Source organism: Phoenix dactylifera, chromosome 9 (genome assembly GCF_051530095.1).
Source record: "Phoenix dactylifera cultivar Ajwa chromosome 9, Ajwa_hap1_PhDact_Kaust_v1.1, whole genome shotgun sequence".
NCBI classification, from domain to species: Eukaryota; Viridiplantae; Streptophyta; class Magnoliopsida; order Arecales; family Arecaceae; genus Phoenix; species Phoenix dactylifera.
The window spans coordinates 26368412-26509987 of NC_143198.1; the positions used below are offsets into that span (position 1 = coordinate 26368412).

The 141576-nt window shown below is 39.9% G+C and overlaps 12 protein-coding genes and 1 pseudogene across 56 annotated transcripts; 8 read left to right on the top strand and 5 right to left on the bottom strand.

Moving 5' to 3' along the window:
• Positions 1–736: 736 nt before the first annotated feature.
• On the bottom strand, positions 737–4281 carry LOC120107124 (protein ACCELERATED CELL DEATH 6-like). Its single transcript, XM_089925491.1, has 3 exons — positions 3379–4281; positions 2036–2571; positions 737–1740 (listed from the first exon to the last, which is right to left on the bottom strand). Exons 1-3 carry the CDS (start codon positions 4049–4051, stop codon positions 952–954), a joined length of 1998 nt encoding a protein of 665 aa, XP_089781617.1. The 5' UTR covers positions 4052–4281; the 3' UTR covers positions 737–951.
• Positions 4282–9465: 5184 nt separating this feature from the next.
• On the top strand, positions 9466–25568 carry LOC120107118 (beta-galactosidase). 2 transcript variants are annotated; one of them, XR_015968902.1, is made up of 14 exons: positions 9466–9796; positions 11996–12140; positions 13445–13512; positions 13631–13684; positions 13803–13886; positions 15194–15279; positions 16206–16286; positions 16765–16895; positions 18226–18267; positions 20650–20726; positions 20822–20912; positions 20993–21074; positions 24600–24711; positions 25093–25568. XR_015968902.1 is itself a non-coding variant. In XM_039120285.2 (14 exons), exons 1-14 carry the CDS (start codon positions 9696–9698, stop codon positions 25259–25261), a joined length of 1284 nt encoding a protein of 427 aa, XP_038976213.1. In that variant the 5' UTR covers positions 9466–9695; the 3' UTR covers positions 25262–25568. The 2 variants fall into 2 exon arrangements, 1 of the variants encoding a protein (XP_038976213.1); XM_039120285.2 differs by having other exon boundaries at positions 24639–24711.
• Positions 25569–26424: 856 nt separating this feature from the next.
• Positions 26425–34429, top strand: DEG1 (DegP protease 1). The gene is made up of 8 exons (XM_008808672.6): positions 26425–27137; positions 27231–27353; positions 29803–29974; positions 31739–31776; positions 31922–32120; positions 32242–32394; positions 33411–33545; positions 34156–34429. Exons 1-8 carry the CDS (start codon positions 26548–26550, stop codon positions 34231–34233), a joined length of 1488 nt encoding a protein of 495 aa, XP_008806894.5. The 5' UTR covers positions 26425–26547; the 3' UTR covers positions 34234–34429.
• Positions 34430–37936: 3507 nt separating this feature from the next.
• Positions 37937–47687, top strand: LOC103719434 (uncharacterized). Its single transcript, XM_008808673.6, has 10 exons — positions 37937–38227; positions 38316–38390; positions 38500–38586; positions 41408–41464; positions 42153–42245; positions 43061–43133; positions 45963–46038; positions 46137–46227; positions 46400–46521; positions 47308–47687. Exons 1-9 carry the CDS (start codon positions 38171–38173, stop codon positions 46517–46519), a joined length of 729 nt encoding a protein of 242 aa, XP_008806895.1. The 5' UTR covers positions 37937–38170; the 3' UTR covers positions 46520–46521; positions 47308–47687.
• A 162-nt stretch (positions 47688–47849) lies between these two features.
• LOC103719447 (pentatricopeptide repeat-containing protein At5g48910 pseudogene) lies at positions 47850–50543 on the top strand (annotated as a pseudogene). The gene has a single exon (XR_015968903.2). The product of XR_015968903.2 is annotated as a pentatricopeptide repeat-containing protein At5g48910 pseudogene (transcript).
• Positions 50544–51266: 723 nt separating this feature from the next.
• On the bottom strand, positions 51267–62377 carry LOC103719435 (carbonic anhydrase, chloroplastic-like). 4 transcript variants are annotated; one of them, XM_008808675.5, is made up of 9 exons: positions 61385–62377; positions 61038–61184; positions 55898–55959; positions 55492–55540; positions 54682–54798; positions 54532–54585; positions 53844–53929; positions 53363–53468; positions 51267–51637 (listed from the first exon to the last, which is right to left on the bottom strand). In XM_008808675.5, the coding sequence occupies exons 2-9, from the start codon at positions 61053–61055 to the stop codon at positions 51503–51505; spliced, it is 627 nt and encodes a 208-aa protein (XP_008806897.4). In that variant the 5' UTR covers positions 61056–61184; positions 61385–62377; the 3' UTR covers positions 51267–51502. The 4 variants fall into 4 exon arrangements, with proteins under 4 accessions (XP_008806897.4, XP_088560744.2, XP_089781619.1 ...); XM_088704618.2 differs by lacking the exon at positions 61385–62377 and adding an exon at positions 56325–56571 and having other exon boundaries at positions 61038–61311; XM_089925493.1 differs by lacking the exon at positions 61385–62377 and having other exon boundaries at positions 61038–61311.
• On the top strand, positions 60710–78780 carry LOC103719436 (peroxisomal membrane protein PEX14-like). Of its 3 annotated transcripts, none has more exons than XM_088704617.2 (12): positions 60710–60842; positions 66753–67000; positions 67133–67181; positions 69679–69845; positions 70017–70203; positions 70302–70439; positions 72101–72174; positions 72287–72329; positions 72423–72490; positions 75114–75158; positions 75245–75313; positions 78011–78780. In XM_088704617.2, the coding sequence occupies exons 2-12, from the start codon at positions 66857–66859 to the stop codon at positions 78524–78526; spliced, it is 1500 nt and encodes a 499-aa protein (XP_088560743.2). In that variant the 5' UTR covers positions 60710–60842; positions 66753–66856; the 3' UTR covers positions 78527–78780. The 3 variants fall into 3 exon arrangements, with proteins under 3 accessions (XP_088560743.2, XP_008806902.2, XP_008806903.2); XM_008808680.5 differs by lacking the exon at positions 60710–60842 and adding an exon at positions 64898–65274; XM_008808681.6 differs by lacking the exons at positions 60710–60842; positions 75114–75158; positions 75245–75313 and adding an exon at positions 64898–65274.
• Positions 78781–79878: 1098 nt separating this feature from the next.
• Positions 79879–81245, bottom strand: LOC103719437 (uncharacterized). Its single transcript, XM_008808682.5, has one exon. It carries the CDS (start codon positions 80965–80967, stop codon positions 80104–80106), a length of 864 nt encoding a protein of 287 aa, XP_008806904.2. The 5' UTR covers positions 80968–81245; the 3' UTR covers positions 79879–80103.
• Positions 81246–88324: 7079 nt separating this feature from the next.
• LOC103707657 (serine/threonine-protein kinase BLUS1-like) lies at positions 88325–107014 on the top strand. 35 transcript variants are annotated; one of them, XM_089925497.1, is made up of 22 exons: positions 88376–88673; positions 89106–89282; positions 90395–90649; positions 91996–92120; positions 92290–92334; positions 92456–92537; positions 92621–92689; positions 92759–92929; positions 93007–93072; positions 94817–94876; positions 96763–96828; positions 96930–97067; positions 97174–97250; positions 98581–98853; positions 101916–101998; positions 102143–102228; positions 102983–103105; positions 103194–103236; positions 103341–103387; positions 105041–105102; positions 105189–105240; positions 106736–107014. In XM_089925497.1, exons 2-22 carry the CDS (start codon positions 89112–89114, stop codon positions 106814–106816), a joined length of 2175 nt encoding a protein of 724 aa, XP_089781623.1. In that variant the 5' UTR covers positions 88376–88673; positions 89106–89111; the 3' UTR covers positions 106817–107014. The 35 variants fall into 35 exon arrangements, with proteins under 35 accessions (XP_088560759.2, XP_089781623.1, XP_088560767.2 ...); XM_088704641.2 differs by lacking the exon at positions 94817–94876 and having other exon boundaries at positions 88376–88691; positions 90369–90649; positions 96760–96828; XM_089925495.1 differs by having other exon boundaries at positions 88376–88691; positions 96930–97250; positions 98648–98853.
• A 1004-nt stretch (positions 107015–108018) lies between these two features.
• Positions 108019–114157, top strand: LOC103707694 (cinnamoyl-CoA reductase-like SNL6). The gene is made up of 5 exons (XM_088704659.2): positions 108019–108417; positions 109067–109242; positions 112148–112348; positions 113262–113415; positions 113560–114157. Exons 1-5 carry the CDS (start codon positions 108156–108158, stop codon positions 113868–113870), a joined length of 1104 nt encoding a protein of 367 aa, XP_088560785.2. The 5' UTR covers positions 108019–108155; the 3' UTR covers positions 113871–114157.
• Positions 113654–118428, bottom strand: LOC103708302 (Tetratricopeptide repeat (TPR)-like superfamily protein). 4 transcript variants are annotated; one of them, XM_039131555.3, is made up of 2 exons: positions 116160–118428; positions 113654–113791 (listed from the first exon to the last, which is right to left on the bottom strand). In XM_039131555.3, exon 1 carries the CDS (start codon positions 118315–118317, stop codon positions 116185–116187), a length of 2133 nt encoding a protein of 710 aa, XP_038987483.2. In that variant the 5' UTR covers positions 118318–118428; the 3' UTR covers positions 113654–113791; positions 116160–116184. The 4 variants fall into 4 exon arrangements, with proteins under 4 accessions (XP_038987483.2, XP_026660857.3, XP_088560784.2 ...); XM_026805056.4 differs by lacking the exon at positions 113654–113791 and adding an exon at positions 114151–114495 and having other exon boundaries at positions 116160–118427; XM_088704658.2 differs by lacking the exon at positions 113654–113791 and adding an exon at positions 114529–114734.
• Positions 118429–121797: 3369 nt separating this feature from the next.
• Positions 121798–126281, bottom strand: LOC103706550 (scopoletin glucosyltransferase-like). The gene has a single exon (XM_008790683.5). It carries the CDS (start codon positions 123516–123518, stop codon positions 121968–121970), a length of 1551 nt encoding a protein of 516 aa, XP_008788905.4. The 5' UTR covers positions 123519–126281; the 3' UTR covers positions 121798–121967.
• Positions 126282–132863: 6582 nt separating this feature from the next.
• LOC148715164 (uncharacterized) lies at positions 132864–133460 on the top strand. The gene has a single exon (XM_088720959.2). The coding sequence runs from the start codon at positions 132864–132866 to the stop codon at positions 133458–133460; it is 597 nt and encodes a 198-aa protein (XP_088577085.2).
• The last annotated feature ends 8116 nt before the right edge of the window (positions 133461–141576 follow it).

The window sequence follows — 141576 nt, forward strand, 5'->3', positions numbered from 1 at the left end:
TTCTGCACTGATCTTAGAAATCCACTCACCCACACACATCAAACCCCCCGCGGGCCGTATTTTTTTTATGGTTTTGGGTTTATTTTGATGGAATTTAGTCTGGTTCTTTGTACTTAATAATGTGCCTCAGAATGCATGGCACCTATTTGTTTTTTTGGTGCATGACAGTGCTTTTCAGATACTTATAGCTCCGACGTCTCGCCATGTCGAATTGATATTCTTGGTTTTTAGCTGTTCTGGTTTGCCAATATTTGGATTTGTTGAACTTTTTTGTAAGTTGGTGATATTATTTGATTATTCTGGCAGGAAATTAGTTACCCATGGGTAAAGATAGAGTTTGTATGCAAAGGAAATTGAAAATAGATTAGTACGAAGTTGCAGATCAGTCGAAGTTTGAGAAGATTTATGCAATTTTGACGATTTAGTAGGGAATATTGATCGATGCCTTTCAGTTATCGACGCTGAGTGGTTAATATGTTGATAATGAGCATTGTTATAGGTACAGTGGTGTGCATAACCATTTATTGGCCATGTGGTTTGGCCCCAGTCAAATGGCTGGAATGGGAGTCCCCATTTCAGCCATTTATATGCCATAACCATTTATATGCCATACTGATAATCAATCGATACGGAATATACCGGTTGGATGCCTGTAGAGGATCCGGTACCAAGATTCAAACTTCAGTACATTTCTTCATCATTTAATTCTATCTCAAAACCAAGTGAAGCTGTAATCTCTGCTCGGTCAAAGAATGTTGAAAAAAGAGAGAATTTTCTTTTCCTCTCTATTTACATGTCCATAAAAGCTAAAATTTTTAGCATAGAGACAGAAAATTTTACATGTGAAAAATAAAAAATAATTAAAATATTGCTCCCAATGCAATGCACAAGCTATCCTTGGACTTCTATCAGCCATGCATGCTGACAACTGCTGCTTCGGATTTTACACACCTAGAGCATCGCTGACAGGAAAAAGAGAGGATAAAGGCCTAATGCCAGAAGCAGGAACATAATGAGATCTCTACCGCGCAGCAAAAGACCACCAAGACGTTTCTTATCATGCAGGTGTATTGTTGGGCAAATACATTGTCTGTACCCTTGCCTGATTCTTACTGTATTCAGCAAAACATAGAGCCTATAAGTTGCCACCATACCAGTTAAAAGAGGGGCTCCGAGAGCAATGATGCATGAAAGAATGCTGATACGCTTGCAGCTGGGAGGCAACACTACATATATACCCATCGCGAATGCAGCGCACATGCCCTGAAATGCTGCCCATAGAATTTTTGTAGCCCACAGAAGGTATTGTATGCGAGTATGTGTATCAACTGTCGACGTTCCTGCATTCATGAGCCAGAATGTGGCTACGATGGAGCAGAGCAACGCGGAGGCATCTGAGACTAGGAATACCTTGAAGGCATACTCTTTTGCTAGAACTGCTGTGCCACGGCCTGGATGATCATCAGCTATGTACCCTCCGGGGACGGTGAAACCAGCAGCAAATGTGACCGTAGCAATCAACACCGTAGCAATCCCGTAATTTTGGGCTAAATGCACCTGTTTACTGATTTCCTTGTCCTCAACGTTGGATGATTCTTTTTTGAACTTACCATCGCCGGACAGTTTCTCTTTGGTCTCATCACTGGATAATTTGCCGCTCTCTAAATCATGAAATATTTCTTGGGGACCGGACAGAGCATTTGTTAAAGCCAAGCAGTTGGTAATGCAGACTTTTGCATTCTGGATTTTTTTGGGTACAAAAGGTAAGTTAATTCTGAATCTCTTCACAATATTATTAAGAAATGAATTTATCAAGATTGGCATTTATTATCGTAAGAAATGAATGCTTATTATCAAGATTTTTGTTTGGAAAACTATCTAGGACGTTTATATGTATGTGAGTTGCAGAAAAAGTGCTTATGCTCCAAGCATAATCTCTGTGTCCTCGTGTTCGTGTGCGCGCGCGCGCGAGAGAGAGACTACAGTTTATCATGTATGGCAAGCAAAACATGCACGAGGTCGTTAAGAGTTTTACCATCATGAATTGCAGGCCTCCATCCGACAATTCGTGAGCCAACTCGAGAGGGGTGCAGCCGTCGTGGTTGACAACGTTGACGCATACGGTTTTGTCTTGGAGAAGAAAATACACGCTCGCTTTGTCACTGTTTTTAACAGCCGTGTGTAACGGCGTATTTCCCTTGTTATCCTGATCATTTAACAGCTTCCTGAGATCCGGTCTCTTGGAGATTATTTCCTTGACCGCATCTAACCTTTCACATTTGAAAGCGACATGAAGAAAATTATTTCCCTCCTCGTCTAATAATTCATCTGTATCTGGGCACTGTTTTAAAATCTCATCAACTATAGAAACATTTCCCATCATAGCTGCAATGTGTATGGGAAATATGCCCTTGGCATCTGGTTGGTAGGCTGTAGAGGGATCGCGCTCTAATAATAGCTTCACCGTATCATGACGACCATAAAAAGCTGCATAATGAAGAGGAATCCTCCCAACGGCATTGACACCATTGGCGAGCTCTGGCTTCCGATGCAATAAGTATTGTGTAATTTCTATCAAGTAAGCATCATGAAAGGTATCGTGAGTACTTTGTGTTATACAATGTTCATGGTGCTTTCACAAGTTAAAAGACAGAGCATTGTCTTCCATGCATAAACTTGCTTTATACTTTGCTTATGCATCTATTAAGATATTTAGTCAAATGGCGAATCATCACAAGAACACTAAAAAAAGAAAAAACTCAAAGTATGTTATTTGTTACGAGGGAAGCTACGCACGGTGACCGAAAGTTGCCAACTGAACCTTGAAAAGCCAAAATGCGCAGAAATAGCACCAGCTAAGAAGGGGGCCAAGCCGATCCACTCGATCACATCCGGTCCCGACAACATCCCAGCTACTTCATTTTTGGGCCGATCCCTTAATTTCAATAAAAGCCAGTTGGCAATCTTGCCTCCCTTATCATCGGGAAAAAAAAAGGCCAATCTCTGAAGGCCTGGGTTCTTCCCAGTGAATAATTGCATTTAGTAGTCGCATAATTTCTACTTTCGAATCTTCTGAGGTTGAAGAAAAGATTCCTAGGTGGCCGTACTTTTCTTTTCTTTGTTTCATTAATTTTATGTAGGTAATGTTGATCTGTTTTGCTGGGTGTGTACAGCGGTTGCCCGCACGCTCCCGAATCGCCTTGTTTGCTGTATTGTTTGATATATCTTTGTTGTTTCTTTTGCATTATGATCATTTCACAAATGAAATGGTGGTTTCATACTTCACATGAAATGGTAGTGATTTACTCACCTCTTCTTCAAAAAAAAAGAAAAAAGGAAAAAAGAGCGAGATCAATATGTAGTCAAGTACTCGATTACCTGGACTCAGGAGGACTGCTGCATGCAGCGCCGTGTTCTTGTTAGGGCCTGTGTAAGATTCTGAAGAAACTTTCTTCCAGGAGGTAGACTGTAGCAAGGCTCTGGCTACATCGAGGGATCCTGTCGCGATGGCCAGATAGAGCGGAGACATGCCGGCATCGTTCAGCAAGGATGCTAGTCCGGCATCCTCGTTCATCAGTACATTGGCCACGCCCATATGGTTATATTTGGCGGCCTCATGCAAAGCATTCGCCTCGTCCCTGTTCCTCGCCCTCAACACTCTTTCTTTGATTCCTTTATGCCTTGCAAACTTGATGATGGAGGTGACTAACTCGTCATACCCAGCCCTTGCAGCGCAATGCAATGGAGTGTCGAGCCTCGTGTTTGGTGCTGCCAAAAGAGAAATCTCTCTACGACAGATCTCCTTGGCAAACTCGAGATGTCCTTGGCTAGCAACTATATGGAGGGCTGTGTTTCCCTCCAGTGTAACTCCAAAGAGGCAGTGGGTATCTCCTAGTCGTAGTAACTCATCCAGAATTCTTTTATCTCCTGATCTTGCTGATTCGAGCAATTTAAGATTCATAAGTATGCGATCGGGCTGGACTTCGCCCGAAGGAACTTCAAGATTGGAATCTATTTGTGTTGTTTGGCTAGTGATGCTCTCCTCGGCCATAGTTTCAGCAACGTTGTGTGCTCTAAGGACTACTATTTCTCTCTCTCTCTCTTAATTGAAGGGGCTCGGCTATAGTTTCAGTAGCTTGATGTGCTCCAAGGACTGCTCTCTCTCTATCTCTCTCTTGATTTTGGAGGGGAGGTGATCATAAACCCATCCAAATTTATTGATGGAGAAGTATTTACATCAGAAGAGATTACAAGAAAAGGATATACAAAAGGCAAGCAAAGGAAATTAGCCTGAAAGGAGAAGGAAATCTTTTTGATGTGACAGGAGGAAGGAAAGAACTTCCCATAATTTATTAAAAGGGAACAAAAAATAAAGTGTTTAGAAGTGGGAGTAGGGAAGGAAAAGCAAAGTGATACCAAAACAATATTAAACTCCATTTAGAAGCTGCCATATCTTATTTCACATTACTCTTGTAATAACCAACCCATGTCGGCCAAACTTTCAGTAGCTTCATGTGCTCCAAGGACTACTCTCTCTCTCTCTCTTTCTAATTGAAGGGGTGGCAAAAGCCACCCAAATTTATTGATGGAGGAGTATTTACATTAGAAGAGGTTACAAGACAAGGATATCCAAAGGGCACGCAAAGGGAATTAGCCTGCAAGGAGGAAATCTTTTTGATGTTAGAGGAGGAACGAAAGAGATTCCGCCAATTTATTAAAAAAGAATAAAGAATAAAATATTTACAAGTGGGAGCAAAAGAGGAAATGTAGAGTAATACAAGAACAAAGTTTAAACTCTATTTAGAGGCTATGGATATATTCTTTCTCATTGCTCTTTAGCAAAAGCTCTTGATAAAGATTGTGTTATTTGCTTTTATTATGGTTTCATAGGCATCTCTTTCTTTCTTTTTTACCATGATGGCGAACTTTTTTATCATTGTAGTACTATCGAAGGCACCAATCATGTTTAAACTTAAACCTATAAACTAGCAAGAGGCTGATCATTTTTTAGTACTTAGTGAATGATACCATGATTATATGACGTATTGGTGGGATTTTCTTTTATTATGGTTTCATATGCATGTAGTTGTTCTTTTTATCTCTTTATATCTTACCATGGAGGTGACAATTATGTTTAAACTTAAATTAACAAACTAGCAAATGGCTGATTTTTTCTCAGTGCTCAGCGTATGATACTATGATTATATAATGAATTGATTTGAACTAGAAGCATTTATGCTCGATGGATTTGACATTGAGGTGGTGACATGGGCACCATTTTATTATAGAGACAATATCAAAATTTGGGCACCATTTTCGAAGGAACTTGAGCTACATTTATTTTCAATTTCTATTCAAGAGTTTCTATGTGTTTTCATGTGTTTCCATGTCCTTTTTCTTAGACCTCGAAAAATAATAAAATGGACAAATTCCTTTTCTTAAAAACATATACAAAAACAAGGATAACGGTAACCCTACCATCAACTACTTCATTTTTATTTATTAATTTAATAGTAATAGAAATACAACTCCTATAAGATTATATAAATATCTCTTCAACATAATATAGGCCATCAAAAGGATCTCGAACGACTCACCAAAGCATGAAAGCTAGGTCGGAAAATTGATTTCCATTTGAAGAGTGCATAGCCGTATGGATAAGCTCATGCCAACCCGTCAATTTTGGATCCAATTCAATATTTCTTGGAAGGTATTGGGAAGAAATTGGAATATAATAATATCGATTCATATAGAAGAAAAGGTTCTCTATTGATTCAAACGCTATACCTATAGAATAGGGACAGAGGAAGAGAAAAAAACTAATGATTTCACATAGTACTTTTTATTGACCGAAAAATCAACCTGATTGATTTTGTGCCCTTCGCTCGATGAGAAAATGGGTCAGATTTTATGGGATCAACGAGCCTATGGGACTTAAGGAATGATGAAAAAGAATAAAAAGAAAAGAGAGGGAAAGAAAATCGAAATGAAATAAAGAATAAAGCAAAAAAAGTAAATAGAAAAAAAATAAGTAAAAGATAGAAGAGCTCAGATTCTAAATGAACAAATTCAAACTTGAAAGAGATCTTTCTGATTCTCGAAGAATGAGGGGCAAAGAAGTTGATCGAGAAAGATTGTTTGTTCTTATTATAAAATTGTGATTTGATCTGCATATCTTTGGTAAAAAGAATAATCTTTTCCTTTGATCATAAATAGAAAGTGTTCAATTAGAATATGAAAACGTGACTGAATTGGTCTTAATTACTCTTCAAGACGTAGTGGAAGAAGGGAGGAGATTCTCGAATGAAGATCCAATTACTTTAAAAGAATTGAACGAGGAGCCATATGAGGTAAAAATCTTATGTACGGTTCTGTAAAATGAAAGTGAGGATGACGTATTTGTCAACTTTTTTACTATCACCCCTAAAAATTTAAACTTACTTTATGTAAAGTTGCCAGAACAATTAACCTCTGGATTTGAAATCACAACTTATATATCTGGTATTGGCCATAATTTACAAGAACATTCTGTAGTATTAGTAAGTGGAGAAAGGGTTAAGGATTTATCAGGTGTGAGATATCACATTATTCAAGAAGCCCTAGTTGTTGTCGGAGTAAAGAATCGTCAGCAAGGATGTTCTAGTGCATTATAGATCCTTATCCAAAACTTGTATTATTTGATGATGCCTTGTGAATCGTTAGAAATATGTGAAGTGTATGGCTAACTTAATAACGAAAGTTTCGTAAGGGGACTGGAGCAAGCTACCATGAGATAAAAGATTTTCTTTCTAAAAATATTCGACTCGAAACTATTATATGTCTAAGGTCTAATATTGAAATCATTTCAGAGGTATTCCTTACTTTGTCCATGTCAACAAGCAATTTGAAATATCTCGACTTTTTCACAAGCTGAGGGACATTTGGAGTTATATTTTTTAAGCTACTCAAGCATTTTTGCTCCAAAAATGGTGAGAAGTGTATGGCTAACCCAATAACGTAAGCTTCATATGGGGATTGGAGCAAGCTACCATGAGACAAAAGATTCTCTTTCTAAAGAGTTTCGATTGGAACTATTATATATCCATGGTCTAATATTGAAATCATTTCAGAGGTATTTCTTACTTTTTCCGTGTCAACAAATAATTTGAAATACCTGAACTTTTTTCCTAGCTGAGGGACATTTGGAGTTACACTTTTGAAGCTATTCAAACATTTTTGCTCCAAAAATGGTGAGAACAATTCCAAGCACAACAATGATAATACCACGTATCTTTTTTTTAATGATGAAAAAATTCCTTACTAAAATCCTCCCAAAAGACCATTGCTAAAATTTTTGGTAGGAATAGTAAACCCAGATAGTCTTGTTACTATTGACGGATTAGCAACAGCTTACATAACTAATGCTAAAACATATAATTAATGATATTTACAATTGTATTAACTGGATGCTTTCAGTAAAAATTTGCCTATCTTTGAGCAACAGCTATGATCACAACTGGACTTTTCAGCAATAGTTCATTTATCTTTTAATGTATTTCTACCAACAATTTGTTCAAGCATTAGCAATATATATAATCATGATTACTTGTTTATTTTTAGTTATAGTTATTAAACCTGGACTAGACAAGCCAGCCTGACCAGAAGACTAGTCAACCAGGCCCTTATTCGATCTAGTTTCGTAATTGGATTGGTTTGTTTGGGTTTTAGATTTTTAATCTGTAAATACTTCCCTATTACTCTTGGACTGCAAAATCTAATTAACCTCGGCCCGTTTCCCAGATATGGGAATTCATGTCTACATTATCATGAATAGAGAAGCCTTCTCTAATGATAAGAGATGGAAGTTTAAGAAATGTATCTTCAAAACTGATAATGTAGTTGTCATACTATATGCATGCGAACTATCATGGGTGTTCATTTATGTTTAGACACGGCTATCTCAATTGTCGTTTTCAAAAGTGTAGCTTTTGCTTAGAAAATTATAGTTATCAATTCTTCTAGTCACATGGTTGCAAACCATTAACACTTTTTCTTATGTTGCTAATATTAATATTAATAACCAAAGAAACTTTAATATTAATATTAATGCAGCATCATATACTTCCGTCCTAGTCTCATGTGTATTGCATGCGTTGTGGTCAAAATCTGGCCTGAGGGTGACCATGCCGGAGGAGTCAGAGGAGCCGCCGATCGGGCCGGAGAAGGGTACCACCTCCCATGCGCTGGCATACCAGCACAAAGCCTCATCAGTGAATTCCGGTGAGGGCCCTCGGATGCTTAAGTTAGAGTGGATCTTAATTGGTCCAAAGATCCCCAAGCGTTACCTGATGTGGGCTATTTATAGTCCCTGCAGAGGTGCCCAGGTGACGGAGGTATAGCCCGTTCTCATCATGAGAGGAGATGGCATTTGATCAGGTAGCATGCAGCCAGAGCTTACTTGAGGCACACGGTGTAGGCCATTCTTGTGAACGGCATTGCGTTGACAGAGGTGGCAGGGTATGGCCCTTGGCAGCAAGGTATGGCCCCTGGTCGGCATGTTGTGGAGTGGCCAGCAAGTAAAGTATGACGCGGTGAGGTTGTAATGTACGGCCATGTGTGCGGGCATAGGCGCGCGCGTGGGTGCGCGCGTGGATGTGGCCGTGGGCGAGGTCGGACTCGCTTGGAGGCCGTAGCATATACTTGGTGAAGTCAGCTCAGTGGGCGCTAAGGTCGGGCCGACCTGAGGGCCACGGCATATGTTTGGTGAGGTTGACTCAGCGGGCTCTGAGGTCAGCCTAGCCTTCTCAACTCTGAAGTCTGCTCAGTAGGGCGTCCGAGCTCGGGCCGGGGCATCATTGTGGTACCTATGATCAACGGAGTTCTTCGGCTCTTAGTCGATCCTGCAGGATGCCTCGAGATCATGGCAGCAGAGAGATCTGGCCGAAGTCGGCGTGACCTTCGGCGAGGTCCGAGGTCGGACTGGCTCTCAGCAGGACCGGGGTCTGGCCTGCTCGGCGCTGAGGTCTGTTTGGTTGAAATTTGGTGGTCCCATGCTGAGATAGGACAATCCATTTTGCCCCCCATCAGCATGTATTCTAGATTTCAGGGAAATAAAACTTTGATGTTCAAACATAAGATAGCATAATCCATTTTGCCCCCCATCAGCATGTATTCTAGATTTCAGGGAAATAAAACTTTGATGTTCAAACATAAGATAGCATTGGTTATGAAAGAAGTTTGGGAAGAATATGATTGATCTATTCAGACAATTTTAAGGGACAGGATTTATTAGGATAAGTTATGTTTTTTTTATATTTGGTTGGAGGGGTAAATGTAGTGGTGGAACTGAGCGTATTGAATTTTATGACGATTTAAATTTTATTATATAAAAAACTTAGTTTTTCATTTTTTTACATAGTTATAAAATAAATAAAAAATAAAATAATAATTAGAGGGATAAGTCTTTGTATTCTGGTTCTATTTGGCAAAGTTTCCGCGGCGTAAAGTCATGCGTAGAAAGTATTTATTTTTATTTCTTTTTTTTTAAATAGCGATAGTGTTGAGAACTGGTCGTCCGAGTTGAATAGGAAAAAGCGGGATCCCCAGGAACAGGAGCGAGGGTCAGTCGTCCTACCTCAGCTCTCATTCTTTCCGATATTGATTTCGGGCTTCACTCGCAGTGGGAAAGGGAGAGATTGAGAGCGAGAGAGGGAGCGATGGGCAATTTGATGAGTTCTTTCTTCAACAAGGAGCCTCCACCGCCCATGGTGCTGGTTCCCCCCATCTTCGACTTCCCTCCCCTCTCGGCGCGCACCAGGTTCTCTTCTTCTTCTTCTTTGGTTTCCCCTCCGGTTTTCATGCTTTTCTTCTCTCCTTTTCTGATTATTCTCGATTCATTTACTGAACCAGATGGCTTACTTTTGTTGCCGTCGCTCGTCTCTGCTGAGAGTTCCTGTTTTTCTGCACTAATCTTAGAAATCCAACCCACCCACACACACCAAACCCCCCGCGGGCCGTATTTTTTATGGTTTTGGGTTTATTTTGATGGAATTTAGTCTGGTTCTTTGTACTTAATAATGTACCTCAGAATGCGTGGCACCTATTTGTTTTTTTGGTGCATGACATTGTTTTCCAGATACTTAGTGTTCCGACGTCTCGCCATGTTGAATTGATATTCTTGGTTTTTAGCCGTTCTGGTTTGCCAATATTTGGATTTGTTAAACTTTTTGTAAGTTGGTGATATTATTTGATAATTCTGGCAGGAGATTAGTTACCCATGGGTAAAGATAGAGTTTGTATGCAAAGGAACTTGAAAATAGATTAGTAAGAAGTTGCAGATCAGTTGAAGTTTGAGAAGATTTATGCAATTTTGATGATTTAGTAGGGAATATTAATCGATGCCTTTCAGTTATTGATGCTAAGTGGTTAATATGTTGATAATGAGCATTGTTATAGGTACAGTGGTGTGCATAACCATTTATTGGCCATGTGGTTTGGCTGCATGGCTTTAAAATACTTTAGAATTAACGTTGGAAATAATTTTCTCTTAAAACTTGTTGCTTGAAATCCAGTCCTTCAGAGACTTGATAGATATTTAGCTAGCTGGGACTTCACTCAATACTGTCCATGATAGTCCTGTCTAGTTTCCTATTTTTACATAATAATGCAGCCAATTTTTTGCACTTCTTACTGAAATGATTTTAGCAGAGAGAGGAGTTTCTTCCTTCGGTCCACTCAACTGGAATCTCTTACATATCCTTAAAGATGTTGACATCCAAAGTGTAGGCGGATCTCACTTTAATATGTTAATTAACTAGTAGAGCTTAACAACTTGAACTGTTGGGGGAGGGGCCAACAATGTATATTAGACCTTAATACTCCTGTCACGAATGAAAGCGAACCTTGATGCAACGGTAAGATTGCTCTATTGTGACTTGGGTGTCACGAGTTTGAAATACAAAAACAGCTTCTCAAGACACGGGGTAAGGTAGTGTACATCGGACACTCCCTAAACCCTACAGTGGTGGGAACTTCATGCACAAGGGTGCTCTTTTTTAGCCGATCCTGACTAATTTCGGATTAAGACTTAATTGAGTTGAGTTGTAACACCCTTCATCATGTTCGGCCTGGATTATGCGTGTGAAGGAATAAACAAGTCAAGAACAACTCAAGATAACGAGTCAAGAATGTCTCAAATGCAACTGAGAACAAGTCAAGAAAAGAAAGGACTCATGATACCAAACAGGCGATCTAGAGAAAAGTCTTCCTAAATGGGGAATTACCTTTGTGATACTATGTTAACTAAGTCCTAAATCCCAAAAGCTTAAGCTATTAGGAAAAGGTTAACAATGTATATCAAGCCTTAACATAATCATCCTCTAATTAAATCACAGATGAAAGAATCATATATTTGTGATTTTGCAATAGTACAATAGCGATTACAATTTGAATTATTTGTTCAAAACTGTGATTTGATCCTTCAATGTCATTATCTTTAAATCAATTCATGCTATATCAACTTGCTTCTATTGCTAAGATATAAAGACCTTGGACATAAATATACAAGCAACAAATTATTTTTCGTTTTGCATATTATTGATTCTAAGTATCAACTCAGACTCTGTGATTTGTACTACTAGCAAAATACATGATATCCATACCTTTCAATATGGAAAACACCAAGTGTATATTCACTGTTTTTTGAGCTACAAACTAGAATCTGTTAAAAAATATGGAATATCATGTTCTAATACTTTAGTCTTTGATATGATTTTTTACAACTTAAAGTCATAGGGTCAAAGCATGCTTATCTGTTACAGGAAAAAGAGGGAAACTAAAGGTATAAGAAATATATGATGATATTGAACCTTTGCTGCCTCTACATATTGAGTTGTATTTTTCTTTACCTTTTAACCATTATAGGACGATCACAGGTTGCATCAAGTGATCACTATTTATTCCACTCTGGGTTAATCTTGAAATCTACTGAACTTCATTTTTCTCTATGGTGATACAGGATGTTAGTTCCAGCTTATGACTTACTATTTGGGAAGCTTGCATTGTGTTCCCTTTTCGAGGACTACTTTGAGCAAGCAAGGAATCTTAACACAAGAATCATGCTAAAACCATTGGAGGATCCTCATGTGGATTTAATTGCAACTGTATCCAACAAGCTTTAGATGGCATTTCATGATTGTTATATAAATCATTCCTTGATTCCTTTTGATTTTTTTCCCTCACTTAAAGAGTAGATGTATTGAGAATCCTGATTCCAATTAGGAGTTTTTGGCATAACAAAGGAGCACCTTCTGTTTTTGTTCATTTTGACTTGCCTGTTAGATCTGCTAGGAGCCTGGTTTTTCTGTTTGACGTTATTAACTACACAACTATGCCTTCAACATTTTTATACTCATATTCTGTACCTATACTGTTTTCTATTTTGAAAAGGCAACGTGACCGTCAATTACAAGAAATCAAAGCAATGAAGTGTTTTTAGACTACAAATATGTTATTCTTACAATACAACTGTTCTTGACTTTGCTTTCTCTGAAAAAAGGAGATGCACACAAATTAGCTCCAACATTAAGGATTCTTTGCATAAGCAGCATCAACAGCAACAGCAACAACAATAGTAACAATAAAATAGTAATAGTACTAGTAGTAGTCTGACCTTTTCGACATCCTCATCTTTAAAACAAGTTGCACTTATTTGTTTGTTCTTATGGTTATGGTCATGTAATATAAATCAAGTCAGTTTTCCCCTCGTCATGACCTCATCTTGAGCAAGTGCATGCTTGTTTATATAGTGTGCAAGCTTGAAGTTCTTGATTTTCCGGGCCATCAAATATCTTCATGGTTGTTCCTAGGGGTTGAAACTTATACTTTTACCAGCCTTTTGTCAGATGAACTATATGGACATATCTTGAGCCAACGCATTTTTTCTGTTCACTTGTAGGAAAAACTGATCCATTCCTTTATGGATGCCTTCATCCCCTACCTCCGCCTTTTCAGCAGCTTATGATAGGGGGACCTGTTTCCCTTCTTAATTTATTCAGTACTTCTGAACTTTTCTTATTCTTTACTTTGATCATTTGCACACTTTCATACTCTCTCTCTTCCACCAGGCCGCATGATCTCTTCAATTCTGCCATATCATTTTAGTAGGTTGAAGACGATCTTTGAGCCTGATCTTAATCCATTTGTGTAACACCTTGTATTATTATAATTTATACCACTATCTCTACTTATCTGCCAAATATGATGCTTTAGTTTGCCAAGCTAATGGAATGAAGGCCAAGTGTGTGGTGCTATCAGTTGTTTCAGTTGATTGCTTTTTCTTTCTTTTCATTGTACATGCAGAGGTATTGGTCACAGTTGTCCTGCATTATTCTGGCAAATTTTAAATAGAATACAAGATTTTTTGCTCTTTAGCAAATGAAATGTTGCTTGCCTTAATATTTTTAAGGTGTCAGGTTCCCTTGATCAGAAATCTGGGAAGGCTGTTGAAGGAAATGCAATATTCCGCTGGCAAAAGTTGTGCTTGTTATCAATAAGTTTTCTGTTTAACATTCTAATACCAATCAAGCATTATATTTGCATCAATGATCAACAAATGAGGTTGCTATTTTCATTTTGGCTTTCTCTTTTATAGGGACTTGGATGATCCTCATACATTTATGGACCTTATGGTATCTACTTCTGATCCGTAAGAATCTAATCATTGGAAGAGACATCTACTTTCCTCAAATAGATGTTAGTTTTCACCTTAAATTGTTAGATGTGCTAATCTTTCATTTTCAATTGTATTATGTCTTGTTTGTCAGCATACTGCGTTTGAGGTCATGTGCTTACTACCCTAGATATCAATTTGGAGCTTTTGGTATATTTCCTTTGATAATAACAAAAAGGTTTGTTCTTTAATTTGTCATATTGAATCTCCTGGTCATGTTATTTATCAAATTGTTAGATATTAACTTTTATCATTAATATTCATTGGAGAAATAATGGTTTTTTTACTATCTTTTCTCTCACATAATTTGAAATTTTTTTCATATTTTTCATATTGTCTCATATTATAAAGTTCTCTTTGAGAAAGAGAAAGGAAAGACCTAAAATAAATTATGTGAAAGTTGTTAAAATCATACATCATTGATTTATTGTAAAGTGCAATCTAGTGATTCATTTCCAATTACAATGCTACTTTGGGAATGTATCAGTTTCTTTTGATCTTCTATACTCTTTCTTAATCATTTGTTATTACTATTATTATTATTATTATTTATTGTTTCTAATTATGTTACTATTTCTATTACTATCAAGATTCAAAAATTGGTAACGTGACCCGTATTGGTCGTTATGGTATGGTTTGGCACCAATGAGCACAAAAGAGAGAAGAAGAAGGTGGAGAGTGAAGGGGAAGAAGGTCCTACTAGAGAAGGGGAGGCAGATTGGGATCGGATATCATTGATTGGGGTTAGAGCTCATCGATCAGGACCGGAGATCATTGATTGGAGGCCGAAGCTCGTCGATCGGGCTTGACGTCATTGATCGGGTGCTGGTGGTCGTTAATCGAGGGCCAAAGGTCATCAATCAGGGTCCGAAGATCATCGATCAAGGCTGGAGCCATCGGCAAGGTCCCCTGTAGCATCGTTGCCAGAAGAAAGGAGGAGATTAGGGGGATGGTGAGGTAGAGGGATTGAGGGAGAGAGAGAGGGCAAGAGATCTCAAGGGTGACGGCTAGGGTTCGAAGAGGAGAGAAGAGAGAGAGAGAGAGAGAGAGAGAGAGAGAGAGAGATTGAATGCAAGGAGGGGATTGTGATTTTAACAAAGACCCAATTTGGCCAGGATGAATCACGTTAGAGCCATCCAAAACAGGGCGGAACTTGTCAATTCTACTTCGTTTGGTCCGGTTCTAGTTGGATTCATGGGTATTTCATCTTGGGTGGCTGAACCCTCCTGATTCCTGACTGGTTCTATTTAGGATGACCCGAACTGCCTGATTTAGGGCATTTTAACAGTCCTTTATTGCTGTTGTTGTTTTTGTTGTTAATCTTCAAGCTCTAAATAATAATATTCTTTGTGGTTCTTTCTCATTGTGAAATTTAGTTTCGGCGACTTGAACTAATGTACATTGCTCAACTTTTAGATTTCTTGTCAATTTCAAAATAGTTTGTGTACAGTTTTATGTGGTTCTCAAGTTTAATTGCATAGGCAGGGCACTTCCAGAAGATTATGGTGTTATGGGCTTGAGATATGGATCAGAAAATCTATCCATCGGAACCTCATTTATGCCATTTCCTTGTAAGTGACAACCATATATTTAACTGATTTCTCTTTTGAATTCTGATTTAAATCCCTTAAATGTGTGCCATCTTTAAACTCATGTTGTCTGTTATTTATCAACCTCTCATATAGGTTTGCTAATAATAGTTCGCAAAAGCATTATTTCTTTGGGAGTTATAAATAGAACTTGAATTACATGCTGTCTGATAGATTCATGAACTTCTAGGACGATTTTCTATCAATCTTGCACAGCAGCATGGAGAGCTGAGAAATAAAAAAAGTCAGTTTGAAACATGTTTTAACTATATATTGATTCTTAGATATAGAACTAAAAACTTGATTAGGAGAAAGAATAATACAGCTGTTTCCTTTCATCATCAAGAAATCTCGATGCAAATCATGACAAAGGCAATTTGGTTAATGTTGAAGAACAAAGGTTTACTTATTAAGGATAATTTTTCATTCTTATATGGAATATCGCTGAAGGTACTCGAGGTCTAAACATGGGCAATGCTATTTAGATAGCATTTTTCTGTTAAATGCAGCCATCTGCCTGGATAAAGATGCTTTTATCAATGTTGTCGAAAGTGGATACTTCTTGCAGATACGTGATGTTTTTATTTGTGCCTTGGCCGTTGAAATTTTGTACTAGATATCTTGTGTAGTTTCATTTATGCTTGTCGAGATTAAGCTAAGAGATGTCTGATGTAGGCAAGTGTGCATATATGATGACATTTAAGCTATACTTGTTTTTCATTTGCTTGTTTCCTTTATTCTCATATGACTCCCTAAAGTTATTGACACACCTTTCTACTAAAGTTTGGATTCATTCTGATTTGAAGTTTAACTTTTGTTTGGTTGGCTGGATCTTGTGAATTCTGTTATATGATTTAACTATCCTTCTCTCTTATTGCATAGTATTACTGGTAATTCTTCTTTTGCAGTGTCTGGTGATACTCCAATCTGTGCATGGCTAGTCGGCAGGCTTGGGAAATTAAGTGTAGGATTGAAGTACATCCCACCTTGTGAGTTGAAATTGATGTAATAAAGTCTACGAGGCACTTCTTGCATATGAATTTCTATAAGGAAAAAAACAGCTTGTTGTTATCACACTTTTCATTCTAATTTATTGCTTCCATCTTAATATGTTACTAAACAATAGGCCTATATGTACGAGCGTGTAGGTCTTTTATTTAGTATATATATTAAAACTTGCATGCTCAAGTCATGATTATTAATGGTTGGTTTATCTCAATTAACTAAATTAACTTCATTGATAAAGTTTGTAAAGGGAGGAATGGGAAATATTTATCAAAACACTTACATTCTTCATTGCTCAACTCACCATTTCACTTAGCCCTGGTATGATGCTTTTGGTAATGAATAGTTTGCTCTACGATTGACGTTCACCAAAATGCACAATAAACTAAAGTAGTGCAATAAAGATGGAATTAATTGTCAACATCATTTATGGCTTCTTTTATTTCTGTTATACTTTATTAGATGAAGGCAAACACCCTTTGAACTTCAAAGACTTGAAGAACTGGAGTTGTGCTATTGGTTATGGATTAGGTTCAAGCAGCCCATTGTGTCCTTCATTTAATTTCAGTCTTGAGCTTGCTAGAAGTTCACAGGTTTGTCTTCCTCTCCATGATTTTATAATTCTTTTAAGCGTGATAATAATTGTTTAGAATTCTGTTAGCCTCTTCTAAGCAACTTTATGGGGTTTTTTACTGCATAGGAATCAGAAAAAGGGCTTGCGTGGTACTTTGATTTTTCGTTGGAAGATTACTAATGTTGCACTAATGTTGCATCGTGAGGTTAAAATCTTGCTATTTGGTTGATAATCTGAATCTCAAGGAGTTTTATGAACCATTCATAAAGCTTTGGACATTCCATTGAAATTGTGATCATGTTATTCTCTCTCAAAAAAAGTATTCAGATCATAACTTATTTTTTTTCATAGCTTTAGATTCAGTACACATGTTGCACTACTTTACTATTCACTGTTCTGGCATCAATCGATGCAACTTTTTTTTAAGACTCGAAGGGGCTAATCACTGCCTTTTCTGCTCTATACTGACCCTAACCTTGTGAGCTGACTGCAGCCGGAATCGACCCTTGAACACTTGCCCTAGTGGATACTGTCCGTGCAAGCACTTGGTGGTTGTATTAAGATAATTACCAGCATTAATTCTTTGGGTTCATGTTACTTGTAAATGCATGCCTGTAAATCTTTATATCTGGAAAGAAAGTGTCCATATGTTGGGGCCCCATCCCTCCACCTATAAGCTTGATCTGTGTATATGTTAGTATGTCATGATCTCTAATTTGAGATCTTGGCTTTTCTTAAGCGTTTTCTGGAAACTCACTCCCAAAACAAGACATTTGTGGGGAAAAACTCGCCTTTAGTCACTAAAGTAGTAGATGGAGTTAGGAAGAAGTTTATTAAAAAAAAAAGCAATGAGTTCAAGCAGCATTAATAAAAAGGAACGAGGTAAAAGCATAAACTGGAATTAGTGAAACAACTGAAATAAATCAAACAGGGGAGTGAAAAGAACTGTTTGCAACTAGGGATTAAGGAAATGAGAGATTCAGCTTATCGGTACATTGGGTATAAGATTAAATTCTTGTGTCAAGCTGGTTTATATGATCTCCAAAATTGCCTGGAAGCTTCTTCGACCATGCACTAGTACCAGATATCTTAAAAAGAGAAGAAAATAATGATAAAATTAAATAGAGGAAGGTAAGGAATGATTCATAGAAGTCATCTTGATTGTGCATATACGGTTATGATAATTGAGTAACTTATGTTGTTTGGATAACTTTGTTAATGGACTATATCTTGACAGAAAAAATCTGTATCTTAACTTTTCATTTTTATTAGCAATTTAATAAAATATCCTTCAGCATTTATCTTTCTTCTGCACTTATTTATGCATTTATTATTTTTTTCATTTGCAGCTTATTGCATCATTTTATCAGCATGCTGTGGTACAGAGAAGGGTAAGATTATCTTACATATTTTAGATAATCTACTAGAGTAATAATTTCTTTTCTGTATAATAGTTAATTCATTATAGTATTCTCATTAGCATGCCAGTCTATACTATTCATAATGCTTGGAATTGGGCCACATGCCATTGACACCCAAATAGTGAGACTTTCATGCATTTGTCTTTTCTCTTATCTACCTCAATCAAGGTCGGCGGAACTGTCCCGAATCGGGCAGTTCAGAGAGTACCAAGCCGTACCAGCGGCAGATCGCGGGTCCGGCAACTGAAACGAAAAGCATCTGACGGAGGGGGAGAAGGAGAGGAAAGAGAGGAAAAGAGAGAGCGAGCAGGGAGGGAGGGAGAGGAAAAGGAAGGAAGAGAGAGGGCTACGGAGGCCGGCGAGCCATGCGGAGGGCCGCGGAAGAGGGGCTCCTCCTCCGGTCCCCTGTTTCGTTTGAAACAGGGGCCCCAGAGGGGTCTCCTTTTTAATTTTGTGATATTTAAGTGAAGTCGGCAAGTGTCCCTCCACGTGGCCCTCCGTCGATCCTCCTCTGCAGCCCTCCACCACCCTCTTTCTCTCTCCCTCCCTCTCTCCTCCTTCTTTCTCTCTCTTTTCCTCTCTCCCGTTCTCCGTCTCCCCCGCCTCCTCTTCTGTGACGGCATGGGCCTAGCATAAAACGGTATGGGGGCATACCGACCCGTGCCACTGGACTACCGGTTCGGGCCCCGGTTCCAACATAGCAGACTTTGACCCCAATGCTTCTCCCATTATGTAGTGAGATATTAAAGGCCCGATAAGTTCCTTATTTGATGAGGTCTCCCCACCTAGATGAAGCATGTAATCAATACTGGCTGGTCTATAATGAAAAGGTTTCCTATATCTTGATTTTGTTTAGCAAAGTTTCCTGACTACACTATCTCTCTATTTAGAAAATAAATGATAGCACATCCATTGGTTGTCTATCTATCAACATGGAGATGGATGTGTGATAATATAAGAAAAGATAGAATAAGTAATGAAGTCATTCATAAAGAGGTAAAGGTGGCATGAATTGAGAACAAATTGAGAGAAGGAAAACTTAGATGGTTTAGATATTTACAACGTAGGCATGGGGATACACAAGTACCAAGGAGTGATTTGACATATGTAGAAGGAATGAAGAGGGCTAGAGGTAAACTAAAAATCACATCGGGAAGTAGATAGGAAGGGCTTGATATCTTAACATCTTTTAGAAAGTATGGTCCTAACTTGAGCAGAAAGGTGGAAAAGGATTCATTTAGCCGACCCCAACTAGGTAGGGATTGATGCTTGGTTGAGCTGAGTTGAGTAGTAGAATCCTTTCAACGAGAGTTCAATTATTCTTTCATTTCCCATGATAAGGTTTGAAAACTTGGTTTTGTTCAGTATAGTGGAATCCAAGTTTCTGCTATCTTAGCAATATTTACCATTTTGCTCCAAGGATATCTGGCTACTCAACTAAAAGGCACTACAGAATGTTATATTATTTTATATAAAATACAAGTTTCTATTATTGTGAATGATGGTGGCTTGTATTAAATATCAATATCTATAAAGTACTGCAATGGGGAACACCTTAACCCATTAAGGAGCTGAATTAAAAGTGGGTTTCTGTTGTTTTCGGTTGGTTTTGGCTGACAATGACCAGAAAAATGCTAGAAACCACCTGATACCTGAAAGAAGGGGAGTAGGTCAGGACTGCCCCAGGCTGAGTATCAGTTTCAGATATTATCTTTATTGTTAATCCCCTTAGAAGTAATATGATCCAGTTAAAGTTTAGCATCCTAATCTGTTCTCCTTGTCCAACTTCCAGAGTGGAATGTATATGACAAGTATGAAGAAATGAGGGCCTTGTACAAATCCATGAACCCAGATCACTGTTCTAAGGTCTGCTTACATTTGTATATGTGCGTGCCATTATCAAAAATTTAACAAATGTTGGAATTTCTTTGATGCACTTTGGTGTGCAATTGACTGTACTGGCTTTATCTGTCAGGAGCACCTTTCCAATCAGTAGTTTCTGAAAATATAGACTGCCACACAAAGAAACATCTGTGAAGTATGCTGTATACAGTCAACTCACTGATCAGATGTACATTACTGGTTTATGTGTCCATAGCACTTTGCTGATGAGTGGTTTCTGATTGTGTAGAGTACCCTTTATGGAACATAACTTCTCTAAGTATATTTTATATGCAATCTCAATGAACTGAATAAATGTCCATTATTGGAGGTAGTTTTTTTTTTTGCATTATTTCTATTTTACATGGTTTGTATTTTTGTCTTGATTGGGCATGAGAGTTTTGGATGTTTAGGATCTTGTGTATGATAGCATGGAGAAACTGTAGAACTTATGCTCATTCTACCACACAGGTGACTAATCCATTTGAAGAAAACCAGATAGTTGGGATTACAAATTATATTGACTTCGGCTTTGAGTTAGTGACAAGGTAATTTGCATGATTGAGAAAGTTTTTCTTTTTTTTTTGGACAAACAGTTCATTAGATTAGGGCAGCTAAGTTTTTGTTGGAACATGTTCTCAAGGATCAATGGAGATAAATCATTGGAGAGTGTGGATGAATCCTCATTCCAATTAGCTGCATCTTGGCAAGCTAATAAAAACTTCTTACTGAAGGTGAGACATTATATGTTGATTTCATCACTGTTATTTGTTGATAATATGTTTCTTGACTACCTTATTTACCATTTTTATAGGGAAAAATGGGCCCTTCCAGTTCTTCCATAGCTTTAGCATTCAAGTCTTGGTGGAGACCTTCCTTTACATTCAGTATTACAGGTACATTTTGCAGCCTGGAAGTTTCATTTGCATTACATTGATGGGTTGTCTTATCGAAACAATATACAGAAGTACACTATGACATACTTTATGGAGGTCTACAAATAAAAGCTTATTAAATAATGTTATTTCAGGTTTTCAGTAGATTGTTAGAATCGATTGCTTTTACCAAGGTCATATCATAAGAAATGCCACATGAATGCGACCTGGATACATATAATTAGGTAATCGATATTGAAGGGTGATACTTGTTTCATGTAATTTGAAGAGAAAAGAAATGGAACATGTTCTATATTCTGTTAGTAAAGACGGAGATTTACAACAGACACTCATAAAAGAAAATTAGCACATTAAAAACAGTGAATTAATAATGTTTTTTTATATGCATAATAAATATGTATATGCGCCACAAATAGTTTGAATGCTCCCTCTCAAACTCTCACTGAAGAAGTGAGCAGGTTGAAAACATTTCTATCCTATTTGGGAAGGTAGCTTCCAAAGGAGAGGGGAAGCAGTCAATGATATTCCTATATTCAGCATATAGGAGAACAACACGAGTAAGATTTTGGGTACAAATAAGACATTTCTTTGGAGGCCTTTTGTGAATGCAAGATTCCTAACAGTAGGAACCTGATTGTGCCTAGACAGTCTGGGCAGGGTATGTGGTCCTTGAAGGACGTAAAACAATTTCTTGTCAGATTGTTGGCTACTTAATGAAGTCAACAAGAAGTGACTGAGGTAAAACATAAAGTGGGATTTTGCTTGGTTGTATTTGCTACAAGCTGATAATTTGACTTGATTAGGTTCTGAGATGAAAAGATTTCAGATCTGCTGAGAACCACATGGTGGGAAGGCTTTCAATAATAGATTTTCCCTATTCCTTTTTTCAATTTTTACAGCTAGATTTGGAATGAATTTGGACAAAGGGGCCATATTTGATATCTGAAAGCACATCCGTCTCTGAAAGCAAATGCATCTTTCAGGCAAAATCATAACTTAAAGAGCTAATCGATGCATAAACTGTTGTGAAATATTACAACTGGCAAATGTGTAATGCTTTAGCTACATGTGAAATTTTTTGGGACGTAGGTCTTGAAGATACTTGCTTTTAGTATGAAGCATGGATAGGGGATTTGTATAGCATTTTATCAGATATACTAGTGTGGCAAATCTTTAAAAAGTAGGATACAACAATGAATAAATGCATATACTTTTTTCACATATATGTAAAAGAAAACATCCATAAAGCATAATGGGTTATCAAAATAAACAGACCATATTGTACACAATAGCATCAACATCTGTAGTTTCCATCATTTAGTTGTTCTTCAAATTCAATAATTGTAACATACAGTGCATACAAAATCAACACCATTTAACTCTAAATTAGCCATTCATCTACGAAAGGTCAAGAAGATGCATCCCAAAAGGATTAAAAAGAAACAAATAAAGAAAGAAACCTTCCTCCTCATCCCAAAAAGTGTCGAGAAAGTATGTCAGGAAAATCTGGAAATTATACAGACTCTTTTATTTTGAAATATAGGATACTTAAAGTAAGTGTACAGAACATATCCTAGAAGTATCTGATTAATGTACTTGATAATATCCGACAAGCACCTGTGTTCCCTATATATGAAGAAAGTTTTACATTTTCCTTGAAGCTCACAAATTAAGTTGTACGATTGTGTGGCTATATGCTTCACTTGATGGTCAAGATAAGAACCCTCTTAGCCTTTTTGTTAAGATACCATTCCCAAACAAATTTGGTAAGGGATGCCAAAATTGTTCCTTTTTGTTGTTAAGGAAATATGAGTCCAGAAGGATCCCATGGTAAAAGATGGCCACTGAGTGTTGCAGGTTTACCTATGATGTGCCTATGTATCTTTTTTTCTATACTAAAAAAAATTTGCTTTATTTTTTTTGCCAAGGACAGCCCAAACAAAATAAAAAAATAGGAGCATTCTATAACAAAATCTCATCTTTCCTACATGGGAAAAAATACCATATGCATATTAGTAGATCTTCACGAACAATGTCAGAAAATATCTTTGTTGCCTTACATTTGTACCATCTTGACCATAGCTGTGTCTTTTTCTCTCAGTTGAATGTTGGAAGATAAATAATTAGTCAAAAATGTGAAGCATTCAAGGGACAAAATGTTTCTTTTCTTGTGTTTTTTGATATTGATATATGATCAATTTGTAATGTTCGATAAATTTATATTTACATTAACATGTAATTGGAGTGCTTGATTTTAGGAGCAAAGCTACTATCCTTAGTTGGGGTAGCTTATTAAATAAAGAGTAATAACTTATTCATTCTCTATAAGCAGCTATCTGTTCTACTTTGCTTTGTGTAGTTGCCAACAAAATGAAAGAAGAGGAAAAAATAGATCAAAGGAAGAAAAGCAAAGAAAAGAAACAAGAAGAAAATCGCAATCTATCTTGTGTTTGGTTGAGTTAGAAAATTTTGCAGAGGAAGTCATAATGGAAGTGGTTAAATTTTGGTGGATTACTATGATCCACTAGTGTTTTTGTTATTATCTTTCAAAATCAATACATTTGGCTAAGAAAAAATTTTGGCCTCTTAGAAAAAAAATTAAGCCCTTTGTACTTCTCTACTTTTCCATCCTTAAATTTTCTTTTCATTGATAAACAATGGTAAAGAACATTCCTCTCAAAAAAAACTTGCTTATCTTTCACCTTCTCAAGAAATTAGTGCAAGTCAATGTGCGGATTACACATATAGTAATCATAATAATGGTCATTAACAGAATTGTCGACCCTTTTCTCAATCATTTAGCTTTTTGCTTTGTAAGTCTTTGTCAATCTTTCCTTAAGTGTTACATTTGTTGCCATTGCAAATTCTTGTAAACTTATTCTTGCAAATTGAATCCATGTTATCTTAGTTGTTTACGTCTTTCCTAGCCCTTAAATACAAACTTGATGCCCTATCTTCTGTGGACCTCCTAAGATTTGTATTTGCAGATGCCCATATCATCTCAGATGGTTCTTTCCCTCTCTGTCCTCAGACAGCGAAAATCCAAATGCTTTATTAAATACACTGATTCCTTGCCCATAACATCATGCACTGATTCTCGTATCCACTGCTCTCCTTCAAGTGCTCAGACCTTCTGCTTACCCGAATTAGAATTTTAACCTTTTAATCTCTAAGGCATTCTCACACAATAGCCAATTCTCTCCTATTTATACATCTTTCTTTGTTTCCATGCAAAAGTCTCCCCTTTCTCACCATTATTCTATATGATTTCCATCTGAATGGATTCTGACATCTTGGAGTTGGCCCATAGACAAATACTAACTAATCTGATCCACTTGAAGCCCTAGCTATAACAAAGTAAACAAAACCCTCTGCTCAACATGTTGCCTTCTTTATACTGCTATTAACCTTAATTGCAAAGAAATTTTATGCAAGGTTCCTTGCTTTTCTTCTCAAGCAGAGTCATCCTTTGGGGCATGCTGTGTAGCTCGGTATAATAATATGCTGTATTTGATTTGATAGCAGCAGTTGAATGATTTCTTTGTTGCTGATTTCCGTTTCTAGCCATGAATGACCGTTTGCATGGGACAACGTCTTATGGATTTGGAATCCGAGTTGAAGATCTCAGAGAACCCAGGTTCTTTCCTCAACCTTTTCTTTCTGCATAATTAGAGAATTTATCTTGATGCCATAGTAACTGTGATGGTCTTAAGATACTTTCTTTCCATAATTGTCGACTTTTGATTTAGTCTTTTGTTGGAGAAAACCACAATTTTATGGTCTCATAATTTGGGATTAGCTGGTGAAATTTCTATTCACTGTCATTTTTAAGACTAAATAATACACAAAATAGCAGTTGCATAATTCAACAACTGATTGTAATTTTCTTTACTAATGCTTCGTGGTTTTTATTTGGAGGCTGGATGGTGAAACTAAGGGCAGGTCGTGCTTTTTTTTTTCACATTATCAATCCATTCTTTGCTAACTAGTTTGTATCTGTTTTCCCCCAAAATTGTAGTTATCAAAGGGTCGATCCGAATTATGTGATGTTGACACCAAACAAAGAGCATTTGGCAGAAGGAGTTCTTCGGAATTTTGGAAAGCGGCCTATGTTTCAAAAGGAAATAGACTCTGGAAACTTCGATGGCTTGCCAAGGGAACTAAAACCTATTGGCAAGATCTTCTAAAACTTTGAGTTGGGCCAGTCCAGGGAACTTGACAAGCGATTGCCTTGCCTTGAAGACTCACAAACAAACATCTAGTTCTTTCACAGGGGGGTGCAACTAAAGAATGCTGGTAATTCTTACCTAAAAAGGAACGCTGTTCATGATTAACTCCTGCTTAATGACTCACCTCAAGTGGGTTTTTGTATGTGTGCTAGTTTTGTGCTGACAGTAAATTTTGATCTCGATAGCACGAATCATGGATAAGGTGGATTGGTGTTTTGGTCCCAAGTATTTATTTAGTAAATTCTTTCTGCTGCATTTGTCAACATAATGGGAGCTTTTGCTTTTTTGTCCGTGTCTATTTTTTTGCTCGTCTAACATCCTCTCAGGCATAGAGCCAGCTTTGGAATTTGGATGCTTGGTCGGGCGTGTGTATATATATATATATATATATATATATATATATATATATAGAGAGAGAGAGAGAGAGAGAGAGAGAGAGAGAGATTGCAAGCAATGAACGTTCGGGAGACATCTCTATGCGGGGAAAAAATAAAGTTGTTTGTGCCAACGTGGAGAAAGAAAACGACACCAGATCCTTTATAACCCAGTTCCAGGAAATTCCAATAACTTGGGTATGTCAAAGGGCTTGTCTGGCAACTGAGATGCATATGAGTTGTGCTGGGGGTTTTAAAAAAATTAATTTATTCCTAAACAAAAAAATAAAGAAATAAATTATATTTTTCTATTGCAATAATTTAGGCCTATCAAATATTTAGTAGTGTAGTTGTAACCATAAAAATCTAGGCACCGCAACATGGTAATAAAATTTACATTAGGTGATGTGTTTATGATAAACATAAATTGATTAGTGAAACTTCTAGCCTTTCTATGTTTAGTCTAACCTAATTGCAGGAAAGACAATTTATCTGAGCCAATGCTCAAAAGATAAGAGTACTAAATTCTCGTAGAAAAAAATATTTAAATAAAAATGCATTAAAAAATCAAAAGAGTATAGATAGCAATAATAATATCTTTAAACATAAATATAATAATCTTATCAAAAAGTTTAAAAATATAATAATTATAAAGAAAATTACACACCTACCCTCCATTCCGTGCATGACGCAACATTAAAAAGTGCAAGCTACATAAAAAGCTCTCGTACAATGGATAGAATAATTAGACATAATGCAATAATCATACACACGATCTAGGTACCAACAGTCGAGGAGTCAATAAAAGGAAGGGGGGTCTCATGCAGTCATAGAGGAATGTAGCAACAAGTATAAGCCTCCAATTCTCCAATGAATGATCCCAAATCCAGCCGGGCAAGCGATAACACAAATTATATCTTCTATTTTTGCCCCTCCCCCAAACACTTGTTATATATTTTTATTTTATATCCATTCCGAAACAATCGGTGCTGCCGAGTAGCAGCTGTCCTCGTAGCAATGGCTGCTGCCGCGTCACCACTCTCCCTCTTCTCCTCTCCTCGCCAATCCTCCCTCACTCTGAGAGCCCTCGCCTCCATCCCCAACCACGCCCATTCGAGGCTCCTCTTTCGCCCCAAAACCCCTCTCGTCACCCCCAAACCCTCCCCAATTTCCCTTCTCTTCTCCAACAACCCCAGCCCTCCTATCACCTCCTCCCCTTCCTTCCAGAAGTTAATTCCGGACAGATTGCGCGGCAGCTTCTTCTCCTCCGCCATCGACTCCCTCTTCGTCCTCCTCGCCTCCGTGACCCTCTCCTTCTCCATCTTTATCTCCGACGTAGGCACCGCCAACGCCTTCGTGGTCACCACTCCGCGGAAGCTCCAGTCCGACGAGCTCGCCACCGTCCGCCTCTTCCAGGAGAACACCCCCTCCGTCGTCTACATCACCAACCTCGCCGTCCGGTAACTGGATCTCGCCTCGCGTGCTTTGGCTAATTCCAGTTTTTTTCCGTTGTTTTATGGTGAATTCTGATAGCTGCGCGTGCTGCGGTGTAGCCAAGATGCATTCACGCTGGATGTGCTGGAGGTGCCGCAGGGGTCGGGGTCGGGGTTTGTGTGGGACAAGGACGGCCATGTCGTGACCAACTATCATGTCATCCGCGGGGCATCTGATCTCAGGTTGGTAGGATCGCGCTCCAATTCTTTGATCCAGTAATGTTTGGTGGATTGCTTATCATGATATCATGCATGCAACGATCCATACTGCCCAAAGGGTAGGATTGCTCGAGCTAGAGTTGCATTATGGGGGGATAACTTTTATTATGCATCAAGGAAACTAGCGGTGGTGAAAATCACATGAAAAATATGGTAAACAAGGGGAACCTCTAAATGCAACGAAATTAGTGGGGGATTACTCAACTAAAAGTTAAGAATTGAATGATCAAAGAAAGGACTGTGGGACAAGTAGAGACAAGATGATGGCAGATGAGGATATTACATTTCTCTTAAAGGCTTAGAAATGACATTACTGAGTTTTGGTTCATGCCCGCCTTTTAGGGATAAACAAGAGGAGTATTTAGAAAAGAAAGTGGAATGAAAGATTGATTTCAGTTTCTCTTTTTGGATAGTCTGGATGAATTCCAGTTTTGGCAATTCAAGCAGTTCGGTGATTCAGCTCTGATTTTGGTAAAAATCAAAGAGAAAATTGAATAATATTCTGATCTAGATTGTTAAGGAATTAGAAGGCCATTAATTAAGAAGAAAGGAAGAACATGAATGAATAGGAAGAATAGAAACTTTGTCGTCAGAAATCCAGCAGTCCAAGGAGTGGAGTAAATTTCTTTGGAAGTAGGTTTGGTACCAAAAGATACCAAAACCTGATATTAAGTTGCAGATTTTTTTCATTCATTAGGAAATCTTTCAAATTTGAAAAAAAAATGCTGATACTATTGGAAAACCATCAAACTTGAGGGAAGAAATTGAACTATCATCGCAACGAATGCTGGAGGACAAGGTGAGATAAGATTATGATAGTTGAGCATATTAGTGTTCTCGTTGAAAGAAGCAGAGAGAATTGAAATATCATAGAATTATGCATTGTCTCCTCCTTCTAAAGATAAATAGAAGAGAGATTCCAAAAAAAAGGAAAATAACATGGTTTGAACCTCGATGTTGATTTCATTTTTGGCTAGATCAATGAGTCATCATTGTAGCTACGAAAAGATCTTTCAGCAAGAAAACTAAAAATCCAAAATTTTGTCATTCAAACTTAGGAAAAAGAATAAGGTATTGAATGTTGAAAAGTTATGTTTGGAGTGTAATATTTCATTTTATTAATTAATGGAAATTTAACATATGACAATAGAAAGTCAATGAGATTTGAGCTTCGAGATAGAAAAGCCTATGCAAGAAAAAAATCATGTTTTCAGTAAAAGCGAGTGGAAAGTAACAGTGTAATGCCATCGACCCATCTCAAAACATGCAAAATCAAAGCTTAATTCAGAGCAAATGGCTGACAACATTTAAAGAAATGAAGTTTTATAAAATATGAGCATAAGTGGCACATATATAAAAGAAATTTGGCCCCATAAGTTAGTTTCATCCAGAACTTCTAAGGTGACCCTAGTTTCATGTCTCTTCTAGCCAAAATCAGAGGTAGGATGTTTCAGGTTGTGGACTTTTAAGCATACCTTAAAACCATCTTATAAACTGCCACGCTGGATATATTTAGACTCTGTATCCAATAACTTATCCTTTTAGTGATCCTTCCTTTGATGCATGAAATGGTTTATTACAGTTAAAAATAAAATAAAATCTTGGAATATTAAGAGGGGAAAAAAAAGAAAAGAAGGAAACTTAAGAAACATAGCTAACCCATTCTTATCAACTTTTACTTTTTGAACCTGGCATTCAAATTCCAGTTGGTTCCAAAGAGACAAGAAAACATACGGGCCCAAATTAAGACCAAAAAGCAGCCAACTAAATGTGAATTGGGAATATAAATTAGGTCGTCCCAATTCATTTGCACTCCTAATGGTGGCAATGCCACGATTCTTTATTACCTTGGCTGTTTGTATCATCTTTCACAAACTTGCTTTCTTTTTTTTTCCTTCACTTGTAGTCTCACTTAGGTTTTATTTCAAGGACCCAATTTTAGAAAATGTTTCCTTCACCAATAAATAAGGCTTCTTTTATCCTTTTGTTGATTGAAAATTTTTGTTTTCATAAATCTGGCAATGTAAATGACAAAAGATGAAGTCATGTAACACAATTAACACATGTCTCTATTCCTTTAATAAAATTACTCTAGATTGCTTGATATTCAAAGAGTGACCATCCATCATATCATATGATCTTATGACAGTGATTGTTAAAATCTATAATGAACTGAGATTTAGATAACTAACTGGCATTTCTTCCATACGACCATTTAATATGCATCAGTTTTTTATGATTTGTGAATCTAATAAATTGGATAACTTTTTATATAGATAATCTTGGCCTCCTGTTGTTTAATAAATGTCTTTCTTTTGAATGGTTTTACTATGTTTTTTCATTTAATTTTCTACAGTTCTAGGACAATCTAGTTCCCAATTGAAGTAATGCTAGACTTGCTAGTTATATACAGGGTCACCCTTGCTGATCAATCAGTATGTGAAGCAAAAGTCGTTGGATTTGACCAGGACAAGGATGTTGCAGTCTTGCGTATTGATGCTCCAAAAGACAAATTGAGACCCATTCCAATTGGCATCTCAGCAGACCTTTTAGTGGGTCAGAAAGTTTATGCCATTGGAAACCCTGTGAGTACTTTATATACTGTATGCAGAGCTCGTGTTTCATCCATTAAATCAATAAGACTTTAATTATGGAATTCCATGCATTAATTTTGCATCTTTCACCACAAAACTGTAGCATCATCACAATAAAATGTAAAGACAGGCAGGTAGAACCAGTAGGTGGGAAACATGTTTCTGCACTAGTGGGATATCTACCCTATTTCAAGTGCAATTAATTACCCGAGAAGGTGAGACCATGAGGCTGGTCCAGCCTTTTTCTTTTTCTTTTCACAAAGATGAAAGGAAAAAAATTGCTACTGAGGTGTAATATGCACTATATCCGGCCACACTTTGCCTAGCTTTTAGCTAGTTTCCAACTCTGATAAACTTTTTGTTCCTCTGATATGCTCATCATGCTGAGCTGCCTAGATAGCTTCCTAGCCTGATCTACTTTCTTCTTCCTCTAATTCTGTTGCACTGTCTTTTTTTAGCATGTTCTAGCATAAGTCAAAAAATTTTGTTCTTTTGTTTCTTTAGACAATAACCAACAAGATTTATCCCATTTATACAATGTCATCACTATAGATTAAGCAGTTGAGGTAACTTTTATCATGGATTGTAGACATTGTTTTGACAGTCTTGCCAGTTCTCAACCTAAGGTCAAAGGTGACAGACTGACAATGGCTTATAAGAGCAAGTTTTCATGAGTGGCAGCAGCTCATAGCAGACTGTTCACATTTCTAGGCACAGTTAATATAATCTAAGCAGCTACCCTTTCATTTCTTTATGTGTGTAAATAAGTCTACAACTTTGAATGGCAGGGACTGAATAAAGACTGGATTCTTGTTTAGTCAGAATCTTTGGCCCCAAAATGTAGCTTTTAATGCATTACATCTGCTGCACAAGAAAATTATATGTCATGATATTCACAACTAACAATGTTATAAACCTCTTTCAAATCTAGTATGTAGACATAACTTAAGATATTAAGTTGTATTGAAGATGCATACATGACTATCGACTGGGTTCCAGATTGATACAGTGAGGTTTCCCAGTATTGGCTGTCTGCAGATGTTTTTGGTATTCGAAATTATGGCTGATAAGTAACTTGCCTATTCATTTGTACTCAGGACAACCATAGGTATGTTTTTGGGTACTATATGTTTCAGAAGAGACTTGAGCGATTCCATCCAATACTATACAGTTTTATATTAAAAGGGTGGAAACAATTATCTACCCATTCTGGTGTCCTGTTTTCAATTTATTAGGCAAAAAAATAATAGGTGTTGATGGAGACAATTCTTCCAGACACAATCTTAATTCGTAGCCAGAACTGACAGTACATATGCGTGGATTGAGGATTCTCTTCAAACAACATGGTAAAAAAACTATTCTGGAAGGTGGACGCAAGAATGTGACTCTTCAAATGGCCAACAGATGCATATTCTTGGTGCGTTTCCTAAATAATGCTTGTTTTAGAGCTCTTGATTACATATCACCTCATCATCTGAGAAGCCAATTGGGCGGTGGATCAGCAAGTTGATGGATATCAAGCATATTGTGGGCTAGTATTTAAAAAGAGTTTGCCACATCTTGGATTGGCTCTGTTTCTTGGTCTGGCATTTAGGTGTGGATTGATTTATTTACAACATTATATTTTATCTAACGTACTCACTTATTTAAACTGTTAATATCTTGTGAGTGTCAGTAAAAGTGAGACATGCTAATTTATGAAATAGTATGATCACTCCTACAGATGCACATTCATTTCCATGTTTCTTTTTGCAGTTTGGCCTTGATCATACGCTTACTACTGGAGTTATCAGGTGAGCAGTCTCATCGCTCTTATTTACTTATACATTTGTTAGCATGTGGTTCTCAGGAACCTAGAACTTGATGTGTGTGTCTGTTATACAATTATTGCTATAAAGGTTGTCTTCCTGATACGCTGAAACCTTGCAAACTATGCAGTGGACTGCGCAGAGAAATCAGTTCTGCTGCCACCGGCCGTCCTATACAGGATGTTATTCAGACTGATGCAGCCATTAATCCAGGCAATAGTGGGGGACCATTGCTTGATAGTTCTGGAAGCTTGATAGGCATAAATACAGCTATCTACTCTCCATCAGGAGCATCCTCTGGTGTTGGGTTTTCAATTCCAGTTGATACTGTGCGTAACTCTCCATCACTGCTTGTTTGAGGATATCATAAAGATAACCATGACATTATTAGTAACACTTAAGATCACATTTTTATATCTTTTACTTCCATATGGTCTGTGTTTTTGTCAGGTCGGTGGCATTGTTGACCAGCTTGTAAGATTTGGAAAAGTTACAAGACCTATCTTAGGAATCAAATTTGCACCAGATCAGTCAGTTGAGCAACTTGGAGTTAGTGGAGTGCTTGTTCTAGATGCTCCTCCAAATGGTCCTGCAGGCAAAGCGGTAATGTCATGGTCTAATGGAACATTTTTCCTCTTCAGATGCATGCTTGTTTAGTACATATTTCTTTATATGGTATATATATATACTATATAAAAGGGGCCAATGTTTTTTTGTTCCAGAAACAATCTCAACCATTGAATTAGACCAAAGAGATCTTGACTATCTAAATTAAAACAAAACCCAAAAAAAAGAAAATAAAAACTAATAAGTTTGGTTCCATTCAGAAACTGAAATTCAAACCAATTCATCAATGCAAGTTGACTCGCTATCCTAAATATCCTCCTTCCCAAAGAATAAATCTCTGTCCAAAAGCAATCTCAGGCCTTCCTTTCTAGCACAAAAGAATCCTAAAAGAATTCTACTTAAAACATCAGTTCAGCATCGGCTACTAACCCTACTGCAGTCTCCATTACTCTGTACTTCCCAACCCAGGTCTGACCAGAAAAGGCACCATGGCTCCCTTTTTTTTGCTTTTACTGTTTGGATGCCAATAGCAAAAATGGGGCAGGACCAGGTGCCTATCTGCACATCCTGTTGGTATGAGTTCATGCTGGCTGGTACAGGTCCCTCTCCCACTTGCACCAGTTGGCATCAACCATACCAACTGGGATGGCCTGGTAAGGAGGGCATCAGTGTCCTAGGTGCATCCCGAGACCTGGTCAATCAGCTGGTAATAACCCTTGGTTGAGGTTTTAGTTGTTCTTGTACTCAATCTCTAACTCCCCATATTCAAGTTGCAGTGTACCTAAGCATTTAGCATTTCTTACCCTTGTATCTCTGAACAGTAATGCTGATGACCATGTTTTTGTTATGAGGGCCATTTGCGTTTATGTTTCATGAAAGTTCCAAACATTTGAGCAATCTCTGTTGAGACTATGTTTTGTTTCTTTCAGTTGCAGAAGTTAGGATGCTTAGTTTTTAGCTCAGACTGCTCAATTTGGTTTGACTTTGCACTCAAATGTCTCCCCTTCAATGAAAAAAAAACTCAATATATGATTTCTTGTGACCTTTCACAGGGTCTGCAACCAACAAAGCGAGATACCTATGGGAGACTGATTTTGGGAGATATCATAACTTCTGTGAATGGTAAAAAGGTTACAAATGGAAGTGACTTGTACCGAATCTTGGACCAATGTAAAGTTGGTGACACGGTATGCTCTGTCTTATCTTACATTTATTATTCTATTGCATGAACCCCTGCATTTTGTTCTTTGAAAGTTACATCAGCTCTTGCAAATTGTTATTTTTGCTTTTTCAGTAGGTCATCCCTCTGACTCTGCCCAAATTCTTTAAAATAATTTAAAAAAATCCAGCAAGAGCTCAGTGATAGGTCAATTTTTTTGTGCTGTTTCTTCAAAACTAGCTACACGCCTCTATACAAATATTAAACATCAGATCAGCATTTAAACTGTTATTCTAATGAAATGTATCAAATGCTTCTCATTGAGGTCTAACTGAACTATTAAGGCTAATTAACTGATTAACATAAACCTCTAAAGACACGTGCTTGCACATCAATGCAACCAGTGATGGATGCATGGAAGTCTGAGACTACATATTTCATTTTCTTATAAGCATACAATTCATCTGGACCTTGCCTTCCAAAATGTTCGCTTACTGCTTGGCAGCCACTGTTGGAAAAGATGCGAACTATTGTTTGAAGAGTGTTCATGCCAAATTGCCAATGCAATTCAGCATGAATAACTGCTGATCTTGCTGATTCTGTTTATCTAAATTATCTGTTGCCCTCTAAAATTTTAGGTGACAGTGGAAGTCCTTCGAGGTGATCATAAAGAGAAATTCGCCGTAGTCCTCGAGCCAAAGCCGGATGAATCATAGGCATTGGGGAAATGTGGCTACTCAACATGTCACAAGCTGTAATTGGGACAGTCTGCTCGACTTCACTGTTTGTGTGTGCATTTGCATCAAGGAGTTGTCCATTGTATTAAGTACTAGATGCTTATTGAACAGAGGGCTGTCTGTCATATGTATCAGACATTTTGATGGGTATTCATTAAATATTTGATACCAGAAATGATTCCCCGAGTAAAAACATGCCTGCGGAGTAATTTGACAGGAGGTTAATTTTGAAGGTTGGCGCTAATACGATTGCTTCTGGTCCTGATCTGCAACGTGCCGAGGCTTACCAACTTCATCCATGGGATATGTAAATATGTAATGGGTTGAAGGAACCAATATGCAGGGAAAAGAGGTCGAGGAACACAACTTAGATCTATCAAAAAAAAAAAACAAGAAGAAGAAGAAAAGAAAGCTCCTTTGAAGCTCTTTTGTTTTCTTTTCTTTTTTTCTTGCTTTCTTTTCTTCTGAAGCTCTTTTGTGTCCTAGTACAAGAAAGATGATGCAAGAGTGCAGAAAGAAAGGGTTTTTTAAAAGAAAAAATTTCAGTGAAGATTGATATGAATTGAGTTGTCAGTTTATTATGGCTGATATGGTAAGTGAGAAATTTTGATGGGAATCTAGATTTTCCAATATATTGGCCAATATTTTCAGATTGAGATATCTCGGCCAATATAATAAATCCAAGATTGTGGATTGAAATATCGCAATCTGAGTCCATATAATAAATCCAAGACTGGGGACTATGTTTTAGTTTTGATTTTAAGATTTATTAATTGAGAAAGTCTATTAAAAAAAGTAAAAATATTTTAAAAATATTGGTCAATACGAAGGATATGGTGACGATTGATATCTTGAAATTTATCAATTTATTTTCACAGAGATGATATGGCTGAGATTTTTATATGGATGAAATGTTGACAAAAATTGAGATCCCTGCCAAGATGAAATTCTTGAATAAAAACGAAAACAAAAAAAGAGATGGAAGGGTCAAAAACAGCTCAAACCTCATGGATTGGATGGCAGTCGTGCATTATCAGTCTCGAGCCTACAAATCGTAGGGCAAATGAATCGGGAATCGCTCTTGTAGATGTGCTGATATTTTTAGTCCCACATCAGAAGAGAGCAAGTCATTCCTTTCTCGGCCCTTCGGCTCAGATCGCTCCAGTTTTAAATATGATCGATGGCCCATCGGCCCATGGTAACATTAAATTAATATCTTGTAGGGAAGGGCCCATCCAAAGGAGCTCATGCGCTGGCGCACCCCAATCAAACTTAACGTCTATGGCTCAACTTGTCTCTATTTCTATTATTTTTTTATATTTTATTTTTTGGTAAATCGGCAGCTCTCACACAGCAGGTGTGAGTACAGTCCAAGACTCAGACAACAAAATACAATGCAAGGGAGATAAAATAGACACGTGGTAGGGAGTGCAAACGAACCGAGCTCCTCATGAGCAGCTCACGCGCGGCTCGCTAAGAATATTTTGAGCTTGACTCGGCTAGGAAACGAGCCGAGTACACATTTCAAAAGTTTGGCTTAGCGTGACTAAAGCTCGAATGAGAACTTAGCCAACCCCAGTTTGAGTAGGCCGTGTTGAGTTTGGCCTCAGTTTATTTAGATGCCAAGCTGAGCATGAGCAGAATGGTACTCAGACCGGCTCATTTGGTGCCTTGGTCTTCAAGCACCAAAGACCATTGGTTTGACATTTTTCTTCTACAATAATCATTACAAGCTTTTTTGCAATTTTGTCAATACTTGCAGTTTCAATTCATTGGTTACTTTAAGATTCAATGCCAACTCCTATTCTCTCTTTCACGTTGTTTTACAATCGGTGATAATGTCTTGGATTTAAAGAATGAAGTCTTAATTGTGATATCAGGGAACATTTGGTTCTTAATTCTTGAGCCACCATGGTAAGAGACATAAGAAAGCAAAATAAACCGTTCTTAGGAATGTGAGAGATCACCAATTGAGATCTTACCTATTTGAAGTCATCTTGGATGGTGCAGCTAAGTCCCTTCTTACGTCAATATATTCTACTATTTGTTAGGAATGTAATTAATTGAAAAAAAATCCAAAGAGTTTCATAATTAAGTCAAGCATAATTTGGTGAAAATGGATCTGCCCCCCTTCAAATTACTCAAAGGTACTTTCTAAAGGGTATTAAAAAAAATGTTGTGAAGGCTCAGCCCAATGTAACCAAAAAATTAAAAAGGGCTAAGCCCCAAAGATAAATATGAATAAACCGATAACATGATAATGCTAGGTTGAATTTGAAGCCAATTTAGGTAGTATATAGCTAGTTGAGGCTATTTTTGTATGGTCCAAAAGCATTGCTTCAGCATGTAGCATCAAGTCATTTCCTTTAGTTGAAATTTGACTCGTCATTAAGGACATGAGGCCTATGACGGTGTTTTTGATATAAATGGATCAGCCAATGCCAAAGTGGTGCAAATTTCTTGAAGGTTGATTTAGGCTTGATGAAACTTTAGATCTTAACATTGTTCGGGACAAATTTATTTTATTCAAATAGGTTTTGGGACCAACATGATCTAAACTCACCCAAGTTTGGCAGTTTATAATGATTGAACTAGTACGTACTTACTTTAAATTTAAGATTGTGTTGTATTAGTCTCTTGATTATGCCCAAAAGAAAGGGTATTAATAGACCAACAGCATGGCTTGTCAAATGATCAAAGTAGCTCACGTTTTGATCAACATTTCAGTAACTTGGGTAGGCAAGGCCATATGTTATGCGCTGAGCTTGGGCTCCATCTTTTTACTCCTTTATTTGACTATTGTAGCCCCACCGTGACACAAGGAAACGCTACAAATGGCACCTATCATTCCTATCAGGGTTGGTGCAAATTAGCTAAGCTGAGTAGTATATTACATGTGCTCTATTTCTTATATAACAAAGATAAGTAACTCAAACGGAGATTGACAGGATGTGTTAAAACATGGCTTGTTTGTCACATAGGCTGAATTCGAACATTTTGTTTTTGTTCGAGGTGAAGCAAGTTCCTATTCATTTCCCCGAAGCTTATGTTGTGTTTGAAAGTGGAATAAAAATCCAGAATAGTTGAATTAATGGAGTAACTTCGAGGGAAGAATGGGTTAAATAATTCCACCATTTCATGCAGGTAAGTTATTCGCGTTAAGCAGGGTAAACAGATTAAAAGAAGTAAGTGGAATATTTATGGTATATCAATTTTTTTGAAATATCATTTTTATATTTCTGAAAAATGGTTTACTTGATATGCTCAAAAGACCGTTTTCGCTAAAAAAAGAAAAAGAAAAAATGGATTATATAACTTTTGTTCCTCCATTTTTCGTTCTTAGAAGGAGTGCTTAAACTTTGTTGTTGGAAAAAGGCACAGTTTTGGAATATTCGGACTATGATAACTGATGTGTGGTCTTTCAGGCTGAATATGTTTTTAGATAGGCAAATATGGCCGCAAATTGGATGGTTTTGTATGTGGTTAGTTATTCTAGAGACACTCTATGGATTGGAGAAGGAAAGTTGTCCAAAATGTTTTGAAACTTATTTTTTATCTTTATTAAATATATTTGTGTCTGATATCAACTGTTTCATTAAAATAAATAAAAAAAGAAGAAAAAAAAGAGAGAAAAGAAGAAGAAGAAGAAAAGAAAACCAAGAACCCCAGCTCAACTTGCATCTAACCGGCCGAACCAGGCTCAAAACACGCGTTTTTCTTGTTTTTTCGGGTACATAAAGGGGCGTATTCACAGCCGAGCCCAAGGCCGCCCGGACTGGAATCACACCCTTCGTCGATAAGAATAAAACCCGAGAAGACAAAAAAACCTCAGGCTCCTCGCCCTGGCGCCCTCTCTCCTTTCTTCCGCCTCCTCCCTCTTTCCTCCCAAACCCGTTAGAAACCCTAACCGTAGAAAATGAAAGTGGAGCAGCCTTCTGATCCTCCATTGAATAGCTGTGTTGATCAACTCGTGGTGAGTATTTCTCCTTTCATCGAACGCTCTTTTAACTATAGTTTTTCTTTTCTTTCGTTTGGTCTTTTGAATCTTCTTTGGTGCTTAGGTTCCTGGGGACACCGTTTTGGATCTCTCCACCATGTCCAATCAGACTATCAAACTGGGCGAAGGATTGCGTCAGGTACGGATTTGTATTTATATTCAGAGATTTTCTTGAAGGATTAGGGTTTGATTTCGAAGTTTCTTTGTTTTTATTTCGATTTTTAAGTGAATTTTGATCCGGTTTGCAGGACAGTGATAAAATCTCGGTCATGAAGGCTGGGAAGCTGAGGCTGTCGAAGCCAAACAAGTATTGGGTTGAGAGCTCACACAAAAGAGTGAGTTTTTTGTTTTTTTGTCGAGTTTCTATAGGAGTGTTACCTCTTAGCTTGTTTCTTTGCATGTAGGTTGCAAACATTTCGAACTTTTTGATGGATTTTATGCTTAAATTCAGTTGCAAGAGTATGATGTCATCATGTACAGAACAATATTATTTTATTAGATGTTACTGCATTACCGTAATTTCTACGAATTCGGACTACCACTCTCATGGACTTTTTAGTAATGATATTCATGGTAGGAATATGATGGCAGTTGGGTCATAAGGTGGCAGTATGATTAACTTTTATATATTTCTTGTGGGAGTTGTCTTGATCAAAGTTGGTCCTGCGTCTGTAAGCATGTAGAGCTTGCTTGCTTGTGAGGACCGCAACTCATGGACTCAGGAATACAAATGAGATTCTGGGTTGCTATTTAGAACTGGTGCAATGGGTAGTTTCCTTATTTCAAATTATTAGTTTGGAGTAGGTAGTTTTTTTTTTCTTCCTTTTGTCTAAATATAGGTTTGCCCCAAGTCATCTTTTGTGAATATATATCATTCAAGGAAAATGTTGAATGATGTATAGGCTTTTGTGATAGGACATGCAATATAAATGTGATTCCATTAAAAAATTAACTTTGTTGTTAATTGATCCAATCAATACAGATTAGTGTTAGTTAGGGTAACCAACATTTTATGGTACTTCTAAGGCATATATGGTCTAAATACTGAACTTAGTTGAAACTATGAACATGTTAATTTCATATAAATACTTAAACTTCTAAGATTTTATTAGACTATTGGCATGGCATCTAGAAAACATTTTAATGTGGCCCTTGTATATTTACTTCTAGGTTAATATATTGCTTTTGTAATTTTATGTTTATAGTCTTTTGCATGGATTGATGGCCCCACAGAAAAATGTGTTGACATGCATAGGAAACACTGACCATGGATGAAATGCTTTAAAACACACGATCGCAATAATACATAGCATGAAATTGTTTGGTCATAGAATTTATTTCTTTTGAGGACTTGTATAAGGTAACATAATGAAAGATGATAAAGAAGAGAAATGAAGACAGAACCCATTGTTGATGAGAAGGATGGTAAGGAAGCTTGTTTTTAACAAAGGATATCAAGTCAATGTCAAGGGGCTGCCTTGTAAGTTTTCATTATACATGTGATAGAATTGGCTTACATATACGGTAGTTTATGCATCATGTTGATAATAAAGAAAATCATAATCCATTTCATTATATTATTCTAATGTATCCTTCTATCCTATGTATTCGCTCTAGTTGAATCAGACATCTTAGCGCATAACCTAGTCTAACTCCTGTTTATGTGCCCAAGGGTAGGGCTAGGATTTTTCTCTTTTTTTGGGGGGAGGGGGGTAGAAGTGTAGTGTCTCCCATCCATCGTAATGAAACATAATAAACTTTTTGTTACCATATAGCTGTACTTATAGGAGTGGAGTTTAATGAATTTTTGAGCAAGAAATTTAATGCATTCTTTTTTATGGATTTTTGTCGCCTAAAATCATGCTACAAGACTTGGATCATGGCAGCTGTGGAGGAAGGATGATCACATGTGCTTATATTTGATCATGGGATTCTTTTGCCAGTATTCCAAATTAGAGAAATGGAAAGGACGTTTAGAAAGTGTAGAATACTCTTTTTGCTCATCTCTCTCAATAATTGGTCATAATATATCATCTTGATTTTCGTTTAGGATGTTCAAAATTCAAAAGATGCTTTGCTGCCTAAGATACCATGAGAAGATGGAGCCATTGGATAGAGTCTTCTCTTGGAACTAGAAACAGATCTCAAGAATTTATAAGAAGTAGGACCCATTGAATGTGGGGTTGTTAATGCAAAAATAAGGGTTAGATAGCAAAAGTTTTTGACTACATTATGAATGAGGAATGGGAATAAGCAATGTGAATATGGAGGGAAGTGGTACTCTAGGTCAACATTTATAAGGGAATTTTAGGAAACCAGAGGGGGCAACTGCCGTCCCCGATGTCCATTTAGCTTCGCAAATGTTTGTGCCCATACAACCCTAAAGTCTGTAGTTTCAGCACTATGATCCCTAAAATTGGGAATATTTCTGAGCATATGTTGACCTTAACATTCATTTATATGAGGGGAGGAGGTTATCTTAGAATGTTTGTTTTATTTTTAGTTGTTAAATATGCCTATAATTTCAGCTTAGAGCTATTGTTATATTATTATATTGATGCATGTATCCTTTTAAGTTTGGCTGGATATTGTATCTGATGCTTTCTTCAATGTGTTTCTTCAGAAGATGAAACAATAAACAAAGTACAAGGATGAGTATATAAATCAAAAGTCTTTGGTGCAAATGCATACCTATGTACGAAAAAAAAAAATTGATAATTTACTTCATTTTTTGAGTCTTGTTTTGGTCATAAGTGCATGTCATCAAAAATAGTAACGAAAATGTTGTTATTGAGTAATAAGTAGGATGTATTGACCTTTTATTCTCATTGTCGTTCTTGATTATCCTTAATTACCATGGGAATTTAATGTTACCTTCATTTTCTCGATGTTGAAGAGGATGTTTCATATATTTAGCAAGCTTTTTTCATGTCCTGATTAACTTGCTGTACTCGCCTTTTTATTAGTTACTTTCACACTTATGTGATGTGTGCATGGTTTTCTTTATGCTCTCATCATTTTTGTGCTATATGCATTTTTAGCCTAATCAGTATGAAACCCCAGATCCTGCGCATGCTGCATTATTGATGCTTGTTTTCAGATTCTTCTCTGCTATAGTTTTTTCTTTCTTCTAATATAGGTATTATATTTCTGCAGTATGTACCATGTGTGGAAGATACAATTCTTGGTATTGTTGTTGATAGTAAGCCAGATGTAAGTATCTTGTATCTTGTATTGTAAGATACTCCTATATGTATATTTGATGACTCTGTTAGCTGTTGGAAATTATTTATATGTCAAGTCATTTAATTTTGCTAGGTCTATGCTTATTTGATCTTTAAATGAAATTCTCTATAATAATAAAGTCTAAATAAGATGTCTATTACATGTTACCTCTTCTTTCTCTTATACACACAAGCCAAATACTTGATTACTTCCTTCATATGTGAAGCTTCGAAACCTACATTTCAAGCTCGTTGTCTAGAACATAATATAGCTTTCTGTTCTTGCAACCCAGCTTAAAAACTTAAACTTGCCATATGCAAAATGGCTATGCTCAGATCAAACAAGTTGAAACCATATGCTATTTGGTTGGAAAGGAAGGGTCTATATTTATGTAATGAAATTTGTACACTGGGCATTATCTATAACTGATCCAAGAAATTGATTTGAAACTGCTGGTAGTGGAAGCCAATATTTCTTTCCTAGTTACATCTGAAAGTCGATTTTACAGAGTTAAAAAAGTTTAAATGCTGTCTTTTTCTTTGCTATGCTTCCAGAGGCCTGCAGGTGTGCAGCATTCCATCATATCCTGCAGGTGTTCCTTTCATTTATTGGTTGCAGTATCTGAGATGTTATTCTTCATTATGTGGTTTTCAGACTTATATTATTCTATTTTCAGAATTTTCTGGTTGACATAAAGGGACCTACTTTGGCATTTTTGCCCGTACTTGCATTTGAAGGTGGAACCAGGAGGAACATACCAAAGTTTGAGGTATCAGATCTCTCAGATATGTTACTTCCATTTTGCTGATTCACAATTTCAGATTTTCCTTGAATTTATACAATGTGAACATTCTTGACCCCATATATCATATGAGTGAATATTTTTCAGTTTTATATCTCTTTGTTCACTGGCAGAATGCTTTGAGTTTGGTCAAGAATAATTATGTTTAGTGTTTTATGCAACACGGACTCCATATCCATAATTTCCGCCAAGTGAAGTCCCTGCAACACATTGACACATTGTTCAGCATACATTTTTCATGTTAAATAGATAAATAGTTATATTAATATCTTGATTTATTAATGTTAACGAATCTCCAATTTTCTTGTCTTTTTTTCAAGTTTTTTCATTTGTTCAGCAATAAAGACAGCAGCCATCTTGATCAAATATCTACATACATGTTTGATTTTATGGGTCACTTCTTATGTCAAACAACATGTTGTGCTCAGTTAAAGATATATTATGTTTGAAAGCATCTACTAGCTGATTAAACTAGGTTGTGTGACCCTAGCAAAAGATCAGAAATCCTGTTTGAGTGGAGACCCTGAGCAGATGATTTACACAGCTCAAATTTATACATGGAACCATTACACTTTCATAGGTAAATTAGGGTGTTCTAAAACAAATAGCTTCTGTTATTCGAGAGAGATTTGACAGCATTCTTTGGGACTCTTAAATTTTGAACTGATGTTGGAAACATAATTTTTGTTGCCAGTCCTGTAAATTTATGCTATTCATGTCACATGCCATTATTTTTCAGTTTATATGTGAAATATTTACTCATTAATGTTAGTCTTCTGCAGGTAGGTACTTTACTTTATGTCCGAGTGGTCAAAGCTAATAACAGCATGAATCCTGAACTCTCATGCACTGATGGTAATAAACTTAATGCTGACTGATAGTTTGCTTGTCATTTGTTATTATTTGCTGAAAAGTATTGCATTGTCATGCATTATGACAACCAGCGGTCATTGCATATGACAGAATCACCAGTGATTAACTATGTGTGGATCTTTCCCATGCACCATATGAACTTTTAGATTGCTTATCTATTTCTTTTAATGTGCATGTGTTTATCTGACTTTTCTACCTTTGCACTCATTTCTTGCTTGCTTTTTTTGTTATTTTTCAAGATAAAAACTAGATTCATTTTGGTCCTAAATGTTTTAAGATCTAAATGCGCCTAAACCTGCCTAATTGCTTGATGCCTGAACCCCATAAAGTAATTTGAAAAGATATACTAGAAGGTAGAGAAAGGAGGAAGTATGGTAGAAGGAATGAATAGAGAAGATGGAGCTTTAACTCATCTCTTTTATCATTTCATTAAATAATTAACTCAGAATAGAAAAAATATCCTTGCTAAAACAATAATTCACATGGTGATTATATAAGTGTGATTTAAAGAAGAATAACAACTAGAACAACATGCCATCTTGATTTCTTAGTCTGCACAGAAAGAGTTAATAGAAACAAGTGGTCATTATTCCTTACTTCCTGTTAATATGCCTTGATGTTGGAGATTATTGGAGAAGGGATACTGTCCCAGCTTTTTCTAAAATTAGTTTTGTTGCAAATGACTGTTAGCTAGGGAGCGGAGACTTGTATCCGGATTCTAGGTTGCTCTGTTGTGAACACTGGAATTCAAGGAAGCTAACATAGTTGACCCAGTGTGTTGGTCTATGACACAAGGATTCTAGTGTATCTGGTTTGAATGCACATTTGAGAGACTGTCCTCTTAGTCTTAATGAATTTCCTCCTGTCGATCCACATCCAAGTGTCATGCATATATCACATACCTATCTCTAAGTATCGGGTGCAGGTATGTTGTGGTAAGTAAAGGGTCCAGGTAACATTGGGTTTGTTCCTTGCCTTCCAGTTTTTTGAAAATTAGCTTTGAAATGGTTCCTTGACTTTCAATTTTTTGAAATTAAATTTTTTTCCTCTATCACTGTGCTGTGGGGAATTAAATTTATAAATATCTGTTCGTCAACAAGATATCTCTGTGTCTAAGAGCTCAATAGAGTAGAATTATTAATTTGTGGGTAAGGCATCTAATTTGTTCCTTGTCTTTACCCTGACAAGGAATCTTAGATGTGTCATTTTGACGAGGAAGTTTCTCTGTGTTGGCTCTTATTCCTTTAACAGTCTATTTATAATCCAGTTGTTATTTCATTTCGTTTCTTAACACTAACCTTGCTTGAATTAAACTTTGTCTTTGGTGTGAAGAGGTGCTTCGACTTATTATTGAATCCTAATATACCTAAACAAAGTTGAATTGGAGAGTTGGAGATATGGGATTGGTCTTGATTGCAGGCAACTTTGTGCCATAGAAAGTATATTGATTCCCCAATTAATGTGTCTATCCATAGGACTTGTTCTTTGCGAGGTTTCTGTCCAGATGCTCATGTAGGTTGTGATCCTTCCGATTACTTGATTTTGGATAGTGGTGGTCGGGGTGCTTATGTTGAGGTGGAAGCCTGCTCTTGACTTGATTCAAATTTCAAACAAGAAGTAATGAATCATCTAAATGATTATTGGTGCATGCACTTGTAATAGTAATTATGAGATGTTTATTAGTAGGCATTGTGCAGTGTCAAGCAAAGCACATGTGGCGGGTTTAATTACAGGTTTATGTGAATTTAAACATCAAATACTATTGTGAAACTGTGGGTCCTTTTCTGTTTTGGGGTTGGTTTGATTACTTAGGAAAACTGCCTGGAAAACTTGTTTTCCTTCGAATATCTAGTTTGTTTTTTCGACAGTAAATTGGCAAATTTGAAAAGACTTGCATCTAAATCTTCGAGCACTTTTCTTCAGCAAAATTTTGATGTTTTCTTTCCCTTTTCCATAGATTTCCCTGCAACTAGACAACCTTATTTGATCATGGACTGAGAATTACAATTGATTAACTAATAGCTAACATGCACTCAGGTCATTGTGATTCAATAAAGTTAACTAGGATGTTACTCTTAGTGGTTATTAATCCTTCAAGAAGAGTTTCTTGATTACTCTGGTGGTGCGTAGTGGTGATGGTCTTTGGACACCAATGATCACTATGTTTTCATAATACTTTTGTTGCTTTGCATGGTCATGAAGGCTAGTGGTCAACTGAAACATGCCCTTTTCAAAGAAGACCCTTTTTTAGTTTCCAACTTGTCTTGTGCTCATTATTCCTTGATTTTCTTATCAGGTAGACTCTTCAAATCAATATAGGACCTCAGGTTTGTTGGGATTAACTAGAAATTGAGTTTGCACTGCATGTAGAAAGGATTGGTAATAAAGTGTGATATGTGCACATCTCCCTTCTTTTTACCCTTTCCCTCTCCTCTCCCCAAAAAGGTCACTGCTTCCATGCCCCCTTCTGTACTTTACCTGTTTCCTGATTCCTATCATTCCATACCCTGTTGCTTCAGTTGATGGTTTCATTTTTAATGGTGAAATCTGCAGCACAGGTCTTGTTAGGTCTGCTCATGTTACAGTACATAGTTATTATAATTTTAGGCTATTCGAAGTCCATGGACAATTTTCCTTTATCAATTATTCAAATGTTTAGAGGAAAAATGGCTTTTGGAAACATTAACAATACTAGATTGCTACATGTATTGTGTTTTAAAATGTTTCGTTTGTTAATCACATAACTGATGGAACTCATTCCAGTTTGGCTATATGGTAATTGAGGCTTCCTGACATCTGTTTCATTTATAGCTAGTGGAAAAGCTGCTGAGTTTGGTCCTTTGAAAGATGGTTACATGTTTGAAACATCAACTGGACTAGCACGGATGTAAGGATACATCAACATTGTGGTTTAAGCAATTAAGTATAAACTGAGGTTTTTTATTGTTAAGATATATATATATATATTTCCCTCTGTTTCTTCAGGTTGCTAAGCTCTCCAACTTGTCCAGTTCTTGAGGCTCTCGGCAAGAAGCTGTCATTCGAGATAGCTATTGGGCTAAATGGCCGTGTCTGGGTATTATTCTTCATGCTCTTCCATCCGGGCTTTTTGCTTGTATTAACTAGTAACTGTAAAGTAGCAGCCATTTTTATTCTTAGATAGTTATGCTTCTTTTTTTTAAAGCCCTTTATCATGATAAATCTTCTACTCGCACAATTGTGCCATGATCCTGGCAATCAATGTGTAGGTGAATGCTTCCTCTCCTGCCACAACCGTTATCCTATCAAATGCAATCATGAAGTCAGAGTTTTTGAGTGGGACTCAGCAAAGAATAATGGTGGAGAAACTCATGCAGAAGCTTCAATGATTGTGAGTGATGCTACCCTTTCTAAACTGTTTGCTGATTTCCTGTTTTGGTTAAATCATGTATCAAAAATTATCAAAAAGTAGGGGATCTTATACCTCGATTTATGAATCATAACTTTTGTACCTGGTGTTAGTTCTTTATTTTAAAAAATAGAAACCTCAAAAGAAACTTATTTACAAGATGTTCTATTCCATCATGAGTTCTGTGGAGTTTAGGCCAAGGAAAAAAAAGCCCTTAGTTTATCAGGAGGATTTTTTCCCCTTTTTCTACTTGGTCAAGATTTTTTATGTTAGTTTTTTTTTTTTCTTTTCAATTTTCATTATAGTTTCTTTTTAGAGGACAAGCCGTTGACTCCTAGGCAAACTCTAATCCACGCAACCTTGACCCTAAAGACCAATCAAGTTATGTGGATGAGTCCCACAAACTAACTCGGTATCCCATGATAAGCTCATGCCTGGTGACCAACCTAGTAGATCTAGATAATGAGCCCAGCTGGGCTGCTTTTTTAGGTCTATATAGCCTACTTGATTTTGCTATTGAATCGGGCATGCAATCCTTCAACTGGGCACACGTATCCGTTGCCAAAGCCACAATTAGCCCATGATTCAAGCTCCTTCCGTTCAAGTTCAAAGTCTTGGGGTACAGATTCGAACCTTTGACATCCATGAGGGTGCCACTGCCAACTGAGATGATCCTTAATTGGTTGATAAGCGGCAAGCTTGCCTTTGCTTTGGGCTTTTCTCTTAGAACCTCATATAATGTTCACAGATTTTTAATTTAATGTGCAGGGGGCGGAATGAGAAATGCAGCATATTTAAATGGATTACTTAGCTATTTCTAGTGTGGTTGGAAATGAGTGTTTGGCAAGCCTGAGGCGTTGTGACTGGACGAAATTGAGCGCAATTTGTTCATCACCATTTTTTAGGGCAAGGTGCTCTTAGTGTGGATGGCCATGTATCTTCTTGTGAGATTACCTCTCGAACTTGGAGTCATCAGTAAATGATGGGTTGCATGGAGTGCTTTTAACCTTTGTACGATACAACAATCTGGGCAATTTCTACAGCCACCACGACTTGTTTAGCACAATCAATCAATGTACGGCGGCGTCGAAAAATGCAGTCAATTTAAGCTTCGTGTTCCATTTTAACTATTCTGCTAAAAAGAAAAATTAATAAAATAAGGACTCCACATTCCTTCAGGTGCTTCAGTTTGTAGAAGAGAGAAGTCTGCTTTTTCTTGGATTTGTTGTTTTATTGTTTTCGGCTTATTGTTTAGTAAAGCATAATTCATTAAAAGATGAGATTTCAAAATTTTAGAAATTTTAGGTTGCAAGTATCTAAGGAAGTTGAAAACTTTTAGATTTATGAGATGGTAGATGCCACGTAGGGCTGTCGCTAACACTTGTGGACTTGGACCTGAGCAGGGTCCAATCCAAACACGTAGGACTATGCGTTGAGCATGACTGGCAAGGCCCAATCATATTTATAATCAGGGCGTTAGATTTTTATGAATCCGACTTGGAGTTGATGGGGTACCAGGTAAATGATGGGGATTATTAATCTATTTCAAATCCAGCATATCAGATGAGAAGTGTTGACATGCCTGAACCCAGTACCTGATCCACTTCCGAACACCTCTTTCGAGATCTGTTCGTTTTTACACTCGTTTCTTCCAACACATTTGTTTTTAAAAAAACTAAAAATCTTAAAGCCACATTATTTAGAAAGGAGCTCTCCAATACATCCTGCAAATTCAACTAAATTCCATATCAAGTCCTTCATATCCCATCCTCTCCATTCTTCCATCCCACAAACAGCTTAATAGAATAAATTTCAGATTTATAACCAATTATGACAACTTTGCTAATCATCCTCATTTCTCCGGTTAAAGATTCAATTAAAAAAAAAAAAATTCCCCTTCAAAACTATCTGTAGGTATATATTGATTCTTGTTATTTAGACTGCAGTTGTCGATCAGTATCTAAGCGTTGCCTTTGCGTATCCTTGACCTCCGCCATGAGGCGCGGCTCATGCGGCGCTTCCTCCACCCCAAACACCTCCACCAGTTTCACGCCCGCGCCGTCGTCTCCGGCCTCATTCACGATCCCTTCGTTGCCGGCAACCTCCTCGAGTCCCTCCTCGGCCTTGATCCCTCCGCTCTCGCTCCCGCCCTTGCCCTCTTCTCCCACGCCGGGGCTCGGTCCCCCTTCATGTGGAACACCCTTGTCCACGCCCACCTCGCCAACGGCCTCCCCACCTACGCCCTCTCCCTGTTCGCCCAAATGCTCCGCGACCCCACCTCCCCACCCAACCGCTACTCCTTTCCCGTCGCCCTCAAAGCCCTCGCCCAGCTCCAGTCTTTTAAAGAGGGCGTGTCCCTCCATTCTAGGATCCTTAAGCTTGGCTTCGACTCCGACCCCTTTGTCCATGCTACTTTGGTCCATCTCTATGGCACCTGTGGTCACGTTAGGGAGGCCCATATGGTCTTTGACTCGATCTCCGATCCGAGTGTCAGTGCTTGGACTGCGCTGCTCTCTGGGTATGCAAAATTAGGACAGTTGGAAGCTGCCAGGGAGGTGTTTGATCGAATGCCTGAGAGAAATTTGGTTTCTTGGAATGCCATGATATCGGGATACGTTCAGGGTGGGAGGCCACGACTGGCTTTGGAATTATTTCGTGAGATGCTGGTCTTGAAGATCCGGCCGAATTCCTCTGTTATGGTGAGTGTTCTTGTGGCAATAGCCGAGTCGGGTGCTCTTAGAGAGGGGAGGTGGATTCATGCTTACTTGGAGCGGAGCGAAGTGGAGTGGAGCCCCAATTTGAGGACGAGTTTGGTGAACATGTACTCAAAATGTGGGGATGTGACGAGTGCGAGGCAAACGTTTGATAGGATTCGAGACCGAGGGGTTGATTTGTGGAACGCGATGATCGCAGGGCTTGGATTGAATGGTAAAGGAAAGGAGGCATTAGAGCTTTTTGATACCATGTTGTCGGAAGGATTGAAGCCTGATGACATGACCTTCATTGGTGTTTTGTGCGGATGTAGCCATGCAGGGTTGGTAAATGAAGGGATGGCATGCTTTGAGGCCATGAGCCAGGTGCACAATGTGACACCTAAGGTGGAGCATTATAGTTGCATGGTGGACCTCCTTGGGAGGGCCGGCCTTCTTCAAGAGGCTCTAGAGCTTATAAGGAACATGCCTGTCGAGGCAAATGGGAGGGTGTGGGGATCGTTGTTCGGTGCTTGTAGGATTCATGGGGATGTTGAATTGGGAGAAACTGTGGGGAAGCTCTTGATCGAGTCGGAGCCTGGCACACCCGGTCATTATGTTCTTCTTGCAAGCTTGTATGCATCACAGGGGAGGTGGAAGGATGCGATCGACGTGAGAGACACTATGAAGAGAAGAGGGGTTGAGCTCGAACCGGGGTGTAGCTTGACTGAGGTTGATGGTGTGGTTCATGAATTCCTTGCAGGTGATCGAACACATCCAAGAACTACAGAAATTTATGATAAGTTGGATGAGATAGCCAAGTTGTTGAGATCTAGAGGGTATGTCCCGAGCACGAGGCATGTGTCATTTGACATCAGTGAAGAGGAGAAAGAGGGGGTGGTGTTTAGGCACAGCGAGAAGCTGGCGATTGCACTCTGTCTGATCTCCACTGGACCAGAGGAAGTGATTCGGATTGTGAAGAATCTTCGGATTTGTGGAGATTGCCACTCTATGGCTAAGGTTGTCTCAGAGGCTTACAGTCGGGAGATTGTGATCAGGGACAGAAGTCGATTCCACCATTTCAGACAAGGTTCCTGCTCTTGTTTGGACTACTGGTGACAACAGCAGACCTAGAATTAGCAGTAAGTATACCTTTGTGCTCAGAATAAGGATATTGATTACTGTTCTGCTCAGTAAGTAAGACTAGATAAATTCTAGAATTCCTAATATGTAAATTTTTAAGATCTAGAATTTACAAATCATCGTGACAAGATCTGATAGAAATAAAAATAAATAAATATTCAAGTTCTTACATCTTCTGCATATTTGACATAACAAATTAACCCATTTCTTTACTCTTTACACAAATCCTTGCCAAACCTAGCCTAGTTTTATCGACCTAAATGCTCCTAAAATCTTCTACATATCTACCTTGCATCCCACTAAAAGGACTTCAACATTTTGATTTCAAGACAAGCATCCTTGATTCATTCCCCCGATACCACCACATTATTTTATTATAGACTCCAAGTTTGCTTGTAAGTAGCCCTCCACCTTAATCCTTCTCTGTGACTTGGAAATATAAGAAAATTCATTCCATTCAAGAGTTCTATGTATTAGAATAACCTGAGATAGAAGAAGAGGTTAAGTGAGACTCCCTTTTGCCAGTATAAGTTGGCCTAGTTAGCGACCTACGTAGCAACATTCAAATCTCTGTATCTACCGAAACCATCAAGTGGGTGATTTCAAGTTGTCATTATCTCAATACTCAAGAATTTCTTCTTCAAAGGCTACCAAACTTGCAGAATTATAACTCCTCTTCTTCTTTTAATTTATATATGATTGATTTACAATGCCAAGAGATTGCTTTTGGGCATGTGTTGATGCCAAACTCCTTCCACATATATAACCAAAGCAAGAGCCTCCTAACGGTGCAATGGCTTAAAAATGGGAATTACTATATTTCATTTTTCTTTTAAAAAATCATCCAACATTAACATATAATTTACGCAAAATCAAATACAAAGATAATAAATCTAGAATCTCATATTAAATAGATGCATCATAAACTGTTAGACAACTTATGATAGTTTTCGTATAAAAAATATTACATGAGAGGAAATCTTTATAGCATTACTGTCATTGATGTATTTGATGATAACATGATAAGAACATACATCACTTATCAAAAGACCCCAGGTTAGAAACCCTGAAGGTTATTCTATGTTACTAATAAAAATTCAAAGCATTTAAGGGGTCTGCAAAGTGCAAGTCTACGGCTCCCATGTCTCAAAGCTACCTTTAACAAAATCATAATGCCCTCCAAACAACCTGAGAGTCTTCTTCTCTAACCCTTCCTTGACAAAGGGGTAGGTCAGCAGGTTTTGGAGAGAGACGTTCACGGCCTCCTATTCAAATTTTAAAAATTTCAATGTAAGTTAGTGAACCAGAAGTAACTAAGGTTGAGTACATATAAAATAAAAACTTTAAAAATGGCTACTTTTGTCGCATGTTAATATATTAGGTTTTAGGGATGTTAAACCAAATGGTTATTATTGAAATCCAGTCAAAACTCGATTTGATTTCAAATATATGTATGTGCTCTCTCTCTCTCTCACACACACACACATAAACATAGAGTAGGAGAGAGAAGTTTGTAAGAAAATCAACATGATCGCTCTAAGCATGTTGTAGATCAAGAACTATATAACCAACAAAGGAGAGTAGGAATATTAACTCAAGATTTATAGTAGCAAAACGATCAAAGTTACCTCCTTGATAACAACTTATGTTGGACGGATTTAACATTTCACGGTAATTTTCATAAAGTTAGTTATTTAGCATTAAGTTTATCCCTTTTTTGCAATGTGATGTGTGTATGGGACTCATATATTTTCTTAGAAAAGATGAGATCTTATACTCTTTTATCCTTACCAACTAAAACTGGAATGCCAACTAACTAAATGAAAAAGTGGAATTGTGTGCATACATAATTGTTAAGTGAAAATAAAAAACCACAGACATGAAATATGCAATTTTATGTCTTGAATCTTTCAAAAAGCATGGCCAAATTGCTTCCAAATCATATGCGCTATCAGCTACAACACAAGCAAAAGGGGACATATTGAGTGCGTGTCTTCTTTGTGGAGGTGTTTTCCTTATATATGATAAAGATTTGAAAGTTAAAACAGGTTTTAGTCAACAACTTTTAAATAAAGGATAAGTTTTTTATAATTTCATTTTGGATTAGTAAAACAATTAGACATGGTAGAGTGCAGTTCATCAATCTTCTCTAAAGGTGTGTTTGGATACCTGTTCTTAGTGTATCATTTAATGGATTTGCAGTTACAGGGAAATAAAATCTTATAGTTGTTTTCTTGTAAATGAGAACTATAACTATATTTCCTTGAACTATGAAAATAGTGTAAAATATGTCTCTACCAGCCACTATCCTTGTTTGGACTTAAATCCATCATAAAGATGCCTCTAAAGCTTTTTCCAATTGCATAGTTTGTTTTATGATAAATTAGACTGTAAAATAAAATACTGTATGAAGATCCAACGTAGTTTGACTTATAGGATTTTGCTCTATTTATAGCAATCAAAATAGAAGACAAGGACCTTCTCCTGTAATTGGTGGGCTTATTTACACATGATAACAAGTATTCAAACACTGTCTTAGATAACCAATCCGCATTGCAAGCTCTGAAAAGCACACCAAGGTGAGATTCGCGTTGGCCTATAAGTTGAAGTCCTCATGCTATGTCAAACCATTATATCAATAAAAAGAGCCAGAATTACATCACTCCGCTTATCATATACTACATCAAATAAAATAATCGAGTCATCCAAAAGACATAATTGAATATCCATTTTCCTTCTTTTCCTGTTAAGATTGAAAATTCTATATCTTAAATTTTCAAAATAGTTTAATGTAAGGAGAAGTGCTTCGAATCATTGCTGTTTAACTCGAACCTGTTCCAAAAAACTTAAGATATTTCGAATATCATCCAGCTAGTGTGATTTTAGTATTTGCTAATGCTTAACAAATGTGCCTTCCCCCAGCACAAGATCCCACCTTCAAAACTAAGAGGACAAATCACATTGGGGAAATAAGGGATTCTTTTGCGTACCTTTTCACATTGGGTGCACTGGTCCTGGAAAGGCAAAGCCGCGTGCTGTGCCTTCACTTTCTCCCTCGCTACAAGGCCAATCTTCACCCAACTCTCTATGAAGTCACTGCATATTTTTTTTGAAAAAAAATGTTAGATTATAGCGTAAAAGGAATTACAATTTACAAAGACCTTTCTAAAAGAAAATAGAATCTTCTAAAAGGAGAAGAACGTTCTGAATCACGTCCGTCCAATCAGTACGTTACCGCAACGCGTAATGACCTCGCTTCTGATATTCACGGCCGTACATTGCTTATCTGACGTCCGCGATTGAATAATCACATGAACGTACCTTGGAGGAACGAAGTATGATATTTGCACCGAAACCTCCGAGCTTTCGGGAGGGGAGGATTCGAGAACGGAACTTGGGAATATGATGAATACCTCTAAATATAAAAAGATAAAAGCAATTAATTTGTTATAGGAGGAGGGTGATCCTCACGTGCTGGTGGTCCCGTCATCCTTGATGGACATGAGCCCTTTGATCCCACCACAACGGCTGTGACCGATCACCACGATGCTGTCCACCTGCCCAAATCCCGATCAACCGTTCAATAACTGGGTCGTGCAATAATCAATTATTTTTTTAAATGAAGTGTGTATGCATGCCATAACTAGCAAAAAAAAATAAAATTTTTTTACATAAATACTCTTCTAAATATTAAATTTTGTATAAATATTCTTCTAAAATTAATATTTATATGTATACCCTCGTAAAACACTTGTTTTACTATTCTATCTTTTTTTTAATTCCTTATTTTTGGATATGTATTTACGCCATCTAATGCCGTTAAAAAATTAAAAGTTTAAATTAAAATTACTAAAATATTCTTAATCGATGGTTCGCGTGCAAAAAGAAACATTTATAAGTTGACACGATGGAGGAAAAAAAAATATAATTTCAAAATTTTATTTTATTTTTAACTAAAATAAATATGGTTTTTATTAACGGTGTTAGAAGAACCATTATATTAGGAGCATTTGTACAAAAACAGCATTTTATGAGGGTATAAAAATAAATATAAATTTTAAAAAAGTATTTGTACAATTTTGAATTTTTAGAAAAATATGCATGCTAAAAATCCTTTAAAGAAAAATAATATAATAAGATAATTAAGATTGGTGCTGACCTTGAGATGGAGGACCGCATACTCGATGGCTGCCCCAACGCCCGCGTACTTTGTCTGTGCGGAAAAGACCATGAACGTGGGGCCATCAGTGGGTGATGGTGGAGAGGATCAGCAAACGGAGGGAAGGAAGAAATGGGGGAGGGATGATACCGGGTCGTAGGGTGGGACCATGTTGGCGATGTTACGGACGGTGAAGGCCTCGCCAGGCTGGAAGTTGAGGACCACGGAGGGGCACACGCGGGAGTCCGCACACGCAAACACCATGAACTGCATCGCACCACGTTCTCGCTCAATGAGTTCTAAAATTAAGAACGCCTCGGTCTTTCCTAATTTTAGCATTAACGCTGCCATTTCCACTCGGAAAATTGAGATGACTCTCGAATGTAGACACTTGTCCCCCTAAAAAGTCTTAAAACTCTGGACTCTCGTACACTAATTACATTAGCTAGAATCCAGGAAAAGCTGTTGAGGACCGCAATAAGGACATTTTATTTCTAACTTTAGTTTTGATGACCACTTTATATTTAATATCTCAATAGTGTAAAATAATAAATTTAAATCCTCTCTAATTTGAGTTGAACCGAAGAGGTCCAATTTCAAATCATAGACCGTCGATATATTATAAAATAGCCTGCAAATCATTCATCTATTGTAAAAATACTAGCAAATAGGCATATGCAGTCCACATCATAGACCGTTCATATATGCTCAACCATCCTGTGATTGAGTGGAGTTTGCAAGTCATGTAATGTGAAATATAGAGGTCTCCCTCAATTATAAGCCGCTCTGCAATACAAGAATATCCTGTGATATGGAACTAAGCCTTTTGGTTTCGACCTAGAATTGAAGAGAATCCCAACTCAAAGCAATTCTTAGTATATATAAAAGATTGAACCAATGATCAAATAACAGTCCAGCAAAGGACTGAATGTTAAGTTTTTCTATCCATCAGAATCTCACCTTAGGGCTTTGACCCTCTGCAAGCTGACCGAACAAGTCTAGCTTCTTGCTGCGCAACAAATTGAAGAATGAAATGTTAGACTGAAATATCATCCCGCACAACAAATAAGGATAGATTTGTTACTTTAAGCGGCATTTGATCTTAAATTACAACAACATGCAACTGCAAGATAATGCTATCTATATAATTTATTTCTTCCATCTATTAACCACATAAAATTGATAATTTATTTCTATTTATTATATCTATTATATAATATTAAAATTTATATCTATTATATAATAGATATATAATATAAAATTAATAATTTATTGACCACATAAAATTGATAAATACTAAAGTGTTATTATGTCCACCGGATACGGCAATGGCTAGAAGGGCCAATTTCGTAATTCAGTGACTTACTCAAAGACCTCCTTCTTGAACTGCTCAAACCCGGACATCATCCTCTCCACCGGTTCCATCTCCTGCAAATTTTCAGAAATTAGGAAAAAAAATCAAAAACATCAATCAAATCGAAAACTTTATTTAAACAGTACATGGATGGTTTCCCTTTTCTCCTCCTGATTCTGATTCACGTAAAAGGAAACTAATTTAAGATACTGATACTCCTTTTTATCGATAAACTAAGGAATCGCGTAAAAAAACTGATCCAGCGATAGCGACAGGAAAAATTCTAATCCCCAAGGAAACAAATAAAATGGAAAAGAGATCTTATGAATCTTCTGATCAGAAACGGAAATTCAAGTCAAAAATGCGAAATCAAATGATCCAAATTCCAAGGTGTAAATCGTGATAGAGAGAGAGAGAGAGAGATGGCGATTCACGGAACCTTCCGTTTCCTGGATGGCTTCTGCTCTGAAGTCTAAAAGAGGATATGCGGATGCTGTCTCTCGCCATCTCGGCCGCTTCTTTATAAGCGTTCTCTCTTTCCAGCTTCTCTACTTTCGGATGGCTCGCAGGCACAAGATTAGTAAAGATATACCTCGCAGGTCAGAAGCGGCCGCTATGTTCGCAGTTTTTTATCCAGGTAATAATTTCCAGATCCATACGGACGCAAATCTATATCTAGAACGTTTCTGCACCAATGGTGGGTCTATAATCTATCATCGTTATAAATTGATTTTGAAGTAAACTATAATTAAATTGAAAATTTTATTGAATTCATAAATCATGATAATATAACCAGCAAAATTATAAAATTACAGGCAGGATTAGGTCTACAATCATAAGTATTCAAAAATAGTTTTGTAGTAAATTTGCCCGAATCACATAGAAAGAGAAAAAAAAAGACCAACTAAAAAGACATATTAATGACTGTTTCTCTGACCCAATTTTTGTTTATCTTTTTCATATTTTTTGAGTAATAGAGATACAGAAGAGTCTAATTAATGACAACCATTTTATGTTTAATTTATATTTACTTAAAAATTTATATTTAATATCAATAATTATTTTAATTTAATTCTTGATTTGTTTATAAGATTGTACTAAATAGGAGTAACTGTGTACGAAAAATAATTTCCATTGCATATAAAAAAAAACTACAAGTTTGTGTAGAAGGAGCCCAAATCCAAATGCGTTAGGTTGTTATATTGTTCTTTGGCCTGGAGAAGAGAGGCAATTCACTACGTCTGGTAGTTGGCTCCATCCTGCAGGCAAAATTGAGGGCGCGACATTCGGCTTGAATCACGTCAAGGCGTGGGGAGTATGCAATCGCCAAATATCAGTTTCATCATATTAAAATTTTCATGTACTAATGATGAACATCTTACAATACGTAAAAATATTTGGAGATCATTACAACGACTATAATATTGCGTAACTATTTCACTACAGGGAGTAGAAATAGGTGCAACTGAGGCAGTAATATATAGGGATATATAAGTGGCCCAGGTTAGACTTTCTCTACCACATATTGGATAGTTCCATTAGGTCAGGCCTGCCAAAATGTTTGACTCGTTGGCATGATGGAGATATCTTGCAATAATATCACGCCACTTAGTTCAGCTTTCATCACTTTACAAGTCACATATGTTATTATTTTGATGCGTGAAACTGTTACACTATTTAAACCGGAAATAATAGCTGGCTAGAAATCTGACCTAAGAAGCCCGCTGTATTGATAAACTATATATTTGTACTAAGGACTTCTTTTATTTCAATTGTGACTGTTAATGCATGAAGGTTATTAGTGTAACATTGCAAACAGGGCAATAGCCTAGTGATTTCACTGAGAATTTAAGTCATTTTTTCATCATTTTTATGAAAAGGTCGCTCGTATTTTCATCTCGTATTTTTTAAAAACTAATTAAACAAATAAAGGAATCATCATTTTGATTTTTCCTCCCTTTGACACAATGTAGATTTGAAAATTGACCATCAAGTTGACACTATGGATGAGATATACATTTGAAGCAAATAAAGCCATCAAATTTAGCACCAAATAGAATTATCATGCATGGTCCGAAGATATCACAATCATAATCTTCCAGGGAACCTCGACCTCACACGTTAAGTGCATATTCATTTTATTTCCGACGATGGTGTCACACTATACTTCCCTTTGTCATAATAAATACTTCTTTTCAAATGAGCATGCTTGCATTCCAATCTCGTCCTTCACTCCCTTTGCATAAGTCATAACATAGAAATGAAATTATATATAAAAAAAAAATCAGGGAAACAATTTCCAGTGCTTGAGCCACGGTAATCATGCACTTAGTACCACTACCAAACGACTTGCCCCAAATAGCTTATGAGAACTCGTGCGGGTGTGTGTTTAGTCCTACATCGATTATTCGTTAGGTAGATCTTAGATCCTAGGTTACCTTTCAGCTAGCTTTTTTGGATAAGATCCTAGGTTGTTACATAGCTCCACAACGTTCTACGTTATATTGATATTTCTAGTCCTCAAATCTTTTTAGTTAGTAACATTACTCAAGCATGGGAGGGGGCAGATCCTTTCTAGCACGTATCACATATATATGGAATGCTCATGTTGAGAAAGAGAGAGAGCAGAGATATTACCACGGCAGTGGCAATGGTGGAGGGGGCAGCAAAGACAGGAGAGTTCCTGATGAGGCGCAGGGTCGAAGGCGAGGGAGACAAAGAGGAAGGGGTGAGGCTGGAGACAGAAGTGGGTCGAAAAGCAGCTGGTCTCCGGGAGTTGGCACAAGCAGGAGAAGCAGGAGCGGCTCAATATATTTGGGATCTAAGGCGAACTCAAAGGCCCCAATATAAATGCATTTAGAGGCCTCAATGCATAATTAAGGAAAGAGATAATAAATTTCTTTAGGTAAGAGATACGTCCCAACATAAATGCATTTGGGGTCTCAATGTATTTATAGCTATAAAGATATGTAGCATTTATAACCATTGATGGGAAAAAATGGATCGTCTAGCTCACAATAATGGGACCACCCAATTTCAGCCAGATAAATCCCAGCACCGGTTGAGCCGGACCTCGGTCCCGCTAAAAATCAATCCGAGCTCGAACTTCGTCAAGGGCTCAGCCGACCTTAGATAGGTCTCACCGCTGTTACGCCCTGCACCACCCTTTTCTGACGCTCATAGCATGGCGCCCCTTTCTGTGGGACAAGGCCGTAAGAGAGAAATTGTCGTGTACGATCTACGCACGATGTAAAGCACGTGCGTACTCCCCCAAATCGGACAATACCTTGCTCTCCGCTGGGCCGCTTCGTTACTCTCCATAGACACCGTGCTCTGGCCGAGCCCGAGGCGCCCTTATATTCGCCGACACACCACCGACCGAGCTCGGGTTGTCTTATCCAATAATGTGCCCCGACCCCTGAGCTCGGGGGCGCACTACCAGGCACACTTTGGGATCAGCGATCCTGGGCTGACCTCAGCACCCGACAAACTGACTTTATCAAACACATGATGCGACCTCACCGAGCTCGGCCATGCCTATGGCCGCCTCCACGAGCCTGCCTGCGCCCGCCCACGTGGCTGTACATCGCGATGCCTCCACGCCATGCTTTGTCCGTTGGCCAATGGCAGTCAAGGACAACGCCATACCGCTCCAACCATGTCCTGCTACGACTGTCAACGCCCTATCGTTCACAGGAACAGACTGCGCCATGCGCCCGAAGCAGGCTCCAGCCACACGCCATCTGGCTTAAAGCCATCCCCTCTTATGATGAGAACGAGCCACACCTCCGCCACCTGGACATCTCAACAGGGACTATAAATAGCCCTATAAGGTAACGTGAGAGGGACTTTTGGAAATCCATTTTAAATCCACTCTAACTTGATCGTCAGAGAGCCCTTACCGGAAACACCGGTGAGGCTTTTTGCATGTACACTGTTGCGCTGGTGGTGGCTCTCATCCTCTTCCTCTACACTCCGGCAACTCCTTCGACTCCTCCCGCATGGTCACCGTCGGGCCAAATTTGAGCCACAACAACTATAATAAATGCGTTTGGGGCCGGAGTCTTAGGCAACTGCCTCAGTCGCTAAGGGTTGAGCCAGCCTTGTAGTTGAGAAGAACTGAGTGGAAAATGATACAGTTTTAGTTAACAACAGTGACTAATATTTTATACATACATACATACATATATATATATATATATAGAGAGAGAGAGAGAGAGAGAGAGAGAGAGGAGAAACAACAGTGACGTTAGGCTGTAATTTTGATTTAGATTTCTTTGCAAACTAAGTTTTGGTTTATATTGATGAGGGCAATCGGATTTGTGTGGTTCCTATTGATAGTTTAATATTTAAGAGGGCTGAAATGGATGCGGGGGCTCCATTTCTTCTTCTGAAAAAAAAAAAAGGCAGTCTCCAATCAATTCATTAAGATAATGAAACGGTTAGCCTTGGCCTATGGTACTAATTAGCGCTAAAACCAAATCAAATTTTTAACAGACTATTTTCCCATATTCAAATTAATCCCTAACAAAAATGTTATGTACCTTGTATAATTATACAAGTAAAAAAATAGTAACAACCTTAATTCCCCTGAAGAAAACCAAACACCACAAATGTTTGAAATTCTCTTTGATGATGAGTTGAATCATCACCCAGGCAACATGGTAATTTAAAGCACGGTTCTGCATGCCACAAACATCTTAGATTTTCTCTGATAAGAATACGGTGGAAGGAATCTTCATGTGGTTCACACAAATTTCCATCACCTCACCAGGTAGGGATATGGTTGTTGAGGATGATATAGAGGCTTTAACAGGCACGACCATGCCCCTTCAACAAGTTGTTTGACCATTCTAATGTCCACAGCTGGAAGAGGATGAGGTTTTGCAGAGAGGCTCCCCATGGCCAGAAAACTGTGGACCACAAGATCAATGCGACTCTTGGGTTCAAATCATAGGTACCATTTCCATATACCTTCTTATATATATATATATATATATATATATATGAGTACAGGCTTGTATATCCCTACAAATATCTCTCAAATACCTATTCACATGTGTCTGTCAGCAAAAGCTAAGGCCAGAATGGCCAGACAATTAATCTATATGCAAGAGCGAAATCTAACAACAGATACAAATTCAGCACTCACCTTAACAGGGCAATGCATATAAATCAATCCACAGGGACCAAGTGCCACAGAAAGCTCATACTTTTGCAGACTCCAATGTAAAGAATTTGCACCTCAGCAGTCTACTGGAGACATGGAGCTCTCTGATCATCCTTCAGCGCCAACATGCTAAGCAATTACAGCGATGCCAGATGAAGATCATTGGGAGAAATTCAATGAGATATTCAAATTTCGAGTACATGCGATCATCGATGGATAAAACTAAATGAACTGGGGAAAAAAGGGAATTAATCTTATGCTTGCTAAGAAATGAATGCTTTACACTACTAAATGCGTTACAATTTTATAAAAAATGATAGAGAACATACCCTTTTGTATTTGCTGATCCTTTGTCCTCCAAGGCATGAATATTTTCTAGCACATAAAACATGTCCTGTGTGCGGCCGCACATCTGCCATTCACCCTCTGTTGAGATTTGTGCAGTGAAATGATCTTAAGCTGATTTAATGCTCAACACAGGGTGAACAGCAGATGCACCGCTGTGCACAGTATCTTTACGTACCAAAACCTTGCTACATGCCAATAGGCACAAATGAACACGTACGACCATGTACTTTGGACTTCTCCAAAGTCTCCTAAGAGCATGTCCATCGCAGGACCGAGCTCGAATCATCTCAAGGTTTGTTCAACCATGCATGGAGCCGTGAGTTGCACGGTTGAGGTAGAGAGGTGTGAGAGCTGTCTAATGGAGCAAGGGATATTGGAGAGGAAGGGAGGAGGGAGGGAGGGAGAGGCGAACAAGATCTTGGGTGTAAGTGGGGATGTTTAGTGTAAGAAGTTGGACATGATGTGCTCATTCTGGCGACATCTTGGAGTGCAGCTGGGTTTTGCGGTTGGAAAATTTTTAAATGCAAGAATAGCTATTAATAAAACCCAATTTTGCAATCTCAAAGCTTGTCATGTATGGCGGGCAGCCAGAAGTGTAAACTTAATTTTCAATTCGTGCATGGTGGACCTGAACCACACTCATTTCATTATGAATAGTGGGTATTAATTCCAGAACTTTGAACTTAAAAATGTACAAGTGCAGTCTATAATCAGTATGCTAGTAGTTGGATAAGATTCACTTTGAAGAGGGAGACATGTATTACTCATTATGTACATTTAGAATTTTGATTAACATGGTCAACAGTCAAAACAAGAAGTTTGCATCTTCATGTTAGGTTGGATGGTTGGACTTTTTGAGGTGTTGTAATGAACATCGATTCATCAAATTGAAGTTTAGGTTGGACCACTGAGTTGCGCTAGGTTTGAGCTTTGCGTTCAATGTATTTAGGAGTTGTTTATAATGATTCACGCATAAATTGTTTTAAAACTGCATGTGATCACTTGGTTAATGTCATGGATATGTATCCAACACGGCCCATTATCCTTTTATAAAAATGGTTGGCTCCAATTAGACGTGATAATTTTTAACTGGAACATGCCAATTTGTTCAAAACAAACAGATTTAGGAGAATTTTTTTTCTATAATTTTTTTTTTTTCAATTCATTGGGATGAACCTAATTATAAATAGAATACATTTATGTTTAATTCTTTGCCTGGATAGGTGGCCATGAATGAACAAACCCTTATCCACAAAACCTTAGGATAGTGAATTGTTTGGTGAGCTGTGTCTCGGTCAAGGATTGATTGAGATGATCAGGAGGACTACATACAACAAATGGCTGAGAAACAAAAATAATACATTGAAGAAAAAAAATAGAGGGGATGACATGCTCATGCTTTATGATCTTTTATTCTCCACTTGAATTTCTTCAGTTTGTTATTTCATTTTGTTTTGATGTTCCATTCAGAATCTCTCAATGATTTATACTATATAAAAATAATAGTTTGGAAATCAGGGAGTATTCTCTCTTAATTCTGTTTGTCGTATTTCTTATTGATTATACGCTCTCGTTTATCTTAAAAATATATTAATTACCTCCTAACTTTTGGCCTATGTCACCTTTACGTTTTTTTCTAATCAAATCGTACCTTTCTTATAAAACACCCAAACGGATATATATATATATATATATATGGGTTAGAGTATATACTTCACATTAACTTCTTGAAAAATAGTATACTACAAAAAATACTTAGAAACCAAAATTTATATATTATTATGATCTCCAATCAAATAATCAAATATGTATCAAATTAACGATTCTAATAGCATGATATTATATTTTACTATGATCTAATTATCAAAATCTAGTGAATTGAAATTTATCCATATTTTAAGATGTTTAAATAATGTTCTATAAAATAATTTTTAATTTATATTCTCTATCATGTATTTTACTATACTAGTATAGATGATGATGCTTATTTTTGCATTGATTTGATGCATGGACTAGAGATTACCAAAATATATGAATCTTGGTTGTAGGCATTTCTTATAGTGTATATAATATTTATGCTTTGGATTTTGAATTTGGATAGCCTATTATAGGACTTACACCAAGTGTGCCGTCGAACTCACTCTCTCTCTCTCTATATATATATATACACACACATGTACATGAGAATTATGTCTCCACTCTATTCTTATAGTGATGGGTACCTATTTCAATTACTTGGTCACAAGTACCTTTGGTAATAATGCGGAAAGCGGCCGTGAGAGCCATGTTTATGAGTTGTAGCTAACTTTATAAATTTTCTTGAAAATAAACATAATAGTGCAGGGCTATTAATAAAATTGACCTACTTTCATATCTGATTAAGCTGTACTATATATTACTGAAGGAGTCGATGGGGTCAAACTTTAAATGTGCTTGTACTCCAACAAAGAGGAGCCATGCTGAATAGGAGACCAATTGTATTTTGGAAGTATTATAGCTATCTACCCTGCATAGGAAGAGAAATAATGTTCTTAAGGCTGTTGGAGGTATTCTTTTGACATAATTTTCACCATATAAATTTTTGATTTATTTTTTGATCACATCCAACATTAATTATCCTATAAGCACTGTTATATGTACCAAATATCATAAGCGCTCTCTCTTCCTTTTTCCAATCAAATTGGACCCTTACAACCAAGATTGGTAGTATTAGAATTAGCACCCGTGCTGGCAAGCCGGTGATACGATATGATACGATATTGTGCTATCCCGTCCTAGTGAGTATCGAGAAAGAAAAACTAGAGAGGGAGGGGGAGAAAGGAAAGAGAGGAAGAGAGGGAGGGAGAAAGAGATGCTGGGAGAAGAGAGAGAGAGTTTGGAAGCTCTTCTCTCTTCCTCTGGCCTTCTGCACATCGGCTGAGCTTTGTTTCTAATGAAACATGTTTTGGCCAATATGCGGACGATCGGAGGAGGAGAGAACTTCCGAGCCCCTCTCTCTCTCTCTCTCTCTCTCTCTCTCCCCTTCCTAGCATCACTCTCCCCCCCTCTCTCCCCCTTTCTCTCCCTCTCTTTCTCACTCACTTTCCCTCTTTTTCTTCTATCTCTCTCTCTCCTCAGTCTGGTGTGGCTCGGCAAGTTTCGAATCGGATGGTTTGGAACAGTTCTGTTGCCCATGCTTAAAACTCTCAAACAATTGGAATCCTTGATTAGATTCTTTAACTCTCACTCGTCTATCATTCATTTCATGTGCTTCGTGGTTCAAAAGTAAAGGAATTGAAAGATCTGATAAAGATTCCCATAAAAATAATATTAGTTGGATGTGCATTTAATCTTTCTAATTCATAAATGAATCAGCTACAATTATTATTATTATTATTTTGATTTGATTTGATCAGACCAGATTCCAGCCCGTCCTCACCCATTAACAGCCCAGCTCCAAAGGAAAAACACACGAGAGTTCCGCGTGCATATATCGTCATTGCCCGAAGAGCCCCGCCTCTTAGGGCCACTGGCCGGACCAATCCCTAGAGCATGGTATTTCCGTGCGATTAACGCGACCGATGTCATAGATAGCCAGATACCCCCGACTTGCCTTCCTGGCTCTCTCGATATATTAGTACATCGATTTCCGTGTTGCACCTTTTCATTTGGGTTCTTCCTCGCCGAGTCTCGACTGACGCTGCTCTTAAGTCTTAGCCATCCCCATAAGTTTTTCTCTCCCCCTGGGAACCCTTCCGGATTTCTTCTTGGCAGTCGCCGATTTCTCTCTTCGACCGCCTCAGAAGATTGGTACGTGGCTCGGAGGTGGGAATGTCGACCCAATCCGCCGCTCCTTCTCCGACTCACCTCGGGGACAATCGTCAGAATCCAGGTGAAATCTTCTCTCCCCAATCATCGCTTCCTTTTTCTTGCTTCTGATTTCTTCTTTGGTTTGATATAATTCTTCTGGGATTCGAGGCCTTCGCTGCTTTCCTGTTCATTTCTTATATTTTTCCTATTTATTTCATAATTCTTTTTGCTTCTTTCTCTATTTCTAATCTAACATCATCAGTCCACGATTGGATCTTATCTGCTCCTATTTGTCATATTTGTCTAAAGACGAATAGATGTGATGACAAAACAAGATCTTGAAACAGACATGAAATGGATAGTGGAAGGAGGTGCGAGTGATTGAAAATGGGTTATTAGTATTTCCGTAGCAGACTGACCTACAGCTTATACACTGCTTAAATTAGTACCAAGAAAAAAAAGTGGTTTGTACATTTGAAGAAGGGAGACTCACTGGTGAAGTAATCGACATTGCTGGTAATAGGGCTGCAAAATTAGATTGGACAAAACACGAATTTGTTGTTATTTATTCAAGTTGGCGCATCATAATAATTAAATTGATGCTGAAATAAGGTTTAAAATGTGGAAATTGCTGCAGTACATGCCAATTTCACGGATTTCTACCACTTGTTTTGCTTCTCTTTCGTATGGTAAACAAACTACTGAATCTAAACATTTATAAATCCACTGATAGTTCCATCTAAGCACTTTCACATCTGAGAATCTGTTTGCCTCCTATTTGACAATGGTAGTTACTAAATCACTATACCTGCTACATTCCTCCGAAACTCAAAAAACTAATTTGTTAGTAATTTTGAGGGCTTCTATTGGTTCTATCACCATTACTGCCCTATTAATAAATATTTATGTAAATTCAAGCAGAGGTAAGTTACCCAGTGTTACTTCGATTTCTTTGGGAGTTGACATGGAAGCCTCTAAGTCTGAATAAAAGATGGATACATGTATATATACACTCTTATGTGTATATATATTGTTACTTTATTATTACTTTGTCCAGGTAAGAACATAGACCTATGGCTACATCACATTCGCATTCTTTTCCAAGTCCCGCGCTCCTCATTCCTTTGTTCTGTCTCATAGAGTTGTTATTTTACCCCTATAGAATTACCTTGATATAGCAATCATGCGTTACTAAATTCTGTACAATTTAAAACACATGGAATAAACTACATGGGACATACATTAAATATCACCAGAAAGGGAGGAAGAATTCAAGAAAGGATGAAGTTCCCCTGCCCCTGGTACACATGGCGGTATTCCTGGCATGTTGAGTTCTAGAATGCTTTTACCTGTTATTACAGCTGGTAGCAGTCATGAGCAATGAAAGCTTTCAGTTAGTGTCAGTTTCTGTTTATTTTAGTACCTTTAAGCTGGTGCTGCTTGTTGGAAGATGCACACAGGTCAATGCATATATTAATACCCATTTTCTTTTGTAGGAAATAAGATGTTCTGCCTTTAATACTTAATAATACTAACAATATCTTCGTATGTCGATTTTAGGCCCTGAGTTATCAAAACCAGTGGAGGAAGGTGGACAAGATGTCAAACAAGATGTGGCTGCTGATGAATCTTCGAGAAGACCAGTTTTTGCAATCGCAGAACCAATGAGGGAGGAGCAAGTTCAGAATGCTGTTCAATTTTTGTCACATCCGAAAGTAAGGGGTTCCCCAGTCATTTACAGGCACACTTTCCTGGAAAAGAAAGGGCTAACAAAGGAGGAAATTGATGAAGCCTTCCGCCGTGTACCTGTAAAGTTTTCCCCATATGTCTACTTATTTTACTTTATTGCTAGTTTCTTTGTTTGGTGGCAAATCTTCATGGAAATTATAAATTCTTTTCAAGTGCACAGAAATTCATTAATCATCTTTTATGTATCTCAGGATCCACCTCCAAATGTTCCAAGTGTCGAGACTAATACAGAAAATCAAGGTATCGTCTTCAATATCGAGTCAAATTTTGTGGTGCAAAATTACAAGTGTTAATAAGTTTTGGCATACACAAAATTCCCCAGAAATTTCTTGATATAGAATATTATCTTTATGTAGTCCAGCAACATCATACATTGTTATCCAAATCCAAATAATATAATAACATATTCTGACTAAATCATCCTTATTGGCTGTTTAATATCACTGACAGCAACAAAGCGTTACCATTGTCAATATAAAAATCTGAGCAACTTCCAGTACACCAGGGTCTTATAAATGATAGTCAAGAAAAAAGCATGTATCCTGTAATAATCTTAAGAGGGGCATCAAAATGCAAGATACAAAAGCACCTCCAAAATGAAATAAGAAAGGAAGATATAAGCTTGAAGTGATCCTTCGTACAACAGAATTAATTGATGCAGAATGAGACAAAAAGACGAAGAAGAATGAAAAAGGTATCAAATTACTATTAGGAGTCGAGTATGGGTCAATTTTTTAATCTGTATCTTTATTTCTTTAATGTTATGGTGTATCTATTTTGGTTAATTTTTATATTGTTATCATGTAAATCACTTGTCATGTGAATACTCGTCATCTGACTTCTGAGTCTTGTCTTAGTAAGGTGCGTATGCCAAATTAGGAGTCCTATTTTTAGCAGCCAATATCTGAAGAAGTTTTGGGGCATTGCAAGGTTGGCGGAACCATTTCGAACCGGGCGTTTCGGCCATTTCGAGCCATATCGGAGGCTCACGAGTACGGTTTCGGCAACAGAAATGAGATCCGTTACCGAAGTCGGAGAAGGAGAAGGAAAGAGAGAGCGAGGGAGGGAGAGACAGGGAGAGGTCAGGACGTCGGCGGAGGGCCGACGGAGGCCACGGCTGGTTTCCCTATTCCGACGGAGGCCGCGGTAGGTGAGGCCGTGACAGGACCTCTGGGTTCATTCAAAACAGGAGAACCGATCGCGGCCTCGCCTGCTGCAGCCTCCGCCAGTGTTCACCACCCTCTGCTAGCCTCCCTCTCTCTCTCCCCCTTCTTTCTCTTTACCTCTCTCCCATAGTACCGTGCCTTTTGTCGATACAAGCCCAGCACGACATGTACCGACTCGTCCGGCCGGAGAATCGGTATGGTGCCTGGTACCGATTCCTCCGACCTTAGGGCATTGCTTGCTAGCTTGGGCTGACAAATGCAATGACACAAGTTCGAGTCTTGGGAAGCCACTTTATGCAAAAACAAAGAAAAAAAAACAAGGCCAAAGGTTAGGTCTATCCCTAGTTTACCCCTTCCAGAACCTCGGATTGCTTGGACCATAATTGGGTAATAGCCTCTTTTTTAACAGGCTAAGGTTAGCAAGATTTACTTCAATCATCATTGAGCTTAGTGCTGATTTTAGCATCATGCAATGGTAGCAACGAAATTCTTTTGGATTTTAATTAAATTTTCATTATTTTCCCTCTTTCTTAGCTAAAGTGATTCTTTTTTTGGTTTGAAATATAAATAGTTTTGTTGTTGATAGTGATCCTGATCAAGGTTTGCCATACCGTCCGGTACGGAGCGTACCAGACCGTATTGGAAAAAACCAGTATGTAACACATATTCAAGTCAGTATAAACCTCCTAGTATCCCATACCGAGGTGTATCAAGGTATGTACTGGTCCATATCGAGGCGTACTGAGATGAAAATTGAGAAAATAGATAAGAGAGCTATTTCAGCACAGAGGTGTACCGTACTGTACCAAACCGATAAGGTACCAATACAGTACTCGGTACCGAGATTGCGGACCTTGATCCTGATGGTTTACTAGAACTAGTGGAGCTTTTTTGCTATTTGTGCAAGCATATTCCTTTAGGTCAGCCAAGGGTGTATGACTTCGGTGTGAGACATGATGCATCAAGCTACCAAGTCGGGGGTAAAACAGTTCATTGGGCCCAATTGATACTTCCTATCATCCCTCATCAGAACACCTTTGGGAATGTTTAGAACTTTCCAACTAATCCTTCAGACCCCAATAAGCTAACAAACATTATCCATAAACATGAAAAACACATGAAATTTTTATTATCACGAGAATATAATTTAATAGATTTCTGTTGCAGAGATTTTTCTTTGCCTGAGTCCGTATAACGTTTGGGCATTTTGATATTATCGTGAAGCTGTAGCTTGTCAAATAAAATGTTTTTGCCTTATGTGGTTGTCTAAGAATTCATTTTTTTTTCTATATTATTCTTATTGTTGTTTTTGTTATTATTATAATCAAGGTTTGCTGTCTTGGTACCAGACCCTGTACCGGTGCCACGCTAGCATAGTGTCGGTACGGTACCTACGCGGTTTTTTTGGCATACTGAGTGTCAGTACGCCACCGGTACCGGTATCAATACCGAACCGATATGGTACGATACGCTCTGTACCGTCCAGTTCGATACGGTACGGCATACCATAATTATAATACAGCATCACCATCATCATCTTCAAGATTAGCTTCTCCGCCAAACATCTGCAGGTGTGCATCCACAAGTTCCCAGCCAGTCATCACAACCAGTACCTGCTCCTGTCGGCGGTGTTGTCATGGCTCCAAGCCTGCAGCAAACCAGGTTTTATTGGTCCCATGCTTTTCTTGCTGTTGGGGTCCTTGCTGCTTCAGGAGCTGGAACTGCTTTGTTTTTCAAGGTACCAATTGGTTTTTGCACACCTGCTGTTGTTGTTAGGTAGCTTAGATAATAATGCTCAGCTATTTGATGTTTGCTAACAATTCATTCATGAGATGTAATATATTTACTGCAGTCAAGTTGGAATCATTCATAAAATTCTGAATTCCTTCTAACTCATCTGCTTTTATAGAATGTGGTTATTCCTAGGTTGAAAACCTGGATCCGGAAAGTTGTAGCAGAAGAAAAAGATGTCAAGAAAGATGAAATATCAAGATCAGGCCTGGCTGAGGGAGCAGCAGAAGCTGCAAAAGCGGCTGTCTCAGCTGCTGCTATTGCAGCTAAAGCAAGTCAAGAATTGTTAAATGCGAAAAATGAAGGTTCTCTAATGCTGATCTTTCTCTTCTTTTTGACATTGAATTACTAATATCCTACAATTAAAGTTTGACTTGGAGCCTTACTTTCTTTTTCTTTTTAGGAAAAAAGTACTTTGAGGCATATATGGGAATGTTAGATGTCCAAGTGGAGGAGATGAAATCATTGGGTAATGCTATATGTAAGCTGGAAAGGAGAAGGGAAGTAATTAAGTCACAAGATGAGGATAAATCATGGAACAGTAAGTTTGCTCAATCAAATGACTAATTGCCTTGTCAATTGATTGATTTTCGTGAAAATAATATTTTGATCATATCATATCAACTACCTATCAGAAAGCTTAACTTAGTGATGCTGGCTTGAATATCATCGGCTGTCAAAGTTGTCAGGTTTTTCCATTTTGAAGCAGACCATTTGTTGAGATGTTTTCAATAAAACATCCCACATGGCTTTTACTGAAATTACTATAGAATAAATATTGCCTTTTCTACAGAATTAGGATGGATCCGAATAATCTGGACTTTGGATAAATTCTAGGCATTTTCCTGTGACATAATAAATAAATGATTTGTCAATTAACATTGACAATCTTCTGATTACTAGAACTGGCTGGTGTAATAGAAGAGAAGATGAGAAAGGGCATGATGGTAGAACATTTCCATACAAATTAGTGTCTCTGCAACTAGCACCAATACTCTATCTATGAAGCTGTGAAGTTTTTCTTCCAGGAAAAATGCATATTTCATTTGGAGTACTAGTATTAACTACAGAAGCACTTTGGGGTTGAATGTGTCATTATATGGATCATAACCTATTGCAATAGTGTATATCAGGCCAATTGGGTTTGAATGCATATTTGCAACTCTTTCCAGTAGTTACTTGGAATTCCAGCACTTTACATCTCCATTAGTAATCTAATGCTTTAGAATATGCTGGTGGCATCTGATGATTACAATATGTGTGGCTTTAAAATATTGAAGTCCATTGACTGGTTGACTGCCATGTTCGCTCGTATGTACCCATGTTATGTGATTATTTTTTACCATCTCTGGTTTATTCTTAATGTTCACTCTTGTTTCCTGGTTGGGAGACAAAACTGAATAAATGCAACTTCTGTTGGTCATGGATTCTTATTTTCTTCATATGTTACGTTGTTTTTCCATATCTTTGATTTTTTTTTGTAAGTTTATGCTTATTGAATAAATAAAAATTCAGTTGTGTTTTGTTCGCTTTGTGCCTCGCAGGGCGAATATGATTTCGTATATCAAACCTCGCTGTTTCCTTTTTTGTTGCATGGGCTGTCAGCATCAGATGGGTCATCCTGCACACCAACTAGCTTTATAGGTTTCATGACTAGCCCCTACCTTGTCCAGAGCCACATGTATTTGGCACTTTACAGAGGGTTGATGTGACGAAAGTGGCAAAATTTATCAGATTTGAATGAATCATACCTCGATTCATATAGCTGAACCCATCCAGATGAGATAAGGCTTGTTTTTTTTGATCTATCATGGTTTAGGCTTTGCATTAAGGATGTATCTCCATGTTTATCCAAGCAACGTGCGGTGCAGCTCCTGGTTTTTGTAATCAACATTTGTATAGTGATGTTATGCGGCTCCTGTGTATGTTTGTTATATTTGACTTTCTTGCATATTGGTCCTCTCCATGTTATGAGTAGTAGCTAAAACTTTGTTGAATGGCTCTATTGTAAAAGACCTTTAAACGATTCTTTCATCATTTTTATAGGACAAAAAAAGGGGAAAAGGAAGAAATTATACCTACATACAAAATTTTTCTCCTGAATGCCTGTTCTTATCAGAAACAATTGATTTAGTATTTCATCTTCCATCCTTTAATGAAGCACTGCAGTTGATTTGCTATTTGTTTCTGTGGAATCTTCAGGGACCACTAACAGTTCATGGTGCAAATCTCATGTCAGCCAATCAGATCCAAGTGCTTCTATCACACTTTCAAAGGTAATCTAGCAATTGTTGCATTGTCACTCCTGATATTTGCAATCCAAATCTTTGGCAACTTTCCAATTATTCCCCCTTTTTTTTTTTCTTTTTTTCTTTTTGTGTTGCCCAGCATGCAAAAGTAAATGGTGCTCAGATGGTGGACTCTGGGGCAGGTAATCATCCGGATCCTTATTTCCAGTTTTGACTTTTACATTAGAATTGATGTTTCTTGCTGTTGCTTTAACTGATGCAATGCCTGTATGCAGTGAGGCCTTCATCAGCACCTGCATCAATGGAACCTGCTATGCCACCTCACCCGAAGTCATTTATCGAGGTATGCAACTTGCTGAGAACATCTTTCTTCTGAGAGAAAGGGGGGAGGCCCACCTGTACTATAATAACCCAGGTCCAGATTTTTGAGGATGCATCAACCTGTAATCAAATCTAGAACTTCTGGTTGCTAAGCAGGGCAGTGGGACCACCAGGGCAAACCTTGAACATATCATATTTTGTTATTTTTTGTGTAGAACCATGCCTGCATCGAACTGCATCATTTCTGCATATGCACTTTGAAGTATCTTAGTTTATATCAGTTTCATCTTTTGGTCTTGAAGCAAGCTATCGAATGTAATATAATAAGAACTTAGAGTTTGCTAGAAGGCCATGATCATTGATTCCTATCAAGTGGTAACTACTTAGCATCACAAAAATAAAATGATGGTATTTCATATGAAAATATTGTGCTTCCTAATCTAATAGGTAGCCTATTATTTTAGAAATATTATGTTGCTATCATTTATCTGATTATGGATCCACTTAAGTCAAAGCTAATGAGGAAACCCCTAATCTGAATTTGAACCTGATTATCTTATTCTGTTCGAGTGCTGACCTTATTTGGATCCACCACAGTATGACCTATCAAAACCCATATTGATGAGCAAGCATGCAATGCCGATGCCATATGCATATTATTATTGAAAGGTCATGCTTGATGAATAAGCCACCACCTCAAGGGGTTCATGGACAGAACTCAAGTAGGGACTATAAATTCTATTGATGTAAAGGTGAAACATACATATCCGTGTGCACACTTAATTGTCCATGTGCATTAAATTCATTTGCACACAACGTATACCAAATTTCCTATATCTGAATGATGCTTTGACTAGTTGTTTGTAGACTATGTTTGTAATGTATGTAGATCCCGCATTTCTCATATTCTTTTATCTGTAGGGTGTATTTGTTACGCAAAGAACATTACTGAAAGATCCACTTTGCATTATCTTCTGCACGTTCTTTGTAACAGCATTATTATCATTCCATTATGCTCATTAAAGGGCATTCAACAGCCTATATTGTAATGATTAAATATGTAAAGCTATCACAGTTACCATATCTGTTGACAGCTAGGTTGGGCTAAGCCCCACTATCACCTCTATCAGTTTGTTGGAATTAACCCTGCATCGACTGCACAGGTTTAAATTATTTTGTGCAGAAGCCTGTCCATTCAAGGGAGTAGTAGGCTGAACTGCATTAGACCTCGCCAAACCTCTCTAATCTTCATCCACTTTCATCTGAAAGAAGCTAAAAGTACAAGTAATATGGTCTGTAGTGAAGACCATCATATTCAGACCAAATTTCTTACCATTGTGACTAGCTTTTCTTCATGCTTGAGTTAATGTCTATGTCTGGAATTCAGTTTTCATTGTGCTGTAGAAGCCCATGAAAGAACATATAACAGGCCATCTCATCCTTGTTGACAAACCTAGCTCCTTGCCATCACAAGGGTGTCATCATTTATCGGCTAGGAGACATGTACATTGAATCTTACAGGATAGCCACCAAGGTAGTAGCCTGGTGGTAAGGGGGCGATAATTCCGCCCAAGTTGCCCGGGTTCGAAACGCGCGGGCGTCGATTAAATTAGGGGACCGGATGTCCCACGCCCGGCTGGCTTGTTGGCGGTTATGCTTTCCTTCCACTTGTACCAAGGTGGCGCTGGGGTGACGTACCCACACGTGAGGCGGTGAACCCAGTGGGGTGAGCCCACGGGTCGGGGAAGGCACGCGAAAACCTGCGACCTGTATCGAACATTCCCTGGTGGAAGGGGGGCCCAGTAATGGGGCTGCTACGCGGGTGGGCTGGTCCCTCCCCCTCCCCTCCTATTTTTTACCAAAAAAAAAAAAAAAAAAAAAAAAATCTTACAGGATAAGATTGAAAGCCCATTGAGGAGTTTAACAATAAGCTCTAAGAAAACATGTTTTGTTTTAGATGAGGAGGTTCTTTCAAGGGATATCGGTGTCTAAATATAATCTATCTTGATGGTATGTGGGATGAGACAGCTGAGCTGAGCTAAATAGCCATGCTTGCAGCATTCCAATACGATTGTACTCTGGGTCTTGGAATTTGTAGGGTCCACAAGTAATTTACTTTTGTTCTACTCACAAACTCCGAATAGTATAGTTCATGGTACCATAGACTAGCATGAACACATGATTACAACAGTGTTTTGCTTCTTTAGGTTTTTTTTTTGTGTTATTCAATGGCTATCTGTCAACATGAAAGATGCTTGGGCAGGTTAAGTGGTTGTACATGCTTGTCTGATCAGATCTTGAAGGTTAGCTACTTAGTATGATCGCAATAGCGGATGGATAGGAACTTCAGCTGTCCTTCATTTCATTTCTTCAATCTGAAACAGCTTCCTGGAATTGCTGTATTATTTTCGTCAATCATGGACTCTTTGTCTGAATCATGGGCTATTTTTCTCGAGATTGATGGCTTTGGTCTCCAGTTCTTAAAATTATCCATGGTCAAATTGATTTTTTAACCTAAAACTATTAAATGCTGATAAAATATTTAGCAATTTGCCTCAGTGCACAAAAATAAAGATAAATGATAGGGCTTATCATTTACTTAAGGATCAAAGATACAGCACTAAGTGTCAAATTCTAATTTTCAGATCATGGAAATGGTACAAAGAGGAGAAAAACCTCCTAACATCAAGGTATACTATTCCTTCCCTGGGTTTTCTACCTTAGATTTTTTTTAATCATCTAAATTTAACCATTTGCTCTTTTATCTGACCCACAGGAGATTGATGACATGCCTCCCAACCCTAATCAGCCTATACCAAGTCCTCTTATGGCACCTCGAGTCAAGGTTTGGACTTTAAATGTTATTTAACCTTTTTTAATATGTATCCGAGGTTTTATTTTAGGTTTTGGTTGCACTAATGTATTGACTCATCTGGAACTCTACAACTGATGATCACCATGTGGCTTGCTCGGCAAATAGTGACCATCAGTGTTGGGTGTCCTGACTCCAGCTTCACATTTCAGATCTTGTGCTCTGAAAGAATTTGAGACGATAATCTTTATGGATACTTGAGAGAGAGAGAGTGTTTACTCTTATGTATTGGATTTCAATTTTAATTCCAATCAAGCAGGTCATGTAGGCAACACGTTTTCTTTCTTCCTTGTTGCAGATAGAGCACCCTGTGTTGCCGTTGCATCCTAGTATCAGCCACCCCTCACTTCCGTACACCTCCAATAATCGTCAACACATCTCATCTTTGCTTTTCGCAAACCAGGAAGGGGCAGCATATGTAGAGAGGTGCACATGCACACATGCACATACACACAGGTTCACGTGTGCGCACATGCACACCCACACACAGAGGTTGAAGTGTTTTGGTGGTGGTAGCAGACTAGAGTTTATTGGACAGGAGCTGAGTGAAGGGAAAAATCATGCTGGATCATGCTGCTGAAATTGGTGAATTGAATTTGGCTCGTCAGTTGGGGCTGATTAATGTAATTAGCTAGTATATGTATATAGCAGATATTTAGAGAGGGGAGAGGCAAGGTTAAATGGGAGCAGTGAAACGTCATGGAGTTCGTGGTGATAGACTCCAGTGTGGAGAAAGTGGATATTGTGATCAATAGGATAAAATTAAGAGTGGTGGACTGACAAGGAGTGAAGTTGGGGGGAAATTTGTGGTAAGATGGGGACATACCGTGCCGAAAAAATGAGTGAGCAACTTTTCCTAACTTTAAATAGTAAGCAAAGCAAGCTTTGAATCCACTGAAAGTAAAGAATTAGCATATATTAATTCTAAAATTGCATTTTTAAATTACAAACACCATTCTGAAATCATTTTTACCAGGTAATCTAATACTCACATTTATGTGAAAATAATACAGTTGATTTTCTGAGACTAATGTTGCTGTGATAGCAGGATAGCTGATTGAAATATGTTCTCAAAAAAGCAAATTTTTGATGGGCAGTTGTTTTAACCTTGCAATTGTCTACAAATATTTGCATGTATTTTTGGAGGATCTTATTAATCTACAAAATACTTTTTCCATTCTTTTCTACTCTTCTAAGTCATTGATATTTTTCCCTTCAAAGAACGATAGTTTTTTGATATTTATGCAATCAGATTTGCACCAGTTGAATACTTCAGCTTCAATATATTTCATCCCTAGATTAGTTGCTTTAGTGTTAACATTTATAATATGATGAGGGGTAACGAATTGGAAGGGGGAGTGCTTGGGAAAGGTGTTAGGAATGGGAGAAAAAGTTTGGAAGTGGTTTGTTGTCAGAAAAGAACACATCATGCCAAAATAGCCTACTGGTGACTTCTACTTTTTAAATCTAATGCATAAAACCAATTCCAGACTCATAAGAAGTTAAAGAACCTGTGATAATTAAAATTATGTTGATTCTGAATAAATAAAGGGAACATTTAGATTGGTCCATAACCTTCTTGCAAGAAAAATCTATATTTATTTTCTGTGTTCTGATCTCTTCTCCAAGGCTAGATCTGATCATCAAGTGGTATGTAAATGTATTCAAGGACAGTAAGTTCACTGCCAATAATCATTTTTAGTTTTCAGTTAATTATCAGTATTTACATACATTTGTCGAGGCCATCTTGAAATTTTCTTTGCCATCATCACATTATCTACCTTTCTAAGTCATTGATATAGGATTCTTTCCAGTTTGGCTCTTTGGCAAATAACTTCTGCCTGATAAATGGATTCACTATTGTATTATCAAACATAGCCTCGTAAGCACCTCGCTTGGATTCATTCAGAAGCTAAGGGGATGTTCCCTTATTGCATGAGCTTAGGCTACATAACTAATAGGTAGCTTAAGCTGCATAACTAATATTGTTGGTCTGCTCATCCGCCAACTGACCTCCTAGGTTCCATTGCAAGCGTCTCACTTATGCAAGGTCCTTTTGGCCAGGAATTTGGCCACAACAATTGATGAAAATGTGAACCAGACTTTAGTGGATCGTACCTTGATCCTTTTTAAGTCAACCATATCGACTAGATCAGTTTGCTTTCTAGACACTGAATCTCCATGTGTGTTTCATCCTAGAAAGCTATATTACCAATCATCTCTTGCAAGGCTTATTTACAATATCTTTATCTTCCATTTGGTTGGCCAAGATGTTTTGTTCGGGAGATTTTCTTGCTTGATAATCTGTATTATCCTTGTGAACAATGGACTTCTGAATAATCTTAAAGTGCTAATGAAACAACAGTTTTATGACCATCATATGATTGCGATCATCACTTATAGTATATGGCTGTATGATAGGTTGTGAGCACCTGGACTGCACCAAATAAGGCCATTTCTACAATTTTCTAGGGCACCCTCACAGTACTATTGACTCATGTTTTCAAATTAATTGGTGTTCTATTGGAAACGATAGTAGTAACATCTGGATTTTGAAGCACCTGAAAGATCACAAGTTTGCAATATAAAATGAAATAGGTTCCAGATTCTTTTTCCTTCATTTAAAAAACCAAAAATGACTGATGTGTCCTCATTTTTGTTGTCAAACAGCCATGGGAATGCACTCAGCAGGCTCAGCAAAGGCCCATTTATGGCCTTCAATCCCAAGCAAGCAGTCAAGGGGTGAGTTCCGAAGTAAAAGAAGACAACTCTCAGCAGTATGGGAGATCTTCTGATGGTTCAGAGCCTTCGTGGAGAAGGAAGACTGTGAGGATCACCGAAATAGATTCTGAAGCAGACGAACCAAGGCAGTTCTCTCACCGGATGGGAGCCAATGAACGTCCAAACTATCAGGGTTGGGTCCCACCTCAGCCACCATCAATTGTGATGCCAGAAGCTGCAGCTGCTATCCGACAGCCAAAATCATCCATTCAGAAGCAGGAGTCTGGTGACGAGGGATCCACAGCTCATGATGATAATGGAGAAGATGAAAAAGTGAGAGCATCTGATCTTGCAGCTCAATCAGAGAGCTCTGGTAGTGTGGCGACACACATGAATCAATCTGGAAAACAAGAACAGGAACTTGGCATTGAAGCAGTGGGGCCAGATACATTTGACCAGCATTAATGGATTTCAATATAGAATCATGCTCATATATGGGAATCAAAAAGGCGACTGGTTTCTCGGCATATTAAAGATTTAGTGATATAGTTCATGTGAATTTAGATCATCAAACAAAAAGTAGATCAAGAAAGAGCATAAGGGAGTGCATGGGAGAAAACTTCCCTGAATATCTGTCCTAATGTATGAGTTCGTGGCATCTTCAACCCCATACTAAAGATCCAAATTCTTTGCATTTCATGTAAGGTAATTTTGCATCAGATGTCTAGAGTGGAACCCTTACAAGTGTTTGCTTTCCTTGTGAAGCTTGGAGAAGTGCTGGCCTGCACCGAGTTTATCGGTACAAGATATAGCAATCTAAAATCTAAATCAGAGTTTCTAACCAACCTTAATGCTTATCTTTCTATGTTTTGAAATGGGAGCAGACTGATGCGAGCTCTGTCTTTCTTTGGGAGCTTGGGCCTTGATGATTCTAATTTCACTAGCTGCTCTTCCGTGACTCCTAAAAGCAATTTTAGACAATTGTTATGAGGAACATGATTGCTTGTCCAGTATGCTAATGTATCTTTCTTACATGCCTGCTAGGATATTTTGCTTTCTATTATTTTGTCAGAAGAAAGCAACTTGATAACATAATCCATTAAAGCAGCTTTCCTAATCACTCCAACTAATTGGGGTAGGTGAACTACACGGGTGATGGGAAGTATGGCTGTATGGTTATAGATCTGTTTTACCCATTTTATATATAGTCAATCTACTATTTTGTCGTACATATATATAGTTAATCTACTATTGATAGATGGAACTGGAAGCTGTTTCTTAACAGTGGAAACAATTAACTTATGGTTTAATTTAGCAAAGGATTGGCATTGACAAGTAGAACAACCCAATTTGTTAAACCACTTCAAGCAATTGAAAATTATACGGAAATCCAAGCAATAGCTAGGGTATCTCAAACCACTATTGGCTCCCATGTCTTAACTAATGGGTCAGTTCGCCAGTGAGTATATTTTCCTAACTATTTAAACAACTTAGGTGGTGATATCTCTCTGTCTCACATGATATCGCTTAAATTATCTTTTCAGCAAAAAGAACATCAGACGCTCATAAGTAGGGGCCGCCAGGCTCCTCTTCCTCCGTCCTTCATTTCCAAAATCTAGAAAGATTTGAAATTTCCTTTCTCGCCCAAAAGAGGCCACCTAAGCATTTTTTTAAAATAACTTCAAAAACAGAAAGCCAAATTCATTACTTGGGCTGTAAACAAGTTTAACAACAGAGATTCACAAATCATACATTATTATATTATATTTGTTGTTACTTGAACAGGAAAACACCTAATTTAAGTTCTAAAAAACACATCCCAAAGGTCTCTAACTTTATACCACATCACACAATTCACACTGATCTGTTAATAAAAAAAGGTGAACTCATCGGTCAATCGAAATAGATAAGTTTGAACAGTCTTCTCCCACCACCCAAACCACAAAAATTTACAGGTAACAAGGCGTCTAACAAGATAAAAATAAGAAAAAAACCAAGAAGATAGTACCTCATCAAAATAAAAACAAAAACAAAAAGGAAAATTAGTAGGAATGGTGAGAAGGGCTGAGCCCGTTCACATTGGCTGGGAAACCGACACGGTCGGGCTTGTACGGAAGGAATGACCGCCACCCGCCTTTCGCCGTTTGCCCGCCTCTGTTCCTACTCCTGTAGTAGATCCGGTGATCGGTGACCATATCCACGTCGGTCACCTCATTCCCCTTCTCCTTCTTCTCCCCCTCCCCCTTCGCCGCCGCTTCCCCCTCGCTCTTCTTCTTCTCGGAGCTCCGGCTGGGTTTTTTCTCCTCTGCCGCGAGGAATACGAACTTCTCCTTCCCGTCGCTGCGGCTCCTTCTGACGAGGTCCCGAATCCGCCACCGGAAAGACGACCCCGTGGAGCAGCTCTTCTTGCACCGTGCCGGCGACGGCGGCACCGACCCCGGCCGCCACACGCAGTACGTCCCCGGATCGATCCCCTCCAGCTCGCCCATCTCCGACGATGACGACGCCGACGCCGACGACGCGTTCCTCTCCTCAATTAATAGCCTCCTCAACGGCATCCGCACCGCCTTCTCCTCCACCGCCTCGCCGCCATCGCCCCCGCCGTCGGCGAGGAGCAAATCCCGGTTGAAGACCGGGTATACGGAGCGAATCTGGCCGTTGGAGAAGATCTCGTCGGCGGTGATCGCCGGGATGGACTCCGGATCTTTGATCACGAAGGCGAATTCGAAGTCTTCGCTCGTATCGTCATCATCGTCCTCCTCCACTTCGTATTGATGCTCCGGGATGGCAGAGATTTTCTCAGGGGAATCGACGGTGGAGGTGAGGCGATCGCCGGCGTCCTCCGCCGCCGCCTCTGGGAAGCTGGGGGAAAGCACAAGGGCCGGGCTTCCCCTATCTTCTTCCATCTTTATTCCTTCTTATTCTCCTTTTCTTCTTCTATCCTCGCCTACTCACTGTCGTCTGGAATTGGGAACTGGCGAGTGGAAGCGAGAGGGATAAGGGGTTTGGACACGAGAGACGGGGGAGACGGCGTTAATAAAGGGCAGGGAGAAAGGGGCAAGCGTTAAGCCTAGCATTTGACGTTTCCTCCTTTCCTATTTGTGGAGATACACGTGTGGAAGGAACTGCTGTGGCGCGTGTCAGTAATTCTTCGAGAAAGTCATGTTCCTGATGACACCATTTCAGAGCATTTTCCTCCTTTCAATTCCACCTCCCATGTGCTTATGCTTGACGATTGATTTCCTCTGGACATGATCTCATTCTTTCATGGACAAGATTGCATCATCTTGCGTGCAATAGTCTTATAGTTCTTATCCTTATTATTCTGTTACTATCTAGAAGATAGGGATGGAAGGTATCTACGGAGATGGAATAATATTCCGATGGTCGTAAGTCAAGATCAGGCTTATCCTTATTAATTTCTGTGTTTCTATAAGATGGCACTGTTCATCTAATTATTCTGTCTTATGGAGATGGCACCAACGATGGAAGGAATTTAGGGGATGTAATAATGTTTCGATTATCATTGAGATCTAAGAAACTATGAATTAAAAGGCATGTTTGGCTGGAAAAAGCTGGGCTTTGGAATGAAAATGAGTGATTTCCATTTCAGTCATTTGGTTAGGAGAAGTTTCATTTTCATTCCGATTCTAAAGACAACAGAAATGTTCTAGTTCGCCAAAACCCAATTTGAAGTTTTCAAATTCTATGTCGAGTCCAATTCTGATTTCAATTACGAACCAAACGTGTTGTGGAATATAGCTCTTTTAATTCTCATTCTAATCCATTCCGTTTCTGATTCCAATCGCAAACCAAATGCAACCGAAAGGCTACTTTGCTAAAATAGAGATTGTAATTTAAATAAATTAAAGTTGGAAATTGATATAATTTTTTTTATTTGAAAGCAAAAGATAGGATTATGATTTTTCCATGCTCTAGCCTTGCTGAGCTGTTGTCATGGGCGTATACTTCCGTTACAAAATATATTGCAACGGAAAGTACACCATCCTTATGTAAAAATCTAGCTAAAATGAATGAAATGACGCAATCTACATTGTAGGTTATCTGACCCAATGAATTGCCTCACATGTTGGCTCTAGCTTCTATCTCCTATGTTATACTCTCTGGACATAATTTGCTTTATTCAGCTGATTGTTGTTATGTGTAACTTCTCAAAGACAAAAGGTGAAAAGAAAAGAATGTTAAAATCATATGATTGATTAGGATCATGATTGATTTGTACCTGATTGTGCCAAACTTAGTTGGCCTCAATGTGTTCGGAGGGCCGCCTTATGCACATCCTCCTCTCGCATTCTGATTTGATGGTATTCAGGTTCTCACAATTGATTACCTAAACAGTTTCCTATGCATTCTGAAATATTTGTGCCTTTCGCAATGCCTTGGTCGCAACCCATCCACAAGTTAGGCATAGTATCATGTTTTCAAGCATCATTAGTGCGTCATACAATGGAGGATTTTGCCAGAACTGAAAATAGCTTTATTATTCGCCATAGATCACCCACCTTTTGGCTTCCCTAAAGATGCTGATTGAATGGCACCAATATAACAAAATCTTCTTCCTTCCAAGGATTCTCTCCCTAGGAAATGAGGTGTGGCCATCCGGAAGCTAAACATTATAAGAATATCCAACATGCTACTACCTGAGAATTCATAGATTCTGCTACCCAAAAACCACTTGACTTCTTGCAACGGATTATGACAATATCAAAACTAATTATGTTATTTCTATAGCAATAAATTACAAATTGGCAGTTATACTCTCCATCCCAACAGTTGTTATATCTCAATTGGATAATGGGATTTCTTCGTTCAGGGTTTAAATCCTGGTGGTATTCCCTACAACTGCACTTGTGAATATTTATTGCACTATGGCTTCCAATGATTCAATCGGTAACTTATCGTTCTCGAAATAACAAAATTAGCTGCAACAATATCACCATCTCTTGCAAAACATTCCGTAGACACTATTGCAAACTACTAGAAAGGGAGTGAATCAAAGTCTTCTTGATATTTTAGAACCTCCTTGACCGCAAAACTGGATTAAATGGAAACAAGATTGTATAAGGAAAAGAGAAGGAAATTCACTATTGAATCCTGCCAAACTTTCAGAGCTCGTCCATGCTCCAAGAACATAAGGTATATTTGACAGCATCTCTAACGACCCAAATAAGGTATGGGTTCAATGTGAAATAACCAATTTGGGGTGCATCCATAAACATATTGCACTGATTAATTCTCGAGTTACCTTATTAATAATTTTCAGATATTTTTCTAGGTATTTTCCATGCCTGATTCCATGTGTTGCGCAGCACTGCTTCTCGTTTCATGGATTGAAGGTTTTCATCACTCACTTTCCACTGCCTCTAATTTCTGCCTCTCACTTAAGTCAAAACTAGATCCATAATCACCGGATGAGAATGCGCAGCCTAGATTCTGTCCTCATAGCTTTTCTTTTGGTTTTATATATATATACAATTGATGACCCTCTTCCAACGTGATTCAACTTTTCACTATGACATAATTACATTTCCGCAATCTTCTTGCATTTTAGTGTCTTTGTTTTCTTCCATCAATCATGATCTCTCTATGTTTTTCCTCCAATAATTTCTTAGCTTGATTTCTTTTATTGAGACAGTGTCTACGATATCTCAATTAGTGGTTTGACTGAAGTCCAATCATTCGATCTCTTATTAGCAATTATATTTCAGTCAATAAACTTAACACATCCACAATATTAATCTGTTTTATATCTCCCCAATATCATATATGATTTTGTGAATACAGACCCATGAGTCTAGAGTTTTGACTTTCAAAAGTGCAGGCCAACTAAATTTTAGAAAGCAGGGAGCTTTATGTATACCCAACATCAGACCTGCCCAAATTTTTAAAGACACTTTAATTAGAACAAAGTAATGCAGAATCTAGTAGTAATAAAGCCGTCGCAAATCACAATTTAAATGTAATAACATTGAACTGTCAAAATCTAAACAAATGATTGTATATTTTAAACATGTGCAGGTTCAAGAGAGTCTTCATTTCTCGAGTCTCTCTTCTTTGTTAGCGAAATGATCGAAATACCACGAGTTCTTCTGGATTGCCTTAAAAATGATGTTCATGCTGCCAAACACCACTAGTTCTGAGGTCACCTAATTTCTTTGAACATTGGATCCAATATCCACCTACTTTGGCCACTTGAGCCTACTTTCCTTTAAGAAAATTATTTACATTCCTACAGCAGTGCAGAATTCCCACAACCTTTAAACAGTGGAGAGACATGAGTGTGATGTATTAGAGCATCAGGAGTAGGTTATAATAATAATAATAATAAAGCAAAGTCCACAAAGTAAACCGAGCTTCCGTTTTCCACTTGGGTGGAAAAGCTTGGAGTTGGTAAAGAAGTTTGTATGCTTCTTAGAGGATCATGAATGCAAGGCATGGAAGCTCGACTTTTCTTTGATTGCCGTGGAAGTTGGAGCAGAAGTCATATGATATTAGTATGGCTTTGTCTTTAGAAACTTTCTAGAATTTTTTGATAAAATAGAAACTTTCTAGAATTCTATCTTGGTGGAAAGGAAATAGTGCCGCTTCGTTGAACATGGTCATACCTTGAAAATCTTATGACATCTATTTCTCTAAATATATTGTGTAATATAATAATAAAAGAATCTTAGGAATTAAATGAAGTTAGGATTCTTCTCTTGGATAAACCTTCTAGAGCAACCACCATAGCTATGCATACCTTTCAAAAAAAAAATGTCTAAAAGAGACGGAAGGGACCGAGAAATAGAGTCGGAATTTGAACTCATTTCAGGATGTCTGAGTTTCTTCAGAAGCATAGCAGTCTTCCACTTGCTGCCGCTAGAAGTTCATTTGACAAATGGACAAAAGAGCTTCATATTGAAGCATGTCGGCTTAGAATAAATACTTCTGCTTCTAGATTACATGTGTTTCATTTCTTCATTGCTATGTTGACTATTAAAGACATCCGAGAAGGGAAGTCCATATATTGGTGGAATGTTCCACATTGAAGTCCAGGATGATACTTTTCTAAGCATCGATGAATTGCTTTAAATAACTAATCTGGTGCACCCCAAGGGTCATAGTCCTGATAATGATGGTGATGGGCACATAGAATTCAAAGAGAAAATTATATACTTATATCCCCTTGGCTTTCAGCCATTTATAGTTGGACACTTGGACCCCCTCTTCTTTAAAATGTTTTGATTACTCGTTAGCTTTCAATTTGAGTCAACCGTTACGCTCCCTTTAATTTGGCCTATAGGCCGCTGGTTCGAGGGCGGTGTCTCTTCTCAAGCTTCTTTTTTTTTTTGGTCTTTTTTAGGTGCAATCTTTTCCCAAGCTTTTAAGAGCAAAAGGGAAATAGAGCAGGCAATGCCCTAGAATAATAAAGGCTTGCAAAACAAGAGTGTTTTGAAGGATGGAGAGAAGAAAGAGGGAAGGAAAGAAAGAGAAGAAAAATTTTCTTCATATTTATCTCGTATTTTCAATTTTGGCAAACTTGCTTTTTTTTTCTTTCTTGTTTTTGATACTTTATTGGTGCATTCTCTCTCTTATACTAAACTTCCTTGAGAGTTTTCTCTAAATTATTTTCTCCTAGTGAATAAATGTAAGAAGCTCTGTATTAATTTAAATATTATGAGGGATCTCTTACTTCCCTAACAAATGTAGCTCGAGTTTTGGATGGATCATGCTAAATCTTAATATTTTTTTACCTGCTTTGTTATCTATTGTTTCTCTATTATTTTATTTAATTGCTTGTGAGGGTGCAACAAGATTTATAAAAAGGAATTTAAAAACTGGAAAGAGAGACAGAAGAATAGATGTGATCAAGAGTTTCCTGAGATTATGCTAACTCTTTTTTCAGGATTCAATAACGAAGTTTTGCTAAGACAATCTAGTAGGCATCACATAGGGATATCTTGTTCAGCTTTACAGGTTCAAATTTTGGCATGCCATAATAAGATAGTTACACAAATAACTAAACAAAAGAAAAACAAAACATAGTTAAAACGCATCATAGGATTTTTTGCCATTTCTTTTAAGGAGCAAACAGATATCGATCATTAGATATTTCTGATTGCAAACATAACATAGTTTTGCAGATCTTCGTAGGATCGCTACCTAACTTCCTCGGCCCTTCGCTCATCCCAACTTTCAAGGCCCAAATTAAAACAGTATCGTGCGTAATAACTAACTATTTGGACACCACAAAATAGGAAACACATCATTCGCTTAATGACCGCTTCGGTGGCCCTGCCGGAGCCGAACCCGAACCCTAATCCGGCGCATGGACCCATTGTCCGTACTCCTAGTAAGTCTGAAGCTATGAAGCACGAAATTAACCAGCCCTCGACCGCAAGTAAGCGGGGTTTTATAATAACAACATCGTAATCATTAAGGGCTATTATAACATTTTTCTGTGCTCTGTAACGCCCCAGTCCAGCGTCAATGCATGCCACTCGCCTGAGCTACATCTGGTCCTGCCCATGTCTACGTCACACCTTGACGCGAGTGCCCGGCCACTGGAGCACCGTATCATGACTTGTAGAAGCCATCACCATCCATGGGCCATTCAACCATTGGACTAATGAGTTATCCAATGTGTGACATGCATGCCATGTCCATGGTTTATCCTCAAGCCATGCTCCGATAGTAAGCTCTCTCACCACTAATGTGAGCCAAACTCCATGTCCACAACAGTGCCTTGCTAAGGCATGACTTTTATCCATGCTCTATTTGCTTGATTTGGCACAGCCTGCCACCGGCAACTATTCCACCAGAAGAATCTAGCGGCCACTGCTCCTCGACATTTACAGACTATTGCAGGAGTGTGGCTCCCATCAGGTCACACACGTCTGCAGAAAACCAAATGATGCAGTTGATTGGGTTACCTTCTATATGGCTCACCATTTCGAAGACATCGTATGGATGGAGCGTGATATAGTGCCGGATTTTTTATCTACTTTGCTATTTTCTGATTTTGTTGGCCACAACTACATCTGTAGAGTGTGAGTCGCCGTTATATTAAAAAAAAAAAAAATCTGGCATCCTCGGTGGAATATGTGATCAAAATCATGAGGTTATCTCCTTCAAAAACCATGAGCCATCTATGTTTGCAGTCATCTGATTTAGCCGGCACTCCATGCCTCGTCATGAAGGATAGCTCCTCGTCATTGTTGACCAACCCGAATAAATATGGCACAATCACCACCACGAGCGATCACCCCATCCCGCACCTGTTATTTATTTTTTATTTCAACATATAAAATATGGATTATCGCTTTTTAAGATAAATAATGGCTTTTATGACTATAATAATTTGTCTGCAACTTTTTCGAGGTGGGGTCCCTTGCAACGGTATGATGCATTATTTATTTTAGACCATACGGTAAGAACACCGAACCACCATCGAACGTGGGCACCACCATGTGGTCTGCTACAAGTGTCATCCTGATCCTGGATCTTAGGGTCCACCGATTCGACGGTCAGCTGTGAAACTAGTCCTTATTTGGGGCCAGAGGAGGAGGAATCCCGGCTCAGGTCGACCGACCTCGGTCCCCCACCTTTTGATCAAATCAAGCGACGTGGCAGATGCCAATTGAATCATAACTCATAATTGGGCACAGTAATCTTATCTCCAGAAAAAGTTAGCCGACAAGTTTTATGAGGGGCAGTCCTTGGGTTAGCTGTACCGATCAAACAGAAAACGGCTTCAATCCACAATAACGCCTTCACTCCGCTAATCTACAAGAACCAGTATGTCTAGGTGTCAACGTATTATTGGCCTCTGTAGCGTATCCTATTCCGCTATAATACAAGACACGTGATCACGTCCAAAGGGAGATGGGCCCAGGGAGGCGGTGATCCGATCGCATCTCAGCCGGAAGGGTTTTTTTAAACCGAGAGGCGGTACGTATATCCGTATGAGCACGTAAAAGGACGGACGCAAAACACTGCCTTTAGGACACGCGTCCGACATCCAGGTCCTCAGGTCGTCGGGCTTCTCTTTCCCCGGCTATCCCGCTTTTATTAAGTTAACACATGCTACGGGGCCCATGTTGCGATGCCCAAATTCTTCCCTCCGGGGCCCGTCCCGTGGCACGAGGCAGTCGCACGCGGGCCCTACCGGCCGTGTAAAAAAAACAAAAGTATAACGTTTGGGATAAAGATTGGGCCCCGTCGTTTAGCTCTTTGATTATCTCACTGAATTCCCCTTCCGGCGGGCCCGACACATCTCTCTCTATTTGTTCCGTCGCTTCCCTCCTCTCCCTCGATCTGAAGGTCGAAAAAGGCCTGTGGGCTAGGCTCCAAAAGTTCCCCTCTGTAGTAACCACAACCGAAGAGAGCGTCTAGGAGTGAGAGCGAGAGTGGGGGAGAAAGAGAGAGAAGCTCGAGATCGCCTTGCTAGTGGCGGACGAGTCTAGATCCACGTACGAGATCAGGACTCCTTGGTTTCTTCAAGGATAAGGATTCGCCTCTACCACCTTCTTGATCTCGGCGTTGGATTTGGGAAGCAGAGAAAACCCTAGCTTCGCGCATCGCGTCTTCAAGTTCAGGTTCTGAACTCTCGGTAACGACCTTCCGCTCGGTGTGTACTCTGTTCATCACTTCATCCTATAATGTGAGATAGCGTTCTTGTTCGTCTGCTGGTGTTGGTTTTTCCCTAAGTTGTGGCATCCGTTTCTTCGATGGAATATAATGCTTGATTTAAATGAAGGAAAATCTTAGTGTATCTTGACTTCTTATGTTATTATTTCATCCAGACAATATGTTATATCTTGTTGAACCTATAAGATACAGCTAACTGTCTACCATGTTGCTGGACTATTGATTTCACATTTATCTGCATGTGCTCTTTTACTAGTAGATTTAGTATAAAAACAGATATGTACCCCCAAAAAGAAACATATCTGTGATGCCTATTTTTTAAGTTTCACAACGTAGTCATGCATCTTAGATATTTGAGAGAAAAAGTTTTTTTTTCTTGGTAATTGTCCTATAGGAAAGCATGATGGTGCGTGAGCAAGAGAAGAGATTTCCTGCCAATTCTAACGACTACAAATTATTTGAGAAAATTGGTGAAGGTGTCAGTGCTACTGTCTACAGGGCTCTCTGTATCCCCCTAAATAAAACAGTTGCTATCAAGATTTTGGACCTCGAGAAATGCAGTCGTGATCTGGTATGATAATTTTTGACTTATAGAATCATTATATTTAAACTCTAACAATTAGATATAAATTATGTGCTTTCTCTTTAGCTTTAGTATATATCCTAAATACTTTGAACTTTATATTGTTATCTTGCATTTCTCACTCTCATCATGAATGTACATTTTCCTCTGAAGCATGGTTTTAGGTACCTTGATATGCCTCAGTGGAGAGGGTGCAAACTAGTGTGGTTGGTAAAGTCATTAGAGGTTGGGTACCAATGATCTAAGTTTGAGTTCAGCCCTCCCCCTAATATCAGTTATGCTTTCTCCCTGGAACTGGCTGTTTAGTTCTTATTCTCTTTCCTTTGTGCAATCAATCTAATATTAAACACAGGTCACCTGTCTACCTCACTTGTAATGACATGATTTGGTTGTTTCAATAGTTTGATCTGAACCTAACTTCAGCATCCCTTGTAGGGCTACAAGTGGGTTGGATAGACTTGAATCTGAATTGTACCAAACAGGTTATGGAGCTTTCCATAGTCATGTCAGAATAATCTTGTAGATCATCTCACAGATTTTCTCCTTTTACTCTCAAAAGCCACTGTAGGTGGCATTTCATCTTAGATCCTTCCATCTGGAAGGGTTGCCTTTACTTTTTTTCTTTCCCTGTAAATTCTACACTTGCAATTTTCTTCATATTAGTAATTTTTCTTCAAATGCTGTGGTTTATAATACTTTCTTCATTTCCTTTGATTTGTTTGCCTGTGATGAAAAGATACATTTACATATTTCAGTCATGACCAAGTGATAATTAACTTGCATATAATGAACTAATCATTGGGTGGGTTTCCCTACCTCTGTTTTTGTCCACAAAAGAAGGGATCATGCATCTTCTACACTGAAAGTTTTTCTTAATGCTTCGAGTGCTTTCAAATTTCAATACATTTTCCTGTGAAATCACACGTATTATATCTTCCAAGTCATGCAAAAATGCAGAGAGTTTGTGAATTCAAATTGAATTTCTTTGACTGCAAACTGCTGATCCTCAATGGTAAAATTTATTAATGATTTCACTTGAGATTCCTTGATTATGTGAACTAAACTCCATTTTAGTTCTTTTTTATTTTTAACTTTTACAGGATGGGGTCAGACATGAAGTGCGAACAATGAGTTTGGTTGATCATCCAAATGTACTACATGCACATTGCTCTTTTACATCGGGTCACATGCTTTGGGTTGTGATGCCTTTCATGGCCGGAGGGTCTTGCCTTCATATAATGAAATCTGCTTATCCAGAGGGCTTTGATGAGCCAGTTATTGCCACTCTTCTACGTGAGGTTCTTAAAGCTCTCGTTTATCTCCATGGTCATGGACATATCCATAGAGATGTTAAGGTATAAAATTGCAGGGTTCTGATGCTCTCATAATGATCAGAAGCATTATTACTGGCCTATAGTTTTCCTTCAGACCTTCACATTGCACTTCTCTAGGATTACAAGAGGGAACACATTTAATTGATAGATTCTTGAATTTTACTTAACTAGAGGGTGTGCTTGGTGTTGCTTGATAAGAGTACTCTTGTAACTTTTAAGGGCTCTTTGATTGTTAAGTCTTAGTAAAATAGATTCATAAATAATTCAAAATGAATATGTTGTTTTCTATAAAATCCATTTTGCCAAAATTGACAAGTCATAAAACGTGAAAAGATTTTATGAAAAACGGGGCCCCTGTTCTGCAAAAATCTGTTCTACAGAGAATAATGTCTATGATTATCTATTTTAGAGAAATCCTCAAACCTAAAGGCACCTTAAAGCAAAATTTACTTTTTACAAAATAAATGTTAGGTAATAATATCTGAGAAGTGCTTCTACAAGAAGAAAAAGTCAAAAAAGTGCTTTTAGGAGAAGATAGAAAACCTAGCTTATGGCTTCTTCTTTTGTAAGGAGCTTTTAAAAAGGAGAAGCAACACCACACATGCCTATAGATTGTTTCCGTCTGCATGCCCTTGTTTAACACAAGCTCTGCTTTTGCTGTGTTGACCACTCTGGAAATTGGTGCATGGCCTACACAGAGATGTGGTGGTGTTTTTGGTACACATGTATAGATGGAAATTCTTTACATGGAAGTTCAGATTGAGCATGGAGGCAACTAAAGCGACCTTTTGTATGGAGGCATTTGGTTCCAGCGTATTTGTTTTGTTATAACATATCCTCATTAATGAGAGGTGACTCATGCACTAGTTTGCAGTTAACTGTGCTAGTTATGATAGGGTTTGCTACGTAGCCAAATCCATTTCTCTTGAAACAACGTATGAATGGAGTTGAATCAGCAAAGAAAATTCTATTCAATCCATGAAGTCATGATAATCTTGTGTGTCTTGGCTGTTCAATTGAGGGAAGGCAATCAAGTAGTTGTCAAACTGATAGCAGTTCTTTTGTAGTTTTCAGAATTGCTTTAGGGATGTAAGGTGTAGTTGGTATTTTTTTGCTGGATGCCACAACTGCTGACTGGACCTGTGTGATGAGACACTTTAATGCTATTCTTCAGTCTAAATGCCTTTAGCATGGTTACCTTTTTCTTAGTTACCAATTTTGTTGTTTATGAAAGCTTTTTATCAGTCATCAGCTCCTTTTGAAGTCTTAATGTTGGTTGGTAAATCTTCTTAGAAATACCCCAAATTCTCACTCTTCAAATACTTATTTGATACTTATACAATCTATATACCTTCCACTTCTTTCAGGCTGGAAATGTCTTAATTAATTCTGATGGTACTGTTAAGCTAGCGGATTTTGGAGTCTCAGCTTGCATGTTTGATACCGGGAATAGGCAACGTTCTCAAAATACATTTGCAGGAACTCCATGCTGGTGCTTGTTTAGATCATTATATTTTGCAGTTTAATCACTTCATTTTGAATTCCAAATACTTTATTTATGAAGATTCTCTTTTTGTTGGCTACCATTGATCGGGTCAGATAAATTATTTATATGGATTTCGTTTCTAGTAACATGCTTTAATATGTTATGCATTTTGTAGGATGGCTCCTGAAGTAATGCAGCAATTAAATGGATATAATTTTAAGTGAGTGGGTGACCCATTTGATCTGTGGTGCTGAAAACCAATTACAGTAGAGATATTTTTACGAGTTGATCCTTCTTTAAAGGGTGCTTTATGCCTTTTTCATTCTGTGTCTTGTTAACAGAGCAGATATTTGGTCATTTGGCATAATGGCGCTTGAACTAGCACATGGTCATGCTCCATTTTCTAAGTATCCTCTGATGAAGGTGTTTAATGAGCATTTGGACGCCTATATGCATTATTTTGATCCTTTTGGTACATATTGAAGACAGCTCTCTAATTGTTACAGGTGTTGCTTATGACCTTGCAAAATTCACCACCTGGTCTTGATTATGAAAGGGACAAGAGATTTACAAAGGTGCATTTTTTACTCCAAATTTATGTCAAAAGTTTTTATATTTTGTTTGAGAGTGCTTTTGTCTTGTAGACTTTTAAAGATATGGTAGCTACTTGCTTAGCGAAAGATCCAAAGAAGCGACCCACCTCAGAAAAACTTTTGAGGCATGCTTTCTTCACAAACGCTCATTCCAAAGAATATCTAGTGCGAACGATTCTGGATAGCCTTCCTCCTCTTGGTGATCATTTTAGGCGACAAAAGGTTAAAAGTTCAAATTGTTTTATAAATTGAAAATTTTAATATTTCTATACACTTTATAGCCTGACACCTGTTTCCAGGGAAAAGAGGCTGATTTTCTTCTACAGAACAAGGCTCTGTGTGGAGGTAAAGAGCAATTATCACAGGTGAGCCTGCTACTTGCATACAGGAGTATTATCTATTTGATCAGATTAGCTATCCACTCGTGTGATTATGCTAAAACAGAAAAGATGTGCTCCAGTGAAATTGTTAATCTAAACTCAAGTGCTAAGTTGCACTTGCATACAAGAGCATTTTCTATATTATTTGATCAGGAGTAGCCGTCCACTCATGCGATTATGATAAAATGGACAATTTGTGCTCTAGCGAAATTGTTAAGCTGAACTCAAAGTGGTAGGGTGCATTTTTTTTTTGCTGTAATAACTTTGAGCTTGAAATGTTCTTTAAGCAAGTTTGAACAAGGTTATACTGTTGAGTGCATTAAAAATCTAGAATGTGAACAGTTATAACTTGAAACTTGTAGACCCACTTTTGGAAGTGAGTCTAGTTTTTTCTAACAGAAGACTGTCACAGGACTAATCCTTCAGTATTACTGCATTCTGATTAACTTACCTTAACAGGAATTTTAGAAGGGCAATATATATACATACAAGGTCCGCCGTACTGATACCGGTCGGCGTACCGGTGGCGGTCCGGACCGGCCCCGTACCAGTTCTCCAACAATAAACTACCGGTATCGGTTTCCACGTTGATCCGGTACCGGTCCCAGGCCGGACCGGTACATACCGGCCCGTACCGGCCCGGTACGGACCGGTACGGCAGACCATGTATACATAGACATAGACATATATATCCCTGTACATACATTTATATATTTTCATTAAAGGCATATATCTATGTATAACATTATATGTATCTATATATAATATTCAAAATCTATCTTGCAAAAGTGTTTCAATTTGGTGGTTAATTCATGCTTGATATTAACAGGAAGTCAAGAATCCTATAATGAATAACTCAACTCAACTAAGCCTTAATCCCAAACTCGTTGGGGTTGGCTATATGGACCCTTTTCTTAGGGCCACATTTTCTGAAAGATGTAGCGATATCAAGTCTTAATTCCAAACTACAAGAATCCGATAATAAATAGATTGGAAAATTTATAACCTGGCATACAATTTAAGCATACTTCCCTAAGCCCTTGTTTTGAATTGCTTATTGATGAGATTTGCTCCTATGTTAGTGGTGTCTGTAGTTTGTGGACTAGCAATTACATTGTGATAATGGACTTATGGAGTACAAATGAGTAATATTTTATATAATTTTGATTTTTTTTTAAATTTATTGATATCTTTGTTTACTTTGTACATTGATGATTCTGTATTCTAGTCCAATTACTTGGACACTCCATTCTTAAGGTTTCTCGAAGTGTCAACATTTTTGGACATGATAATTAATGACATGACATGGCCAGACAAGTGTTTGCTGACTCGGCAGAAATTGTCGAGAATTGGTATTTTTCTTGGTTTACTTTGTGCATTGATGATTTTGCATCCTAGTCTAATTGCCTAGACACTCCATTTTTAAGGTTTATAGAGGTATCGAGTGTTTGACATTTTTGGATCACTATAATTACTGGAAGGAGGGTATGGCTAGACATTTCATTTTGAGTGTTCTGCTGACATCTGCAGCTATCAACAATTAGCACTTTCTTTTAAAGTGTCATGTAGGGGACTCTTAATTCAAGTGCTGCACATTTTAAGCAAAGTTTTACTGTGTTTTCATATGAGTTATCATGATTGATTGCCAATTTAAGTATCTTAAAAGATCTTTATATGCATGTCTATGTATACGTACTTAATTACATGTGTCAAGGATTTAAATATTTAGGTATGGACCTGTAGCACTCATCAGCCGGAACTCAGTGCAATATGTAGCATGATAAAAAAGGTCTGTACGTCTTTGTATAAATGAGCAAAAGAAAGGTGTATTCAGTGGTAGAGGATTAGTATAGGGTTGATATGCCTTGATATGGCACAATGTGGGATGATTTGGGCCAGATTCACTAAAATCGGGCCATATTGAGGTCCCATGTGTCGGTTCCTAGCTGGTATGGGGCTGTTACATGTGGTTGTGCATTTGCGTGTCTATGTGTATATGTGTTTATATGTATGTTTGCCAGTGTATGTATAACATGTGCTTATGTGGGTGGATGTGTGTATGTTGGTGGGTGGGGGGGGGGGGGGGGGGGGGGGGGGAGGGGCGGGGAGGTGTTCTTGTGGGTGTGGGTGTGGGTGCGAGTGTGCTGTGCATGTGTCTGCGCATATGCCTGCGTGTAAATTTCATTTATACTTTGCTAAAGTGAATAACAAAAAACGAACAGGGGCAAGACATAGATGGGTTGGTAATTGAGATGGAGACAGGAGCAAATTTAGAAAGTTGTTTGATGACTAAAGTATTATATTTAATCATAGCTTATTAACCAAAAACAATACATCATGTCATTGGTAATAAACGTGTGCAATCATCTTAATGAATGTCCTTGGGGTATTTATTGTCATTTCCCATATATGTATATTATTTATGTATATGCCAGGTCCCCATGCCTAGATTCTTTTGAGGCTTGTGCGTGAAAGTTGATGATGCTTAGACATGTAGCACCCAAGCCAAGTTTCCTGGTAAAGCTTGTTCGAGTTATTGGCGACAGTCTATTCCTTCATCTTAGGTGTTGGCGACAGTCTAGTTATTGGTGACAATCTGCATCTTAGGTGTTGGCGACAGTCTAGTTATTGGTGACAGTCTGCATCTTAGGTGTTGGTAAAATTTGAAGGGCTATATCTTCTAAATACTGTATAATTTTTTAGATGGTAGATTATGGTGGCATAAGTATAGTCTTTAGAACAAGACGGATAAAATACGAAAATTAGGTTGACTGTGATGGAAATGGTGATCTTGGTCAGGATGAATGGCAGCGAGGTCAGCATTCTCAGGATAGCACATTCACTATGGATCAGGTAAATAGGGGTCATGATTGCAGAGTCAGATGTGATGTTCAAGACCTCTCTCTCTATATATATATTATCAATCACCAACTTTATCTCTTCAGAAATATATGATATAGACAGTATTTATCATAATAGAACATTTTCGTTAATGCATTTTATAATACTGTCTCCATTTTTTTATGTATAGCAAAATATTGATTCCATTATGCAGACCAAGGCACAAATGTATAATGTTGGATTTAACTTGAAGCACTGTTAGATGTTCATTACGGTGTTTATAGTTGTTATTTGGTTTCTTGAAGGAATAGACTGTCGTGTTACCATGTCAAATGCTAAGTGGGTTGAAATTGACTGATGCTGTCTAAATTACAAAATAGCGAGTAGCCGAGTACCATGTGAATACCTCAGATAATTTGCTCATTCATGTTCTCTCTTATTTTTTGATGATATTAGTCTCATTCATCACATAATGACCTATTACTACCTGTTGGTTCTTTTTTGCTAGTTTCTAGTTATTTCTATCCCCAAGGCTATGTGATGATTATGTTATGTATTAAACCTATATCCCATGTTCAGAAGTCATTAATATGAAGACACAAACTGTGCTAGTGACTATAATGGATTTCTTCTTCTTCCTCTTGTTCGTTCTCCTGTCCTTTCTAGCAGTATCTTCTTGTGGGACTCTATAGGTATGTGAACTGATCATTATTTCGTGATAAAGAACATCATGAGAAGTTCTCTTTTGTACTGAAAGCTATAGCTCATGCTCTAATAAGTACCAGACCGATGCTTGTCAATAATCACAACAAAATCCTTGTGGCATTGCAGCAGGAGTTCATTCGAGGAATCAGTGGTTGGAATTTTGATCTGGAAGAATTGAAAACTCAGGCCTCTCTTGTATGGATGGTCACTTCTGAGTTTCAGTTTCAGCATGATTTGAACAGTGATTGATCAAAGGAAACTAGGTACTCTATCCTCTCACAATCTCTGTTTTTCAGATTAAGTCATCAGATGATAATTCAGAAGATCGGGACATGAATCACAAATTGAAGGATGGACATGATGAGGTTGATGATACACGAGAGGCTCTGTCAACTGAAAGGGTTAGCCAGGATAGCAATGCAAGTTCAAGAGAAGTACTATCACTAGACCAAATTAGTTTTTCTCTATTTTCTTCTGCCTTAATTATTTTCAAACCCTTATCACATTTTTCTAGATTTTCTGACATCTCTCTTTTCTTAGGATGGGCATCAAGATCTTCAGGAATTGGGAGGTCTATTTGCCTCTTCATTTTCACTTCATCCTCTTCAGGCACTAGAGTATGCTTTTATATTTCTTCAGAGCATTTTAATTGTCTTATACCAGAACATTTTAATTGTTGAATCATATGAATAAAAGATAACTGAAAATATTTAACATATGGATATGAATAAATACATGCAAAAAAAAAACTAGAAAAAGTTCTCCGGTTGATTAACGGAACAGAATGAACATATGCGTACAATTTTTTTCTGATCAATGTTTTGGAGTCTGTCTATGGTGGCAGTACTTATTGGAAAATAGAAGGTAATTATTGCATGGGATTACTAAAACATGATTATTTTCTATTTTCATTATTATGTGCTTTCTTTTTAGCAAATGAAAGAAAGCAACAAATTTTAGGATTTCTTCAGCTTCTGTTTATTTAAATACTAAAGACTGGGGACATATTCTTATGCATCTTTCAGTCAATATTCTTGATTTTGCAACTCTAGGAATGCAACTTAATTTTCTAAATTTTGGAAATGTGATAGCTTACTCAAATATCTTTCCGCATGACTTATGGAAAACTTTACTATCTACAAAAAAATATAATAAATACATCTTTTTTAACAACTTATAGTTGAACATGCAGCACTTGGGGTTGCACTGTTGCCATTGTATTATCGCATCATCTTACTTTGATGTATACACAAGTAAAGAAAAAAGGAAACTAACTCTCATGAACCACCAAAATTTCTTCACAGATTTAAAAGGACTCCCTATGTTATACTTTAGAAAACTTTTACTGTCATTGTCAAGTAGGGGCAGCAATCGGGTCAAGTCAGCTTGGATACGGGTTGGTTAGGATGCGGGTCGGATCAAAAATTTATCAATCCGAACCCAACTTGTTTATTAAGTAGATCAAAAATTAAGATTTGAACCCAACCTGTTTATTAAATAGGTAACCCAATCCAACCCGCATAACTCATTTATTAAATAAGTCAAATCAAGTTAAATGGGTTAAACAAGTTAAGTTGGTTTTTGACGGGTTAAATAGATTTAAACGGGTTAAACATGTTAGGTGGGTCGGGTTAAATAGGATAAAAACAGATTAAGCAGTTTTTAAATAGGTTAAACATGTCTTAAATGGGTTAAACGGGTTATCTGATCCAACCCAACCCAAATATTAAATTGGTTAAACGGGTTAAATGCGGCAGATGTCTGAAACCCAAACCTGATCCGAATGTTAAACAGGTTAAATGGGTCCACTTATTTACGACAACCTGTTTAGTCCAAATCCAAACCTGCTTATGGCAGGTCGGGTTATATTTTGTCAGCCCTATTGTCAAGTACTCGGAGGAAGACATGGTACTTATATTCTAACTTATGAAATATTAACTGATGCAGAGGTTATTTTGATGTTTATGAGGATGATGACAATACTGGGCATTCTAATAGGAAGGATGCTATGCAGTCAAATGCAGAATCAGAAGTCCCATGGGAACCACCATCCCTTGTAGAAGATCTGAAAGCTGGCAACAACAGTGGTGGAAATGGGAGAAAAAAAAATCCTGTAATCCAAAATATTGATGTTCTTGGATGCCAGAAGTTTTTAAGTGGTTCTCTTCTACCAGAGCGCATTCTTTTGCTTCACAAGAATTCTGAGATGGATGCAGAAAGGTAATGCTTTCATATCTGGGAGGTCAGACCTGGAAATATTTACCTCCATATTGAGAGTTTATGTGTAATACACAAGAGATTAAAACTTTTTCAAAATTTTCAATGTAATACTAGTTTGATTTTTGAACTATTTGTCAAGTATATGGCATCCTACATAATTTTTTTGGCTCTATCTCACTGGTGAGGAAAATATTCTTGTTGGTCAATTATGACCGGCACCATTAATGACTCTATGAGACAATTTTTTCTGCTGTTGTCATGTGCTACTTGAAAAATTGTAATTATGTATAGAAAACTAAGACATCTCAACATTTGAGGATGTTAAAATGTTTATATCTTACAGGGAGATACCCATGATGTTATCAATAAAAAACAATCCTAAGAAAACATGGTACCAAACCAATACTCTTGAGTGCACTGTCTGTACAGTACGTACTAATACTATATGTACCAGTCACTGACTGGTACGGCACCTAGTACTGGTTCAATGGATCTTGCAACATGCAATCGGAAACTTAAAACAAAAGGAATCACAATGTGGTACCAAGAAGCCAAAGCATATTTTATATTGGTAGACGCTAATATACCGGTGTCATGTTGACTGGGTCCCAACCAGTACCGGCACCAGTAACAATACTTATATAAAATGGAGAGAACAGATCCAGATCCACTCATTGTGTTTATTGTCTTCATCATGCTATCTGTGTGGTTACTTATTAATAGTTTGAGCACTTCTGTTGGATGCTACATCATGTTATGTTTTGCTATGAGAATAAAACCCTTCTCATCATGTTTTTGCAGTGTATCTGCCCAGTTACTTCATATATTATCTATCTTTCCTGCTAACGATATTCCGCCATTTGGCATTTAAAGCAACACTTGTAGCATGAATACAAAATTAATGATTTTAAACCCTGCTTGCTATTTTTGGAGTGCTGGATTACTTTTAGTCTGGAGGTTTTTTGTTCCAAAAAAGATGAGCCTTTGACCTGACCATTAGTGCATCTCCTCATCATCTTCAAGGTCATTACGTTTCACCTAATTACTGTCTATCCACTTTTTTCATAAGGTGTACTAATTATATCCAAACAGTTTTTGGGATGACTAAGCTGGTCGAGCACAAACAATGTTTCTTTCATCAGTTTCTATAATGGCAGTAGAATTATAATGAGTTGAAGAGATGGTTCACATGTAGGCAGGCATGGATGGGTTTTCTATCCAACCAAAATCAGAAAAAACTTGGTCCACTTCCATTGATCTAATTGGCTCTAATCTCAGTTGGAATTCTGACTGCACTCTAAGCCTGCTACATATTGATTGCTTGCCATATTCATTCTCCTCACTAGACAGTGGCTGTACATGCCATGAAGAATTCTACAATACGGGACTTCAACTGACAGTATTTGGTAACTGTTGACACTGCATATCATGATGAAGATTTTGCCATTCCAAACGTCAGCAATCTGATTTTTCATGAATAGAGTTCAATATACCAGTTTCTCCTTTTCTACTTATCTTGTTTGCCTATGGATCCATATGCTTTTAATGCCTATCAAGAAAACTCAGTCCGGTTTCTGCTATTGTTGTATTCAAGGTCTAAATACCCGGTCCTAGAGCTATTGCCAGTCAGCATTGGATTGGTTATCCAGACAGTAGTAGCGTGCGAACACACACAGGCACTATGGCATCCTGGTGTCATACTTGGACCCAATTATTTTCTTCTTTTTTGTTTTTTCTTTGTTTTATGGTTGTTTGGGGTTGTTTAGAGTTTTGTGAGGTTTTAGGGTCCTATATTTTTTCTTGGATGAGGCTGGATTTGAGCGCGCACTCTCTCCCCCTCCCATTTATCCATCTCTTTCTCCCATATTCTTTCCTCGTATCCCCATTCAAACACCAACAAAAAGAAAGAGGAACCAAGTGCCTTTTTGACTGGTATTGGGTCGAATGGTTAGCGCTGGTCATGTCCCTCTTGGTTCAGTCAATACGTGCCTCAGGGGATTAGGATTCTATGTGCCTTCTAGGTGGATTAGGATTCTACGTGCCTCAGGGGACTGGTTAGTTACTCATCTGATCTAGGATGGTTAATACAAACAAGGGTCGACTAGGTCATCAATCCTTGGTTATAACATTATTTAGAGATGTTTCCATGATTGTTATTAAATGTAAGTCAAATCATCGTATTGTTAGGTATCTGATTTAAAAATTTTATATCAGGTTCATATTTTATTTTTAAGCATATGTTCTCGGTTCCCTTATCATAATGGTTATTGCCAATGTTTTAAGTACTAGATAATACTAGTCCATATTAGGAGTACCATACTAGGGAACCAATACCTGCTAAGCCCCCTGTACGAAGTGCTAATACGAAAAAAAATATCCCATACCAAAATTGTACTAGGTGTCTACTAGTATGGGTACCAAGATTTGTTGAACCGTGCCGAACCAGCCGGTCGAGGCATACCGAACCAGATCGGTCGGTTACCATAATGGTTCATTCCATTGGTTCAAAATGTAAGCCTGAATTTTTCTTTTACTGATTTCAAATTGAAATCTACAAATAGTTTGTTGAGTTCACTCTTTTTCTCCCTCTCCTCCCTCCCTCCCTCCCTCTCTTTCTCTTTTTCTCTCTCTTTTTCTTTGTCTTCCCCTCTCTCTGGCTCGCTTTGTATCGGTATGCCCCAGAATGGCACGGTACGGATCCATATCATACTAAACTGGTCATTGGATGGTACCTTCTTCGGTATTGGTTTGGCGAACCGTGATGGGTACTGAAATCGATACTTAAAACCTTGGACATTTTTCATCCCTGATAGTTACTCAAACTCTTTTTTTATCGTTTCATTTCTCATTAAAAAAAAGTTTAATTACAATAAAGTGGTGGCAGTTTTTCCTTATGTTTCTGAAACTGTCAATAATCAGTTTTTGACTTGTAACTTCTATTTTGGCAGATAAATGTCCATATTGTTTCTTTCTTTCTCCTCTAATTTTGATAGGCTATATTTATTTTCAGTACACTTTTAATTTGTAAAGTTGACGTCATTACATTTCATAATATTTTGAAGGGAACAAAAATATAAATGTGAAAGAAATCATAGTGGTCCTTTATCATACCGCCATATGAGAGGTTTCCACACCTATACCTCAGGTATGTTATTCATGATATATGCCTTTTTTCATCTACTTTTCCATATTTTAACTGCAGAAATCAACTTAAAAAATTCTCTAATAATTTATTGATCAATCCTAATTTAATTATTTCATTGCAACAAATTGTCGTGGCAATAAAAAGCAAACATGCATGATGAATCATCTGGAGGACTCGTCATCCAACGTAAGGGGCGTTTCAAGGTCACTTCATCAGATGCTGGCTTGAAGGTATGCGTGTCCTCAATGTGGTTGTCATAGTTAAATCCGGAAAAGTGAAGAGCAAGATATCTTTGGCTTTGCTTTGATGCCAGCAGAAACTTAATTTTTCTGATATCTATTTTGTGCAGTGGCATGTGACACTATCAAGTGCTACTGAAATGCTCATTGTTTAATACTTTACTAAGTATAAATATGTAAATATTCTTTTGATAAAAAAACATTGAAGAGATGTAAAGTTTCTTTTTTTCTTTTTTTTAAGGGAGAGAAAGGGAGGGAAGACTCAACGAGGTAAACTAATCAGGTCCAAGTACTTGGGATTGCACCACCAAGACTCAGATCTAGAACATTCCTCAAGGAGAGGAGGGGTGTGATCGCTGGGGTATTCCCTAGGTTGTGTTGCGATAGTCATAATTGTTGTGGATAATAACTTAGTTTTTCTGAAGTTGTTTCTTCTTTTGGGAAATTAAACTAGATCTTGTGATAACTTTAAGTGGATCTTTTTTAAGGTTTAACGGACCATGCACTTCAATTTGTATTAATACTTCCATTGAGTTGAAGGAGTAACTAAGTATTCCACAGCTAATGATTTAAACAATTGAGATGATCAACTAGTTTATTTTGTTTATTCTTCTTAGCCTGTTTTTTTCTTGTGTGAACATTTTCGTTATTGAATATATTATAGTATCAGGACAAAGGAATTTATACCTGTTTCAGTTTCCTTTATGCTTGGCACCTCTAACATTTCACACTTGTTGTCACCCAGGAAGAACCATCGGTGGACTGCTTGATAAATGAAGTTGGTGGAGTGTCAACAATTCCTACAGTAGACACTGCTGCAGTCCTTCCATCTTTGCAATATTTGTTGCAGCAAAATGCTATGCAAAAGGTTTTCCATAGAAGTTCTACCTTTTATTTTGCAATGTTCTATTTTCTATAATTTATAACATGTCGTATTTAATTTGTCTTGCTGACAGGAACAACTAATTAAGTTGATCAGGTGTCTGGAGCAAACATATAGTATGCTTTGCTGAACTTCTTTTCCATTTCTCAAAAAGCTGTTCACTTTGCACATGTTCTGGAGCTAACATATATGTATTTGTCCTTTTCTTTCCTTGGTGCAGCTAATCAGATGGAGCATCCTGATGCAGGCAATACTAGCTTACTCCAGGTATAGTTTGCTTGGATCAGATACTACTGTCACTGTGTTAGTCTTTTCAATATATTTGGTCACTCTGAAAAAACCAACTTGAGAATTATGATTTTCTAACATTTTGTTTGCTTGCCATAGTTTTGCTTACCAGCGGCTCCTCTTTCCATTTGATTTGAATCATTTTGGTCAATATAATTTGCTGCTATTTGTCTAAGTTCCATTGATCCCGAATCTCTTTTCTCCCTCTCTGATCCCTTCCTGTCTTTTCTTTTTTTCCAAGGTCTAAAATTTTGGCCTTCAAGCTTTGCTTAAAATGATTTTGACTTTCAATCCACTGTTTAAAGGTCAAATTTACTATTGTTGAACATAAAATACTGTTTGTAATCCTTAGTAGCAGGAAACTTTTATCCAGGATTCTGCACCCACTTTGGAATTTCTCAGGAAACCAACTCTCTCACCTGCTTTCTAAGTGTGTCCTTTGTTTCCTTTTTAAAGAAATGCAAGCCCAACTCCCACAACCTGTCCCTGTTCAGGTAACTAATTGTGTTTTGAACAAAATCACAACGAAACCCTTCTGCTTGGATCCTATTAAATTCTGTTTAGCCCAACTCATCTTTTTTATGCCCAATAGTTCATTTTTCCATTTTAAGATCTAATTTTCCAGAGCTTTAGGATCCTTTATCTGTCTTTTATGTCGAGAACTCATATGGGGGGCCAATTCTTGTGCTAGTCTTTGTATATGGTGGCCTCATACTTCTAGCATGTGGTGACTCCAGATGGTCTCAGTCATGCTGAACTTTGCTCAACTTTGGTAGTTTTTGGGATTGCTACCTTGCTAATTTATTAGTCATCTAATTCTCGTTAACCAATAGTCTGTGGTGGGCGCCTCATTCCCTAGCTCATGTTTGGGAATTTCTGATTTTTAACTTTCGACTCTTCATTTTGACAATTCTTCTGAGGTTTGGTCATATGATGACCTTCTATCTTCAGTTAATCCTTCAGTCTACATTGTTCCTATCTAGCTTCGGGCTACCTTCATTGCTGAACTTTATCCGACTTTGGTCACCCTTTTTCAAATCTCTTCTCGAGATTTCTACATCGCCCATTTATTATTCATATTTGATTCTCTCTTATTAGCCAATAGCCTAGCCCCCTCATGCAACGCGGATATTTGGGATTTTTTCATTTTCAATCTTGGGCCCTTCTTTAGTCGAAACTACTTGTGAATTTTGCAATTATTTCATTAGATTCTGTCTTAAATTAACCCTTTCAGTCTACATTGCTCCTTTCTAGATGGCACAAGTCTTATACTTAATTGGTACCTCTACTTAACTGTGTGGTGAACTTGTCTTGTTAGTTGTCATGGGCGTCTATATTTTGGGTTTGATGTTCTTTTGGTCTTCCCTTTGGTCTTTCTTCAAGTCCAAACACCAATGTCTGTTCCCAGTCACAGAACCAGGAGATTTTTCAAGGGGGCTGCTAATATGTTTAGATGATCAATTTACAGATTTATAATTCTAAATGCCGAAAGAATTGCTGGGTAGGTCTGTTGCTGGGGGCTTGATTCAAATTCAAATCCCTGGAACATTGACAACTGGGCTCACGAATTCCCCGAGTAACTATTGCTCTAATTTGATCAATTTGAGTAACTCGAATTGGCTCTTAATACAGCTACCTCTAGCTTGCACTAGGGAGAGAAGATTGCAATCTTATGCAGTTCATTTGGAACAAAGGTATGTCATTATCTATTTCCAACTGTAGCATATTTATCTGGTCTCTAGACGTTAAGAGTTGGACTATGACTTGCCCTCAATTTCAGCATCAGGAGTCTCACTGAAGAGCTGCAAATATTAAATATGAAAAACAGTCAGGTAGAAAAATATTCTGCTACATCTACCAAATCATTATGAGTTTCCGTCATGTAATTTTTCTCTTCAGTTCTTCTGCTGTGATGCTAACTCACAATAGCATTTGCATGCATCACTGTTTGCTCAAAATGGATGGGTTTACTAACAATCATGTAGATGGATCAGACCTTGATGGTAGAAGACTTCTTGATTAATGTCTATTTGCTTTTGATAATTCTATTTGATCATCACTATGTAATTCAACATAAATATCAAATCCAAAAATTTCATGCTTGCATCACATCACTGTACAAGCTACCATGTATTAGTATACAAGTATGGTATGTGCACACCTCCTCTCCTCCTCCCCTGAAAAGATGGAAAAGAAGTACTGGCAAATGCTTCTTAGTATCTTATGCTTTGATTTTAGTTCATCAATGGTCAATCTTAGGTTAATAGGCTCTTTTTTGGTTGTGTCCAAAATATGCTTCTTTTATTAGATATGCACTAATTTCTTGTACTCATGTGATTGCTGCAATGATTCTTTTTTTCATTTTTTGGAGCAAAATGGTGGTAAACCGCCTCTCATTTTGAAGGGTATAAAATGGAATACGAAAGAAAGGAAAGAAGAAGAAATTATAGGAAGGGGGAAGTGCTGCCTAACACCATACCAGCAGCTCACACAAAATCGCAAAGCAGACCTTCCCAGCACGCCCCAACACACACCAGGGCTCTCTCATGGGCCCAAAGCGAACATCACAGACACAGGAAGGCCTACCCCTAAAAAAACAAGACTGTACAATCAGAGTAAATGAAGAATCCAACACCCAGAAGATGGAAGATTCATGAAGTAATGAGGAGGCTGATTGCTGCAATGAAATTTGTGTTGGCTCTTTCCAACATTCTCTCAAAAAGAAATGCACTTTTTTTTTGTCTCCAAACAGTGCTTGAGAGAGAAAATAGAAAACCGTTCATTGGACAGAATGCTGCATGCTTCTATCAGTTTCCTCTACCATCAAGAGATTGGAGGACGGAAATGGAAAATAGAAAAAGCCACGACTCCTGATGGTTGTGCAGTCAGGAAGTCGCACAAGAGTTAGTACTTCGTAGTGTAGATAGGAATGAACTATGATTAGATAAAAGATGCATGTAGTTATATATTATTATGTAGTAGTTGATTTAACCTAGAATAAGACTCACAGAGAAAAGAACCTCAGCCTATTTCCTGTTCGAGTCAGCTAGTGCATATGGAGCATGTGCTCTAAGCCCCATGAGAGTGTAAATTCAGAAACAAATATGAAACATTTTGGCATTTAGCTATATGCATCTGTACATTTGGAGATATGTCTATACGTCACAAGGCAAGCAACACTAGCTTGTCTTGATAATGGTGATATGGACGATTCAGTAATCAGTTCATTCATGGATAATATGGTTTACGGTCATGATTATGTGTTCTAATTGTGCATTGCATTCTGGAGTTTCATCTGAATTGCCTATTATTCTTTCTTATTTACAGCTGGAACGGCAACTGAAGGGCTCATGCAAGAAGGGTGAGGATGAGAAGATGTGGAATGAGAACATATCAGCAAAGGGGTGATATATTCTGCGCATCAGTTATATGACAGGTCCTATAGAGAGTTTGTGATGGAATTGGGTACTTTCACTTGCACTAGGTTCTTTCCCTGTAACATGTTCGGTACAATCACAATATGGGGGTGGCACGCACTCCCAATTTTGACTCCTCTCTCACAAAAACTCTAATGTTATCTAATTGAGTTTTTCTTGTGTATGCAAATATAATTTGCTTTTTTTTTCCTGATGAACTGTGAGGTGAAACAGCCTCCCGGCCTTTATTAGGATTCAAAAAAATGTACATTAGATGTGAAGCAAGGTTAAAAAAGTTGAAGAAAACAGGAGGATCATAGTCAGGAGGGTTGGTAACAAGGAAGAAGAAGATGTCCTTCAATCTCTAGCAAGCTGTCCTTGTATGCTTTTTACTGTCGACCAAATAAATCCAAATTTAGAGAGAAGCTTATGGTTGCAAAAGGTTGACCATTCATTAAACAAGCGAACACCTTATATAATAATGAAAGCAATAGAAGGTGAAGCAAGGTCAAGCACGATAAATTCTTTTATGATAAACAGATTTATTTTGTAAGTTTGTTATTTTGGGTGGTTCCTAAAGAGATTCGGACTAATGCTTGAATTGTTGAACCATATCAATCCTCCTAACTTGCCATATTGCCCAGTGCACGGTCAAGATCTCATTTCAATTCTCCTGTGACACAGGTAAACAGATCAATGATAAGAACCATATAGAGATTATTTTGCTCTCATCCATGGCTTGTGCATCAGATTGTATTTTTTTTTTTGCCAAAAAGCATCAGATGGTACTCACAATCATTTCCAAGTATTGCCAATCACACCTTGATTTTGAACTGCACCAGTTCCCAATCTGTTTCAAAGCGTCTTTACTGACCTGATGACCATTAACTCTTATGATTAGCTCTTATTCACTTTGTAACTAATGCCCATTTGCCAACGAGTTTCCTCAACTAATGGTAGTCAACCTAAGCAAACTTGAGTTTGAACCCTTCATTTCATTTTTGTCGTACCAAAAAAAGAAGCCGAAAACAAGTGTTCTTCCCCCCCAAAAAATAAAAGTTCGATGGCGTTTGAACCTAAACACCAAAACGTTCAATTGATCCCGATGACCAGCCTCGGGGCCAAAAACATTACCCTGGACAAGTATGTGCCCCAGAATTCAGGCTTCCACATTCCAGTATTCCACCCAACTACCAAAATTTCAGGCGCTGGAGCCGAGCCGAGCTCCTTTGTTGCTGGCCCCCCGTGGAAAGGAACGGAACACCCACTGGTCCCGAGTTCTATCCTCACTCGTAGTATAATCCACGGGGGGAGAGGGAGAGAGAGGGTGGATGGCGGTGTTGACGAGCACGGAGAGTTTGGAGGCGGAGGTGGAGGAATTCCGGGAGACGCTGCTGAGGAGCAGCGGAAGCTTGGAGTTTGGGGCGTGGAAGACGGGAACGGGTGCCGTCCGGAGGTGGACGGACGGCGAGGAGAGGGAGGGACACGGGAGAATGGTGTGCGTCACCAGCGCCGTCTCCTTCCTCGGCTTCGCCATCGTCAATCGCCTCCTCGCCCTCGGCTACATCGTCCGCCTCGCTCTCGAATCCCAAGGTCAGTCCTAAACAACAAAAATATCCGCCTATTTTTTCTGAGCAGGGAATTAGGAAGCAGAAGGAACCAGGCGGAGCTTAGGGATGCCTTGGCAGGCCTTCAAGATGCACGGTAAGCATTATAGGTTAGCTCAATAATCCTGAAGAGAGATTCGACCACGGTGATTATTTGGATCTATGCTGGCTTGTATTACCTCTTATTTCAAGATATGTGAGTGATGGTAAAGAATAGAGAAGCCTTCCAAACCAAGCGTGTATTTAGAGAGGCTAACGAAGCTACGGATTGAGTAGCTGCCTACATGGCCAGACATTTCAAAAGTACCATATGGGCCGAAGAGAAGAAGTTGCTTCAAGCATTTCACGATGTTTTGTTTTCTGTTTTTATTGAATATATCCGTATACGTAATAAATAAAATACATGCTTTAGTGAAAAAAAAAAAACTTTTTGGCCAGCCATGCTGGACTTGTTTACATTTCCACTTGGCCCTGTGATGTGGACCAATGAATGCCCCCAATTTGTTAAATTTTACGTATCGATTGTGTCTTTGTTACTTTTTTTTTTTTTGTATTTGTTTCCTAGTTTTTATTCATTCGATCTTATTTTATTAAATTATGAGTTAATTAGTAGCATGGTGGCAATGGCTTTTCAGAAGATCTGGACAAGCTGAGGGACATGGAGATGTTTGGCGAGATGGGACGGGACGGAGTATGGGCGGTGATGGCCAACGTGATGGACGTTGATAGCTTATGCCATGCGTTTGATGGTTGCGCCGCCGTGTTCCACACCTCCGCTTTCATGGATCCTGGGGGCGTATCAGGCTACTCGGTAAGTTCCATCCAAACTTGCTCTTCTAGCTACTTAATCAACCTATTAAATGCTAGTTATCTTAGAGTGGAAGGCTGACTGCTCGTGTGTGCAGTAGCACTTGACTAAAAATAGATTGCTTTTTAAGAAATTATATCCTCATCATATAACCATTCACGCCGTCAATCATAGCTGCTTGTTTCCATAATAGCGCATCAAGATGAGCATTTGATGAATAAGATTTATAGGAACGAGTAATAGTGATTGACAGCATGCATGTGGTTTACACCATGTAGCCATAATTTCTTCTTGAGCTTTTTGTTCTCCTACCTATTTTATTTTCTAAAATATGATATGTAGATGTACGATGGCGGCCAATCGAAATAAAATAACTACAGTGCAAAGAAGGGAGAGTTACTATAATTTTTCATTTCAATATTTGTTATCATGTTTGTGACATCATGAAATATTTTTTCCTAAGGGTCGTAAACCAATTAAATTATGCTTTATTTTTTGTTTAGAATTGAAGTAGATGGTTTTATCCAAAGTGGAGATGACTCGTGCCACGTAATCCTAGTGCTGAAGATATTTTTAATTATTATTATTTTTGAGCTTATCTGCCCTTCTTTCTTCTATATCAGGCTGCGACCTACCGAAAGCATGGTGGTTGTGCACACGTGCTTCGTATGAACCTAAGGCCAAAAGTTTTTGTAACATCGAAACATAGGTAAATGGGTCATATAAAATATATGATCCTATTAGCAAAGCTTTTTACGTCAGCTTGATGGGTCCTTGGGAATACCAACTCAACTTTGAGCGGATTTATCACAACTCTCACAATTCTAAAATCAAATTTATTTTTGAGTGTCTAAAACCAAAAAGTTGAAAAAAAAAGGATGTACGTAGTTATAATCATTATGTATGTGGTTTGACTTAAATTAAAAGTTAAATATTACAATAATATTATTGCAAAATTTGTTAATAATAAAAAATTATAATCTTTTAATTTCACAATTCATGTTTATATTCCTGTGTATGGATATTCTGGCTGCAGTGTAAGGAAAAATTATTAATTGGATTAAGTCTATTAGCTCAGTGATAGACCAGTCTAATCACGAATAACACGCATAAATACGGACAAAAAAAAGATGAGAAAAAAAATGAGTGATACATTTGTGCATGTTGGTTTATAGTTAGACTGATCAGTGATGGACCTAATTCAACTAGAAATTTTATGTAATGTAAGACATTCATGTTTAGTTGTCCATATCTAGACCTTTTTGGTGATGTATATCTAAGAAGGATAATAGTTATTTCTATTTATTTTAATTTTAACGTCCATTAACTTTCATTTTATTTTTGGGATAGAAAAATTTATTAGCTAGGCTTCTTAGTTCAAGGTGATTGATGTACAAAGATTGGTGGTTGTTCAATCTCTTTTGGTGGGAGATAGGCTCTATGGAGACATTTATAAGGCATTAGGTTGCCACAAAAGTCCAATGTAGCCAATAATTAATTACCAAGGCAACTTCAAACAGGAGGATTCCTTTTCCTTGCAGTTAGTGCCATGAGGTCAGAAGCTCTGGAACGGCATTCAGGTGTTCGAGATATACACCACATGTATCAATACTCTAAGCTAGTTTTAGACGTTGCACAATTGTTGATTAATTAATATTTGTTATTTGGATTCCTTTTGATATTGACATATTCTGATACATATTTTTTTTTTTTCTTTGAATTTATAGTTTTTTTACCATTTGCCTAATTACTCCCCATAAGCATTAAGCATACAAAAGGACATGGTCTTAACTAGCATAAAGGAAACTATCCGCATCAACACAACGGCTGAGCAGCATCTTTGTTTTATTTTTAACAATTGATTCTCGGCTACATCACTTTCACTTCTGATGTTACTTTAGGCGCAGTGGGTGGCCAACAATCCATCAGACCATCATCATGCACTTATATGTGATCTGTGGTTGGCCAATCAAATGGGGGAAGAACATGGACGTACTAGTTCTCATCATTAGATAGGATGAAACGTGAAAGCAATCAAAAGTTGCACTAGAGAAGCTTGGAATGCATTTGGGGCTCAGTTGGCTTTCCCGTTTGCAGTAGGCCTTATATCACTTTCGCTCCTCGACATTCCTCGAGAAGCATTAAATGGTCCTCTTGTATTTACGTGTGCTTTGGAGGAAAGAGAAAAAAAAGAAGGAAAGAATGATACATCTACACTTATATGTACTTGCAAACTGTTTGAAAGTAATGCACACCTAACTGTTTGAAAGTAACGCACACCTAACACATTTGTGGTGCAGGGCTGAGCACATCACGTACTTAAATTTAGGATCTTTAGGTGTTTAATTACAAGTTAGGTGCCGCTCTAAGATCCACAAGGAATGCTACTGCTAACTGCTGCCTCTGCAATCTTCTCAAATTTCATAATTTAAATGTTCCATGTCAAATTTTAAATGCTACATCACTAGATGTCACAACTACCCACTTTAATTACAAGCATCATCATCTAGCATTTCTAACCAAAGTCATGGGCACTAAAACGTGTGAAAATTTCTGATACTTAAATTTTCTTGCAACCCTAACTAGTTTTTCGCTTCGTTCGTTTTTATATGGCTTTGAATAAGAGGCTGTTCATAATTTTGCCAATGGACTATTTCCCATACCATGGCAATGTTTGCTTCTATATTCCTGATCAAATGATCAATACTTTAAGCACCTTTCTGACTTTCGAACGCTTATGTTTTATGTAGCAATATCATGAAGTTCATCCAATCTTATTCATTATTTCTAGATATTGGGTGAACATGATCAAGTTCCATTCTTTCAACCACACAACTGAGTAAGATTATGTTCACTTGGCAGATAATTTGTACTTATCCTATCTCTTCTTGGGTTGCAAACTCTACAGAAGCCCATGGCACATATGGAAGCAAGAGTGGCAGAGCGAGTGATTGAATCCTGTGTGCGTACTCAATCTGTCAGAAAGTGCGTATTTACTTCCTCTCTTCTAGCTTGTGTTTGGCGGCAGAACTCCCCTCGCAATCGCCATATCCCCACCATTGTTGATGAAAACTGCTGGAGCGATGAAAGTCTCTGCCGGGATAAGAAGGTGACGACTACTCCTGAACAACATAGTAGATATAGCATGGTAGAGAGCACTCCTTGGGAGCCTGAATTGATTTGGTTGTTTCTTCCCTGAAAAAATTCTTAGGAAATTTCATTGAGAACATGGAGAGACTACTTGAAAACAGCAAAATGTTTTCCAAAATCTTATAATTTTGTAATTATTTTAAGAAAACGCTATAGATTTATAAAAGGTAACATTAAGGACCTTGAGAGATCGAAGGAGCCCATGGATATCACAATGTCCATATCTTTGGGAAACCAGGAATTCCTTTTTCTTGCATGGTCTCTGGTATTATATATATATTTTTTAAAAAAACTAAGATCAAGGGAACAATGACCTCCCCGGGTCCTAGATGGTAGCATTCAGAAATAATATGAAGACTTTCAAACTGTAAACCATCAAGCCATGATATAATGGTTCGCAAAAGGAGGCATGAAGAATGAAGGAAGAAATTGTTATCTTTAATAATCCTTATATCACAAAATTACTTCACAGAATACCATACACCCAGAAGAAGTTGAAGTCTTGCATTAATAAGCCATAATTTCCAACCTTTGCTAATTAATTTCCCAACAAAGCTCAAATATTCCACCAATGCTATCTGTTATGCAGCATTACTAAAATATTAGTTCAGTTAGCGGGCACCTCTCCCCTAAGAGTTTGCCCTTTCAAATCCTAGGTAGTGCTCAGTTAAAAATAAATAAAAAAAAAAAAGAAGGAAGAAGAAGAAACACTGAAATACATTTATTCTTTCCTCTCTTTTTTTTGAGTGCAAATAGGGGAAGTGACACCCTTCCCCCTGAAATACATATTTTCAATGAATTATATTACCAAAAAGCTTACAATGCACTCTGCCTTCTTCAACTCTGAAAAGGACTCTCTCAAATGGTTGCAGCTATGGTTTGCACTGGGCAAGACAATGGCAGAGAAAGCAGCTTGGCGAGCGGCTCGTGGAAGGGACTTGAAGCTTGTCGCTGTTTGCCCAGCTCTTGTCACCGGACCACGATTTTGCCGCCGGAACTCCACAGGATCCATCGCATACCTCAAGGGTGAGGACTCTTTCCTTTCAGCATATTCATGCCTTTGCTTCGTAATTTGAATTGAGCTCTATGAAGTTCTACAGTCAGATATCACTATTCACCGGCAGAGTTCTGCACCATCATTCTGAAAGCTTCTCTCTTTACACCATGCAGGAGCTCATGAGATGTTTGCAGAGGGATTGCTTGCAACAGTCGATGTGCAGAAAGTAGCTGAGGCTCATGTATGTGTCTACGAGGCAATGAGTAACACTGCTTGTGGGCGGTATATCTGCTATGATCGTATTATCCAAAGAGCTGAGGAGGCTGCTGAATTGGAGCGGCAACTCGGAATTGCAAACAGGATCTCCGGGGAGACCCCCACCGACCACCCAACCTGGTTCAAGCTCTGTAATAGGAAAATTTCCAGGCTAATGTCATCAAGGAGGAGTTGCACATACGACGTCTACTCGGTACTGTACAACTAGAAGCTCAGGTATTCAAGTACATGACCAAACACTTGGGAGGGTTCAGATGGCATTGCCGCAACAGACTCGGTGCTCACTGTGATGGAAGAACACAAAGCTGTGATTGTTGGCATTCAGGAGCTTCTAAGTGAGAGAAAATGAGAACTTGATCACAATGTTACGGATTCAGTTGGAACAGAGGATTATTGGAGAGGAGTGGAGGAAAACCTTTGTACAAAGTTTTTGTGTAATTAAACTGAGTTGGCAACACGAAGTGGGAATGGAAGAAGGCTTTTGAGGCAGTCAAATTTGTTCTGTCCTAGTTTTGAGAAGCAACTGTTCTATCCTACAAAATGGAATTGAGAGTGAGAGGAGTTTATGGCACCATGAGCTCTAAAGGGTGGGAAGTGCTGATATTGGGTGCGAAACAGCATACACGTAATTTTTCAGTTACTATGATCCAGTTAATTCAAAATACCAACCAGCAAAGCTCCCCTTTCTCTCTCTTCCCCAGGCATTTCTGATAATATCAAGGGTTATTCCTATCTTGACATTTGTAATTTCCGGAGTTTTAGCACCGGTTATTCCTATCTCCCCTTCCAGTATCAGGAATTGTTGAATAATAGAGCAATCACCACAATGCATCCTACAAAAATTAAAATAATAATATGTTTACACATTTCTTTAACTGTTGGTATATGTCATTATCCCTGGCTGGGAGGAAAACTGCACTTATAGAAAATGAATAGCATGTAGCAGCACTCGCATTAAACAATGTCATGCGAGACAGATTTTGAATCACTCTGTCCAAACCTTAAAATAGGAAACCCATAAGGTTTCATCCGATTAGCTCTAAAGACAGAAAGTTGAGCTCTCAAAATTTGCCTGCAAGGTAACTTAAAAAACATGCCAAATTATGTACGTATGGAAAAGAAATATCTCTCACTTAACATGTACAACAAAAAGCAACTTTGTTCACAATTGCATACAAAAGTGGGACAATCATTTTAAGAATCATCATGAAATCCGGTTAAGGATCTTTCGACACATCAATAATTATCATATTACTTTGTTATTAGCAAGGAATTAAGCATATGAGAAAAATTATTCAACTCTGTGAGTCAAAGGCATGATATTAAATAGAAAATAAAAGATGGCATCAGAGTTCAAGCACAGAGCAGGATAGGAGCTCAACTCAAAACGAAGTAATTGACACAGAACCCTTACTCAGGTCATGACTGTGTCAGCAATATGCGCCAATCAATTTCAGCACAACCAGGTGTACAGATCTCTCTCATTAGGACACAACACTTTCAAAAGCTGACTCCAGAATCTACATTTAATGATCAATATTTCAATAGCTAGAATCAATATGGAGTGAAGTTGAAAATCTGGGTCATATTAGGAGTCCCTCAAGGATTTATTCAGTCAAAGGTTGTAATAGTTACCTAACAAAATCCAATTGGAAATTAAGTACACAGCTTTCTTTCTACAAGAGCAATGTTTTACACATTGTAATAAAGCTTAGCTGGCTTAACAGATTGTTCAGACTCATAGTTCACTTCTCATCTCTTCTAGTTTCAATTAACCCATAAAATGTATAACAGAGTCCTTGATATGTGAGCTGTTTGCCCATGCTGCTCCAGTAACCCAACCTACGAAAAGGCCAGTCCTAGATGTAGTTGCCATTACAAGTATGCAGTGCTGGCTTACAAATAAATATTCAGCAGCCAGTTGTGCTCCTAGAAGATCTCATATTACTTAATAATACTGAGGGTTTCTGAATGCTTGATGCATGAAGTTGATAAATTTTTTAACTTCTCAATTTCATCAGGAGAAGAAAGGTCTTGAGCTTGAGCATAAAGATGTATAACACAAAAAACGCTCTGGTAGTTTAAGTTTTAAATAAGATGATGACTGACAGAAAAAATTCAATAGGGTTCTCCTTCCATCATCCCCAATCAAACAACTCAGTTAATCCAGTCAACAAAATACCATCAAATCAAGATTCAAACGAAGGATGTGTACTACAAAGCAAACTGTTTATGTTTTCTAAAAGAATTGTTTTATAAACTCAAATGACAACTGGCTTTGTGTAGGATCTTCCTTTTGGAAAAAAAAGTTTCAGAAAATCAGTGGAGTAACAAATATCGAACTAGTTCTGGCTATTGGTGCCCGTACTTTCACGATGAGGTGCAGTTCAATTGTACAATTATGTCTATGATTATTAAAGTCGACCTAGAAACTTACAATGATATGAAAGATTTAGCATTAAAATTTGCCTATCTGAAAATATGATGCCTCACATACCTTCTTATAGGGGAAACAATCTTGATCACCAATAGTCACCACATGAGCAGAAACCATCAACAAAATGATGGAATCGGTTTGCATCCCTCACTATAATCTCTTTCCCGACACCTTTAGATGCCAGCTTTATGAAATTGTGGCAATCCTCACAGATCCTGATGTTCTTCATAATTCTTATACTATCCTGAGTGGCAGAAGCATTCATAAGTGCAAAAGTCAAAGCCAACTTCTCACTATGATGCAAAAGTCGCTCTTCCTTATGCACCTCCTCAGTCTCATGTAATACCAGTCTTGTATCTGCCACATAACCCATTTCCTTCAGTTTATCCGCAAGCCTTTTGAGCTCAACATATATTGCTTCTCGTTGTGGGTGACGTCGGCCACCCACAGAGAACTCATGAACATGTTTCCCTATCCCAACCCAGCTCAGCCCTGGTTCTTTCTTGATCCCACACTCCTTCATCTCCTTCCTCACAAAGGCTGCATCACCTAAGCTTCCCACCTCACAATAGATGTTGGACATCATTACGTAACCAACCGAGTTCTGAGGCTCCAATTCCATCAACTTTTGAGCTGCCTTTTCCCCAATCCTGGCCTCCCCATGCTTCCTGCATGCCCCAAGCAACGCACTCCATATGACAGAATCAGACACCATAGGCATCCTGTTGATCAGATCCTCAGCCTCCAACAGTTTTCCAGCACGTCCGAGAATGTCAACCATGCAAGCATAGTGATCAAGCTGAGGGGTAATTCCATAGACTTCAGACATAGATTTAAAAATATCCTGACCTTCATTTACTAGCCCACTATGGCTGCATGCCGTGAGAAGTCCAACAAATGTGGCAGAATCAGGTGGAACATCCATATGCTCAAAAGCTTGCAATGCTTCCCTGCCTCGGCCATGAGCAGCATAAGCTTTGACCATTGAGTTCCATGATACCTCATCATGAACCACCATTTGTTCGAATACACTCTCTGCAAGCTTAATGCTACCACACCGAGCATATGCATGGATCATAACATTGGAGAGCACCATGTCATCTCCAAACCCAGACCTCACAATAAGCGAATGGATAGCTGAGCAATGCATCTCCGTTGCGAATCCTGCACAAGCCTTGACAACAATAGAAAATGTATAACTATCAGGTTTGAAACCATGTCGACGAAGCTGGCAAAAGAGACAGATTGCCTCTTCAGGCTCTTGCTCAGCACGTGAAGTTATGATGCTCGTCCAAGAGACAATGTCATGTTCCTTAACCCCCAAGAACACTCTATAGCAGTCGTCCACACTCCCACCAAGCCCTGAGTAGGCCTTCACAAGAGCAGTAGCGACTTCGGCCTCAGAAACATAACAACTTTTTACTGTGAGACAGTGCAATTGGTGGCAATGTCGAAGGCTGGAACATGAGGAGATGATGCTGACTAGTGTTGCCCGGTCGAACCCGATACCAATCCGATGCATGTGGGCAAAGAGAACAAGCGACCGACATGGCTGACCATTTAGGTTGAACCCTGCAATCATGGAATTCCAAGTGATGAGATTTCGGAAAGGCATGGACCGGAAGATGGACCAGCCATCGTCCCCATTCCCGGCGCAGCTCGAATACATGGTGATGAGGGCGTTCCCGACGAAGACATTGGCGTCAAGGGAGATCTTAGAGGCGAGGGCGTGTACCTGGCGGCCGCAGCCGTAGTGGCGGGCCCCGGCGCAGGAGCTGAGGGCAGCGGCGAGTGCGAACTCGCTGGGGAGGTGGTGGGAGAGCATGGAAGCGAGAAGCCGGAAGCAGCGGTCGTGAAGGCCGTGCTGCGCGTAGCCGGAGAGGAGGGCGGTCCAAGAGACGAGGTTGCGGCGGGGCATTCCGTCGAACAAGCGGCGGGCGATGTTGAAGCGGCCGCACTTGGCGTAGAAGTTGAGAAGGTGGTTGGAGAGGAAGAGGCCTGGGGAAGGGTAGCGGGAGAGGAGAAGGCGGTGGACTGAGCGGCCGGCGGCAAGGAGGCGGTGGCGGGCGCAGGCGTGGAGGACGGCGGCGTAGGCGGAAGAGGGATGAAGGGCCAGGGATTGGAGGGCCGAAAGGGCCTCAGAGAGGCGTCCGAAGGAGCAGAGGCGAAGGATGTGGAGGGTGCCATCGTCGGGGGAGGGGTTGGGGGCCTCTGCCATTCGGGGATGGCCCGGCGACCGTCACCGAGGAACCTACGAATCAACCGTACTGTGACTGATGTAACTAGGGCTAAAACTGGGCCCGGGCCGGCCCCCGGCAGTCGGGGAGGGCCGATTTCGGGGCAGGTCTTGGGCCAGGCCGAAGACCGTTGAGGTAGTACTTGCATCTTAAATACGGTCTTAATAAATTTCAGACCGGGCTCAGGCCAGTATTTGGCCCGCCAGAAGTTCTAGCCCGCCACTCGGCAATTCATTATTTGGATCTTCTAGTAGTATGAGTTTTGGATCAGGCCCGAGTATTTTGGGACAATCAGGCCAACAATTTCGAATTAATATATATTTTTTGTTTTTTATTTCTTAAAAAAATAGAAATAGAAGGATATTTATGAAGCTCATTATGAGCAGCTTGGTGATAAAGTGTACAAGAGATAGAAATCCAGATCTATAAATAAAGGCTCGAGCAACATTATAATAGTAGATATGGAATTTTTTATTTTAAAATAGACATTATATATTTACAATTTTTTAATCATAAATTTATTTTGATTGCGTAACTTCTATGTAGATTTTTTAATGCACTAATGAGACAAATGAGTTTACATCAAAAAAAAAAAAAGATAAATGAGTAATATAAACATGAGGTTCATTTTTTAGAATAAAAATGCCCTCATTAGTGTTTGCACAAAGCTGATAAACTCTAAAGGCCTAGAGCGAAGCTTAGAGCTGTTTGGGAAGAAATCACTTATGTACGAGTTAGACTGGGGTTGAGCGTATCCATTTGAAACATGACTCGGTTGTTGTGATCAAGTGGATTCAGGGCCATGTGAGAGCACGAGATGAGCATCCGCTGCTACAGGACATTAGAGATTTCTTGAAGGATTGTGTGGCTTTTTAAGTTATTCATGCTACTGCAAGGCGAACACTACCGCTGACTGGGTCGCCTCATTTGTTGCGCAACACTCCAGCAGTTGAATGTGTGAGAGCTACGAGTCTACTTCACACCCTTTTTGTTACCTTCTTTTTTTTATTTTCTTGCATGTATTCATGCTAGAAGGGTATGATGTATCCAACTTACTAAAAAAAGATATATCGTTCACTAATCTTACATCGTATATACATATTTTAATTGGATTATTATATATATATATATATAATTTGTACAAAATTAAAAAATTTTGATATCTATCAGATTCAAACTCTCAGCTTGACTATGTTTTAGACCCTGTCAATTGGGAGTTATGCATTGGCACTTTAATTATTATTGAGCTCATTGATTCTACTTCTAGCCCTGTTACATGGTATTTTGGCCCACTCCGTAGGGTATACATGCGGTTCTATTTCTGGCCTAGCTACAGGATATAAGGATGGCCATAATTAAAGGCTGTTGAGTTGAATATGATTTATTTCGAATCAGAATTATAATCATGTATATGAATATTTGAAAAATATGGATCTTAATCGATTTGTACCTTGAAACAGAATTAGTTATGTCTTTATATTGATTCGTGGTAATTTATATTTTACTATTGTATCATATGTTATTATATGAATTATCTAGTTAAGATATTCATTATTTTCTGGACTATCTAGCTCATTATACGGCTTCTTATTTTTTTTCACAGATCTGAAGAATTAGTTTGACTCGAAAATTTATTCTAGAAGAGTGACTAAAGACAAAATTTTGATATCTTTATTTAGATTATATTTTATTTTAGAGTTGATGCGAGATTTTGAAATATTATTGGCTTTGTAAGGCTTTTAATTTTGTTATTTAAATTAGAATTTAAATATTAATTATTTAATTTTATTTTGTTGTTTGTATATGATATTATGTTAAGATGACTTGTATGCCTATGAATTTTTTTTATATATAAATATATGACGGTTGCTGCGACTTCTTACGTGCAATTTTGGGCCATGGGGGACATGGTTCTTTGATTTAGATGGTTGTATTCCAGGCCCTCCTACCGTTTTTCATGAGATGACTCGGTGCGTTAGTTGCCATTGCTTTGGGTAAGCTTTTCTTGCCGTTAAAAAATAAAATCAGTTCTTATTTTCCAAATGTACCATAAATTAGGGGGCATATGTTCATTGTCCCTTTTATCCTGGTGCTGAAGCCACGGGCCACGTAAAGTTGCCATGATCGGGCCTTCTGCATCGTGGGCCCACGGGCCAGGATCATGCTCAGGTTTAAGCATAAAAAATATTAAATTTTATAAACATCGATCCAAAAGCTTGATTGACAATATTTTTTTTTACATATATATATATATATATATATATATATATATATATATATATATATATATATATATATATATACCTTCTTAAATATATAAATTATATAAATATTTTTATAAAAATTATTATATATATATTATACTTATGTATCCATATCATTATTAAAAGAAACGGTTTAAAACTAAAATAACTGAAATATCTTTATGAATAAATATCTAAAAACAATTAAAAGGGTATTCACGCAAATAGCAATTTTATGTGAATATTAATATAATTTTTTATATTTAAAATGACATACATTTAAAAAAATTATTAAAAAATCAAAATTTGGCTGAAATTTGCTAAATCTTTTATGATTCAATTGGATTGACAAATCAAAAAAAGATTGAGCCACATTGTCAATTTTCTTTTTTAAGATCATGACTCGCTCAAGCTGGAATATTATAGATGATCATTTTGGTAATATTATTCTCAATTTGATTTTGATATAATTATCATTATTGAATCTATAACATCTAAATATTGTTTATTATTTTTAAAAGATTAAAGCATATCAAATTTAAATTAATCATAGATGCTTAGATTAGTAAAATATTTTTTAGTGATTTGTAAATGTCGAATTGTTGTTTGTTTTTGAGGCAAAAATTTCATAAAATCAACATGATTTATCTGATAAGAGTTAATATTAATATGAGATTATGTAACATGATAATATTAACTTTTTGGCCATATTTTTTTATTAAGGACAAGTGAATTATCTTTACTGAATTTTAATTATTTTTTTATCGATTTTTCTGAAGCATATACTCTTCTAAATATACATAATTCATAAATTTTCTTGCAAAGTTGCTACTTGCATGTGTATTTTTATAAAATTTTCTTTTAACGTGTCTACCCACAAGGGTATTTCAGTCATTTCAAATATAAATTATTTATTTTTTAATGACATTGGATGGTATGGATGTATATATTAAAATAATATGTATATATATAATAAATATTTTATGAGGGCATATATGAAAATAGTAATTTTATAAAAATATTTATATAATTTTATATATTTTAGAGGGTGTTGTGGTTCAAATTTGGAATGATGGAGGGCGGCTTTAGGCCCCTAGTCGCCACACCAAATCTTTGCTTCGTGCTTCTTACGCGCACCTCGTTAAGTTGCTGATTTGGGCCGATGCGGGTAACGCCGATGGATAGATGGGTCCTCAAGTACCCGTGGACAAGGCAAAAGACAGTCAAATTATGTCACATTAAGCTGAAGGCAGTATAAACGACACTGCCCTAAGAATTATTAAACAGAATGTGCCATCATTGAACGAGAAAACAAATCTAATCAAGGTGCAAAACATAAACGACCCCAAATCAAGCAGAACAGAAGCCAAGATTACCAGGATTTCTTGTTAGCTCTCCGCCCTTGCTGCTTTGGCCTCATTCAGTTCTTTGATGAGTTCTCCCATGGCGACATAAGAAGATCCACCCAGCTCCACCGCCTTCCTCGCCATCACCCCGAGCTCCCTCACCCTCTTTCTCATCCCCTCTGCCTCCTCCCCCCCACCCATCACCCTCGACACCACGCTCCCTATAACGTCCTGCTTCACCACCCTAATCTCCTCCTCTTCCACCACATACTCGGTGGCTCCGACACCAATCCCCACCTTCAGCACGTCCACGATTAGCCTCTCGTTGAAGAACTGATCGGCGAATAGCGGCCAAGTGACCATGGGCAGACCGGAGGTCACCGCCTCCAGACAAGAATTCCAGCCACAGTGCGTCAAAAATCCTCCAACCGCCGGATGGTTCAATATAAGTATCTGCGGCGCCCACCCTCTTATAATCATCCCTTTCCCTCCTCCCAACACCCTCTCTTCATACCCTTCCGGCAGCCACTCCGAGCTCTTGTTCCTCACCACCCAGATGAACGGTGTGTTGGAGGCCTCGAAACCCAGTGCCATTTCGCGAAGCTGGGCTGGAGAAAACTGGAACAAACTTCCGAAGCAAACGTACAATACCGAGCTGGGGGGCTTGCCGTCGAGCCAGCTCAAACAGTTGGCCGAGTCGATGCAAGCCGTGTCCCCCCTGCTGGACTTCTCGTCCAAGTCTTTGTTGCAGAGCGACACCGGGCCAACGGGCCACGTCTTCCTTCCGGTGGCCTTCTTATAGTGGTCCGCGAAGTCCGGCTCGAGCTCGTAAAAACTGTTGACCAGCACGCCGGAGCAACCCATCTCAGCCTCGCCCAGCTGACGGAACAAATCGCCCAAGAAGGAGCTAATTTTGGATAAATCTGGGATCTGGGACCGCTTCAACTCGATGCGGCGCGGGAGGCCGAGGATGACGACGGTCTCGGGGTCGTCGGGCAGGCTCTCGAGAGGGGGCTTTGGGCGGTTCATGCTATGGTTGACGGAGAGGGTAAGGAGGCTCATGCCATGGAAGAAGAGCAGCGGTATACCGAGCTCCTTTGCGAGGCTGAGAGTCCACGGGTAGAACATATCGGCGACGATGCAGTCAGGGCGGATCTCTCTGAGAACCTGGTCGAACGGTTGGCGTAGGCTAGCGAGGGAGCCGAGGAAGTTCTGCCGGGCGACCTGTGTCGGGAGGCAGGACATGTTTTCGCAGTCAACGGCAGCAGAGGAGGGGAAGTGGAGGAGGGCGACAGTGATACGGTGGCGGAGGGAGTCGTCGGCACGGTTGATGGTGGACTGGACGGCGGCGGCGTTGGCCGGGGTGGTGAGGATAGTGGCCCTGACGCTACGGGCGGCGAAGAGTTTGGCCATGTCGACCATGGGGATCATGTGGCCGGGGGCCAGGAGAGGGAAGAAGAGGAAATGGAGTTCTTCAGAGGCTAAGTCCATGGTGTTTGTTAGGAGAAGGGGCAATGAATGGAGGGGAAGAGTACCAAGGAATTTGACGAAGAGGGACCTCAAATTTGTAGCTATTCCCTGCTCCTTGCTCATGCCGATCTGGCATGAGAATAACCAGAAAAATCAAGTGAGAGAAAAAATGAGAAGCTAGCTCGGGTGGTGGGGACCTAAACTTGCATGGTATGTGTTGAAAGTTTCGTGGAATGCTGTCGTTCACAAAGTGGATGGGAAATTAATTTGTGCGCGACACCAACTTGGCACGGTGAAATGGAAGGTTGGAGAGTGCTGGACCAAGTGCTTCTCTTAACCTGTGAAAGCTGAAAGAATAACAGTGTGCCAAATGGCTAGTTCGCTCTAAGGGATGATTGCATCAATTCTCGTATACAATAGAGATGGAGGAGAAGACTAAGATCGGGAAGCGGTGGCCGACGCTGCAGCGGGCGAATGCCGGGAGCAGCCGGTGCGGGGGGAGAAGTCGAGTGATCGGGCAAAGCTGGCAGAGACGGAGCGCATAGCAAAGACTGAAAAGGCGGTGGCCAGAGTTGCTGTAGGTGGAGGCTGGGTTCAACAGGCGCGAGGGAGGAAACTGATGCTCATGCAAGGCCTAGAGGTTGGGCGACTCATCGGGTTTCGGAAGTGGAGAAACTCTGGCGGCTCTTTACGACAATCCTCGAGCTGTCGGAGGAGCCCATCGAGGCATCGAGGAAAGAATGAGAGGGCTTGGCGATGGTGGTCCATGGCCTCGGCCGGCGAGTGTCGACAGACTGGGTGGCTCGGGACGTCGCGACCTGGGGGAAGACAAAGGCGGAGGTGGTGGCAGTGCCCCTTGTCGACGACCACCTCGCGCTCAGATTCAAAACAACGATGGATCAGGATCAGCCCCTCATCGGAGAGCCGTAGGTGGTGGTGGGTCAGCTCTTGGCCATGGAGCCGTGGGCTCCCGACTTTGTGCCGGGCGTGGATGCCATGAAGATGGCGGTGGTTTGGATCCGGCTCCTCTGGCTACTGGTGGAGTACCGGCCGACTGAGACTATTCTTCGGATCGCAGCGTGGCAGGCCAGCCTCTCATCGTCGACGGAGTCACGGAGCAGCAACGGGTGATGGGGTTCGCTCGGGTGAAGGTGGCCATCGACGCCACCACGCCATTGCTGCCCGAGGTTCAAATTAAGGGAAAAACGACAGTGTTGTGGCAGCCCTTCGTCTATGAGAACATCCCGGAGCTCTGCTTCAGATGCGAGAGGATCGGGCATGTGGAGGCGGAATGCAAGTTCCCGGCACTGGCACAGGCGAAGGAGGGGCGGGATCAGCCGTGGACCCCCACCCCTATGGCGGTGGAGACGAGAGCCGACCTCGGGGGAGGAGATCCGGAGGCCGATCTTCGGCCTTGGCTAGTGGCGACGTGTTCGGCCGCCCCCGGCGGCGAGGGGACTGCCGCGGCTGAGGAAGACGACTGAATCCACGCCCAAGTCGTCTTCCTCTAGGCCGCATTACCCGTTGGGTCGCCCGAGTTCGCTGGACTGGGACAGCTGGCAGAAACCGGCGAAGGTGGCTCACCGGCGCTCGCCTTTGAAGGAGCCGTCGACCGGAGAAGATAGGGACTCGAGATCAGGCTCGAGGTTGACCCCGGCACCGGGTCGGCTCGAGCTTGGACCCGCTATCTGACCTGGCGGACTTGATGGATAAGGCAAAGGGCCTCTAGGCGGGCTGGGCTCGAAGATCTAAATGGCCGACGCAAGCTCAGGCATGTGCAACAAAAGGTCCAGAAGCCCGACGCATCATCTCGGGTTGGGCCGGACTGCAGGGGGCAGCTTGGGAGTGCGGGCCGAGCCTCTCCAGAGGTCAGCCTAGGCGCTACACTAGCACCCGAGGCGCTTGGGGCTGCCTGGGGTCATTAGGTTGCCACAAAAATCCAATGAAGCCAAGGTAACTTCAAACAGGAGGATTCCTTAATGGTCCCGTGCCATGAGGTCAGAAGCTCTGGAAGGGGATTCAGGTGTTCGAGATATACACCGTTGCAATAATAAGTTGCATATCATGATAGGCATAATCTTCCCTGTTATTATATATAATAAGGTGGTGAGGGGGATGAATCTATTACAATGGATGTTATAATGTTACAGGAGCTGTCATTTTAAGGAGCCGAAGCTTTTCCTAGTAGTGACATCCTTTTGTTTAGTAACTAGAGATTCTACGATTGATTATTGGACGGTGCATCTCTAAAATGGGTACGTCTCTCTTCCCCTTCCTCTTTAAAAAAATGCAATTATTACTTTAAACCTTGATGTATCAAAGTGAAATTATAGTACAAGTTATGAAATTTAAGAAATTTAGGTAAATGATCCGAGACAATTTTATATGTCCAACCAAAAATATATAAGATAAAGGGTGTTACATACCTACTCCATCATTTATCTCATCATACATGGAAATAAAGGATAGATACAAAACTCGAGGCCGATGAGTGTTGGGTGGGACTTGCATGCAGGGACAAGAAAAAGCATCAAGAGATATCATTCTATTATCTCTTGAATAAATTTAATTTCGAATTAATATATCTTTTTTTTATTTCTATTTCTTAAAATATTAAATTAATATGATCTATTAATAAAAATAGAAGGATATGTATGAAGCTCATTATGAGCAGCTTGGTGAGAAAGTGTACAAGAGATAGAAATCCAGATCTATAAATAAAGGCTCGAGTAACATTATAATAGTAGATATGAAATTTTTTATTTTAAAATAGACATTATATATTTGCAATTTTTTAATGATTAAATTTATTTTGACTGTATAACTCCTATGTAGATTTTTTGAATGCATTAATGGGGCAAATGAGTTTACATCAAAAAAAAAAAAAGAAAGACAAATGAGTAGTATAAACATGAGGTTCATTCTTCAGAATAAAAATGCCTTCATTGGTGTTTGCACAAAGCTGATAAAGTCTACCACTTTAATGGGGATGAAACAGTCCATTTATGTTCTTGGTAGCCTATTTTTGCAAAAGCAAACAAAATTATGGTGGCCTATGTAGGCAAACTTTCCAACTGATTTCTAAAGTATAGTTTGGAATAACAATAAATAAATATCACGCCACTAAAAACCTACGTATGTCATTACCAATAAATAACATGATTATTTAAATAAATAAAGTTCCAATGGATTGTTTGAAAATAAAATAATAGACGTTATGATGACAATTATTATTAATTGTTGCAATAGAAAATAAGAAATGGTAAGTTAACAAGGCAATATTTACTCTCAAGTCATTATGAAGCGTTGGTCATATTAAATTATAATCGTATACGCTAGTATGGATATTTAAACTTTAAAATATTATTTTATTTAGATTAATGTTAAAATTGTTAAACAATGATGCATAATAAATCCTATAGTCAAATATTGGCCACTATTTAAAATTTTATTTCTTTGTGACATAATGAGAAACCTACAAAAATATTACAATGGTTTTTTATGATGTTATGATAACAACAATTCTAGTAAACATGGTAGGTGTCTTGACGGTCACACTCTTTACTTGGCTTTCATGGCTTTTGAGTTTAATCCTTGAATGTCCCAATCAAGCTCATTATATTACTGGAATTAGAGTGGAGATGAGAGCAGCGTTGGAGAGCATCTTCTATACGAGATATATTTTGGAGGCGGCTTGCATTCTCTTGGAGAGCGACTTGGCTCCAGTAATCGAGTGGATCTGAGGTTCGCATATTGTGGCGGACAAGCAGTCTCTGCTCCACGATATTTAGAGACTTGCAAGAAAATGTAGCTCCTTTTATGACACTCATATTTATCGAAAGAAAATAATACGGTTAATTGGGTGGCTTTCTTTGCAGCATATTATTTTGGTGAATATTTCTCGTCCTTTGCATGCTGTCTGTGGTGCCGATGTAAAAATAATAATAATAAATTTCTCTCTCTCTCTCTCTCTCAATAAATTATATTTCAACCTTATCTTGCTCCTCTCATCTCCTACTAATGATGGGAAAGAATGCGGTTCATCTGGACCCACGTTGAAGTTTGGGTGCAGGGTCAGGTCTCATCGACGGTGAAGGAGATTGGAATCTCGGGTCGCGTGATGTCCTATCCGGAAATTTTTGTGCGCGCTTATGAAACATATTGCTGTTGACTTGTGACAGAAACATAGCTAGAAACTTTTAAGCATGCTTATTTTTTGATGGATTTAAGCATGCTTATGAAACATATATACTGCCGTTCCTTTTGACACAAACTACCGTCCAGCTAAAATGCTAGATCGAGACAATCCTTTATTTGCTGAGGCTGACTAACGTTGGATGGCTACAAAAATTTATATCCCACACGGCAAGCACTATATGGTCCTGCATGCCACCAAATACAACCATTCGCCTTTGTGGTTTTAATTCTTCATCGTCCATATCGATGCACTGCTACATAATTGAGCAATTACTTGGTGGCATGCATTGGGGTTTGCATCAATAATTTTTTATCGATGGCGTTGCGGATGGGAGAGGTTTTTCAATTTTATTATATTTTTTACGTAGGTTTTGGTAAATGGCAAAACTGCATAGCTGTCGTGCATGTTAATACCACGAAGCAAAGCTTGCAGTCTGTTATACCAAAAACATAAAAAATTTATTTGGTTCGTGAAATTTTCTTTTATCAAAATATTTTTTACTATAAAGCTGTTGAGGGAAGTGTCGCCACGATTGGGCGAGCAGACCTCTCCGAGCAGGGGCCGACCGAGCGGACCCCTCCGAGCAGGGGCCGACCGAGCGAACCTCCGGCTTGGCGATACTTATAATCTAACCAACTTGAGGACGCCTGAGTTGCACGTTGAGACTGCACCCTCCCGCGGCACGGTCAAAAGATTATGTTTCGTCCTCAGCGACAATTAATGTGTATGGGTCGTGCAGACACCCGATTCACAACAATCAAAGCGTATGGCCCCTGCAGGCCTTCGGTTTACTCAACAATTAAAGCGTATGGCCTCCGCTGCCCATGGACATCGAGTCTCACGGCAAATCCGCATGCCTGCAAATGATGGCGTGACTCCGCGACGACTTGGGCTTCGGCCTAATCTCCTACAGTGATAGCATTGACTTACATGATCGAGCATTAATGACCAATTGTACGACTAATGGCTTGTTCAGTCACGTCACAGGTAACCCGGCCTACCCTATAAAAGGGGAATCCCTCCACTGGGGGGGGGGGGGGGTCTCTCTCTGGCTCTCTCTCTCTCTCGCTCTGTCTCCATCTTCTTCCTCATATCGCCATCTTGCTAACTTAAGCATCGGAGGGCCGGCGCCGGACAGCCCGGCCACCGGCTTCTTGCAGGTCTCCAGGAGGACGCCGCCCGCCGACGGACCGCCGCCCTTCATCCTCGATTCCCACCGGAGCTCCCCCTTTCTGGCCTAGCGGTCGCCCCCGGGTCCAAATTCCAGCAACAGTTGGCGCTAGAGAAAGAGACCGAGTCGCGATCATGAAGCTGAGAAGCAAGGGAGCTTCCAATGCTTCACGGCGTCCTCCACCTAGCCCCGGACACTCTGTCCAGAACTCGCCGCCTCCGGCCGACTCGACTCCCCAAGTTCGGCCGGAGCAGTTCGATGCCCTGGTACAGCAGGTTCAGGCCTTGGCTGCCGCTGTCCAAAGCCTGCAACCCAGGGGCATCCCGGCGGCACCACTCCCTCCGGCCCCGGTTCAGCCGGCGCCTCCTGTAAGCGGACCGCCCCTCCCAGGCCAAGATCCCCGTGCTCAGGCCTCCCCCTGGGAGGAACACCCAGTGAGGGGTCCTGGTGACTGGCCACAACCGTCGGAAGCCGAGTCAGTCCCAGGGCAACCTGCGCCAGAGCGAACCGCCGCGGCGGTCCCCCAGAGCGATGAGCTTGACAAGAAAGTCGAAAAGTTGGAGCGCCAGATAGAAGCACTCCACGGCAGAAAATCGGGACGCGATGGTGACTTCGAGTTCACCACGAGGTCCCCCTTCTCCCAGCAAATTGAAGATGAGCCAGTCCCGCCAAGGTTCAAGATGCTTCAGGTGGAGCCCTACAACGGCAGGACCGACCCCTTCGACCACCTGGAAAGCTATCGGGCCTTAATTGCCCTGCAGGGAGCCTCGGAGGCTCTGCTTTGTAAAGCCTTTCCAGCAACACTCCGAGGAGTAGCCCGGCTCTGGTTTACTGGGCTAAAGCCTAGCATCGTCTCCTCCTTCGAACAGCTCGACAGGCAATTTGCCAGCACTTTTGCTGCCAGCCGACCTCAGCGGCGGACCTCCGACTCCCTCCTCGACATAAAACAAAAGGAGGGAGAATCTCTCAGGGAATACCTGGACCGTTTCACTGCTGCAACATGGGAAGTTCGGGAGCTTGACCAGTCAATTGCCATGTCGGCATTGAAGACTGGAGCCCGGTCTTATAGATTCCTCTTCTCCATCGAGAAGAACTTCTCCGCTGACCTCACAGAGATGTTGGTTCGGGCGCGAAAGTACGCAAAAGCCGAGGAAGCGGTGGCTTCCAGGCGGAGCGGGGTCGAGCAGACCTCTAAGAAACAGAAAAAGCGTCGCGAGGACCGTGGCCGCCCCAGAAGCCCATCCCTGCGCCGAGCCGAGAACCCGCCTCGTCTGAAGCACCTACCCCGGCTGCAAGGACCGCCTCGGCAAAGGTCCCCTTCTCGCCCGAGGCCACCACAACGGCCCCGCACACCCAACGGGAAGTACGAAAATTACACTCCCCTCACTGCTCCCCGGACCGAGATCCTCATGGAGATCGAGGGCCGGGACTACTTCCGACCCCCGCCCCCGAGGCGGGATCCCGGGGCCTGGCGTAACCCCCGGAAGTACTGCCGCTTCCACCAGGACCACGGCCATGACACGGAGGAATGCTTCTAGCTCCGGGACGAGATTGAAGCACTCATTCGCCGAGGAGTGCTCGACCGGTTCGTGCGGAACCAGCCAGCAGGAAGGCCAGCAGAGAATCCCCCACAGCCCGAAGACCCAAATGCCAACAGGCCCATCGCTGGCACCATCAACACCATCCGAGGCGGGGCCTCGGTTGGAGGAGCTCCAGAGGGAGGAACCACCCCGAAGCGCTTGCGCGCCTCGGAGGCCATCTCATTCTCAGATGAGGACCTAAAGGGAGTTGAAACTCCCCATGACGATGCTGTGGTCGTCTCTATGGTTGTGAACAAATTTGATGTAAAACGTGTTTTGATTGATAATAGAAGCTCGGCGAACGTTTTGTACTTTAACGCCTATTCCAGAATGGGGATGACGGAAAAGCAGCTGCGGAGGATGAACGCCCCGCTGGTCGGCTTCACTGGAGACTTGGTCCCAGTAGAGGGCGAGGTCGACCTCCTGGTCACGGTCGGACTCGCCCCCCGAGAGAGCACTGTGAAGATGGATTTCCTCGTGGTGCGCCTGCCCTCAGCTTATAATGCCATCCTCGAGCGACCAGGGCTCAACGCTCTCCGAGCCATAGTCTCAACCCGCCACTTGCTCATACGATTTCCCACCAGCCAAGGAGTCGGTGAAGTTCGCGGGGACCAAACGGTAGCCAGACGGTGCTACATGGCGACCCATGAGGCAAGGCAGCCGGCCGAGGCGTTGATTTCAACAACAGACAAGTCTTCGGCCGAAACCCTGGAGGCACGGGTCGGCCCTCAGAAGAATCGGGTAGTGCCTGGCGAGCTGCTCATTCAAATTCCCCTGCAAGAAAATTCCCCCGAACTAACTGTGCAGGTCGGCTCCGGCCTTGACACCCGCGAGAGGGATCACCTCATCAGCTTCCCGCAGAGCAACATGGATGTCTTCGCCTGGTCGCCTGCAGATATGCCAGGGATAGAGCCTGAGATCGCGGTCCATCGGCTCCAGGTGAAGCCCTACAAGCCCGTGCGGCAAAAGAAGCGAAGCGCCGCCCCAGAGCGACAACGAGCGATCGCCGAGGAAGTCGACAAACTCCTCAAGGCCGGCTTCATCCGGGAGATATCCTATCCGGAGTGGCTCGCCAATGTGGTCCTCGTCAAAAAAGCCAGCGGGAAATGGCGCATGTGCGTGGATTACACCGACCTGAGCAAAGCCTGCCCGAAGGACAGCTTTCCACTCCCCAGCATTGATCAGCTCGTGGACTCCACCTCGGGACACGAGCTGTTGACATTTATGGACGCCTTCTCCGGATACAACTAGATCCGGATGGCACCGGAGGACGAGGAAAAGACGGCCTTCATCACCGGCGGGGGTACCTACTGCTACAAGGTGATGCCCTTCGGCTTAAAGAATGCTGGAGCAACTTATCAAAGGCTGGTCAGCCGGATCTTCAAAGATCAGATAGGTCGAACATGGAGGTCTATGTAGACGACATGCTAGTAAAGAGCAAAATGGCGCAAAACCATGTGGCCGACCTCAGCGAAGCATTCTCCGTACTCTGAAGGTACCGAATGAAGCTCAATCTGGCCAAATGTGTGTTCGGAGTCACCTCGGGCAAGTTCCTTGGCTTCGTAATCACACAGCGGGGAATCGAGGCCAACTCCGAGAAGATCCGAGCGCTCCAGGAGATGACGCCGCCAAGGACAGTGAAGGAAGTGCAGCGGCTTACGGGCCGGGTCGCAGCCCTCGGAAGATTCGTCTCCCGATCGGCCGAGCGCTGCCTCCCGTTCTTTGCGGCTCTCAAGAAGCCAAAAGACTTTCTATGGTCGGCCCAATGTCAGCAGGCTTTTGAAGAGCTCAAGCGTCTTCTTGCCTCTCCTCCGCTGCTCACGAAGCCTCAATAGGGTGAGCTCCTCTACTTGTATTTAGTCGTCTCTCCTATAGCTGTGAGCTCGGTCCTGGTCCGGAAGGAGAGCAAGCTCCAGAAGCCGGTATATTACACAAGTCGGGTCTTGAGGGATGCTGAGACCCGATACACCAAGCTCGAGAAAGCCTACGCCTTGGTCGTTTCAGCCCGGAGGCTCCGGCCCTATTTTCAAGCTCACACTGTGGCCGTGCTAACCGACCAACTGGTGAAGCAGATCCTGCAGCGATCAGATCGTGCCGGTCGGGTTACCAAATGGGCCATCGAGCTTGGGGAGTTCGACCTCGAGTATCGACCCAGGCCGGCGATCAAGGCACAGGCACTCGCCGACTTCATAGTCGAGTGCACCGTGCCGGACGAGCCCGAGCCCGAGCTAGCGCCGGCGGAGCAAACCCCAAACTCGACATGGACCCTGCATGTTGATGGTTCTTCGAACTCGGGGGGTAGCGGAGCGGGCCTCATCCTCACCAGTCCAGATGGAGTGGTCGCCGAGCAGGCCCTGCGCTTCGAATTCCCCGCCTCCAACAATGCAGCAGAGTACGAAGCCCTTGTCGCCGAGCTCAAGTTGGCCAAGGAGCTAGGAGTAAAGGACTTAAGGGCCTTCAGCGACTCCTAGTTGGTCGGGAACCAGATCTTGGGTGATTTCGAAGCCAGAGAGCCCACGATGCAAGAATATCTTCGGAAAGTGCGGGATCTCACCTCGACTCTGAACTCCTTCCACATCCAACACATCGCCAGAACGGAGAACCTCAGAGCAGATCAACTATCAAAGCTGGCGTCTTCCCGCATGAGCGAGCTTCCGAAGGCAGCAGCGCTGGAGTATCTCCAAAAACCCAGCACAGAGGAGCCCGAGCCGGCCCTTTGCATCGAAGTTGAGCCGAGCTGGATGGATGAGCTCGTCAACTACTTGCAGGATGAAGCCCTCCCCAGCGATGAGCATGAGGCCCGCCGGGTGAAGCGCTTGGCTGCCCGGTACATATTGCACGAGGGTAAGCTCTATCGAAGATCCTTTACCTCTCCCCTCCTCAGGTGCCTTCACCCGACAGAGGAGAACTATGCAATGCGCGAGGTCCACGAGGGGATCTGTGGAAATCATCTGGGGGGACGAGCGTTAGCGCACAAGATTTTGCTCCAAGGCTACTACTGGCCAACACTCCAGAAAGATACCCTGGATTTCGTCCGAAGATGTGACCGATGCCAGAGGAACGCCAATGTCCAACGCCGTTCCTCGGCCCTGCTGACCTCGATCAGTTACCCCTAGCCGTTTGCCCAATGGGGAATCGACATCTTGGGGCCGTTCCCCCTGCCGACCGGACAAAGAAAATTTCTAGTCGTCTCCATCGATTATTTCACTAAATGGGTGGAGGCCGAGCCGCTTGCCCGGATCACCGAGCAGAAGATGCGAGACTTCGTCTGGAAGTCGATAATTTGCAGATTCGGACTCCCCCGCATCCTTATATCAAACAACGGTCGTCAGTTCGACAACGCCCGTTTCAGAGAATTCTGCTCCGAGTTTGGCATCGATCACCGCTTCACCTCGGTCGCGCATCCACAAACAAATGGAGAAACCGAGGTAACAAATCGTACCATTTTGCAGGGGCTCAAGGCCAGACTCGACCAGTCCAAGGGGCAGTGGGTCGAAGACCTGTACAACGTCCTGTGGGCTTACCGGACCACGTTCCGCGTACCCACCGACGAAACTCCTTTCAATCTGACGTACGGGACAGAAACCGTCATCCCCCTGGAGATCGGGCTTCCTTCTCCAAGGGTGGAGCATTTTGACGCTAGCTCCAGCTCCTCGCAGCTCAAAAATAATCTGGACCTAATCGAGGAGACCAGGAAAGCCGCCCGAGTTCGCATGGCAAGATACCAGCAAAGGACGGCGCAATACTACAACGCCAGGGTCAAGGTTAAATCCTTCAAAGCGGGGGACCTTGTCCTCAAGAGGGCAGAAGCATCCCAACCAACCGAGCGAGAGAAGCTGGCCCCGAACTGGGAGGGACCCTACCAGATCGCGCGCGTCCAACGACCTGGAGCATACAAGCTGAGATCTCTTGACGGGACTCCCATTCCATGCAGCTGGAGTTCCGAAAACCTCCGGGTGTACTACCAATAGTATCCCAAAGGGTCCTCCATATCAATTATAAGTCTCACCTTGCTACAATGATTTATTCGCAATTGCTTAATTGTGATAAAATTTCCCTGATGTCTACATGCTCACTTCCAGACGACCCGGCCCAGCTCGTATATACGATCCTGCTCGGGCACAAATAGAACCAAGCAAAGCCGGGCGCCTCAGCCAAAATTCAGAACGCCGATATCTCCATCGATCTCCATCAACTATCGAGCTCGGCTCGATCTCCATCAGTCATCGAGCTCGGCTCGATCTCTATCACCCATCGAGCTCGGCTCGATCTCCATCAGCTATCGAGCTCGGCTCGATCCCTATCACCATCGAGCTCGGCTCGATCTCCATCAGCTATAGAGCTCGGCTCGATCTCCATCAGCCATCGAGCTCGGCTCGATCAGTCATCGAGCTCGGCTCGATCTCCATCGACCATCGGGCTCGGCTCGATCTCCATCAGCTATCGAGCTCGGCTCGATCTCCACCGATCATCGAGCTCGGCTCGATCTCCATCAGCCATCGAGCTCGGCTCGATCTCCACCGACCATCGAGCTCGGCTCGATCTCCATCAGTCATCGAGCTCGGCTCGATCTCCACCGACCATCGAGCTCGGCTCGATCTCCACCGACCATCGAGCTCGGCTCGATCTCCACCGACCATCGAGCTCAACTCGATCTCCATCAAATACCTCAACTACGGTCGGGATGCCCCGATACTTCGGAATGATGGAGCACCCTCGTGGTCTCTCCGAAAATGTTCGTGGTCATCCAACAGCTCGAGATGCGGTCCTCTATCGAGCTTGGCTCGATCTCCACCGACCATCGAGCTCGGCTCGATCTCCACCGACCATCGGGCTCGGCTCGGTCCTCGCCGACCATCGATTCGGGCACCCCGAAGCCCATGGTAGCTCCATGTGCAAGCTCAGGCTACGACCCCGTGCGTTGGATTAAGCTCGGGGCCACCCTCTACGAACAGTTCGCGGCTCGGGGCGTGCAGCCCCAACAAGGTACGCTTTGATTGGCGCCTACCTTGTTCATTACACGTTTCGTTCATTTTTGTGTCGGATGCTTTTACTGGAAAGTACTCCGGCCAATATCGGGGTCCTCCGCCGAGTCGATTACAAATAATCTAGTTGAACGCGCCTACTTAAGCCATAGGTCAGTCTTTCGACCGCTCGGTGAAATGTAACCCCGAGCTCGGAGGGTCCGATTCGGGCTGCAAGCTAGTTGCTTGATACGATGATTAGAGCACGGCGCCCCACGGGCGAGGCCCTGAGCTTTGCGGCCGTGAAACTCCAACCTAGACCTAAGAGCTCGACGAGCTCGGGCGTCCTTTCGATCTAGCGCCTCAGCAGCCCGGAAGTCCGAGCAACAAAGCCTTTAGAGGAACGACGGCTAGAAAGTGTACTATAGCCAGCGAAAATTGAAAAACTTTCATTCAAAAGCCAAGACCAAGTACAAAATTGTCTCGGCCGTGCGGTAGACACGAGCCGACTCCATTACAAAAGAAAAAGGAAAAGAAAAAGCACAACTAAGAGGCGGCCGTGGCGGCATCTCCGGTCGAGATCTCCCCGGGCTCGACTTCAACGCCCCCAGCTTCGGTCCCCCCGGCAGTGGTCCCGGGCTCGCCGCCTTCAATACCTCTAGATGCGACCTCGGGAGTGGCTCCCCGAGCGGCCTCCGTGGTGGCCTCCGGAGCGACCTCTCCGGTCGCCTCGGCCGACTCCGTCTCGAGGCCCTCGACTCCGGCTCCGGGCTGAAGCAGATTGAGATCGAAGTCGGGACAAAGCCGGCGCAGTTGATTGCGGAAGTCGGTGAACCCTTGAATAAGGCCGTTCACAGCTTCCTCCTCGAGCAGCTTCTGAAACTCTTTCGATTCTCGGAAGAGCTGGACGGCGTTCCGAGCCCGCTCCTGGGCCTCCTCCTCCTGGGCTCCGAGCCGAGTCTGGAGCTCCTCGGCCTTGAGCTCTGTGCTCCTTATTGCCTGCTCGCAAACGACGAGCAGGGACCGCGCCTCGGCTAGGCGAGCCTCGGCGGCCCGCAACTCTGATCTGGTCAGAGCATGGGCGGCCTTCTCTTCATCAAGCGCCATCGACAGGAGCTTGACTTCGTCTTCGGTGGCACCTACTCTGAGCAAGAGCTCCTTCTTATGGAGCTCGAGCTCTGCCACCTTTTTCTCGGCCTCCGCCGCCTTCCTCTCGGCCCCCTTCTGTGCTTGCGAGCACCGACGAGCCCGATCTCGGTAGTCCGCATTGAGGGCGATCAGGGTCTCGGTCTCGTGGAGATGCTGTAAACAAGGCAAAAGTTAGGCCAAGGGAGGACGAAAAAACTGTGCAAGGAAATATCAAACAAAAACTTACCCGAATTGCGGAGAAGCGGGCCGAGTCCAAGAACTGGTTCTGGCTCATAGCCTGAATCCTCGCCCTGTCGGCCGGGAGGAGCGCGACGTGGAAAAGTTGCCGCGCCGTTTCAATGTTTTCGAGGGCCGACTCGTCCTCGAACAATGTCCACTCCACGACGTAGGACCGCCGCTCTTGATTCCCCGCCGGGTCGGGACAGCCAGACCCACCTGCCTCTGGCCTCGCGGCCCCTTGGCTGCTCCCCGGCTCGGGTGCCGGCCCCTCAGGTTGGGCGGGAGGCCGACTAGGGATCTGAGAGATTGGCGCCGGACACGCGAGCGCCAACGCCGCCCCCTCCAAGCCTGCGGGCTCGGAGCTCGACCCTCCCCTTCTAGCGGCCTCGGGAGAGCCGACTCGAGGGGCGGGGACCTTTGCTTTCTTCTTTGGCTCAAGCGGCTCCCCTCCGAGCTCAGCCGCCCTCTTCCGGAACCGAGCGTATAATACTTCGCTCTTGGTAACCATCTTCGCGATATCTGCAAGGACGAGCAGAATAAGACCCAGAACGTTAAAAAAAAAAGAAAAAAAAGAAAAAAAAGAAAAGGAGACAAGCTTCCTACTATTGCCCTTACCCTGAGGACGCGCCGAGCTCAGGCCTACATTCACTAAAGCGTCCTCGCTTATGAGGCTGCTTAGGAGAATACCGTCCCCGAGGCTGCGAATGGCGTCGGGATTTTCTGCTCGCGCGTAGAAAGCCTTGGCATTTTGTTGATAGCCCTGAGCCGGCTCGGCCTCCACCTGGGGTCAAACCCCCACGTCCGCTCAGAACCCAAGAAGAAAAATTTCTTCTTTCAGTCATGAATGGACGACGGGGCGCCGTGGAAGAGTGGCCGACCCGCCCGAAGGGCGACGTAAAGCCACTCTCCGTCTTCCGGGTTCGACTTTAACATAAAAAGTCGCCGGAAGAGATTCACGGAGGTTGGGATCCCGTACGCCAGGCACAGCGATAGGAACCCGATGATTGTCCTCCATGCGTTCGGAGCGAGTTGCGCCGGGACCAGCTGGTACTCCGCGAGCAACTCGTTCACAAACCCATGCAGAGGAAACCGTAGGCCGGCCTAGAGTGCCTCCCGATACACTCTGATCCGGCTTACTGGGGGGTTCGTTACTCGATCCCCCAATCCGGCGGGCTCCAAACGGAACCCTCGCCGAGGAAAAAACCACTCCTCGACCATCTCGACTTCTACCTCGCTCATGGTGGACCCAAGTTCGCCTGGACCAGAACCCATTGGAAAAGGAAAGAGGAAGAGAAAAGAAGAAAAAGACTCCGAACAAACGAAAGAGACCTGACAGAGGTCCGCCGGAGATCGACTACTTCGGACTGAGAAGGTGGGAAAATGCAAGCAACACGGGGAGACGACCGGTGAGGGACGTATACATATATATATCCCCCACCGACGGCCCGGATCCGCGAACCAGAGCGCTGCTCCCCGCTCAGATCGTGACACGCGTCAGCCCTAAACGTTAAAGACGCCACATTTAATCCGAACCGACACTCCGAATGCAGAAGCGTCGCATCGGATCGTGTGGTCTCATCATGAGCCCACGACGCGAGGACGCTTCGAGAAACAGAAAGGAGAAGAAAAGGCTGCCTATTAAAAGCGTCTCGAAACGCGCGGCAATTCGAAATCCCTTAAACCACATTAACGCCACCAAAACTTCCCGCGCTCGACCTTCCGAGCAGCTCGAGCTCGGAAGTCGGGGGTAGTGTTGAGGGAAGTGTCGCCACGATTGGGCAAGCAGACCTCTCCGAGCAGGGGCCAATCGAGCGGACCTCTCCGAGCAGGGGCCGACCGAGCGGACCCCTCCGAGCAGGGGCCGACCGAGCGGACCCCTCCGAGCAGGGGCCAACTGAGCAGACCCCCTCAAGCAGGGGCCGACCGAGCGAACCTCCGGCTTGGCGATACTTATAATCTAACCAACTTGAGGACGCCTGAGTTGCACGTTGAGACTGCACCCTCCCGCGGCACGGTCAAAAGATTATGTTTCGTCCTCAGCGACAATTAATGTGTATGGGGGGACACCCGATTCACAACAATCAAAGCGTATGGCCCCTGCAGGCCTTCGGTTTACTCAACAATTAAAGCGTATGACCTCCGCTGCCCATGGACATCGAGTCTCACGGCAAATCCGCATACCTGCAAATGATGGCGTGACTCCGCGACGACTTGGGCTTCGGCCTAATCTCCTACAGTGATAGCATTGACTTACATGATCGAGCATTAATGACCAATTGTACGACTAATGGCTTGTTCAGTCACGTCACAGGTAACCCGGCCTTCCCTATAACAGGGGAATCCCTCCACTTGGGGGGGTCTCTCTCTGGCTCTCTCTCTCTCTCGCTCTGTCTCCATCTTCTTCCTCATATCGCCATCTTGCTGACTTAAGCATCGGAGGGCCGGCACCGGACAGCCCGGCCACCGGCTTCTTGCAGGTCTCCAGGAGGACGCCGCCCGCCGACGGACCGCCGCCCTTCATCCTCGATTCCCACCGGAGCTCCCCCTTTCTGGCCTAGCGGTCGCCCCCGGGTCCAAATTCCAGCAACAAAAGCTAATGTCCCAATATATTATATCTGAAAATATTTTTGCATATTTAGTTAACTAAAAAAAAGGCATATTGGTTGAGTATCTATTTTTATGGAAAAGTTATATAAAATATCTGTTATATTATTAATAAAGCAAAAAATTTTACTGTGATTTTAGAAAAAAAATATCTCAATGCAAATTAAACTTTCTTTTATATCCTCTATATTTTTAATAAAATATAAAATTTTATTTTCATAAAAAAGGCTATTATTTTATTTTTTTTTTAAAAAAATCAAAAGTAGTTTTTTTTTTTTTTAGCCCGAATCTCTTGTGGAGCAGGAACGCCCAAGATGATCATGTGCTTATCGTCACCTTGTGCATTGGGTCGATAATCAAGTACACTGGTAGGGCATGAAACGGAACTCACATGTTAAAAGATTGTACATAAATTTTAAGTGCAACATCCACTTGGTAACGCATAAACTATTGGTGAATGGATTTATTAAAAAATAAAAAAAACGACAGACGACCAACTTAACTTTTCCCGAATTTAAACTCTGAATTATTGTCAAATTGAGTTAGCAAAATAAATACAAACCCAATATTTTATTTATTTGTTTATTTTCATTGGATAAAAAAAGCAAGTGGTCGATCAATTGATGACAACTTGCAATCTCCAGTGTATTTATTTATTTATTTTGGTTAAAACCAATGTATTTATTGAGAGAGTTGCACATCACATGTGTCGACAGATTGTTTTTCTAAAATTTATTTGTTACCATAGCATCGATCAAATTAAAAAAGATTAAATATATAAATAAATAATCACAAATAAAAAGCTCAACTACCTTTTCCACCTGGAGGGCGAGGTGGAAACAATGATGAGAAAACGCCAAGCACAGAGCCCAAGGTAGTGGACCTGGCGAAGAAGACAGGTCACCTGCCTATGGTCCCCCGGAAATAAATGTACATCAAGCCGATCCGCAAATAGTTTATTTTAAATAAATTTAAATTTGACATAAATAAATTTAAATCATTCTGAGCTTACTTATATAAATTTATTTATAAATAAATTAGATTCAGATTTAAATGATCCATTCCGGAAAAATACGGATCGTGCCAAAGATTTAAAACTAATTTTATTCTTTTTTTTCTTTCTAATTTTTTTTTCACAAGGCTCGCTTATGGCTCGCTACCGTGGCTCTAGTAGTCCATCTTATTCATCATTCCTTTTTTTGTTGATGGTGCGTTGGAAAGGACGAAAGGGTAGAAGATAGTGGGCCCGATCGAGACCTTGACAACCCTTATGGCCTTGATCCCTTTCCCACAGGGGAGTGCTCTATTCCATAAGTGCCCCTTGAGCCCCCAACAAATCTCACAACCGTTTTTAGAAGCCTACTGTGGTCTTTGATCCGGCATATGTTGGTTGCAGTCGAGAATATCCTTGCCAAAGTACAAATCCGTTTTGATCTATTTAATTATTAGTACAGATAATTATCCGACATATATAATTTGTTTAAAAATTATTTAATCTATTTCTGACCTTTTTAATTTATTTTGTTTAACTTATTTATTTTATTTAAATTTTTTAATTCATTATTTTTTTTAAAATTAATTTAATTTGTTTCAAAAAAAATTATGTGAAGCGCGTTAGTTTATCTATTTAATAAATAGATCATATGGAATCTAAAATTTTAATATATTTAATGAATAAATTAAATTTAGGTTGATAATTTTTTGTTTCCTATTCCATTGATACAATTGGCCGTCCTAATTCTAAATGCAGCCATATATAGTCTTTTTTTTTTTTTTTATTTTTTGGTACAAACATGTCCCCTTCCTCTCTTTCTTTTTTTTTTTAATAAATTTTTTATACAATACATGTACGAATACATCCAATAAAGTCAAAAAAACACCAGCTCGCGGAGTGCCTGTGGCAGCTCCACCTCTCCTGACCAGAGATTGTACCCTGAGTGGTGGGCCGCATAGGCAACCACTCAGTCGGCCGCCCCATTGGGTTCTCTGACATGCTTGGCCTGAAAGGTCACCCCATCCCTCATCATCATCCCTATGTCCCGAATCAGGGGGTGATCCGTGCTCTAACCCCTCGGCCTTCTCTGAATCCATCTGATAACCGTGGCCGAATCACTCTCCAGAATGATCAAGCTAGCCTGCAGCACCTACCGCGTATGTCGAAGATCAACCCAGACGGTTCGCAACTCTATCCTCGTAACCGACGTATCAAACAACTGGCAGCCACCCACTGCCACCATCCTGGAGTGCAGGCCCCATATAACAAAGCTCACACCACCTCGCGTGCCTCCATCCAGCA

Coding starts and splice junctions, on each gene's coding strand:
- LOC120107124 (XM_089925491.1), bottom strand. CDS start 4,051: ATGGCCGAGGAGAGCATCACTAGCCAAACAACACAAATAGATTCCAAT. Junction 2,572..3,378: donor AGCAGTCCTCCTGAGTCCAG/GTAATCGAGTAC, acceptor CTTACTTGATAG/AAATTACACAATACTTATTG. Junction 1,741..2,035: donor GAGGCCTGCAATTCATGATG/GTAAAACTCTTA, acceptor AAAAAAATCCAG/AATGCAAAAGTCTGCATTAC.
- LOC120107118 (XM_039120285.2), top strand. CDS start 9,696: ATGGGCAATTTGATGAGTTCTTTCTTCAACAAGGAGCCTCCACCGCCC. Junction 16,896..18,225: donor AGCTTGCTAGAAGTTCACAG/GTTTGTCTTCCT, acceptor TTTCATTTGCAG/CTTATTGCATCATTTTATCA. Junction 18,268..20,649: donor ATGCTGTGGTACAGAGAAGG/GTAAGATTATCT, acceptor TCTACCACACAG/GTGACTAATCCATTTGAAGA.
- DEG1 (XM_008808672.6), top strand. CDS start 26,548: ATGAATGATCCCAAATCCAGCCGGGCAAGCGATAACACAAATTATATC. Junction 27,138..27,230: donor ATCACCAACCTCGCCGTCCG/GTAACTGGATCT, acceptor GCTGCGGTGTAG/CCAAGATGCATTCACGCTGG. Junction 32,395..33,410: donor ATGGTCCTGCAGGCAAAGCG/GTAATGTCATGG, acceptor GACCTTTCACAG/GGTCTGCAACCAACAAAGCG.
- LOC103719434 (XM_008808673.6), top strand. CDS start 38,171: ATGAAAGTGGAGCAGCCTTCTGATCCTCCATTGAATAGCTGTGTTGAT. Junction 38,587..41,407: donor TTGAGAGCTCACACAAAAGA/GTGAGTTTTTTG, acceptor ATATTTCTGCAG/TATGTACCATGTGTGGAAGA. Junction 43,134..45,962: donor TGAACTCTCATGCACTGATG/GTAATAAACTTA, acceptor TTTCATTTATAG/CTAGTGGAAAAGCTGCTGAG.
- LOC103719435 (XM_008808675.5), bottom strand. Junction 54,799..55,491: donor CAGAGGGTCAAAGCCCTAAG/GTGAGATTCTGA, acceptor GGTGCGATGCAG/TTCATGGTGTTTGCGTGTGC. Junction 54,586..54,681: donor TGGTCCCACCCTACGACCCG/GTATCATCCCTC, acceptor TTTTCCGCACAG/ACAAAGTACGCGGGCGTTGG.
- LOC103719436 (XM_008808680.5), top strand. CDS start 65,214: ATGTCGACCCAATCCGCCGCTCCTTCTCCGACTCACCTCGGGGACAAT. Junction 72,491..75,113: donor ACCCGAAGTCATTTATCGAG/GTATGCAACTTG, acceptor TCTAATTTTCAG/ATCATGGAAATGGTACAAAG. Junction 75,314..78,010: donor TTATGGCACCTCGAGTCAAG/GTTTGGACTTTA, acceptor GTTGTCAAACAG/CCATGGGAATGCACTCAGCA.
- LOC103719437 (XM_008808682.5), bottom strand. CDS start 80,967: ATGGAAGAAGATAGGGGAAGCCCGGCCCTTGTGCTTTCCCCCAGCTTC.
- LOC103707657 (XM_089925495.1), top strand. CDS start 89,112: ATGATGGTGCGTGAGCAAGAGAAGAGATTTCCTGCCAATTCTAACGAC. Junction 90,650..91,995: donor ATATCCATAGAGATGTTAAG/GTATAAAATTGC, acceptor CACTTCTTTCAG/GCTGGAAATGTCTTAATTAA. Junction 94,877..96,762: donor TATGTAGCATGATAAAAAAG/GTCTGTACGTCT, acceptor GCATTGCAGCAG/GAGTTCATTCGAGGAATCAG.
- LOC103707694 (XM_088704659.2), top strand. CDS start 108,156: ATGGCGGTGTTGACGAGCACGGAGAGTTTGGAGGCGGAGGTGGAGGAA. Junction 108,418..109,066: donor CCTCGCTCTCGAATCCCAAG/GTCAGTCCTAAA, acceptor ATGGCTTTTCAG/AAGATCTGGACAAGCTGAGG. Junction 109,243..112,147: donor GGGGCGTATCAGGCTACTCG/GTAAGTTCCATC, acceptor CAAACTCTACAG/AAGCCCATGGCACATATGGA.
- LOC103708302 (XM_039131555.3), bottom strand. CDS start 118,317: ATGGCAGAGGCCCCCAACCCCTCCCCCGACGATGGCACCCTCCACATC.
- LOC103706550 (XM_008790683.5), bottom strand. CDS start 123,518: ATGAGCAAGGAGCAGGGAATAGCTACAAATTTGAGGTCCCTCTTCGTC.
- LOC148715164 (XM_088720959.2), top strand. CDS start 132,864: ATGCAAGAATATCTTCGGAAAGTGCGGGATCTCACCTCGACTCTGAAC.